The sequence below is a fragment of the Carcharodon carcharias genome, chromosome 18 (assembly GCF_017639515.1).
Source record: "Carcharodon carcharias isolate sCarCar2 chromosome 18, sCarCar2.pri, whole genome shotgun sequence".
NCBI classification, from domain to species: Eukaryota; Metazoa; Chordata; class Chondrichthyes; order Lamniformes; family Lamnidae; genus Carcharodon; species Carcharodon carcharias.
Genome location: NC_054484.1, coordinates 36,341,697 through 36,462,813, shown reverse-complemented (window position 1 = coordinate 36,462,813; position 121,117 = coordinate 36,341,697). Strand labels below are relative to the sequence as shown.

The 121,117-nt window shown below is 42.9% G+C and overlaps 1 protein-coding gene across 1 annotated transcript; it reads left to right on the top strand.

Annotated features, from left to right (window-relative positions):
- The first annotated feature begins 13,289 nt into the window (after window positions 1–13,289).
- impg2a (interphotoreceptor matrix proteoglycan 2a) lies at window positions 13,290–85,799 on the top strand. The gene is made up of 14 exons (XM_041210865.1): window positions 13,290–13,416; window positions 15,537–15,703; window positions 43,184–43,333; window positions 57,051–57,109; window positions 58,318–58,338; window positions 59,375–59,631; window positions 59,740–59,799; window positions 61,081–63,125; window positions 67,539–67,758; window positions 71,670–71,880; window positions 80,385–80,573; window positions 82,104–82,305; window positions 83,535–83,614; window positions 85,733–85,799. The coding sequence occupies exons 1-14, from the start codon at window positions 13,290–13,292 to the stop codon at window positions 85,767–85,769; spliced, it is 3,825 nt and encodes a 1,274-aa protein (XP_041066799.1). The 3' UTR covers window positions 85,770–85,799.
- The last annotated feature ends 35,318 nt before the right edge of the window (window positions 85,800–121,117 follow it).

The following is a 121,117-nucleotide window of genomic DNA, read 5'->3' as shown; positions in this document are numbered from 1 at the left end:
AATTGTAGCTATGAAGATAGATTGGAGATGTTGGGACTCTTCCTTGGAGAGGAGGCTTGATAGAGTTATTAAGATCCTGAGGGGTATGGACAGGGTAAATAGTGAGAAACTGTTTGCACTAAAGAGAACATCAAGAGCTAGAGGGCTAGATTGAAAAATTGGCAAAAGGGGTAAATGTGATGTGAGGGAAAGATTTTTCTCCCAGAGGGTGGTTGGAGTCTGGAACACACTTCCTGAAAGGGTAGTAGAGGCAGGTTCGATTGAGGAATTCAAAAGGGAATCAGATTGCTACCTGAAAAGAAATAATGTGCAAAGCTATGGGGATAAGGCAGGGAAATGGGACTGGGTGGAATGCTCTTTCAGAGAACCAGTACAGACTTGATGGGATGAATGACTGCCTCCTACACTAAAGATTCTGTGAATTTTGGAGGCATATAAATTACATTGTATATGGCAATTATCACCAACTCTGCAAAGGAAACTTACACAGCTTACAAGTGAAAATGGAGCAAGTAAGTGTGATAGCACAATGATAATATTGCAATTGATTATTTAACTTGCATAATTTAACTGTTCACACGTTATGTGGAATGTGTTTAAATTAAGCACTAAAAGAAGAAAAATTATGAAGGATGTTGCATGGCTTAATACGGGCATTTATACTGAACACATCTTACATGCTCAATCCCTGGCTTGCTTCCTGAATTATTAATACATGGGCACCAATGTGTTTTTAAATTGCCTAATTGGGCACCATTAATTTGGTGTTTTCTCAGTGCTAAAGTGGTATATTAACGATGAGATCTGGTTGAACTAAGTTCAAAAATAGTGAACTTGCCACTGCTGTCTATTTCCTTCCCTCCTCACTCATCTCTGGCAGGTTTACAATGTGTCACAAAGTTGCTACACTTGTTTTCTCATTGTTTTTAATATGGCACTGCACATAATTCAGAGTAATCACGACTTTGTTCAAACTAACTTTTTTCTGTGGAATTTTACACCGGTATGTGGAGCACAGCCGCAGCGAATAGAATTGGGGAATAACATTGCTATTAATAATCTATTCCATTCTTTTTCACTGAAGCCAGTCTGAGAGGGTAGCCCTGTCTCATGATAAAGTTCTCCTAGAAACATTAAGAGCAGGAGGGAATATTGCTTTGTTATCCAGGCGTATCTAATGAGACAGGGCAGATGTCAAAGAGGAGGCTAGATCACTGAGCAGCTGACCTTAAAAAAAAATTCAAGTACTGAGCAACTTTATGAACACCAGGATACCTGCTAAACTGAAGCCTGTTAAAAATAAACATTGTAAGCATTGAGCATGTTAAAATAATGTACATCAAAAGTCTTGTGGCTAATGCTCACCCATTATACTTCAACGTATCTAGAAAGGAAATAACCTTTGAGGAGTTTTTGAACTTACTGACCAGGCTAAGTACATGTCCTGAGTACCTAAATCAGGGTTGCACAAGCAAATGCCAATCCAGAGTAATACCCCGCTGCAATTAGCTTTTAATTGATCTGTGTGTGTTTATTTAAATTACTTCCCTTTATGCCTCACTATTTCCGTAGTGAATGGTCTTAACCGAGCAAGGCAGGCTAAATGCTGTTTGCAACAGCACAACTATACTTTAAACTATTTGTGCAAACATGTCACTAATTTGAACAAAAGTTCTGCGTGATCTGTAGTCATCATACTGTATATGTTTGCAATTCAATTATAAAGAACAGGATGTAACTTGGGGGAATATGAGGCAATTCTGAGATTTTTCAAGGCAGAACCATGCAGCCAATGGCAACTAGTATTAACTTCTGCAGTCATATTTATTTGAATAGTGGCCACAGATCAACTCCTTAGAGCTCAGCTTGTGGTTTTGAAATTTGTTGAGCAGCTCAATCGTGTAATTTTGGGAGCATAATCCTATTGGAGTAAACAAAGCCTAAAGTGCATAATCCTACCAGAGTAAATGAAACCTGCAATTTTTAATCCTACTGCAAAGTCGACTAAATCTATTGACAGGATATATAAGCATGATAAAACAAATACAAAATACATTGAAAACCAAGCCAAACCATTCAAGTAATATGCTTTATACATGAACACAAAAACTAAGCCTTGGAAATACAATATCAAAATTTGTGAATATCGCCAAAATGGAATGTTAATATTGCAGAAAACGACTTGTATTTTGTTGTGGTTAACTTTCAGAATAGGCATGTAAATCACAATTAAATTTCAATGTTGCAAAGTGTTGCATTTTGTTAGGGATAAAGGGGGCCATCTATTCCTTGGAAAATGAGGTAGAGAAGCAGAGATCTAGGGTACAGATGCACAAATCATTAAAAGCAACAACCCAGATTAACAAAGCCATAAAAATGCAAACAAACCACTGGGTTTCATTTTTAGAGGGATGTAATTGAAAAGCAGCAAAGTTATGTTAAACTTAATTACAATCTTGATTAGACTAGCCATATAAATACTGTGGCTATAAGAACAGGTCAGAGGGTGGGAATCCTGCGATGGGTAACTAACCTCCTGACTCCCCTAAGCCTGTCTACTTTCTAAAAACTGCAAGTAAGAGTGTGATTGGAATACTCTCCACTTGCCTGGATGAGTGCAGCTCCCACAACACTCAAGAAGCTTGACACCATCAAGGACAAAGTAGCCTGATTGATTGGCACCACATCCACAAACATTCACTCACTCCACCACCAACCACAGTATCAGCAGTGTGTACCATCTACAAGATGCACTGCAGGAATTCACCAAGGCTCCTTAGACAGCACCTTCCAAATCCACGACCACTGCCATCCAGAAGGACAAGGACAGCACATAGATGGGAACACCACCACCTGGAATCCAAGTCACTCACCATCCTGACTTAGAAATATATCACTGTTCCTTCTGTGTCGCTGGGTCAAATTCCTGGAACTCACTCCCTAACTGTGGGTGCACCTAACCACATGGACTGCACTGATTCACCATCACCTTCTCAAGGGCAACTAGGGATGGGCAGCAAATGCTGGCCCAGCCAATGAAGCCCACATCCCGTGAATTAATACAAAAACACACTCAGCAGTTCTGGTCTCCGCATTGCAAAATAAATGTAGAGGCACTGGAGGGACTGCAACAAGGTTTTAGAAGAATGATAGCAGAATGGAGAGGCTGGGCTGTTTTCTCTAGAAAAGAGAGGGCTGAGGGCAGATTTGATAGGAGGTCTTTCAGATGATGCAGGGTTTGATAAAGATAGGCATGGAGATGACTCCACTTGCATGTGAGACCAGAACTAGCGGTATTTAAGTTAGCCACTAACAAATCCAATAGGGAATTCAGCAGAAATTTCTTTGCTCAGTGGTTAGAAGGTGAAGCTTACTACCACAAGGATAGTTGAGGCAAATGGCATAGATGCACTTAAGGGGACGGGAGATAAATACATGACAGAGAAGGAATAGAAGGATGTGCTGACTGGGTAAGATGAAATCAAACAGGGGAGGCTTGTGTGGGGAATAATCACCAGCATGGACCTGCTGTCAAGTTGTCACTTTCTGAGCTGTAAATGCCATGTGATATTATAAATTAGGGAAAAGGCTAGAGATCTAACGAGGAAAAACTGTCAGTAAAATCCCACAGATCAATCTATAGGGCATGTGTAGGATATATGTTATCTCAGAATGTGGAATAGAAACATAAAAAATAGGAGCAGGAGTAGGCCATTCGGCCCTTCGAGCCTGCTCCACCATTCATTATGATCATGGCTGATCATCCAACTCAATACCCTGCTCCCGCTTTCTCCCCATATCCTTTGATCCCTTTTGCCCCAAGAACTATATCTAACTCCTTCTTGAAAATTTAATCTTAACCTTCATTTAAAAATCGGCTACATCTTCCTTCAAAGTGTTTCTAACTTGGAAATCAAACATCAAGTTAGGTTTAACACACTATCTGGGGAGGTATGAAAGCTGGAGTTTCTGAAAATGCAAAGAATGCAAATTTTGATGGCATACCATTTTTTGTGAGTACCACATCTGAGGCTGAATCATCTGCCTTTGTTCAACTTGTTATTCTCCACATATCACAGAAACTTTTTGCAAACTAGGATTTGGACCCAGAGCAGAAATAAATAATACTCTTTTGAACTGTGTACTTTTGTTGTGGTTAAATCAAGAAGGTAGTATCTACAAACATGGAGTTGCCATAAAGCAGGGCATCAATTGGGGAGGCAACATCACTTTCAACAACTCTGGAGAGGGCAGGGAGGTTGGAGGTGCGATGCTAATTTGCAAGGACAGGAGGGATTAAGTATAATTTTCTGTTCAGGATGACAGATTTGAATTGGGAATGGGGGGGGCGGGAATGGGAGAGAGAAGATATTTGAGCAGAGGGAACTGTTTACAATGTCGGATAGCATGGAAGCCAGGAAGGGAAGTTGAGTGGCCAGCAGTTTAATATGAATATGGTTGAGACCAGGATGTGGGGCTTATGGACAAGGTGAGCTCAGAGGGAATGAGTAGGGATGGGAGGGAATCGAGAGAACAATGAGAGTTTAGGGCTAGTGCAAGGGTAAGAGAGAGGTGCAGCAGAAACAGCTGAATGGATGGTCTTAACTTTGGTGACAACAAAGTCCATGAACTACTTGTATATGTTGAAAGTGGAGGGGACATGGGAGAGAGTTTTAAGGAGACAGTGGGAAAAAGAACTCGGGAATTATCTTTGCATTCCAGGATGATCCTCGAGTGAGCAGCAGTTTTTCCAGCGGAGTGAATCTTTTTTAAAATATATATTATCCAGTGCTTTATGTGGTCGAGCAAAATCTAGAAATCAATGCCTAAACCAGTTGAGTGCCATAAATGTTCAAAGCTGCATCCCTTAGCATTAGAGGACAAAGATGGGCTCCGTACCAAAGAGAGTAATCACAGTAATAGTAATTGTTTCACTGGAACAGGGCATCAAAGACAGAGGTTAGGGTTTGATTGAACAGATTGGTAGCTGCAGAAATATTACAAAGTGAATGATGGCCAAATAGTTGGTTGGGTGCTTGAGAAAGTATCATTATAAGTGAGTTAATTTCAAAGGCAGATGGAGAGGAAAAGAGATCGGAGGATGGAGTGGCGATGGTTGCAAGGAAGTTATTGAAGTTATTGTCTGTAATTGAGATAATGGGAATAGAGAGGCACATGAGATGACAAAGTAAAGAGGTGATTGTGAATATTGTGTAGGAAAGTTTATATGGAAGAAGTTAAAGGAAGGCAGTGAACTCAGATGAGAGAGTACAAGGTGAGTTATGATGGAGTTTGAAATCACCACTGGGCAGAGGCTGATGGAGGAAAGCAGTAAGGATATTCAGTGAAAAATTTGGCATAATGCTTGGATGGGCAATAGAGGTGTTGGGGGGGGGTGGGCAGATTAAAGTGAGAATTGGCGATGAGAGTGAGATCACTGACAGTTTGGGTGGGACCGGTAGTAGTGATAAGGTAGGGGGGGCTTCAGTAAGGGCGAAGGTTTCTTCTATGATCACGAGCCAAGTTTCCTTCTAGGCTGAGGTCCAATCATAGACAGCGAATCATTTACAATGGCTTCTGATCCCACCCCTTGGCACAGTCACTTCTGGTATCCTCTGTTATTCCTACTTGGCCTCTTCTCATCTGGATGCTGCCCCTTGGCAACATCATCCAAAAACATGCCTGTTTCCACGTGTAAGATGAAGTCACCCAGCTGTACCTCACCATCATGTCTCTCAACCTCTCCACCTCTCTAAATTGCCAGACTGCTTGTCTGACATCCAGTATTGGATTAATGGAAATTTCCTTCAATTAAATATTGGGAAGACTGAAGCCATTGTCTTTAGGTCCTGCTACAAACTCCATCTCTTAATCTGGCAACTGTCTGAAGCTGAACTAGATTGTTCATAACCTTAGTATCATATATGACCCAAGATGAGCTTCTGACCACACATTCACGCCATTACTAAGAACACCCATTTCCACTGCTGTAACATCGCCTGGCTGTACCACTGCACCTCAACTCATTTTCTGCTGAAACCCTCATTTATGCCTTTGTTACGCCTAGACTTGACTGTTCCAGTGCACTCTGGCCACACTACCTTCTATAGTTCTACCTTCTGTAAACTTGGGGTGATCCAAAACACTGCGGCCTGTGCCCCAAGTCACACCAAGTCCTCATCGCTTATCATCCTTGTGTTCACTTACCCACATTGGCTCCTGGTAAAGTAATTGTTATGTTCTTCTGTTGGATTGCTTTGCTCGGGAACACAGTTGCATGCCTATCGACGGGTGGGTGAGTTGGCAACAATATACTGCAGATGCAGAGGCCAATATAAGATGAAGCGCATGCTGTTTAATTACACAGGTAACAGAGCACAAAGTGTGCTTCCAACCAGACTCTACTCTTAGCTACTCATTAACATTGTAGCCTCCACTACACAGCAACTGGGTAATAGTCACGTGGTCAATCTGCTCACATTCTCTTAAAGGTGTGATGCACCTCAGGTTACCACAGTAATGCCCCAATTTTAAAACTATCATCCTCCAGGGCCTTCACCCCTCCCAATCTCTTCCTCCAATTCTGGCCTCTTAAGCACCCCCAGTTTTAATTCCTCTGCCATTGGTGGTTGTGCCTCCAGCTGCCTGGGCCCAAGCTCTGGAACCCTTTCCTAGACCTCTCCACATATCTACCTCACTTTCTTTCTTTAAGACACTCTGTAAAACTTTCTTCTTTGACCAAGCTTCTGGTCATCAGCCCTAATATCTCCTTACGTGGCTCAGTGTTATATTTTGTTTTATAATGCTTTGGGATGTTTTGTTTGTTAAAGGTGTTACATAAATTCAGAAAATGCTGGAGATACACAGCAGGTCTGGCAACATTGGTGGAGAGGGAAGCAGAGTTAACATTTCAGGTCTGTGACCTGGCATCAGTTTTGGCAGTTCAGCACTACCTGATGTTCTCTGGAATCTGGTCTTTAGAAGGGGGAGTTGGCAATTAATGTCATGCTGGCTCTCTTGGCGATATTATATCTAGGTGTTTCCTGTAGCGCCTTTTTAAAAAATCATTGTTGTTACATTAATTTTTTTTCCAAATCTTGTAAACTATTCTAATTTCTAATGATTCACCAACTATAGTGGCAAGAATGTGATTAACTTTACTACTCCGTTCTATAAGGATTCTGGAATAAAGTCAGTTCAGACCTGGTGACCTCTTTTTCTTTGATTTTCTCATCTGAAATTTCTGTTCTACCTTTGCAGAGAAAAATTTTCCTTATAAATTGAAGGGTACAACTCTAAAGGGGTGCAGGAGCAGAGGGACTTGGGTGTATTTGTGCACAAATCATTGAAGGTAGTAGGGTAGGTTGAGAGAGCAATTATTAAGGCATATAGGATTCGGGACTTTTTTTTATTCATTCAGAGGATGTGGGCTTCGCTGGCAGGGCCAGCATTTATTACCTATCCCTAGTTGCCCTTGAGGTGGTGATGGTGAGCTGCCTTTTTTGAGCTTCTGCAGTCCATGTGGTGTAAGTACAGCCACAGTGCTGTTAGGGAGGGTGTTCCCATCTATCTGCTGTCCTTGTTCTTCTAGGTGGTAGTGGTCGTGGGTTTGGAAGGTGCTGTTTAAGGAGCCTTGATGAATTCCTGCAGTGCATCTTGTAGATGGTACGCACTGCTGCTACTGTGTGTCAGTGGTGGAGGGAGTGAATGTTTGTGGATGTGGTGCCAATCAAGTGGCCTGCTTTGTCCTGGATGGTGTTAAGCCACTTGAGTATTGTGGGAACTGCACTCACCCAGGCAGGCAAGGAGTATTCCATCACACTCTTGACTTGTGCATTGTAGATGGTGGACAAGCTTTGGGAACTCCGGAGGTGAGTTACTCATTGCAAGCTTCCTAGCCTCTGACCTGCTCTTGTAGGCTCAGAATATTGGCCAGATTGGATTTGTCCTGCAGTTTGTGTGCAAGACATACCTTTTCCACGTAGCTGGTTAGATGCCAGTGTTGTATATGGCTAATCCAGTTCAGCTTCTGGTCAATGGTAACCCCCAGGATTTTGATTGTGGGGGATTCAGTGATGGTAATGCCATTGAACATCATGGGGCAACAGTTAGGTTTTCTCTTTTTGGAGATGATCATTGCCTGGCACTTGTGTGGCATGAATGTTTTTTTGCCACTTGTCAGCCCAAGCCTGGATATTGACCAGATTTTGCTGCATTTGGACATGGACTGCTTCAGTATCTGAGGAGTCGTGAATGGTGCTGAACATTGTGCAATCATCAGCGAACATCCCCACTTCTGATGATGGAAGGAAGGTCATTGATGAATTAGCTGAAGACAGTTGGGCCTAGGACACTACCCTGAGGAACTCCTGCAGTGATGTCCTGGAGCTGAAATGACTGACATCCTACAATCACAACCATCTTCCTTTATGCTAGGTATGACTCCAACCAGTGGGGAGTTTCCCCCCACCCCCCGATTCCCATTGACCCCAGTTTTGCTAGGGCTCCTTGATGCCACACACGCACAGCCTTGATGTCAAGGGCAGTCACTCTCACCTCACCTCGGGAGTTCAGCTCTTTGTCCACGTTTGAACCAAGGCTGTAATGAGGTGAGGAGCTGAGTGACCCTGGCAGAACCCAAACTGGGTGTCAGTGAGCAAGTTATTGCTAAGCAAGTGCTGTTTGATAGCATTGTTGAAGACTCCGTCTATTACTTTATCTGATGATGAAGAGTATACTGATGGGGTGGTAATTGGCCAGGTTGGATTTGTCCTGCTGTTTGTGTATAAGACATACCTGGGCAATTTTCCAGGTAGCTGGTTAGATGCCAGTGTTGTAGCTGTACTGGAATGGCTTGGCTAGCGGGGCAGGAAGTTTTTTAGCACAATTCTTCAGTATTATTGCCAGAATATTGTCAGGGCCCATAGCCTTTGCAGTACCCAGTCCCTTCAGCTGTTTCTTGATATCACGTGGAGTGATTTAAATTGGCTGAAGACTGGCATCTGTGATGCTGGGGACCTCCGGAGGAGGCCGAGATGGATCATCCACTTGGCACTTCTGGCTGAAGATTGTACCAAATGCCTCAGCCTTATCTTTTGCACTGCTGTGCTGGGCTTCCCCATCATTGAAGATGGAGGTATTTGTGGAGCCTCCTCCTCCAGTGAATTGTTTAATTGTCCACCACCATTCACTACTGGATGTGGCAGGACTGCAGATCTGAGATCTAATCCATTGGTTGTGGGATAGCTTAACTCTGACCATTACTTGCTGCATGCTGCTTATGCTGTTTGGTACACAAGTAGTCCTGTGTTATAGCTTCACCAGGTTGACACCTCATTTTAGGTATGCCTGGTGCTGCTCTTGGCATGCTCTCCTGCACTCTTCATTGAACCAGGGTTGATCTCCTGGCTTGATGGTTATGGTAGAGTGGGTAATATGCTGGGCCAAGAGATTACAGATTGTGTTTGAGTACAATTCTGCTATTGATGGCCCATAGTACCTCATGGATGCCCAGTTTTGAGTTGCTAGATCTGTTCGAAATCTATCCCATTTAGCACAGTGGTAGTACCACACAATACAATGGAAGGTATTCTCAATGTGAAGGCTTGATAGAGGCCAGGAGTACAAAAACAAGGAAGTTATGGTAGACCTTTATGAAAAACTGGTTTGGCCTCAATTGGAGTATTGTTTCCATTTCTGAGCACCACACTTTAGAAAGGATGAGAAGTCTGCAGAAAAGGCTTACAAGAATGGCTACAAAGACAAGAGACTTTAGTTACAGAAATAGATAGGAGAAGCTGAGGTTCTTTGTGAAGAGAAGGTTGGGAGGAAATTCGCTGGAGGTGTTCAAAATCAGGATGGTACGCAGGGAGAAATTGTTCCCATAGGCAGAATGGTCGAGATCCAGAGGACACCGATTTAAGGTGATTTAAAAAAGAAATGGTTGCAACATGAGTAAAAACTTTTTCTATGGAGGGAATGGTTAGAATCTGGAATGCACTTTCAGAGAACTGGCTGGACACAAAGGTCTCCTTCAGTGTTGTAACCATTATTTGATTCTTTGTCGGAAAACTCGGTAGAATATGGTTCCAGCCAACTACGTGTAGTATTAGCAGTTCACACAGACTATGTATAAAGTCAATGCTGCAATTATATGGAAATAAACTCCAATTGAAAAATGAGAGGACCCAAATAATTGCAATAGTTTATCAGATCTGTAATTGGACTCCTATGTGGAAAATATAACAAATTACTCTCAACCTCCAAGTTTATTTTATCTTTTTATAAAGAACTCTACAGAAGTATAACTTCAGCGGTAAAGGAAACTTACAATATTGCTGTGTAAGGTTATTACAATATGAAATACTAACCTCCATATAAGCTGACTGGATAATATAATGTTGGGTGGTGTTGCAATAGTAATGTTGTAAGTTTGGCCATTATGATTTTGTAAAGAATATATTACAATAATTTGCAGATATATGCGCGCTCATTCATCGTCGAACCTGCTAACTCCTACATGTGACGCGCGTTCTCTATAATGGGAACAGCTTAGGAAAGCCGATTAGAGGGACAGCATTGTCACAGAGTTTGCAACCAGCAGAAGGAACAACACTCTTCAGGACCAAGTCTCCTTGGAGCCTTCTTTCAGTTTCACTAAAATCATAGACAAATCTTAAAAGGTGAGTTACAAGTATCGATTAAATGTTTACGAGGTTATCTCAAATGCTCACCGTTAAGGAACGAAGTATTCACATCAATTAGGCGTTTGCAGGATTTAGACAGGAGACCTTCACCAGTCCCTCCCGCCCCACCCCCCGTGTTGCGTTTTTTGATTCTTTCCTTATTCTTTTAGGTTGTATTGAGGCAGAAGTATGTTTCGTTATTGGTGGAAAACGTCTGCAGTGATCCTGTGTGTCCTTTTAGCCAATTACGTTTTACTGGCGGATGCAGGTAAAGCGGTTTTCACATCGTTTCATATGTGAAAATAATTTATAATGCATCATCATAAAATAGTTCACATTTAAATTTGGTACTGTCAATGTTACAGAAAATTTGTAATGGCTATCCAAGCCTGCATTGAGGTCAATACAAAAGCCCACTCCAGGATTTGAGCACAACAATCAAGGGCTGAGTACTGAGGCAGTGCTGCACTGGCAGAGGTGCCGCCTTTTGGCTGAGACCTTAAACTGAGGCTGGTCTGCCCTCTCAGGTTGACGTAAAAGATTCCATTGAACTATTGCCCAGAAGAGCAGGGAGTTATTCCTGGTGTCCTGGCCAATGTTTATCCTTCAATCAACATCACCAAGACAGATTATCTCCGATCATTATCACATGGCTGTTTGTGGGGACAAATTGGCTGTTACAGTTGGACTTCAAAACTACTTAATTGTCTGGAAATCCTATGATCATGAAAGGCATAATGTCAATACAAGTCAGCCTTTTTTGTTTACCCAAGAATAACCTAGAATGTAAATTGTGCTGATGCATTTTTTTAATACTCTCTTAGTTTTCTGGACCAATTTTCTCTCATCCTTTTCCTCAACTGTACCTCGGACAACTGACTATGATTCATTTCTGAGCCTTGACAGTGAGCATTCACAGCATATCCTTTTTTGGGTAATATCACAACCAAACTCTATGTTGTTTTCACCCAATATCCACATACTGGAGTTTCTGGTGGGTGATGCTAAACACTGATCAGAGTGGAGACCTGGCCAGTTTTCTTCTCTCATACACAGGAAGATTGAGACAGTAATTGGTTAAAACCCTGGAACTCCCTCCCTAACAGCACTGTGGGTGTACCTACACCACATGGACTGCAGCAGTTCAAGAAGGCAGCTTACCAATGCCTTCTCAAGGGCAACTAGGGATGGGCAATAAATGCTGGCTCAGCCAGCGATGCCCACATCCCATGAATGAATAAGAAAAAAATTACTGCTACCACCCTATCTGTGAACAGGCAGCTCAGTACAGACCAGGGAAGGAAATTGGGACTTTTATACACTGTATGTCTCTAATACTGACCACAAAAACTTGCTAAGGATTCTCGTTTCAGTCAGCCGAAACATGGAAATGAAAGCAAAAGAAAGTGCACTTTCTATTGAAGAGGGCTGTAGCAGAAAGGTTAACTAATACTGGATACATCAAATTAGAGCATTTTTAAAAATATTGAAATAAATTGAGATTATTTGGTAATTAAGTGACTCCACATGCTGGGGTTCTGAATAACAATATTCAGGATAATCTAACTAGTTAGTTTCTCATGTTATCTAACATGCTACAAATTCATACATTCTGTTTGCTTTAATTCGATGCAAAGTAATCATCATTATAATGCTGCTGATGGACTTCTATCAGTTTAATGAAGTAAATAAATAGACATTTAAAATCTAAAAGTAAAAAGTGAAGGAATCTTGAAATACTTTATTGCAGGTTACAGGACTTGAGAATTATCATAATTCTATGATTACTGTTTAAAACTTGGCTGTGTATTTTTCAACTTAATATAAAATTAAATATATGCCTCGAGAGGATTTTTAAATAACTTTTAATGCAAGTATCAAGTACATTGTGGAACTTCCTTAAATCTGTTTTTTTTAAGTTAATTTCACAAATCCACATTTATTGCCTGTGCAAGAAATGTGATTCATTAACGTGTGTTGCCCAGCACTTGCTAAATAATTTAAACATTAGTTTCATGGCATTTATATTTCTAAGCTACTGAATAAGTTATGAAATCTAAAATGGGCATTTTGTTGTCAATGATGGCATCATTTGAAATACTTTTACCGCAATGTGACCAGTGTTCAGTGATTGAGGCATTCTGATTAACATTCATTACAATTGGGTCATATTGAGGGATAGTGTGCTACAGTTACAAATTAAACCACATTCTGCTTTTAGTCACATGGAATTCTGTATTTTTTACAGATCTTTTGAGGGGGTTTGCAATTTCTGATTCTATCCACTTATAGCTAGATCCACTTTTATTTCATGCAGTTATAAGAATTCTTAATGGTTTTCAGAGTTCATATTCTCATATTCCATTTTTTTCTCTGTGAATCAGTACTTGGTTGTATTGTGTTCAGGAATTGGAAAATACATATACAGTGTGAAAATGCTGCTGTGTAAAGTACAATGTTGTCAAAATCAGCTCAACAGTAATGAACATTAAAATGTGTCTTGTGTCAGTTGTATTAAGGACAGTTTCAGATGAGAGTAGACTGCACCAAGGCTCCGGAAGTCTTTCTCGTGGCAACATTCAATCTCCAGTGACCGTGAGCGACATGCAAATAAAAGATTTGATTTACAGACAAAAGCGATCCTTTTTATTTCCGAATGGTGTTGAGCTATGTCCAGAGGAAACTATCTCACAGGCCATTGGCAACTACCTTAAATATTACAAGCTGAGAGGTAAGAAAATTCCTGTTTCTTATTTAAATTTTTCCAAGCCCTAGTCAGTGACATATCACTATTCTGTAACATCTCTGCCCATCTGTGTGTGCCTGTCACATTTTGGGAGTTTTAGAAATTTATTTCTTCACAGGAATTATTTAGGAATGATCGATGCTTTAGTCTTATATTTTAAAACAAAATGCATCTTCACAGATTTTTAAAAAAATGTCTGCAGGCACTGACAGTATATATTAAAGCCAGATGAGCTACTTTGTGAAATGCTGCAATTCAGTCTCTTTCACATTGATTCGATTAGGTTCAATTATCTCAGCCCCAAACCTCACTAAGCCTGGATATCACTTATTCTAATAATAGCAAGAGATGCTTTAAAAACAAAATGAATAGCAGCAGGAATAGGCCACACTGCCCTTTGAGCCTGCTCCACCATTCAATAAGATCATGGGTGAACTTTGATATTGACTCCACTTTCCTGCCCTATCCTCATACCCCTTGATTCCCTTGGCATCAAAAACGCTATCAATTTATGTTTTGAATAAACTCATTAACTGAGCACCCATAGCCTTCTGGGTTAATGAATACCAAACTTCACCAAGAGTTTCAAAGAAGAATCATATTGGACTTGAAATGTTAACTTTGTTTCTCTCTTCAGTGATGCTGCCAGACCAGCTGAGTTTTCCAACACTGTTTTTATCCCAAAATTCACAACCATCTTCTTCCAGTCCCAAGTGGATGACCACTTATGAGACTATGCCCCCTCGTTCTGGGCTCTCCAGCCAGGGGAAACAGCCTCGCAGCATCAACCCCATCAAGCCCTCTCAGAATTTCATACATTTCAACGAGATGACCTCTCATCCTTCTAAACTCCAGAGGAGATAGTTCATTATACTCAATCTCTCCTCATAGGACAATCCTCTCACCATTCTTTATACATGCACCCTTAGAAGGGAAGGAGGTAGCTGGATTAATTGACAGGTCTAATGAAACAAATTGAATTTGTTTCCCATATAGTTACTCAGGACATGGGCTCTTCTTAAAAGATAATTTATGGAAAGGTTTGTGTGAGTCACCAGATGTCTTACTCGATGCCTATGTTTCTTAGTGTGCCAGGAGGCAGTATGGGAAGCATTCAAAACCTTCTGGGATAGGCTACCTGCACGACATGAACATCAAGCCTTGATGAATGTGTGTGATCAAGTAATCAATGATGACTCCTTGGGAAGGAGTCAGAAAGTCATCCCTCTTACGGAGTTGGATTCATAGAAAAAAGGGAACAGAGCAATATTCCTGCTAAGCTATGTGTGTGCACAGCTGCACACCAGCTTCTCTATACTTTGTCCAGCCATGGTAACTCCCAAGGTACTACATATCGTAAAAACATGCACACCAAAATTTTTCAGGGAACATTTGGCACACAGGCACATGGGCACACTGCCAACTCGTTAAAATACTGCTTAATTGTGCAGGCTGTGTATCCATGCTGTGGTCAGGAGGATGGTAGTTATGCACTGAAGCATTTTATTACTCATGAAGAATCTACTGACCAACTGCGAAGGATTCAAACTTACATTTGTCAGTTGTCTAATGGACATCTAGTAATAATCTTTTTGGGAAGGGGTGGGGTCTCTCTGTGATCGAGTTTGCCTCAGGATGCTACAGTGCAAATAGAAGATTAGAATGGAGGAAACCCTCCATGGCAGAAGTGGTAAATTGAGCCATATGTTAGATGATCCAAGCAGTGGGGCCTTTACCTATGTTGGTTTAGCTGGTTAAACTCTTGCAATATTAAGTGCACATTGAGGGGTTGGTTAGCCCTAGTTGTTGCCAACTTGCGCTCAAGTATTCTGGGTTTAGGGAGAATATGTGTATTCATTAGTGAGCAAATTGTTCATTAACTTCTTAGTGGTTTAGCTTGCAGACCTTTAAGCATGCTGAGAAGTTTCTATGTGTTAGATACCTAGCCAACCTAAAAGAACTCTGCAATCACTAATGCATTTCACTATTAAAATTGAATTTGTTTCCCATATAGTTACTCAGGATATGGGCACTTTTTAAAAAGCAATTTATGGAAAAGTTTGTGTGAGTCACCAGATGTCTTATGTGATGCCTATGTTTCTTAGTGTGCCAGGAGGCAGTATGGGAAGCATTCAAAACTTTCTGGGATAGGCTACCTGCACGACATGAACATCAAGCCTGGATGAATGTGTGTGATCAAGGAATCATAAATATTTTTGACATTGGTGTAAACTTCAGCCAATCAGAGGAACATCAAACCCTGATTAAGGAGGTAATTCTCATATTATAATTGAAATGTAACATTATTATGCCTCTCTTTTTAAACATTGTTCATCCGATTATTGCCCTGTCATATAACTCTGCTTTCTGTCACTTACAGTTCCTCCTTCAATTTTCCTCCAATTTTTCCCCTTTAATTTTTCCTTTATTTTTAAGACAGTGATTCATTCTAAGATGTAGTTCTACTGGCAGCAGTCAGCCACTACTTCTTTGTCCAATTGGTTATTCCTCAACTATGGACCTGGTCAGTGATTGTGGGGGGCGCTGTTAGTTGACTGTGTTCTCATTTGACATTTGCACACACATGCTTCCAGCAGGGGACACTGGAAGACAATCAGTGGTAGGTAGCTTGGCTCCTGTCTCACTAAAAGACACTAATGTACATTGTAATGCCCTTACCACTACTCCATCACAGATCATGTAACTCAACAAAGACAGGAATCCAACCCAACATTTTCCTGGATGTTAGAGCTCAGAATTGTACTCATCTGTTAATCTATAAAGTGTAATTTAAATGTGACAGAATACATTTATACACAACATCCTGTCTTAATCTGTATAAAACTTAGTTATACGATTCTCAAGAGAGTCTGAATTTTATAGGAATGTTTGACCCATTTGTAGAAGAGGCCAGCTGGCATGATGTCCCCTTTAGTTCATTGTCTTCAGATGTCAGATCGCTGCTTTCTTATAGGTATACAGAGTACAAGCAAAAGAACTACAAGTAAAATGGCACTAGTGGAATGTCATGTGAATGGGTTAGAAAGGATTTATCATTGATCCATAAATACCTGGAAGGGACTTTTAATATGACAAATGTTTGTCTGATTCTGTTTCTTTCTCTCTCTCTGCACCTGCTCGGATTATGACTAACACTGCCAAAACCAAAGTTTTTCTTCAATATAATGGAGGAACTGGTCAGTTCAGGGCAATTTTGCAATTAGGTTCCCTGTCTAGACTGACTATGAAGACTGAAGGAAAGTGATGAAAATTTCAAAAGTACAATATAAGCAGCCTCCACTGTACAATGGTTACTCTCCCGTTAAGCACCATCAAAATGAATTATTTCAATGCCAGTATTCTTAAATAGGCTTTGCACGACAGATGTTTTTATAATTCTGCTAAAAAGATGTTACACCATCCTTGTGGTATGCTTGCTTTATGGAATTTTGGATGTCAAGAGCATTCTATTTCTAAATGGGCAAACAGTGATTTTGGCAACATAGTGAAGTATTTGCCTTGTATGGAGCCACTGAGCTACATATTCATAGTAACCTTATGAGTCATAAAAGTAGAAATTTTTGACCCTCAATAACCCCTGAATTTAATGCCTCTTCCATGCTAATAGTCTTTTTAAAAGCAGTCAGACATTTCCAGAGAGAAATATTCAGCATTTCACATGATTATGGGGACAATTAAATTAAAGGCTCTCAGTCCTTGTAATAAATTTCATTAAAATTACTTTATGGAATAAATATCCCTGTTCCTTTTCCTATCCAGCTTGTGGCATGGTGGTAACGTCCCTACTTCTGGACCAGAAGCTCCAGGTTCAAGTTCCACGCCAGGACTTATTGGCCAAGGAAGGACTGTTCATGATGTGGTTCATTGGGCTGATCATCAGCTTGGGAATCCTTCCATGACTACCTCATTATTCCCCAAAGGGAACAAAATATTTGTGTGAAGATATGACAAAAGAAATTTTATCCAGCAATGTATCTGCATTCATGCTGATCTTTATATCTTAAAAGTCAATGCTACACTGCATTATTGGCAACTGAATATTGTCTTCTATAGTGAATATTGGTGCAAAGTAATCATTTAAAACCTCTGTAATATCCTCTGCAACACCTTGAATCTGCTCAAGGTATTCCTCAATGGCCCTATGCAGTTCTCGATGGTCCTCTTACTTCTAACGTAGCTTAAAAAATATTTTATTATTGCTATTTTAGTTATCCACTATCTTCTCCAGTGTTATTTTGGTGCTCTGATAGCAGCTTGTGTTGCCATAGCTGAGCTCAATAACTATCCTACTTCACTTGAGAACTGTTTTCTTTAAATAGCCCCTTGGTAGTACAGAACTTGAATATTGCTGAAAAGAGAGACAGGTTGCAAAGCTTTTCATCTTGCACTCATCAGGACAAATGCTAGAATGCCAAATTTCAAATGAACATAATGATTTATACTACAGCTAGGAGAAAAGGGTACTGATTAGTTGGCAATTTGACTCCGATTGGACAAAGCGTGGCCATGAAGAAAGCAACGGGGAATTATAGGCCCTCCAGGCCCCCAGGGTAAATCAAAAAGGTGCAAGGCTTGAACATTTTCCTTTTGTTTGCAATGAGCGTCTCTGTGTATGAATGTATGTTGCTCCTGGCAAGAGTAAATGAGCCACATTATGAGCTCCACTGATCATCTTCAATTGGTTGTTAGTGTGGCTATTAGTGCAGTCAGGATTGTTCAGCAAGTGCTGCCCAATCACAGAATCACATCTAACAGTAGACTTTTTGCATTGGGTTTTGCAAACACGGGCTGGTTGAATACGGTCTGTACCCTGCCTATTCCAAACAACTGAAGGAACATGTTGTTTGATTCAATCAGCCAATTGTTGGGATGTATGGCCAATGTACCTGGCATCGCACTGACACTGAAATTCATACACAAGTGTTGCTCAGTTGTCTGGTAGGCAAAACATCTTCGACTGACAGCAGCATCCTGTTGGTGGAAAATACCACTTGCTTAGCCTCTGCATTGTAGCAGTGTGAAATAGCTTGCTGAACTCGTTGTTCAAATGTTTGAGCTACTTTGTCTTTCCAGGGTAATTTGAGGTAGACCAGGCACTTTTCAGGTCCAAAAGTGGTTGACTTTGGCCCATTTGCAAATTTGCACGATACACAGCAAACAATGATTTGATTTGGATTGCCATTGTCCCACAAGATAACATTGACGCACTCTACTTTTGCAAAAAACTTGCAAGGTGAGCAAATGGCTAGGGCCCTATATACAAGATCGCTGATAAGCTTTCCTGCGGGACACTGGCTATCCTAATCAGACCATTGTTCACGATGTATCATGCAAACTCGCACATGGGCCAAAGGCCATCACTTTTGGACCTGAAAAATGCTCAATTTGCCTCAAACTACACTGGAAAGGCAAAGTATCTCAAAATTTGAACAACACGTTAAACAAGCTGTTTCACACTGCAACAATGCAGTGGCTACACGAGTGGTATTTTCCACTAACAGGATGCTGCCACCAGTCCAAAAAGATGTTCTGCCTACCACACAATGAGCAACGTCGTGTATGAATTTCAGTGCCGGTGCGATGCCAGGTAGGTAGGCTGTACGCCTCAATAATTGGCTGATCGAATCAAACAATATGTTCTTTCAGTTGTTTGGAATAGGCAGAGCATAGACCTTACTCAACCAGCCCATGCTTGCAAAACCCAAAATAAAATGTCTACCATTAGATCTAATTCCATGATTTGGTAGCACTTGCTGAACAATCCTGACTACACTAATAACTACAATAACAACCAATTTAGGATAATTAGTCGAGTTTGCAATGTAGCTCATTTACTCTTGCTAGAAGTGACACACTTTCATACACAGGAGCCTGTCCTCTGCAAACAAAAGGAACATGTTCAAGCCTTTCACCTATCTTGAATTACCTGGAGGCTTGGGGAGTCTATAGTTCCTGTTGCTTTCACCATGGCAATGCTTTGGCCAATCAGAGTTAAATTGCTAATCAACGAGCACCTTTTTCTCCTGTAGTATAAATTGTTGTTATCATTTGAAATTTGGCATTATTGAGTTTGTCCTGATGAGTGCAAGATGAAAAGTTTTGGCAGCATGTCTCTCTTTTCTGCGATATTTTCTTTAAGTCTGTAGAAGCATTTTTGCTGGCGTGTCCTTGCACATGACTTGTTTCATACTTTGGCTTTATCTTACCATATGCTCTTATTTTAACTTTGGGCATAACTTAGTTTCCTTTTGCATTAGAATAGTTTTAAAGGTATTCTATTTTTATTCTATTTGGTAATTCTCCTGCCTAGTAGATTTTTTCTATTGAACCATTTTAAATCTTCAGCCATTGTTACTTATCTTCTCATTTTGAAATCTGGAACCAACATTAAATTTTCAGCAAATCTGATCAAGTTGAATCTAGTAGTATCATGATTACTATTGGTCAGATGTTCCCCCACATGAAGGTCTGACACTGCATTAGGGTCACCACTAAAACCTAAATCAAGTGCTTAATTACCTTTTGTTCCCTTACTAGAGGAATTATGGAGGAGGTATGAAGAATGGCAGTAAATTCAAGCCAAACATCTGAATGGAAGATGAGATTGATGAAGCAAAGGGCCTTTCACTGTTTGGATGTCTTATACCAGAGCCAGGAATGTGAATTACCTTTTAGTTAATCTCAGTTAGGACAATAGTAATGTTATAATTGCCCTCAGCACAACTAGAGGAGAAGGGAATAAGTCAAGGTTCCCATTTCCTTTTATTGACTTCTGCTGGAAGGTGTACATATGTGGACATTAGTTGAGCACTGGGTCAGGGTGGTCTGTGATGCCTTCCAGGATAAAATAGCCTCCTGCCAGTCATTGACAAGGTTTGTGTGCAGAATGGCCACATTGGTGAGGTAGTGGAATTGCAAGACAGCATTATTATTATATTAGGAAAGGAGAGGAGGAAAACTCAGGGTAAACCTAAACCTGATTTAGGTTTTAGTGGTGACCCTAATGCAGTGTCAGACCTTCATGTGGGGGAACATCTGGGGGAATTACTTGATGTTATGCAATAGTGTATTACTGAAATTATATAAAGTAAGACCACTAACTTCAAAACCCACAGCCTATCTTCATCATAACTGCTTAGTTCTACCTTTGTAACCTTACCCACCCTCTCTCACCTGCACTGCAACTTTGCTCCACCCAGCTACCTTTCTAAAGAATGTAAAATGACGTTTATGTATTGTAGCTGTGTGATATAGACTGTCATTAATTCATTTAAATTTTTCATTGCAAAATTAGGTTTACATTAAAATTCCATTTGTGAAACACAATAGCTCTTATTGAATGGTTCAGTCATTTATGGTTTGTATTGTTTTTGGACTCAGTCAAAGCAGAACTTTATTTCCTCCCCAGAAATTATCTCTACAGACCGAAACTGTGAGTAGGTAAGTAGATTTCTATAGAACCCATTTTCCATCGTTAGGAGTAATTAAATTGCAGTATTCAAATTTGTGATTAATTATCATAGGAAAATTAATATTATTTTTTTTTTTTGCAAGTTCAAGTAATGAAGACTTGTGCAGGTAAGTTCATATTTCACACTGGAACTTAGAACATGCAGAAATGCTTTGTAGAAATTAAGCATTTTTCTTAATTATGTATTTCAAATTTTAAACCAGTATTTCACTATGATAAAATTGCACTGTGCAGTATTTGGTAATAAATGTACTTGAAATTCTTCACCCCAATATTTCAACACAGGCACTAACTCATGTAAAGTGAAATTGGTTATTGCCTTTGCCAAAATATATTACACACCATGATTTACCCCTATGTGTTTGTTTAAACTGTCAAACAAGATATAATTCTTTCTTTCTAGTCTAGAATCAACCACAATCACGGGGGTAACTTCAACTGAAAATAGCTCCACGCTAAAAGGTCTGTACACTTATTATGAAATTACTGTTTATTTGCTTAAGCACTGAGACCGATTACAATCCAAATAAATGGCAACGGGGCTGAAATTCGTGGGATGAGGCATATACGAATATAAGAAAGAGGAGCAGGAGTAGACCACACGGCCCATCGAGCCTGCTCTGCCATTCAATATGATCATGGCTGATCTTGGGCTTCAATTCAATTTTTGCCTGCTTCAATATCCCTTAATACCCTGAGAGACCAAAAATCTGTCTTTCCCAGCCTTAAATGTATTCAACGATGGAGCATCCACCACCTTCTGGGATAGAGAATTCCAAAGATTCACAGCCCTTTGAATGAAGAAATTTCTCCTTATCTCAGTCCTAAGTAATCAGCCCCTTATCCTGAGGTTGTGACCCCGTGTTTTAGATTCCCTGACCAATGGAAACAATCTTTCAGCATCCATCCCATCAGAATGTTGTAGGTTTCAGTTAGTTTTTTTTAATCTGTTCATGGGATGTGGACGTTGCTGCCTGGGCCATCATTTGTTGCCCATCCCTAATTTCCCTTGAGAACTGAGTGGCTTGCTAGGCCATTTAAGAGTCAACCATATTGCTGTGGGGAAGGACGGCAGACTTCCTTCCCTAAAGGACATTAGTGAACCAGATGGGTTTTTGCGACAATTGACAATGGTTTCATAGTCATCATTAGACTTTTAATTCCAGATTTTTTATTGAATTCAAATTTTACTATCTGCCATGGTGGGATTTGAACCCAGGTCCACAGAGCATTACTCTGGGTATCTAGAATACTACCTATGCCACTGCCTCTCCATTACCTCTGATTCTTCTAAACTCCAGAAAATATAGCCCCAATTTACTCAGTCTCAACCTCCTCATCCCAGGAACCAACTTGGTGAAACTTCGCTGTGATGCCTCCAATGCAGATATATCCTTTCTTACATACAGAGACCAAAACAGCACACAGATGTGGTCACACCAAAACCCTGTACAACTGTAGCAAGACTTCTTTATTCTTGTACTCCAATCTCCTTGCAATAAAGGTCAAATGCCATTTGCCTTCATATTTGCTTGCTGCGCCTGCATGCTAACCTTCTGTGTTCTTTGTATGAGCACACTCAAGTCTCTTTGAACATTAACACTTACAAGTTTCTCACTTTTTAAAAAATATTCTGCATTTTTATTCTTGTGACCAAAGTGAATAACTTCACAGTCCCCTATATTCTACTCCATCTGCCATCTTGTTGCCCATTCACCTAACTTGTCTATATCTCTTTGCAGCCTCTCTGTGTCCTCCCCACAGCTTACCTTTCTACCTAGTTTTGCATTATCAGCAAACTTGGATACATTACCCTTTGCTTCTTCATCTAAGTCATTAATATAGATTGTAAATAGCTGAGGCCCCTGCACTGGTCCTTGCAGCACTCCATTATTCACTGCCGACTTTAAAAAGCCCCATTTATGCCCACTCTCTGTTTCCTATCCACTAACCAGTCCTCTAACCATGTTAATATATTACCCTTGAATTCCATGAATTCCTTTTTTTTGCCTGTTAACCTTTTGTGCAGCACCTTTTTAAATGTCTTTTGGAAATCCAGGTATACTACATCTATCCCCATTATCTACCTACTAATTGCATCCTCAAAAAGAACTCTAATAAATTTGTCAAACAGGATTTCCCTTTAGTAAAGCCATGTTGACTTGTTCTAATCGTATTCTGCTTTTTAAAGTGCATTATTAAGACTTTCTTAATAATAGATTCCAGCATTTTCCCAGCAACTGATTTTATGCTAACTGGTCTGTAGTTCACTGCTTTCTCTCTCCCTCCTTTCTTGAAAAGTGGTGTAACATTTGCAAACTTCCAATCTAGTGGGACCATTCCTGAATCTAAGCATCTTTGGAAAATCATAGCTAGATCATCCACTATCTCTGCAGCTATCTATTTTAGAACCCTAGGGTGTAGGCCATCAGGCCTTGGGGATTTGTCAGATTTTAGTCCCTTAGGTTTCTCTAATACATTATCTCTGCTGATATTACTTATCTTAATTTAATCACTTTTTAGCCCTTAGGTTATCCTCTATTTTTGGTATGGAACTTGTGTCTTCTACTGTGAAGACAAACACAAAACATTTGTTCAATGCCTCTGCCACTTCCTCGTTCCCCATGATAATTTCTCCTGTCTCTGCTTCTAAGGGACCAACGCTTACTTTAGCTACTCTCTTCCTTTTTGTATACTTATAAAAACTCTAATGATCTGTTTTTATATGTCTGGCTAGTTTACTCTCATATTCTATTTTTCCCTTTTTAATCAACATTTTGGTGGCCCTTTGCTGGTTCCTAAAGCATTCCCAATCCTCAGTGTTGCTACTGTTTTTTGCAACATTGTGATACCTCTTCTTTTAATCTAATACCATCCTTAACTTCAAGTGAGCCACAGATGAGTCCTCATGAGCATATCTGCCAAGATTCACTAACCCAAAAAATTTGCCACTGTCCTCATGAAAGTTTGTGGAGACAGGAAGAGATTTCTTGATTTAAGTGAGAATGATAGACCCTTGTGCTTCATCTAGGGAAACTGCAAAATGAGAGAAGTTGAAGTCCCCCCTTGCATTTTCAGAAATGGTGGCTTGGTACGGTCTCCTCAGAAAGAATTTTACAGTGCTTCCTTTGTACAGAAGCTACATTTACCATTGCTATTAATGACTCAGACAAAGGGACCAAAGTAATGTTCCCAAGTTTGTACGATACAAAATTAGTTGGGATGTAAGCTGTGAAAAGGACACAAAGGGGCCACAAAGAGATATAGGCAAGTTAAATGAGTGGGGAAGCATGAGGTGATTCATTTTGATAGTAACAACAGAAAAGCAGAATATCTTTTAAAAGGCATGAAACATAGCGCTTTGGTGAGACCCACATCTGGAGTACTTTGCTAGTTTTGGTCTCCATATTTAAGGAAGGATATACTTGCCTTGGAGGTGGTAGAATAAAGATTCACTAGATTGGTTCCTGGGATGAAAGGAATGTCCTATGATGAGAGGCTGAGTAAATTGGGCCCCTCTCTGGAGTTGAGAAGAATAAGAGATGATCTCATTGAAATAAATACGATTCTGAAGGGTTTGACAAGGTAGACACTGAAAGGTTGTTTCCCCTAGCTGAGGCATCTTGAACACTGAGGCACAGCCTCAGGGTAAGAGGTTGATCATTTAAGACTGAGGTGAGGAGAAAGTTCTTCACTCGGAGGGTGTGAATCTTTGGAATTGTCTATCCCAAAAGGTTGTGGATTCTCCATCATTGAGTATATTTAAGGCTGAGATAGATTGTTTTGTCTCTCAGGGAATCAAGGGGAATAAGAAATGGTGGGAAAGTAGAGTTGAGGCAGAAGATCAGCCACGATCCTACTGAAAGACAGAACAGGTTCAAGGAGCCTTATAGTCTGTGTTATATTCTTAAGAAATTTGATTTTCCCTGGATTCCGGACTCTTAAATGAGCTCCACTTCTATCAGCAGCCAAAATAATAACCTGGTCTATCCAGGATTCTCTAAGTGCTGAAGATGCAGGAACAACCAAAATAAATCGAGCCCCTCCCTGGTTTTGGAATTATAGAAGCTCATTGGAGAGAGTGAAGAAGAGATTTATTAAGAAATGTTACAAGGAATGGGGAACTTCAGTTATTTGGAGAAATTGGAGAAGCTGGGTTGTTCTCCTTAAAACAAAGGAGGTTAAGAGATTTGATATTAGTGTTAAAAATCATTAAGCATTTTGATTGAGTAAATTAAGAAAACTGTATCCAGTGGCAGCAGGGTCAGTAACCAGAGGACACAGATTTAAGACAATTGTCAAAAGAACCAGAAGTGACTTGTGGCCAGTTTGTTTTATCTAGTGTGTTGTGGTGCTCTGGAATGCACCATCTGAAAAATGATGGAAACAGATTGGGTGATAACTTTCAACAGTAAAATGGACAACTGCTTGAAGGAAAATGTTTACAGGGTTATGGGGAAAGAACATGGGGGTGGGACTAGTTGGATAGCGCAGGCATGATTGGCTGATCATTCTATGATTCAATGATCTATTGTAGGGTTAATGTAAGGCCTCCATATTTCAACACTGCTCATCTCAGGAAAAATTGACCTTGGTTTTCTTTACCTCTGTATTTATTCCTCAATCAATTATAGAGCTGTCTGATAGTGGCCATGCGGAATATCTTTTCTCTTAATTAGTTCATGGGATACAAGCATCAAAGACCAGCATCCGCCCTCACGCCTTCTCCTCCCTCCCAGAAACATGATAGGGTCCCCCTTGACCTCACTTATCACCCCACCAGCCTCCGCATTCAAAGGATCATCCTCCGCCATTTCCGCCAACTCCAGCATGATGCCATCTTCCCTTCACCCCCCTTATCGGCATTCCGTAGGGATCGCTCCCTCCGGGACACCCTGGTCCACTCCTCCTTCACCCCCTACTCCTCAACCCCCTCCTATGGCACCACCCCATGCCCACGCAAAAGATGCAACACCTGCCCCTTCACTTCCTCTCTCCTCACCGTCCAAGGACCCAAACACTCCTTTCAAGTGAAGCAGCATTTCACTTGCATTTCCCCCAACTTAGTCTACTGCATTCATTGCTCCCAATGTGGTCTCCTCTACATTGGAGAGACCAAACGTAAACTGGGCGACCGCTTTTCAGAACACCTGCGGTCTGTCCGCAAGAATGACCCAAACCTCCCTGTCGCTTGCCATTTTAACACTCCACCCTGCTCTCTTGCCCACATGTCTCTCCTTGGCTTGCTGCATTGTTCCAGTGAAGCCCAACGCAAACTGGAGGAACAACACCTCATCTTCCGACTAGGCACTTTACAGCCTTCCGGACTGAGTATTGAATTCAACAACTTTAGGTCGTGAGCTCCCTCCCCCATCCCCACCCCCTTTCTGTTTCCCTCTTCCTTTTTTTTCCAATAAATTATAAAGATTTTCCTTTTCCCACCTATTTCCATTATAAAAAAAAACACCCCCACTAGAGCTATACCTTGAGTGCCCTACCATCCATTCTTAATTAGCACATTCGTTTAGATAATATCACCAACTTTAACTTTAACACCTATGTGTTCTATTGTACTATTGTCGTTGACATCTTTTGATGATCTGCTTCTATCACTGCTTGTTTGTCCATACAACCACACCCCGCACCCCCCCCCCACCTCTCTCTCTCTCTATCTCTCCACCCCCCACACACACACCTTAAACCAGCTTATATTTCAACTCTTTCTTGGACTCGAACTCAAGTTCTGTTGAAGGGTCATAAGGACTCGAAACGTCAACTCTTTTCTTCTCCGCCGATGCTGCCAGACCTGCTGAGTTTTTCCAGGTAATTCTGTTTTTGTTTTGGATTTCCAGCATCCGCAGTTGTTTTGTTTTTGTTTTTACCAGCATTTATTGCCTGTTCCTAATTACCCTCAAACAGTTGGTGATCTGGGGCTGAACTAGTAAAGGAAACTGAGACAGGGAGCCAGGGGAAAGTCTAAATAAAGACTGTGAAGTCACCAAGTATTTAATAACATTGTATTTCATTGTCAGATGCTAATGGAGTTTCTGTTGATAGTACGAGCATCACAGCTGAAGAAAATGAAAGCACTGTAAGTCCATTGCTATAGACTTTTGTTTACATTTTATATTATAAATCAATATGTTGCTTTTGATTACACTTAAGGAGACATAATTGATAGATGAGAGTTGGGGTGACTAACTTCCATTTTGGTACTGTATTGTTTTCTCTTCCTACTGCTGAAAGAACTTGTTAGATTTTGGCTTGCAGATTTAAAATACTGGAGAAATTAAGAAAAAAATTTAAAGATTAGTGTCAGTGCAGTTCTTCAGGCTGCAGGTATAGTATTATATCACTGATACTCAACAACTGATCTGGTGAAGGTGTGATTCAGGAAGAATGAATTACTGAGTGTGCATTCTCCCCTTTTCCTTACAGTGAAGCTTTCACCTGGTGCTCTCTTAGGAGGCTTGGCTGAAAATTGTCTAGATTCCCATCAACCAACAGATACAAGTTGGGCCAAATGGCCTGTTTCTACGTTGTACTTTCTATGTAAATATGCTCTGAGATTTTGAATAGTAGGAAGCCATTGACCTATTGCTTCTTTAGAGGTCAAATGTTAAAGCATCTGAACCTTCAGGGCATTCTTTCACCAAAGAACAATTCTTGAAACATTGCGCTAAGCATTATAGTAAACTAGACTGAGTAATGCAAGTACAGTTTCTACTTTTATCATGAGGTCCTTATTAACTCAGAGAGTGCTGAAAAATCTCAGCAGGTCTGGCAGCATCCGTGGAGAAAAAAAGAGTTAACATTTCAAGTCTAATATTGTGCCCAACACTGTTCCAAAGAAAAGTCATATGGGACTTGAAATGTTGGGCAGGATTTTCCGCCCCCACCCGTGGCAGGTATCATGGCAGGTGGGAGCAGAAGATACCACAGGAGTGAAAAAATCACTTTCCCATCAGTGTAAAAGCAGGTTGTGATTGGTTACTCCAGACGTCAATGGTGGCACACGTTTCCTGCTTCGCTATTTAAATACATTTGAATCTCATAAATGCTCATTATCAAAGATGCTCACTGTAATCAACCTCCCCATGCTGGATCAGTAGGCCACGCTAGTGTCTAATTAGACTGATGTGTTTGATATAAGCAATGCGCACCTGGCAACCTGCACTTTGCTCGTGACTTCAAGGTTTGTTCGTCTACCTTGACTCAGTGCCATGCTTCACAGGCAGTACCATATGGCTTAGGGGGTGCTTTCAGAGGCAAGGCTCTACATACCAGACCAGCAGCAAGCCAGGGGGTGGGTTGTAATATGCTGCAGGGCAAGGGCTCGACAGCGGGGAAGGTGGGGGAAGACAAGACAGAGGCAAGGGAAGGTGCTGCAGGGCACGGGGTCGAATGGGCAGTGGGAGACTTGGAAAGGCTGCACCCAGACACATGACAGGGTTGGGGGGGCGCGGTGGGGGGGGTGGGGTGTTGTGTCTCTGGGCCACAATGCACAATGAGGGGAGAGTCTGTTACAGAAGGATATAAGTGAGTTGTGGCCAGAATTTGAGGAGCACGGAGTGAAGAAGCGCTTCAATGTTACATTGCTGAACTTGCAAAGACTTTCCTTGTCCCAGACCAGGAAGGAAGGAGGGTATGTCAGTCCAGTGCCAATCGTACCCAGCATATTGTGTGCAGGGCATGGTCATAACATCATGCACGTCAGTCCGGATGGAGTGGTGGGGAGGGCGGGTCCCTGACATAATACAGGGCTACAGATGGCACACTCACAGGGGAGGCATCTGCAGCCTTCGGATAGGGAAAAGGTAATGTAGGGACACTCATAGGTTTCATGGGGGATTTCTCTATATGTCACTGTGTAATAGATCTCGCAAAGGGGAGGCACGTGGCCCATAGGAACGTGGCCCATAGGAACGTCCACCTTAGATGATTTAGGGGGTCATACAGGGGTATCCACCACTATCACAGTGGGGGAGGACTGAGATTTATTAGAGGGAAGCAAACCTGAACATTATACTCCTCCAGGACGATGGGAGGGGTTTCCACAGACACACAGGGAGGGTCCAAGTTGGTCTGGTAGTAAAACCTTCAGCACCACCATCTAGAAACCTGAAGTGATGGCATAGTAGAAAACAAAACTAATACATAACTCTGGTGGACAAGGCTCTGAGGGTCTTGAGGAGGTGTGCTGCATTGCCTAGGGGGGGCTGATTAAAGGAACACCCAACTGAACTGTCTATTACCAAATGAGGAGAAATGCCCAGTTGAGAAATGTTAGGGAATCAGGAGAATGAAGCAATGAAGCGCATTCATGTGAGATTAACCCAGAATCCTGCCATTAATTGATCTCCATGCATATACCCCTTGTTCTAAGCGTGAAAATTGCCCAGAATGATAATGAAGTCAAAGGCAAGTGGGCAACTGGACAAGCTGCAGTTGTCCACTAAAAGCAGGAAGTCAGAATCTTGGCACTTGCAGGTTCACATATAGAAACACTCAGCACCCTCTGAAATAATCTCACTCCCTCGCTAAACATTTGCCCTCATCTGTATTCCAAAGAGTGTAATCTTATAAGCAGCACATGCAAGCACCTGGCCAAAGCAATCTCATTGTAGGCAGTCATGTGAAGTGGGGGCTGCTGGGGAAGGGGTGGGGCGGGGGGTGGAGGGGGAAGCATAGTGTGATCCTTGAAATATACATTGTGTTGACCAGGATTTCAGTGGCGAATAGGTGCCAACACTGGTACCAAGCCCTTGAGCTCACAGTCACTCACTAGTCATTGACAGAAATAGGACCTTTGGAGGCTGACGCTCACTCATGTCTTCTTTCCATTGACCCAGCAAAGAGGAGACCTTCAGGGAGACGGAGGCTGGATTTAGTGCAGTCTGCATAATCACACACAGGCAGGGGAGAAGGCAGAGAAGATTGCAATGGTGGCACCAGGCTCGCCAAAGGGAGGAGCTTCACCCTGATGAGCAAGGCAGAGCTGGGCCCCCTCTGGACACAGAGGATGAGGCTCACAGAAATGTTGCGCGTAGGCAGCTCCCAACACTAAGGGTCAACAGAGCATGCATGTCTTTTCTGCAGATGAGTGAGAGACAGTGTTGCCGAAGCCTCTGCATGTCCAGGGATCAGGTAGCTCACATCTGCCATATTCTCCAGACGTTGAGGCCACAGGGACTGGGAGGATTTCCAATGCCAGTGGCTCTGAAAGTCATTGCTGCTCTTAACTTCTACAGGAGCGGCTCTTTCCAGGACTCCACAGAGAGCTCTGTGGCATTTCCCAACCTTCCATGCACAAGTGCACACAGGAGCTAAGAGATGCCCTTTTTGTGAAAGCCTGCAATTACGTACACTTCGCTAGAGATCAAGCTAGCCAGGATGCCAGGCCTTTGCTGCTATTTCCAGATTCCCACAGGTGCAGGGTGCCATCAGCTGCATTCATGTGGCTATAAAAGCTCCCTGGCAACAGGCATCCCAATGTATCAACAGGAACGGGTTCCACTCGCTGAATGGTGCAGACCAGCTGCACATAAGAAACAAAATCATCCAGGTTTGCGCCAGATATCCAGGAAACTACCATGACTCCTACATCTTGAGTAGATCGCAGATCCCGGACATCTTCAAGGGACCACACAGGATCCAGGGTTGGCCCATCGGTGACAAAGGGTACCCGCAAAGAACCTGGCTGATGACACCCGTGCAGCGGCCACAACAATTCAGCTACCAGAAGGTGCTCATACTGCTGCCCAAACATTGGTAGAGCAGAGTATTGGCATCTTGAAGCTGTGACTCTGATGCCTTGACAGATCTGGCTGAGTACTCCAGTACACTCCCCAGAGGGTCTCATGGAGCATCGTAGCTTGCTGCATCCTGCACAACCTGCTCTGCAAAGGGGAGAGGACTTACCAGATGCCAACATGGAGGAGCTGCATGTCTCCTCCGATGAGGAGGACATCGAAAGGGATGAGGGCGATGAGGTCGAGGAAGATGAGGCTGCAGAGGAAGAGGCCATAGCATGGGCCAGATGACGCAGGCGTGCATGTGAGGCCCTCATAGCCACCAGATTCCACAAGGAGGATGATGAGTAGTGCTGAGTTTCCCCTTGGTCAAGTTCCTTCCACCATGGGCCAGCATGAACACCAGTGTTGCCATCCCTCTCCTTTCAGCCTTCCACATCAATCTGAGAGTGAACAGTTACACATTAGGCTTACCGATGTCTTGATCTTTTGAAGGATGATGAATATCCTTGCTGAGTTAAGGTGCTAAATGGAGGAGGGCCTCCTGGCATCAGACATCAGAAGGTGCTGCCTCTTCAAGAGTCTCTCCAGGATCCCAGTCTCTACAGTAGCCTACCAGAGGCAGGAGCTGTTCTACAATAATCAGTGGGCTCGTAGCAAATGACTTCAGTCTGGCAAAGCTCCTCTATGAGATCTATATCCAGCAACAGAACAAGATATTTTGTGTACTCTGGATGTTGATACTGATTGGTGACTCTTGTGCCAAGGCAGCTAAAGACATTACGCAGCTGTTACTCCATTTTGAGATCGCTCAGTCCTCTGTGTCGTCTTTATCTCCATCACATTGATTTCCGGCACTCTCAGCGATATGGGCCTGCATTTAGCCAGACCTTTTGATGGACGTGGAGCATCTCAGGGTGACCATGTTCACACATGTCTGCCAAACATCAAAATGCCTCCTCTTGAACACAAACAGCCTCCCCTAATGGCCAGCCTGCAAACTCAAAAATGCAAACACACCATGGAGCCCTCAAGGTGATGCTTCAATGATAATAAAAAGCACACATCAGCTTCATTACATCCTCACTCCTAGCCCATTGCTGCCCTCACCATGGTCTTCCCATCAAGCTAACATATGCACAGCAAGAGCATGCTCAAAGGCTCCATTGATCGCAACACATTATCATTTGGATTTATCATCGCTGACCTCAACAGGCACTTAGGTGAGGGGACGCTATGCAAAATGTATGGCCCAGCGCTGTATCCCTGCATTGTGACGAGAGCCTGGTGGGTGCAATACGAGTTGGGAAACACTCAATGTTGTAGCTTCGAGCGCTAGGACAATAATGTGGCTACGATGGGCAGATCTCCGGCCCATTGAAGTGGGAATGCGCTCAAACTTAATGGTGAGCTTAGCAGATGTACACTAGGAGAGTCGGTAATGTGCAAGGCAGAAAGGAGCACACATGAGCTCTGAGAACGGGCTCATAGAATGAAAACCCTGCCAGATGACAGAGAGTACATGGAGTTCCAAGAACTATTCCCCTTCTTCAGGTGATTCGATATCTATCCATCTACACTACACCTTCACCTTTCCGGAATGCAGAGGAGTCAGGTGAACACCTCAGCCTCAATCTTACATAGCCAAGAATGAAGATGACATGACCCAGCAAAACATGTGAACAAGGTGCCTACCACAAGAACACTTTACAATGAGGATGAGGCATCATTGATGTCAGAAATAAGCTGAGAACAGACACACTGTGGTGAGATGGACACACACAACATCAAACAGAGGCAAATGATAGCAACATCTGCAATAAGTGGAGGGAGGAACCTAAGTGTTACACCTGATTGACTACAACACAGCTCAGCATAAAGTGGAGGCATACACAAGTGAAATGGGTACCTTTCTATTTACAGCGGTGAGAAGTATCTACATGTGGTGAACACCCATGCCACCTTTGTATTCCTAATATTTCTGTCTCTTCCTAACCCTCCTGCCATGTCTTGGAGCATCCCTGACATCCACAGTGGATGTGGAGGCAGCCTGCTGACTGCTACACCCTGTTATCCTCTGGAGGGCTGAGACCTGCAGGGCCTGGCTACTTTGGGTCTCTAGCTGTGGGGCAGATGCACCCTCCTTGGCCTGTTTAGCTGGTGATGGTGCCACAGAAAGTGGGAAGTGGAATCGGCTGGACACTCCCAGAGTCACCTGGGCGGATGGTCCCAGGGGGTCCAGCTGCTGGTCCTCATTCCAATGGGTGCCCAAGGAAAGAATGGGTCAATGAATGAGATTGAGGTGCCCTGGGTGCCCTCTCATGTAGCCACTGATAGATGCCACCAAAGCCCACAGTGATGAAGTGCAACTCCTGAAGCAGCAGAGGTGCTATGGTCTCTCCATGGCAGCCCCCATACTATCAGTGTTGACTTTGGCGCACTGGAATGCCAGAGCTATAACCTCATACTGAATGTGGACGGACTCCTCCATCGTATGTTGCAATCTATGGAATGCAGCTGACAACCCTTCCTGATATTCCCCTGACTGTCGCTGCAGCTCCACCAGCTGAGTTGGGACAGAGTCCAAGGCTCATCATCTGACTAGGATTTGCCTCCAGCAGTCCTCCCGAGTGCCGTTGAACTTGGATGTCCCTGCTGCAAGACTCTTAAACAGGAGATGTCACTACCCTCTAAGGTCCTCAGACTTGGTATCGATGACACGAAACAAACTATGGATACAATCTCCACTTTATGTAGAAAAAATTTATTAACTCACTAAGCAATACTATATACTTACAGAACCAGTTGCTTGGTAAGACCCGCATGCAGGAGCTCGTTCCCAGGTGGTCGGACCACTGAACAAATTCTTCCACATGTCTTCCCGTGACTGACCTAGTCTCACTTCTTGGCTGCAGCTGCAATGTCTTTGGGAGCCGTGGCTTTAAACCTCTTTCTGACCCTGGTCTCTCAGCATGTAAGGTAATGTCTTAAACCGATATTGGATTATCAATCGCACCCTGACTATGCAAGGACAACCTGCATGTGGTCATTTCCTGTTCTTAGCAGAGGCTGTCTCCAGGTACCTGTCAGCAATGGATGTGATTTCTGTATCTTGGTAAGCAGGAAGAAAGGCTTTACCCGAGAGGCCATCGTCTAGGTCAGTCTCTGTAATCGGGGTGTCTGCTGGTTAGCCACTGCCCCAGTGGCATGACCTGACATGTCTGCATCTGTATGTGTGCGTTCAGTCCATATAAGCCTCAGAGTTGATGTCTTCATTCAGAAATCTTCTCCCTTCATCCGATGTCCTCTGCACTCCATGTTCCTACTACCTGGTTTTGAACTCAGGGCTTGGGTCTACCTCACAACTGGTTACATTTTAACACAAGTATAAAGAATACAGAGTAATAAGAAACAAAAAAAATGCCTTACAGCAATGACAGAAATACACAAAATATCAAAATGCCTTACACTGCCTCCGCCTGCTGTGGACCAGATTCTGTGCTGTGCTCACCAATTTGTGACCCCGAGCCTGCTCGAGAACTAAGTCCCACCGAGGTGTGTTTATCTGCGCTGGTGGATGGTGTGGGTGAGCGTTGTGACAGGTCTTCTCCACGAGTCTGTTCAGCATCCTCATCCAAGGTGTCCTCAGGGTTTGAGATGAGGGGCTAGCTCGTTGTCTCTCTGTCCAGCTCAATAGCCTGCTTCTCAAAGGGAGTGAGGGATTTGTCTCGGCCATGCCACCACTGGTCTGGGATCTCTCCCTCCTATTGTGGACGAGCTTGTCCTGCATATAGACAGATGGAGGGAGCGTAAGCAGGACACATGCCAAGGCAGAGGATAAGGATGTCTGCCTTGTGTGGGTGGTGAATGGAACCATTCATGGGATGAGGATGAGCTATGCAGGATATGAACCCAGATGGAGATGTGAAGGTGTGTGTGAGAGAGTGAGTGGTGATGTCCCTTGAGCTGGCAGTGAGTGAGAGATCCATGTGGAGTGTCACCCTGCGAATAACTGATGGGCTTGTGATTGTGTTAGTTGAGAGTGATGACCTGGTTGACATATTATGGTGGAACGGATGAGTTCATTCATGCGCTTTCTGCACTAGATGGCTGACCTCTTCTGTGCAGCGCTGGTGGTCACCACCGAGGCCACCACATCCCAATCCGCAGTTGAGAGGTTTGTGGACTTCGTTCAGCCATCACGGGTGTAGAGCACCTCCTGGCAGTCCTCTACAGCATTGAGAAGGCAGCTCAGTGAGGCATCACTGAACTTGGGGGAGGAATGTTCCTTGCCTTTGGGGGCCATCTCTCTTCTGGAGCAGTCCTAGGATGAACACATTGAGAAGGGTGTGCACGGGTGCGGTTTAAACATGGCGCCTGAAGGTGATCTGCTGAGGTCATGGCAGGGTGACACAGTTGGTGAAGTAAAGAACTTGAGCCAATCTTTGCACACTTTTATATTTATTTACAGAGTTACTTATTGCAAACATATACCTTGTAACCCAGGCCAAGTTGGCTATTAACAAGTCCAGGCAGCGGGCGATCGACGGGAGAGTCCCGCCCGATTGTTTGTCCCTCTTGCGTGGCTACGTTCGCTGCCGGATATCCTTGGAGAGGGAGCACGCGGTGTCTGCTGGCACTCTCAAGGCCTTCCGTGCCCGGTGGGCACTGCGGGGACTGGGGTGTTTTGTTGACCCCTTTAATCACATTTTGATTTAAAGTTTGTAAGTTTCCTTTAAACTTTGTTCTTGGTTTTACAGCTGACCTGAATTGGGGCTGTGCCTGATTTATCCCAATTTTGTTAATTTGGTTTAATTTGTTTTAACTCGAAAGAGTTGCACTCTCTGCCTCTGTCCATTTATAGGGATTCAAGTGAATCACCAGTTAATGTGCACCACTTGCATTCAATTAAACATAAATAATATACAATTAACAAGGATATATTATTTGAAGATGCACTCACTGACCTTGATCACTCATGTGAGGTCACCTTGCATCTAGGTGTTCAGGGCTACACTGCTGGCTTTGACTACAATGGCTATTCGCTCTCATTGCCTTCACCGTCACTGTCTGGGTGGCCTGCTGATCCCCTGTGGGAAATGGATCTCCCTCTTCTTGTCCAACTCATGAACATGGCCTTCTTTACAGTGTCAGAGAACTTTCCAGCTTGCTGTCTGCCACATTGTGCCATTAATGTGCATTTGCCAGGTCAAACTCGCTCTTAAAATGATTTCCAGCTCTGGTCAAAATGCACTTACTCTTTAAGTAGTGCAGGCTGGTTTGAACTTGTGCTAGCCCATTTGCTCCCCCTGCTCATGCATGTAGCCACTCAACTGTGTGTTTAGCATTGGCTGCACACCACAATCATGTAAATCATTGATTGGAATGAAAAGGTACAGGTTAATTGCATAGCATGATTCCCAGGCCTGTTTTCAGGTGTGATTCAATTTTGCCTCAGTGTTCATCCAAAACTTTAGTGGTGCAGTTGGTAGTGCTTGTGCCTTTAAGCTAGAAGGCCTTAGGTTCAAGTCCCACTCCAAGACTTGTTGACCACAGAAGAACCCAGCCATTGGTGGAGGTGAGCCTGCAAATATCAGTGTTTGTTCCCAACTTGGATAAACCAGGAGCATTAGCAGCAGGCAGGGTATTGATAATAAGAAAATGCATACCAAATCCAAAAATGGTTGTTGATGTAAAGGTTGATCAACCAGCATTGTAGCAACCCCTTGTAACATGGAGAAAGGAGCTGATTAAAAGCCTTAAAACTGTCCTGGTTTATAGTGTTAGCTAATAGAATAATAATAAAAATCTGTAAATAGCAGGAATCAAAAAAATAATAGTTTTAATTTAAACTTCTGTGGTATTTGGCTGTTTTCTTACATTATCCTTTTCCAACAAAATGTAATTATTGAACAACAATCTTTAAGATTATCAACTCAAGATTCAATATGTTTTTGCTCTTTTTTAAAATTTCCAAATATTAATAATTAAATGTTAATTTTTCCTGTGCTAGTAACTTGCTTATAATTCTGTAGTCAGGATTCCTGGTCAATCTTCTTTTCCAAAGAGTTTTGATCAAAATGAGGTCACATTCCTTATTTTCTGTTTTGTTGTTTTTAAGATTCTGTGGCAAGCATTAATGTTGTAGGGTGGCCGAGTTGTGCTATTAATGATAGAGTTGATCTGCAGACACTTCTTGGGTGGAAACATATTAAGTTTATTTACAACACAATCAGTAGCAACTACACAGGTGCTTTTGAGCTTGGCCTAAATAGCCAAGTGGTTATGGTACTGGGTTTGTAACCCTAAGCTCAAGAGTTCAAATCTCACAATGGCAAACTATGAAACAATGTAACTTCATCTGAAACAGATGGAAACAGGTTTACTCAAAAGAGTATCAAGAGTTCAAATCTCACAATAGCAAACTATGAATCAAGAGTTCAAATCTCACAATGGCAAACTATGAAACAATGTAACTTCATCTGAAACAGATGGAAACGGGTTTGTACTCGAAAGAGTTACACGTGTGCTTTCAACTGCAACTCTGTCTCTAAATTGACTGCTGTGGTAGCCCGCACTATTCTCCTATTGGTTACAACAGATCATGTGACCTTCCTTACATATTCTTAAAGGTACATTGCACACTAAATAAAACCATAATTACTATAATTAAGAATTATGTGAGTCATTGGATGAAGTTTTAATTGGATTTGGAGGTAGTTACATTTTGGGCAAAGGATTTATGATGGGCTGCTTTAGCACTGATGTTTACATTTCCTTTTTAACTAACCATTCAGATGGGAAAAATGCAATCTCTTCCCCATTAACATTTTAAAAATTCACATCCTTATTAACCTCTCCTCTTCGATTAAGGAGATGTCATGGTCTGACTGTAATCGTAGAGATGGAGCCTCCCCTAGTCTGAGATGCATCATCTCAGAGCCTGGCCAGGGAACAAGCTTTCCTGTAATGGGCTTTCCGAAGTAGAAAGCTCAGCTGCAGCTGGACCTAGTTTCTCAGTACTTAATAACAGTGCTGTGCAGCGAAAGATCCCGAGCCACTATTTAAAGTTTTTATCTTCGTAGTAATGACCAGCATAATGTTTGAATATGTTTCAAACATGTAGTTACAAAGACATCATAAGCAACCTTTCCTCTAGCTCAGTCCATTCTTTTTTCAAACTTTTGAGTATCTTTATTTAATTCCAAGTAGTCATGACAAAGATTGATGGAATATGGGAGACATGGTGGGGTGAGGGAGTTGAATTAACATCAGTAATTAGCCATTAACATATTGTGGGAGGATGGCAGGGTCAAAGTTAACTGTCAGTGTTAGTGAAGCTTTCTGACATTGTCAGACACTGAAAATGCTATATCAGTAAGATTCCTTATTTAAATAAGAGTTTCAAAAATCAGATGAAATGAGACAACACACGTAGAGCAAAGGATTTTATAAGGGCCCCAGAATTCGTCTTGTTTTTCAGTGCAGCTTATCTGCAGTTGAGTGGAAAGATACACATGTGCAAGCTTTAATATGGAGATTTTGCGATGCAGTGGGTAGCATGCCTTTCTCTAAGCCAGAAGCTTCTGGGTTCGAGACCAACCTCCGAACTTGATGGTCAAGAAAGGTGCATCTGGGAAGTGGCCAAACAGGCTGAGTATCAAGCTGCAAATCCTTCCAACACATGCCAATGGCAGATGTTAAGAGTGGGAGAGATTCCTGGTTAGCCATGTGATGGAGAAGAAGTTGGAGCCTCTACCATCACTATTCATAGCTCCAGCCTAGAACACACATGTCAAAGTACATATTGCCACAGCAAGTCGGACTCCCTGAGTGAACTGTAACACACCACCACCACAAGTATTATTGCTTATTTATACCTATGAAATTTGAATGGCTGGGAGAGTAAACTGGTAATTTCAGGGAACTAATGCTAGTCAAGAGCATTGAGTAACTACTATTAAAGCAAAATACTGTGGATGCTGGGAATCTGAAATAAAAACAGAAAATGCTGAAAAAACTCAGGTCTGGCAGCAGCTGTGGAGAGAGAAACAGAGTCGAGTTGACTATGACTTCTTCGGAACTGGAGGGAGGTAGAAATGTGATGGGTTTTATACTGTTGAAAAAAGTGGGGAGGGGCAGGTGTGGCAAAATAGAAGGCTAACCTATCCCTGACCTTCGATTTTGTAAATTCCAACTTTTACCATCAGCTGAGTTTCAATGGGATGGATGTTGTAGGCTTCTTTTATAGTGTTTAAAATAATGTTAATTTGGAAGCTTATAGGAGTATTTTTTTTCAAAAAGCTCCTGGTGTGGAATAAGTCTGAGATTAAGTTGCAAATCAAATGCCTTCAACAGCTGAACAGTACATTACTAAGAGAGGATCTTAGATCGAAGGGTCATGATGTAGAATCAGTTTGGATGGAGCTAAGGAACAGTAAGGGGCAGCAAACATTGTTAGGAGTTGTTTACAGGCCACCAAACAGTAGTGGTAATGTTGGGCATGGTATAAATCACGGTATAATCAGAGCTGTATGTAACATGGGTAATACAGTAATAATGGGCGACTTCAATTTACATGTAGACTGGGTAAACCTAATTAACACTAATACTGTGGAAGATGAATTCCTGGAGTTTGTACGAGATGGGTTCTTGGAGCAGTACGTTGACCGGGATCAGGCTATTTTAGATTTAGTATTTTGCAGTGAGAACGTGCTAATTAATAACCTTGCTGTAAAGGAGCCAATGGAAATAGTGATCACAATATGTTAGAGTTTTACAGTAAGTTTGAAAATGACATAGTTCATCTTGAAAGTAAGGTCCTAAACCTGAACAAAGGAAATTATGAAGGTATGAGGGGCAATTGGATGTGGTGGATTGGGAAAATACATTAAAAGATTTGATGATAGGCAATAGCTAGTATTTAAAGAAGTATTACATGGCCTACAACAAATAATAAGACACAAAAACCCAGCAGGAAAGGCGAATCAACCGTGGCTAACATAGGAAGTTAAATATTGCAATAGATCAAAGGAAGTGGCTTATAAATTGTCAGAAAAAGTGGTAAACCCAAGGATTAGGAGCAATTTAGAACTCGGCAAAGGATGACTAAGAAACTGATAGAGAAAGGGAAAAGAGAATATAAATGCAAGCTAGCGCGTAATGACAGACTGTAAAAGCTTCTTTAGGTATGTGAAAAGGAAAAGATTAGCAAGGACAAATATGGTTACATTACAGGCAGCAGCAGGAGAACTCATGTTGGAGAATAGAGAAATGGCAGAAAAACTAAACAATTACTTTGACCGTGATTTTCCATGCCCGCATCTTACATGTTTGGTGGCGTGTGTGGGGACAATATGGCGAAAAGGCCAAAAATTGGTTTCACAATGTTGTGAAACCAGTTTTTGATTGTCTGTTGCACCCACTGGTGGCAGGCCACATTCCCCACCATTGGACATTGGTAATCTCATTGTAATATTATCAGCATATCATGATAAGGTCAGCCCACCGGACCCATCCTCCCCCGCTGGATCGTCCGCCCACGTCGGCAGGAAAACACGCCAATGTGTTTCTGAACAGCACATATAAAGCGTGCACTTGGCGGGCTGCACTTCACTCGGGACTTCAAGGTTTGTTTGCCTATCTTGCTTCGGGCAGCACTCTTAGTAATCAGCGTCAGGCTTCACAGGCAGCACCACGTCACTTTTAGTGGGGTTCATGGGTAGGTTTCTACCTACCAGTTCAGCCATATGTGGGTGGCTTTTCAACGGCTGCAGGGCAAGGTCTTGCTGGGGGAAGGGAGAGAAGTGGCCTTAGGCAAGGGAAGAAGCTGCAGGGTAGGGGCTGTACTGGGGAAGGAGGGTATCCCAGGGTGTGTGTGAGAGCACATGTTGATCTGTGCGAGAGCACATGTTGATCTGTACAACTGGCCTCAAGATGTTGGTGACTGAGGAGGCAGTCTCCAGAGGAGATGAGGCCAGATGGACATGTGAGGGTATGTGTGTGAGAATGGGTGGTGTCTCTTGAGCTGACAGTGCGTGAGATCCCAGTGAATGTGTGATCGGCTTGAGTGTGTGAGTTTAGAGTGATGAGATGGTTGCCATACCTTCGCTGTACGAATGAGATCATTCATCCTCTATCTGCATTGGATGGCCAATCTCTTCTCTGCAACATTGGCACTGATCACCACTGCCATTGCCTACCGTGCCGGAATGGTAACGTAGCTGCCCCTCCTGTGGCCAGAGCAGGGGTAGAGGATATCACAGCCGGTCTCCATGGCGCTCAAGGGCTGCAGTGTTCTTGTCTTTTGGGACTATGTCTTCTTTGCTGCAGTCCTGGGCCAGAAGCACTGAGCACGGCTGTACTTTAAATGTGGTGCCTGGCATGATGAAGCGGTGAGGTGACAACGTGGCAAGTGAATTGAGCCTGCCCACCATTGAATCAGCATGTATCCCAGGAATGCATAATTAATTTGGCAAGTTTGGGACAAAGGCGTGAAAAGCCACCATTGTGGCTGGCAGGTAAAAAGTTATTTTACCCGTCTGCTACTGCACTAAGTGCAAATCAGGGATGCTTCTGCCCTTTGTGTCTGTCTTCATGAAGGAAGATACAGAAAATCTGTCAAATAGGAGGGAACCAAGGGAGTTGTGAAAATGAGGCACTGAAGGAGATTAGTATTAATAAAGAGGTTGTACTCAAAAGTTAAATTAATTGAAGGTTAGTAAATCCCCTGGACCAGATGATTAACATGCCAGAAATTGAAGGAGGCGGCTACAGAGATAGTGGTTATCTTTCAAAATTCTATAGATTCTGGAAACATTTCTGCAGATCCCACACAGGAGGCTAGTAAACAAAATTAGAGTACATGAGACTGGGGGTAAAATGCTGCTATGGATTGAGAATTGGCTAACAAACCAGAAAAGTAGAGTAGGAATAAATGCATCAATCTCAGGTTGGCAGGCCATGACTAGTGGGCTACCCCAAGGATCAGTACTTAGGCCACAGCTGTTTACAATCAATATAAATTATTTGAATGTGGGAACCAAATGTAATATTTCCAAATTTACTGTTAACACAAAACTAGGTGGGAATGTCAGTTGTGAGGAGGATGATCAAGAGGACTTGGACAGGCTAAGTGAATGGGTAAGAGCATGACAGATGGAATATAATGTAAATAAGTGTGAAGTTATCCACTGTGGTAGAAAAAACAGAAAGGCGCAGTATTTCTTAAATGGTGAGGTGTTGGGAAGTGTTAATATCCAAAGGCACCTGGGTGTCTCTGTTTATGAGTCACTAAAAGCTAGCATGCAGGTGCAGCAAGCAATTAGGAAGGCAAATGACGTGAAGGCCTTCATTGCAGAGGGATTTGAGTACAGGAGTAAAGATGTCTTGCTGTAATTGTATGGAGCCTCGGTAAGCCTGCACGTAGAGTATTGTGTACAGCTTTTGTCTCCTTATCTAAGGAAGGATGCACTTGCCATAGAGGGAGTGCAACAGAGATTCACCAGACTAATCGCTAGGATGGCGAGATTGTCTTATGATGAGAGATTGAGGAAACTGGGCCTGTATTTTCGGGAGTTTCAAAGAACGAGAGGTGATCTCATTGAAACTTACAAAATTCTTACAGGGTGTGACAGTGGAGATGTGGCTAGGATGTTTCCCCTGGTGATGATTATAAAACCAGGGGTCATATTCTCAGAATAAGGGGCAGGCCATTTAAGACTGAGATGAGGAGGAATTTCTTCATTCAGAGGTTGGTGAATCTTTGGAATTCTTTACCCCAGAGGGTTGTGGAAGCTCAATCAGTAAGTAAGTTCAAGATAGAAATCGATAGTTTTCTGGAGACTAATGACATAAAGGGATATGGGGATAGTGGGGAAAAATGGTGTAGAGGTAGATGATCAGCCATGATTTGTTTGTATGGCAGAGCAGGCCCAATGGGGCGAATGGCCTACTCCTGCTCCTATTTCCTATGTTCCTAACACAGCGTGCAAAACAGTTCAAAACAATAATTAAATATTCCATTTGAATCGTCATTAGCTATATTGTTATATATTGGCAAGATCAAGAATATTTACTTTCCATTGACCTTGACACTGTCTCTTAGTACTAATGTCAACTTAAAAGTCACATTTTGCTGTGGGGCCTAAACTCACTGGGAATTGAATAAGTTTGCTCCAAAGCTATTTCACATTGGTACCCAAAAAGCCACCAGAAAGAGAGGACTTTCATTCCTTAATCTTGTCTTGGACTAACTCCAGGTTCCAGAGAACAAAATACAGTACATTAACTGTCTCCATTGTCCAGTTCCCCCAGGGTCTTGAATGTCATCAGACTTCCCCCACCGTAGAAATGTTTAGATCCCATTTTCCTCCATTTACAATGCCCCCTTTGATACATTATCAATATCAGAAATTAAATAACGAATAGAATGAGTTGAGCCCAATTGGGCCAGGTCAAAATGAATTGTTTCTGAGCATTTTAGTAATTTATTCCTGATTCTTCACAGACCCCCAGTGACATTGAACAAGTTACAAAGAAGCTATCAAATCAAATGTTGGAATTCATCATCCAGATTGCTGGAAAGAACTACACTGAGAACCTCTCTGACCCAGCTACAATGGATTATCAGAAATTAGCTGATAATGTCAATGCCAAGGTAAGATCAAGGCTTCATAGAAGATGTTAAAAAAGAGTCATTTTGTGACCAGGTTAGGAGAACTTTGAAAAATATGAGTCATGTGCAAGTAAATACAGGTATGAAAATTTATGAGCTGCAGTTAGATATGATCTAAGAGAAGATATGCTAATTAATTACATATCTATCTGAGATGAGAATAAATACGTGTTGTACAGAAACAACTGTTAAAATTTTCAGATCTTAAGAACATAAGGAATAGGGACAGGAGTAGACCATTCAGCCCCTCTAGCCTGCTCTGCCATTCAATAAGATCATGGCAGATCTTCTTGTGTTTAGATTTCCACATTGCCATCTAACATCGATAATCTTTGATTCCCTTGCCGAACAAGAATCTTTCTATCTCTCCCTTAAAAATATTCAGTGACCCTGCTTCCACCACCTTCTGAGGCAGAGAGTTCCAAAGTTGCACAACCCTCTGAGAGAAAAATATTCTCCTCATCTCTGTCCTAAAAGGATGACCCCTAATTTTAAAACAGTGCCCCCTAGTTCTGGATTCACCCCCAAGAGGAATCATCCTTACAACATCCACCTTGTCAAGGTCTTTCAGGATCTTGTATACCTCACTCAAATCACCCCTCACTCTTCTAAACTCCAGTGGAAACAAGCCCAGTCTGTCCAACCTTTCCTCATAAGACAACCCAGTCATTCCAGGTATCAATCTAGAAAGCCTCCTTTGAACTGCCTCCAATGCATTTACATCCTTCCTTAAATAAGGAGACCAAAAGTATTCGAGGTGCAGTCTCACCAGTGCCCTGTATAACTGAAGCATAACATCCTTACTTTTACGTTCAATCCTTCGCATAATAAAGGATAGCATTCCATTAGCCTTCTTAATTACTTGCTGTTCCTGCATACTAACCTTTTGTGACTCATGTACTAGAACACCTAGATCCCTCTGCACCTCAGAATTATGCAGCTGTTATCCATTTAAGTAATACTCTGCTTTTTTGTTCTTCCCCAAAGTGAACAACTTCACATTTTCCCACATTAAATTCCACTTGCCAGATCTTTGCCCACTCACTCAACCTGCCTATATCCATCTGCAACCTCCTCATGTCCTCTTCACAACATACTTTCCTACCTATCTTTGTGTCATCTGCAAATTTAGCTACCATGTCTTCACTCCTCTCATCTGTCATTGATGTAAATCATAAAAAGCTGAGGCCCCAGCACAGACCCATTTAGAACTCCACTCATCATATCCTGCTAATCCGAAAAGACCCATTTATGCATACTCTCTGTTTTCTGCCAGCCAGCCAATCTTCTATCCATGCTGATATGTTACCCATGCATTTTTATATTACGTAATAATCTTTGATGTGGCACCTTATCAAGTGCCTTCTGGAAATCCAACTGCAGTATGTCTACAGGTTCCCCTTTATCCATTGCACATGTTACTCCTTCAAAAACTCCAATAAATTGGTTAAACATGATTTTCCTTTCACAAAACCGTGCTGACTCTTTCTGATTGCCTTGAGCTCTTCTAAGTGCTCAGCTATAACCTCCTTAGTGATCAGTTCTAACATCTTGCCCATGACAAACGTTAAGCTAACTGGCCTATAGTTTCCTGCTTTCTGCCTCCCTCCCTTCTTGAATAGAGGGGGTTATATTTGCTACTTTCCAGTCTGATGGAACATTTTCAGAACCTAGTGAATTTTGGAAAGTTAACACCAGCGCACTGACTACCTGATTAGCTACCTCTTTTAAGACCCTAGCATGCAATCCATCAGAACCCGGAGACTTGCCAGCCCGCAACTCTATCAATTTACTCAGTACCTTTTCCCTAGTGATTTCAATTTCACCAAGTTCCTCTCTCCCTTTCACCTCCTGATTTGCAGCTATTACTGGAATGTTTTTTGTGTCCTCTATAGTGAACACAGAAGCAAAATACTTGTTAATTTCTTCTGCCATTTCCTTATTATCTACTATTAACTCCCCACTGTCACCCTCTAGAGGACCAACAATCACTTTACTTACTCTTTTCCTTTTTAAATACCTGTAGAAACTCTTGCTATCTGTTTTTACATTTCTAGCTATCTTCCTCTCATACCCTAATTTCCTTCTCCTGATTAACCTTTTAGTCATTCTCTGCCGTTCTTTATATTCTGTCCAATCAACTGTCCTGCTTCTCATCTATGTGGGGTTGTGTGCTTTTTCATTAAGTTTGATGCTTTCCTTAACTTCTTTAGTTAACCACGGATGATGGGTCCTCCCCTTACAATTTTTCTTTATAATAGGAATGTATTTATTCTGAATACTCTGAAATATCCCCTTAAATGTTTGCCACTGCTTCTCTATTGATCTATCCTCTAGCCTAGTTTCCCAGTTCACTTCAGCTAGGTCAGCTTTCATCCCCACATTGTTGTCCTTATTTAAGTTTAAGATACTAGTCTTTGACCCACTCTTCTCCCTTTCAAACTGGATGTACAATTCAATCATATTGTGGTCGCTGTTACCTAGGCGTGCCTTTACTCTCAGGTCATCCATTAATCCTGTCACGTTACACCATACCAAGTCTAATATAACCTGCTCTCTGGTAGGTTCCAGGACACGCTGGTCTAAGAAACTATCTCAAAAGCATTCTAAGAACTCCTCATCCAGGCTACTACTGCCAATCTAATTTTTCCAGTTTATGTGTAGATTAAAATCACCCATGATTATTTCCATCCCTTTATCACAAGTACACAATATTTTCTCTCGAATACTTTATCCTACACTGTGGCTACTGTTAGGGGACCTATAGATCACTCCCACTAATGACTTTTTCCCGCTACTATTACACATCTCCACCCTAACTGATTCTACATCCTGATCTCCTGAACCAAGGTCATCTCTAACTATTGCACCAATGCCCTCTTTTGATTAACAGTGCTACCCCTCCACCTTTACCTAGCTTCCTATTCTTCCATTCTTCTTGAATGTCATGTACCCTTAAATATTAAGGACCCAATCATTGTCGTCCTGCAGCCACGTCTCCGTAATTGCTATCAGATCATATTTATTTACTTCAATGTGGGCCATCAATTCATTTACTTTGTTATCAATGCTACGTGCATTCAGATAGAGAGCCTTCAGTTTTGTGTTTTTGTTATCTTTGTAACACCTAGTCTTGACTGTTGATGTATTCTTAGGTTTTTCTCTGTCCCTTCCTGCCATTCTCTGACCCTTATTTCTCATATTACTATTTTGCTCTTCTATGACACTGCTCATGGTATGCAGGGGAAAAGTGTTTTCAAAGAATAGGAACATTATATTTAGTACACAAGTGCCGTGTTTAACTTCACGTGGGCCAATTGTGCTCCTCTGGTTCAATTAAACTAATGGTTCCTGAGCAGATCCTTAGGACAGCTAGAGGTCAGACTTGCTCTCTTTATTTTGTATTTAACTTTTATAAGTGTGACTCCTGAAAAAATTTCAAAGGTATCTTCCATTGGTGAGAAAATTTCCAGTTGAATTAGAAGTTATTGCGTTCTTTCTTATGTTTAATATAGGCTTTACATGAAATGAGAAGTGGGATTCCTTGTCACTGGGAATAAGTGAACTGTTTAGATTTGAGCTGTGCTTTCAAGCTGAAAATCTTTATAGATCCACACTAAATTAAGCTGTTTTATCCAATTTTTGCCACATGTATTTTGTTCCATTCGTTGATGGCAGTTGAGCCCCTTTGGCTCAGAATTAACATAAAGAAGAATTTAGGGACAAGTTTACATCAAGGAGGCAAAAGTTGCAGTCGGTATTTCTTGGACATAGTTAGGTGCATTTTCCAGTCTGGCTGTAGAAGTTTTGTATCACTACAGTAGAAGCACAAGCTCAGATAATCTTACCCAGGGAGTTAGTAAAGTGGAGGAGTGGCACCAAGAAATGCACAGGAAATGACCCAGGAATCTACTGTCTGAAAAGTCAGTTTACATCCATCCTTGCGTGCAGCACCCAGGGATGTAAACCTCTCAAGCTCTGCTTTTAAAAGAAATGGTTTCTGAGCCAGAATGTTTTGTGGATTCTGGAAGAGTAGAAAGCCAGTGCTGAGCACTTCACACCTCACTGTGTGCAGTTAGGTTGGTAGATTCACAGCATTGCAAAGAGTATTAGCCAAGTGTATGGGCATCTGCAGTGCACCCTTCACTGGCAGAGCTCCGTGAAGCCAGCCATGATGCTTAGATTGCTGCTATTCGGCTCCAATATGGAACATTTGTATACTCAGGGATCACATTAGTTCAGCCCATACAGATCTCATTAGTGCCATTGGGCTGCTATCATGCAGATTAAAAGACGCAATGAGGTACCACCCATCAACAAAAATATGGCTGGAGGTAACATTGACCAAGGTGCTTTTGTCTTGGTGAGAACAATTTGGACTCTCCCATCTAATAGTGATCTTGACAGCCGCTGGTAGTCCTGTGTCTGGAGCAGAGTTTGGCTGGAGGTCAGTCGCAACACACAGCACAATTTTTTCACTGCCTGTCTTGTGAAGTGCAGGCTATGGAGACAAACTTCTCTCCCAATTCCAAGTAAGTGTGCTTCTGTCAATAGATGTGAGTTGGGAGGTAACGGTGGGTTCAGTTCGATTGATATTACACAACTTCATTTGCTGGCATCCCTCCTTTGTTCTTCCTCTTTTTTCCTTAAAGTAACATGCAGATATAAGGACTACTGTTGGGAAAACTCTGCTGTCTGTTTAAATGGCACTGAAAAATGCCACCACCAAAACCATTGGCACAAAAAAAAATAAACTAACAAGGGTGTTCAAAAAAGCAACTCCCACAACCAAAGAATAGATTTGAGTGGCATGCACAAAAGCTATGTTAGCAAAAATATCATACTGTTTTAAATCTTCATTGATTGCAGGAACGAACCTGGAACTGAATGCTATATTACTGTGATGAAAGTATATCATAGTTGAAGTGGTAAACACTCAAAATTGTTTGTGCTTAATTTTAGTTCATTTAATATTAATTATAATTATGCTGAATGTAAGCGTTCAGGTGCAGCAGGTGGTAAAGAAGGCAAATGGTATGTTGGCCTTCATAGCGAGAGGGTTTGAGTACAGGAGCAGGGATGTCTTGCTGCAATTATACAGGGCCTTGGTGAGACCACACCTGGAATATTGTGTGCAATTTTGGTCTCCTTATCTGAGGAAGGATGTTCTTGCTATAGAGGGAGTGCAGTGAAGGTTTACCAGACTGATTCCTGGGATGGCAGGACTGACATATGAGGAGAAATTGAGTCGGTTAGGATTATATTCGCTGGAGTTCAGAAGAATGAGGTGTGATCTCATAAAAACCTTTAAAATTCTAACAGGACTAGACAGCGTAGGTGCAGGAAGGATGTTCTCGAAGGTGGGGGAGTCCAGAACCAGGGGTCACAGTCTGAGGACACGGGGTAGACCATTTAGGACTGAGATGAGGAGAAATTTCTTCACCCAGGGAGTGGTGAGCCTGTGGAATTCGCTACCATAGAAAGTAGTTGAGGCCAAAACATTGTATGTTTTCATGAAGGAGTTAGGTATAGCTCTTGGGATGAAAGGGATCAAAGGATATGGGGAGAAAGCGGGAGCAGGCTATTGAGTTGGATAATCAGCCATGATCATGATGAATGGCGGAGCAGACTTGAAGGGCTGAATGGCCTACTCCTGCTCCTATTTTCTGTTTCTATAACATTTCCATAACTATGAAGCCCTTGTCTATTTTTTGGTCCACATTACAGGCAGAGATTCAGCCATACTATGATGACCTTGGACATATTATTAGAGAGTAATAACTCATGGCAAACATTAAAGTGGTGAAAAGTAGAGAATATTTAATCATAGGAGAAACATCACAAGGAAGTTTGATTTAGTTCCCCTTATGTTTCCTGAAACCCTAGCCCTGAACTTATATCTTTCTCTAGTTTCTATCCTTGCCTTGCTCTATCCAAGTTCACCTTGCCTATTGGACTCGCCTCCTGCTCCCTTGATCTTTCTCAACTTACCCTTCCTGGGCCCCATGTTAGCTGACATTATTAACAGTTCCCTCACCTCAGATACTGTTTCCCAGCTCCCTCCCACTTCAAATTTGCTGTCACCAATCCTTTCCTCAAAGAATCCACCCTTGACCCTTCTCTCCTTGCAAACTACTTCTCCATCTCCTACTTTCCTTTTCTATCCTAAGAACTTGAGCATCTTGTCTCCCAAATTCATGCCCATCTTTCCCATAATTCCATTTTTGAATCCCTGCAATCAAGCTCCTGGCCTCGCCACAGAATTGAAATGGCTCTCATCAAAGTTAAAAATGACATTTTTTGTGACTACCTTTGCGGTAAAATATTCCTCCTTGATGCAAATGCAGCCTTTGACACAATTGACCACAGCCCCCTTTTCCAACGCCTCTTCACTGTTGTCCAGCTGAATGGAACTGTCCTTGTATGGCTCCATTCTATTCTACCAAATCATGGCCACAGAATCAGTGCAGGGGCTTCCCTTTCCACTCCTGCATCATTACCCGTATCCTTTGTCCCCTTCTACTTCTCAAAAACACACTACCTCTTGGCATTACCATCCAAGATCAAGTTCCACATTTATACTAATGGCACTCAACTCTATTTCACCATTATCTCTCTGGACCCTCCATTGTCTCTCTGTTCGTTTGACATTCAATATTAGATGGACAGAAGCTTCCTCTAATTAAATATTGGGAAAACTGAAGTCATTGTCTTTGGTTTCCACCACAAAAGCCGTTCACTGGCCACCATTTCCATCCCTGGCAACTCTCTAGAGCTGAACAAGACCATTTGCAACCTTGGTGTTGTATTTGACCTAAGATTAATTTCTGCCCACATATTCACTCAATCACTAAGACTTCACTACTTCTATTTCGATAATATTGCTAGACACTGATCCTGCCTGAGCTCATCTGCTCCTGAAACCCTTATCCAGTTCTTTGCTAATGTGTTAGCTGTAGCTCAGTTGGTAGCATTCTTGCCTCTGAGTCAGAAGTTTGTGGGTTCAAGTCCCACTCTAGAACTTGAGCACAAAAATTAAGGCTGACACCCCAGTGCAGTTCAGAGGGTGTGCTGTGCTGTTGGAGGTGCTATCTTTTGGATGTGATATTAAACCAAGTCCCATCTGCCCTCTGAGGTGGGTGTAAAAGATCCCAAGGCACTATTTTGAAGAAGAACAGGAGAGTTATCTCCAATGTCCTGGCCAATATTTATCCCTCAATGAACCTCACAAGAAATGTATTATCTGGTCATCATAATGTTGTTGTTTGTGGGAGCTTGATGTGCACAATTGGTGGCCACATATCCTAAAGTACAACAATGACTACCCTTCAAAAGCATTTAATTGGTTGTAAATCACTTTGGCTTGTCTGGTGGTTGTGAAAGGCACTACATAAATGCATGTTTTTCTTTCTTTCTTTACCTCTGGACTTGACTATCCCAATACTCCCCTAGCAGGCTGTCCATCTTCATTCTCTGTAATGTTGTGCTCATGCAAAACTCTGCCCCTCATATTTTAGCTCGCTCCAAATCTCATTCACCCATCACCCCTTTGATTGCTGATCTACATTGGCTTCTGATTCAATGATGTCTTTTAAAATCCTGATCCTTGCTCCACGGCCTCAACTCTTCCAATCTCAGTACTTCCTCCAGCCTTACAAGCCTTGCAGTCAAAATCCTGGAACTCCCTGTCAGCACTGTGGGTACACCTACACCACATGTACTGCAGCGGTTCAAGAAGACAGCTCACCACCACCTTCTCAAGGGCAACTAGGGATGGGCAATAAATGTTGGCCCAGCCAACAAAGTCCACATCCTGTGAATGAATTAAAGAAGAGTCTCCGCAGTCCTCCAATTCTGGCTTCTTGAGAATCCCATGATTTAGTTGCTCCATGATTGCTGGCTGTGCTTTCAGCTGCCTTGCCCTAAACTCAGAAATTCCCCCCCTAAACCCTTGCCCCTCTCTAACTCTCTCTTCTCCTTTAAGACATGCTAGAAAACCTAATTCTTTGATCAAGCTTTTGGGCATCTGTCCTGGGGCAGGATTTTGTGTTTTGGGTCAGGGGTCAAATGCAGGTCCCGACCCTGCACTGTGTTGGGAACAGTTGCCAAACATGGAGAGCTGGCCACTTGCTGTCTAAGGACGGCGGGCAGGCTCTTGAAGCTGGAGGGCCTCAGTCCTGAAGGTCCTGCACCTGCCTTTGCAGGTAAAGGAGAGAGATACCCTCACAGCAGCTTTATAAAATTTTGAATTAAAAATGACCACAGCTGCTGGACACCATTGTGGTAGGGCGTCGGGCCTTAGCTGTGGCCATGCAGTTGGGGAGGGAACTTAAAGGCACCTTGGAGTGCTTCCATTCCATTCTGCTGGGAGGCTGCCTCCAGTGGGCCCAGATGCTGACTGTAAAATTAACCTACTCGCCTCTGTCCCTGCTCCCACATCAAAATTAAAATCCTGCCCCTGATAGTTCCTTCTGGAAGCTTAGTGTCAAAAGGTTTTTATTGGTTTCATTCTTGATAAATGCCTTGGAATGTTTAGCTCTACATTTAGCTACATAAATGCAAACTGTTGTTATTGTAGGATGCTCCCTAAACAGAGGTCTCAAGGATTGCATATTACCTCAAACACATTTATCAATGTAAATTATATCAAAACAATGGTGAACCTGTTTCGTCGTTTTTTTCGCTGAATGGGAATCAGCACATTTTTGATCTTCAGATCTTACTTCATACAAATTGGTCCCAGCGCCCTTCAATTTTGAATTTTATTTAGAGAGGCAAACCAACCATTTGTAACCACTTTGACAATAAATAGATATGGCCAGCCTTCCTTCCTCTGATCACCTCGGTTCACTGCTAATTCTTTCAGTTACATTGATTTCTAATTTTAGATGGATTAGTTAAGGACAAAGTGGAAGGATTGATCTTTTATCTGACTATTCGAAGACTAAGGAGATTTATTAGCAATGAAGAATATGGTTTACCCTGAGTAGGCTTCACAGAATATGGAACAGTATTGTGAACTTGCTGAGTGTTGACTCATATGACTGCTTTCAACTCCATTTTTTCCATTTCAGCAGTCAGCCAACATAAATATATTTGTGACTAGAGTGCCTGCTCAGGAAAGAGAAATTTAATCTGCTGTGTTTTCTTTATCCAGATTGCAAACTAATTAGCTTGACCTTTGGCACAGATAAACATTTGAAACAATGCAGGGTGTAAAATAATTGGATAATTATATTGCCAATATAGCATATATTAAAAATGGCTTGAAGACGACAGAATCAAATTTAGGAACACAAGCTAGAATTTTCGGAGGCGGCAGGGGTCCTGCTGCTGGGTCCAAAATTGGCAGGAGAGAGTTGGCCCCACTTTGGAGAGCGGCAGGACCCAAGCCGCATTTTGGCAGCAGTAGCCAATTAAGTGGCTGCCGCTGGAGCTGCCTTCCCTCATAAGGATGGCAGCCTGCCCTTAAGAGTTGCCAGCCCAAAGAGAGGGTGGCTAGTGGTAGCCATTGCTGGGGCTAGACCTACAGGATGAAGGGGCATTGATGGCTGTGTGCCCCCAAAGTCAGGTAAGTGGCGTCCGGGAATGCTGGGGTCAAGCTAGGCAGGCCTTGGTTAGCTGGGTAGGGTCACTGAGGGCAAGCACCACCATTGCCGTGGGGGCAGCTGTTGCCACCCCGGGGACCCTCTGTGGGCGATGGAGCACCCAGAAAGGAGGGCTCACCCTGGAGCCTGCTGGGAGGCCGCCAGGGTTTACCATGCGGCAGAAGGCCCCACATGGCCAAATGCCCATGGAGGCAGGAAGTGAACCTTCATTGGTCACTTAAGTAGCTCAGTTGGGCTCCCAGTGGCCGCCCGTCTGCCAACTTTCCTGCCGCTGGCAAAATGGCATTATGTTGGGAGGACATTGGGCACTCCTGACACCTTCCTGCACTATTTTGCGGCCTTCCTGCCTCTCAGCCTGTCTCCAAAGGCCTGGTAAGATTCAGCCCACAGTGGTTAGCTTTATATTAGTTACTGTGATACTGGGACTGGTGTAAGGTGAACATTGAAAAGCTTACAGCAAGTTGTTTGAACCATTCTAAACTTTGCTCTGCATGGGGATGTGGGTGTGTCAGTGTATATGTGTTGTGTCTGTGTGCATATGTGTACATGTGTGTGAGATGGAGTCACTGGGTCTATTCTGAGATGGGATTGAACAGTTACCAGTGGCAGTTAAAACTAAAGGTCCCATCATATAAATGCATATACTTTAAAAATGTAATTTTAAGAAACCTTTTACAAATTTGATCTTAACTGGAATGTGGCTTCATCAGATTTCATCCTCGGTTGGCGCTCTTACCCTTTATCTGTTACTATATTGTACTGTTAGCACCAGCGCTGTGCTGGTATAAATATAACAGCAGCTCCCTGTTACCACAATAAGATTTGTGATTGCTGACAGTAAATAGTGGCATGTGTAATGTAACAGTGGTGTGAATGCTTTAAATCTGATGTGGAGCCAGGCTGGCGTACATAGGATTCTGGAATAATGGCACAAATGACAAATCTGTGCTTTTACACAGTTGGCCTCATTCTCGTACAGTAATTAAATCTGTGCTAATGGTATTATAAATAACTTCTTTGAAAAACATATTCAGTTTCAATTATCCAGCTACAGATTAAAATTTACTTTATAGTGTTTGTTACCAGAGGCCTGAATTCTGCAGCAGGTTTTTGTTTCAAAAAATATACTTTATTCATAACTCTTGTAAAGATACATTACGATACAATTCAAATGCCGCAGCTTCTAGTGAAATACAAGTCCATTTGGTTAAGTACAGTACATGGCACTCTCGGGTGCCTTAGTGCAGATTGCATCTACATTTACATTACATTAAACACTTCCAATATATACAACCCGAAGGGTTCCAGGCTCTCAGTACACAACAGCAAAAGAGTCCTAAATGGTGGCTGTTCTCCAATAAGCCTTTGCGGCAGCTGCCCTGAGCTTCAGTACATACCTCAGCATCGTCCTGAACCTTGGAATGTAACAGTCTGCAACACTCAATCACCAATAGGTCTTTGCACAAGATGAATAATACAATGAGGCAGACCAAAGAGGATCTTTCACCAGTTTGATGGCCTTCTGGTGGCACGTGATGTTTGCTTCAGTGTCTGCCCTGGGAAAAGTCTGTAACTCTGTGTTACTGAGCTGCCTGGGGTGAACTGAGGCAAAGATCAGACGTTCCTTGAGAAAGGACATGGGTGACTGGGGGAGGGGAAAGGATGGGAGAGCTTACAAAAAACTTGACTATGACCATGTATTTCAAATGGAAAGTGAGCGGTGCCTTGTATTGGACGGGCACAGGTGCTGTATGGGAGTGTGATCAGTGAGTGGGCGGAGATGCAGGTCAGCTCAGATGGACAACTGAAAGAGAACCCAGCAGGCAGCACTGAAAGTGCTCGGGACAGTGAGGTGAGTGTGATGGATGAGGACTCCGTGTGTGGGAGCGTGCTTGCACGAGGCTCCGAAAGGCCCTGCCACACACACACTTCTCCCTCCTGAATCACTCCTGGTCCAGCTGCGTGCAGCTGAGCTGCTAGTGGCAGGGGGAAGGGGGGATACAGTGGGAGGACACACAAAACCTGTAAATGAAGCTGAGAAACAACATTACACATTGTTCAATGAAAGTTAATATATTTTCAGATTATAAAGTGACAAAACTCCCTCCCTTACACTTTCCTCCTGCCTTACACCTACCTCCCCAATTGCAGCATTCTTCCCCATTACAGCCTCCTCCCCCATACTCTCTATTCCCTTGTATCACCCGCTCCCCCAGATCATCCTCCCTCCCCCTCCCAATCTCACACCCTGACACCTTTGCCCCTCCCCCAACTCACCGCCCCCCCCGACACCTTCTTTGCAACCTCATCCCCCACCGCCACCTACACCACCCCCCCCCCGGTACACATTCCTCTCCCACTCACCTTCTAGACCTTCCTGATCCCATCCTTCGCCAATCATCCATACTAGCCCATGGCAAAGTCTCTAAAGTTCCAAAGCAGGTCTGAAGCAAGAATGGAGACCGTGGAAGATGGTGTGAGCCCAGGGCAAAGTCTGTGAAGTTCTGAAGCCTCAGCGAAGTCGAAGCCTCCTCTTGGAGACTTTCCACCTTCCGTGAGCTACTTTGCTGCAGAGAAATGTGCATGAGAATCCACTCAGCATGCGAAGGACGTGTGCCTCCAGGGTCAAGTAGCTGTGGGGCTCCAGCATCTTCTTCTCCTCAGATGTCCGCAATCTGATCAAGGCCCTAACAGTATGTCGCAATTTTTGCATGTCACGCTTGTCCAGACATGTTCTGGGCTGGCATGTTTTCACGCAGATGGTAAACCGGGCATGAGGGGATGATTCCATAAGTGGGATGCAAACCGTTTCCATGCTGGCCTCCATGATTAGCGATCCGCCATGGCAGACATCATTGGATGACCCCATTGTGATTTCATGGCTGGCGTGAAACCGATTTCTGTGCCTCCCGCCAAGTTCTCCTGCCCTGCCTGCCAGACGCCCACCGGCAACATGAGTGGAAAATTCCAGCCGTAGTGTTTGCATAGAAATAGGGCTGGCTTTTACAGGCACAAGTTGGGCATGCCGCCCTGGTGCGTGAATGTAAAATGGACAATGATAACGTTGGGTCGACAATACGATGAGCTCACACCAACCTCTGAAATTACGGAAGGCAAGAGGGTGTGGAAATCGACAGCCCGCCCGCCATTTTGAAATTACTCATTAACAAGCTTGTTAAAGACCTAATTGCCTACAATTTTTGGTTGCCCGCTGCATTTTCTAGTCGTCGGCTGTGAAAACGTTTTACAGCAGCTGGGCAGCACAAGGGCGGAACAAAAGGCCTGTCACAGGGACCACGGCTGAATGTAGCAGCAGGTTCTGCTGGTGAAGGTGACAGCATCTATATGCTTTTTTCATAAACTCTTCTTTTTAGCCTTTTTGAGCTTTCAGCAAAAAATGAAGTCAGATTCAGAGAGCAGCAGGCCTTTATATTTGTAGCCGTGACCGACTTCCTGTTTACGGTGTAACCTCTCTGATGCATGATGCCACGGCCCTGAATAGACTCCTGATTGGGCGCAGAGCCCTGCCCTTGCACCTCTAACTGACTGCCTTCCTGCGGCCCAGACTCCTGATTGGGTGCAGAGCCCCGCCCTTGCACCTCTAATTGGCCGCCTTACCGCGGGACAACGATGACGACTATGGCCATCCGACACTGGATTGAATGTGCTGCGGGGGCGGGAGCGAGTGGGTCACTAAACTTCCATTTTGCCTCCCCCACCCCAACAAAAAACGTGGAATCCAGCCCATGGTTTATGTGCAGCTGCATACAAAGACAGGTTTCTGCAGAAGCCTAATGCTAACCTAATGCTAATTTTCCTTAACTATATGCCTTACTGAGACAGTCAAAGAAACTCAGTGCATTTTTAAGAATAAAAGAAGGTACTTCGAATACAAAGTGCTATATTTACCTTTGTCTTTAAAATAATAACAATTTATAATACATTTATCACTGATTAAGGCCATTGGACTATTTCAGCTGTAATACAGTTATGAAGTAATTATTCGCTTTAACTTTTAAATTGTTGTTTTCATAACCTAATGAATAATATTCTAAAGTTATGATTGTATCCATTTTTTAACCTAATTTCAGATGGAGAAGGTCTTTGGAAAACTTCCAGGATATCAGACAATTAATATCTTGGAGTTCAGGTTTGGGAGTTTAACACTTATAATTTAATTTGTTGTATATTAGATGCCCTGTAATGCTAATTTTCTAACACCTACAAATAAGCATGTTTTAGAAGGGGTGTTTAATTGGGATTCTTTTTGTAAGTGATGGAGCGAGATGGATAAACGTTCTGGCCGGATTTTGTGGAGGTGGGGTGGTGGGAAAGTTTTGGTTGGGGGTTGGGGAGGTGTTTAACAGTGAACTGTCAGCATTCGCAGTCATTACTGGAAATGACTGCTATTTCAGGATTTGCATGTTAATCTGTCCATGTGCTAAATCCTGTAGTTGCAGAATGTCACCCAGTGCTCTGACACTGGCTGCACTGTGAATACCACAACCCTTCCCCCCAGAGCTAAGAATCATTGAAATGATTGATGTGGTGAGAATTCCCCTTTTCTGTTATAAACCCCATAAAAGGTTACACCTTGTTCAATCAGGTGTAACTGGGTTTTCAACCATGATCTGAGTAATAATTATTGCTGAAAAACAGATTTGCGCTGAAAAAATAATTTTATAATTGCGGGGTGTTGTTAAATGTCTCCATAATAATTCATTACTTGATTCTTTTAAACTAAGGCTTTTGAATAATTAATTTTTTTTTTCCCCCAGAACATTTCAGCTTCTACCTTCAGCCCCTTGTGTATGTTCCAATCATTACTTATCTCTGTAAATTTTTTTGAAAAGTGATTTGATTTTAGTACTTTTCATTTCCTGGTTGGCTGCCTGTGAGAATTCTTTAATGTCGTTGGTTGCCTGGACAGCTTGATGACGTCAATGCAGCTCAATGATGGGAATCTCCATTAAGGAATGTTGCAATTCGTTATATGTCAAGAGAGTTGATGTTCTCACCACAGAGATCTCTAGATCTCTCAGCAAGGCTTTCTTTGAGGCCAGCTGAGAACACCAGTGCTTTGCTCTGATAGCAAACTACGGGCCATTACAGCAGAGAACATAGCATTTCAGAGTCTTATAATGGGCCAATTTCATGTTTGTTTAATTTTACAATATATACATACTTATTATCTGGGAAGCAAACAAGTGAAAGTATGCTACCTCTCCTCCCATCCACACCAAAATGAAAATATGCTTTCAACTTTAAAACAATATGGGTAAATAATATCAGATTTTCTGTTTTTATACATTTCAATATATTGAAATCGAATATTAATCCTCTTGCTTTCTATTTCAGGGAACATCCAAATCCAGACAGGTAATATGATATAAACAGAACCATTTTAAGACTTCACTTTATCAAGGCTTATAATAAATATACACATGGTTTATCCTATAGGAAAAATGTATTATGAGTGGAATTAAAAGATTCTGGTACTTTTTTATATGTTCAAAAAATAATTATTGATTTCCTATGTTTCTAAACATGTGGGTTACCAAACATTAGGCTATACATTGGCTTTTATTTCTGTTATCTCTTGCAACTGCAATTATTATTAGTTAAATTCTCACACTGGGATTTGCTCCCTAGTGTAGTTGACAGTGTCATGCCTCTGGCGACTTGGGCTTGGTATCTTCTAATATTCCAACCAAAATTGTAGATAGAATTCTTTCTAAGAAGGGGAGCTTTACTGTATAGGGTTACATTTACATTAATGCTTTTATAATAAGTAACTAGAGTCATCTGAATGTTTCAAAAATTTGAGTGGTCTTCAAAAAGCTTCTGGAATCAGAAACGTGACTGTTCAGAAAAATTGCGTACTTAGACGATAGCCCAAAATAGCTAGGGGTAAATAGTTCTTTAATCTGTAATTTTATTTCTTTGAGGTTATTTTTAATGGTGGCCCAATCTTTCTTTATTTTTGTTCGGTCTTGTGGGGTTTTTGTTGTGTGGACCTTCATCCCAATCTGTCGTTCTTTAGCACAAACAAGGCAAATGAGTGAAGAACATTTTTCTTCATGGCATTAATGCCAGCACCTTGCTGTGCCCATGGGGCAGATGTATTGTACCAATTTCACACACTCCTCTCAGCTCTGTTAAACCTCAGAATATTGTGTATGGGTTTGAATGTCAGCAACCATGAGGTTGTGTAAAGTTCAGAAAAATCAGCTGCTTTGTTTCCGGACTTACTGAATTAACACAAATTTCCAAACTACATTTAAAACTTCAGCTTTGAGATCTGCATTAACTCAGGGCAACTTAGAAAATATTTTTCTCCATCAGTATCCAAATCTTGTTAACCACTGCTTGCAATGGTTTTATGTTCTGTTAACACTTGTTATTTCCTGTGCAGCAGTAGTAATGTGGCAGTTCACTACACTGTGACATTTGATGGGAATTCTCGAGCATTACCAAACGAAACAATTAATTTAATCGATGTGAACTCCAATAAAGTAGAAGATGACCTTTCCTTTGAAATGGAAAATCAGCTTACAGCTGCGTACACTATAATCGATTTCAGGAATCTCATAGTTGAAGCCCTGCATAAGGAAAATCTTATTGGAAATTCATCGCTGACTTTTAATCCAGAGACTCTTCATCTTATGAATGGTAAAATATGTCAATTGTAATGAATAAGCTTCAGAACCAAGAAATGTATTGGAGCTCAAATTATGAATGGACAAAAAAAAGAATTAATTTAATTGTGTTTTCCTTAAGAACATTCAACAAGTCTTACACTTGGAGGCATCGACTTTGACCCGGAAAATCGAGCAACAGGTATCTCCTTTTTCAATTTTTTTGTGTTCCTTTTTCCCCCTTAAAAATGTAGAATGACAGAATAGAAATAATTCCACACTGACAACATTAAGTATTCCTGGCATAGGTTAGAACAGAGTAGTTGGAATCCTGAATTCTCTTGACACTAACTTGGCATGGTGCCCAATCTCAAAAGAAGGTTCATTAATCCTGCAGAGTGACTTACATTTCTCCTATTGTCTGCCATAATGGTCTGTGTGAAAGAAGGGACTGATTTTTTTTTTAATAAGCTTCATGTCTAGCTTAACAAGACAGAAACAAGAAGACATAACATTTCATGAACACCAGTATGATCCGCAACACATGGACTAATTAAATATCAACCAAGCCCTCTTGCCACAACCACTTATGATATCAATTTGAAACAGTTTCTAATATGGATACAAAACTTTGGCCAGAATTTTTAGTTCAGTGGGTGGGTGCGCGCCCAACACGACCAAGTGTGAAATGACGTACGATGATGCCGGCCGAGTGTGACAGTTTGGTCGGTGGGTGTGTGCCGGAGCCAGCAGCACGCCCGCCAACAATTAAAAGGCCCATTAAGGCCATTAAATTATCAATTGTCATTAATTTTTCACTGCCCGTTCAACGTAACGGTTGGTGGGCAGGCGAAAATGCCAAGCGGCCTTTGCATTTTTTTGGAAACCTCATCCAATGGCAGGATGAGGTTTCCAACATCAAATACAAACGAAATAAAAACCTCAATTTTTAATTAAAAACATGTCCTTGCTCATGTGACAGAGTCACACGAGGGGACATGTTTTATTAAATTTTTCTGACGTTTAATAATTTTTCTCAATATATTCTTCATCTCCCTGAAGTAGCTCCGTGCCTCAGGGAGCTTATTCAGTGTTCTCTCGCGTGCATGCACAAAGTTTACGCTAGGCCTGTTCGCCCTCCTCCGCCTGCCTGCACAGGCAGTGCCTAGCGCTGCTGCTTGTATATCATGCTGGGCGGGCCTTAATTGGCCCGCCCGCATGAAATCATGGTGTGCTGTCGATCGTGGGCGATGGTCAGCTTCCCGACCGCCCCCGCTGATCTCGCATGCCAAGGGAAAAATTCTGTCCTTCAAAAACTTCATCTGTACAAAGTATGTGCTTTACTTATGTATGGAGTACGATCCATATCCTATCTCTGAGGTACAGAATAGCGAGGCCATAATAGCACTGCCATGATTACTGATATGTACTTTTTGTCCACAATAAATTTACAAGCAAAATAATATATGCTTTTGACTTTCAGTACTTGCAAACAAAGACGATGAGTCAGAAGATTCCCTATTGGGTGCTGAAGTTCTATTACAGTCACATTCAACAGTTATTGATCTGCTATCTGATCAAACAACTGAGGAAAGAATGTCAGAAGCAGCAAACACTCCTATTGCATTAACTGACTATATTACATCTTTGGAACAACAAAATGTTTCTGAAGTGAAGGTACTAGTGCCAGCTAGCACAACTTTTGCAATATTTGCATCATCTGCCACAGATCTGACCTCAGTGATTGGTAGTGAAAACTTAAAAGAGACCTCTGATTTGTCCACAGTACAGGGCACTATATCAAACACATCTGATGGTGCAAAAAAGCAGCCTAGTTTTGATACACCTGCTATTTTTGATTATGAGTCTGGATCAGGGACTGAGCAAGATGTTTTGTGGTCCTGGACTACAGCTGTCCTCCAGCCTGTTGCTTTTGACAAGCCAGAAAGTGGGTCACAGGACAGCAATTCAGTTCAATTCACACATATGCAAATTTATGATGAAGTTACTATGGATTATCTGACAAATCTACCCAGTGTAAATACAGGTGATTTGATTGATCAGCCTTCTGAAACAGATGCAGTTACTGTTATCTCAAATGAAATAGATGTACCTTTGTTAATTGAAACAGCTTCAGACAACGATGTTGGTATTGAAATCAAATCTCATATTGCAGAGGTGATAACTAAAAAAGCCCCTGCTGAATGGATTCAAGATAATCTATTAGAATTAACAATACAAACATCTGAACCAATAGAAGTCTTCAATTACTATTCCAATGACTCAACCTTAAGGGCTCAACCCTCTACAGAACACTCCACAACACTGGAGCCAACTGAAAAGTCCTTTGTTGCAGCGCTGCCAGTCACTGAATTAGCTAGCAAAGGTCAAGTAATAACAGAACCCTTTGTCACAGAGCATCTAGGAACAGAGTCATCTATCAGGGGAAATCCAGTTACTACTTCTTTCATTAATGTACAGTTCACAACAGGATCACTCGCCAAAGAACATATATTAACTGAATTGGACAGTGCACAGCAAGGAATGTTAGAATCAGCCACCATGGAACATGCTGTAATAAAATCTCTTTCCACAGAAGATGTGGTAATAGAGCCATCCACAATGGGTCAGCTGATCCCAGACTCACCTTCCATAAAGCAATTTATCACAGCATCTTCCAACATGGAGCAACTGATAACAGAATCATCCACCATGCCTGATTTCTCTCCGTCACTGCAGGCAACCACAGAATCGTCCGTAGTGTTGCACCCCTCCATAGATACAGTCTCCATAGGCCAATCAAAATCCGATTCTTCAGATGCAGTCCAACCAAACACAGAGTTATCTAACTACTTGCAACCTTCTACCACAATCGAAACCGAATTCTCCAATGTTATTGTTTCTGAATTGAACAACTCTGTCCAACATAACACTGGTACTTCCACTTTGATGGGACCTGCTACACAATCAAATACAGCAGTGCAGGGCTTTATTGGTGTGACTATTTCAGAGCACAATGTTAGCAAATCATCCACTATTCTTCAAGCATTCAGTGAATATGATAATGGTGTTTATTCTGATGATGAATCGATCAGGGGAATCCATCCCATGACAACATCTCCAGCAGTGCAACCTGCCAGTAAAGCATCTGCTGCAGTGGATATAATGGCAGAGTATTTTCCTATAGGCCACCATGATTTAACTATTATAGAGCACAATGAAATACTACCTCCTGAGGATACATCCCAGGATGAAGCAGTATGGTCTGAGGTTCAAGATATCTCAAGTGAGTTGGATCATTCAGATATAATCCAGCCTCATGAAGAATCAGATAATGAAGAAATGCCTAATGAAGAATTAGCAGTTGCTGTTCCAACAATGAGAGCAAACACAAGTCTTAATCACATATCTCGGCAGGCACTGGTAGTCTTTTTCAGCCTGCGTGTGACAAATATGATCTTTTCAGATGACCTGTTCAACAAAAGCTCCCATGAGTACAAAGCGCTAGAACAGCGATTCTTGGAATTAGTAAGTTCATCATTTCAAAAATAACTTCAAATCCACTAATTATAGTTTGTTCATAGTAATTAATAGCAATGATTGCACTTAGAAGTATTCTGTTGTATGTAAAGTGCTCTGAGGTGTCCTGAGGACAAATAGTGCTATTTAGTTCTCATTCTTCCTAAATGGATAAGCCTTATAAAGCACTTGAACACTCATAAGGCATGTTTGACTCAGTAATAATTAGGAACCTAAGAACAGGAGTAGGCCATTCAGCCCATCGAGCCTGCATTCAGTTAGATCATGGCTGATCATCTACCTTCATGCCACTTTCCTGCACTATCTCCATATCTCTTGATGTCATTAGTCTCCAGAAATCTGTCGATTTCTGTCTTGAACGTGCTCAATGATTGAGCTTCCACAGCCCTCTGGGGTGGAGAATTCCACAGATTCACCACCCTCTGAGTGATGAAATTCCTCCTCATCCCTTATCCTGTGATTATGCCCCTGGTTTTAGACTCACCAGCTAGGGGAGCATCTAGATCCAGCCTGTCATGTGCTGGAAAAATTTTGTCAGTTTCAATGAGGTCACCCCTCATTCTTCAAAACTCCAGGGAATACAGGCCCAGTCTCCTCAATCTCACCTCATAAAGCAATCCCACCATCCCAGGGATTAATCTGGTAAACCTCTGTTGCACTCCCTCCATGGCAAGTATATCCCTCCTTTAATAAGGGGACGAAAACTGTACAAAATACCCCAGGTGAGGTCTCACCAAGGCTCTGTACAACTGCAGCAAGACATCGTTACTCCTGTACTCACATGCCCTCGTGATGAAGGCCAACATACCATTTGCCTTCCATTTTGCTTGCACCTGCATGCTAGCTTTTAGTGACTCATTGAACAAAGATATCCAGGTCCTGTTGGACACCCACACTTCCCAACCCCTCACCATTTAAGAAATATTCTGCCTTTCTGTTTTCTCTACCAGAGTGAATAACTACATACTTATTCACATTATATTCCATCTGCCATATTCTGTCCCATTCACTTAGCCTGTCCAGTCCTCTTGGAGCCTCCTTGCATCCTCCTCACAACTTATGTTCCCACCCAGTTTGGTGTCATCGGCAAATTTGAAAATTGTAAAGATCCTGCCACTGATAGTTCGTTTTTGGAATGGAATTAAGCTGTTTCTCCCAAGATAAAATGTGGTTACTGTTATGATGCTGATTTTGTTATCTAATGCCCCCTAGGCAGTTTTGCTTCATTTAACTTTTGATGACCGTCCACTGTCAGATAAACCAATTCTAGCACTTTATTTACATTTTTCTGATCTTGCACTCATCCTAACCACTATTTCCTTCTGATAATTGATTTAAATTAACACGTAAACAATCTGGTTGGTGGCATTTATTTAAGTTGAGTGCCATGAGGTTCACAGCTGTGGTGCAGAGGACCTTTTGGATAGAGTAATGTGGGGCACACTGGCTGAAAGGGTGGTGGAGCTTCCAACCCCCCCACTAAGATGCAATAAGTCTTTGGCTGTGCAGCAGCGATGCCATGGCATGTTAGGCCATGGGGATAGTGGTCACAAATGGGATAAGGTGACTTTGGAAGGTGATGGAGATGCGCATCCTCAAGGGAACGAGGGACGTTTGTGTATGACCCACACGTCAGAGTGTCTCAGTCTCTGAATGAGCAGTGTTGCAGCATTAACGATTGCAGCAACCATCAGTTCTTTGGATGGTGGGGAGACAGAGTGGATGGGACTGTGGCCCTCAAATACCTGCCCGCTGGACCCCTGCCTCACTGACGCCTGCCGCCCTGGCCGCCTGCCTCCTCCCCAGCTCCATGGCCTGCTCCTCAAAGGTAGTGAGACGCTGGAGCAGGGCGTGCCCACCTCCAGTCCTCTGGTGCTCCCACTGATTGTGCTCAGTTTTTGCCTGCAGAACAGAGAAGAGGATTTATTGGGGCTGATCGCTCATGTACTCTGCACATGCACGCCACACCCCACCCACAGTGGCCCATCTGAGGCCTCCAGCGGCTCCTGTCTACACTACTGGTGATCAGTCCCCAGAAGATAGTGCGGCTGCTCCCAGCCCCCTCCCCCAATGGCCACCTTGGACACACGGGTCTTAGCGCCCATGGCAAGGAGGCGCAACTAGGTGTAGCGCCGAGGCCAGCAGATAACTCTTGGCCACAACACCTTGAGGCTCCCCTTCCACCATCTCATCACCATCAATATGACATGTGTTGGAGTTCTGAGTATGTGTCTAGCAGCCTCCCCTGCAGGTTGCCCCCAGACTACTCAAATGCGACAAACACCAACATATGCTGCCGGGAGAACCCATCTTCTCCTCAACCACTAAGACTGACGTAAGCATGGTCAGTGCCTGTTTGCCCACCCAGTGTGTGTCAAATGCCCAATGCAATAATGACAGCAAGACGAGGGCGAGGGGGGCCTCAAAGGCTAAGGCTACCTGCTGGGTCAAATGGCCAAGGCCAACATGGTACTCACCCTTCCAGAGCGCAGCACATCATTGAATCTCTTGCGGCACAGGGTGCCTGTGCGCTGCACATCATCATGGGCGCTTACAGCATCACCAACCTCCTCCCACTCCTGCCTGGTGACATGGGGGGGGCCCTCCTCCTCCCATCCTCCGGATACAAAATATCCCGACGGCTGGCCACATCTTGGAGGAGGACAGCAAGGCAGGCATCAGAGAAGCGAGGGGCACACTGGCCCCCGTTGGCCTCTCCTGCAGCCTGCCCCCCTCCTCCTGCTCCTGCTCCTGTCCTGTGACAGCTGCCTCTCTCTCTCCCCGAGTGGTGCACTGCCTCAAGCAGGCTGCATGGCCACTCTATAAAGACTGTCGGTTCCCCATTGGAACTGGCGGTCTGAGCACGCCCGCCCCCACGACTATTTTCCCGTTCTCCACGGGAGTCGCTAACCCACTGGCGGGCCTTAATTGGCCGCCCGTTTTGGCGGCGGCAATCAGCTGCCCGCCCACCACCGAGTCGGTCAGGTCCGCCCGCCCGTCAAGGGCAAAATTCTGGCCCGAGTTTCTAATTGCATACTGGAGAATATGTGCAGTTCTCATGTATCCTTTGTCTCTTAAGAAGATGGAAAATAACACAGTAATGAGTATAAGCCACAAGATTTTTTTGTAGGTTAAATAATGCATCGAAATGCAAAAGTCACAACATTACTTAAAAAAACCTACAAAATTAGAATCAGTCAAGATACAATTTTTAGAATGGAGATCCTTAAGAATTGAACTAGCAACAGATCTTTTGAATGAAATAGTCAGATTTGTCACTAGATACGCCTTCGGAATTAGATATTGTAGTAGACAAGAAAAATTCCAGTTCACCTGATTAGTCTAAGCTCTTCCAGAACTGAAACTTTGCAGCGAATGCTGTGATTTATTTCAAGATGCTTCTTTCATTTACTAGTTATTCAAGAAAGCACAGTAACTGATAGTTTAAAACATTTTGTAATGTGAGGCAGAAAAATATTGGAATTACTATATTTTTTGGAGATCTTTCCTAGACAGTTTTTCTCACAGGGCCTCGTAGATTAACGTGTCTTGAGACAGTGAAGAAAATTTAAGACAGTTGTTTTTCATTGAATACAATGATTGGATCTGATTGTGTGCAGGCAGTTAAGCATATTGTTAACTATATACCAGCTTTACCACAGAGCAGTGTGTTCATCACACAGCCATCTCAGAGATGCAACTGACTGAATCCATCAAAAAAAATTCAGTTTACGCCAATCATCTTGAATCATAGAAATCCCAATGATATCAGAAACATAATACCAACAGAAAATAGCTGTTAAAATTCTTTTTCTCTCCATTGCATTAAACCTACTTCCATTCAGAATATAATTAATTCTGTCCTTCTCCAGCATGTCACAATTATTGATGTCAGACAGCATCTGCCACTTTTTTGCCCATACCCCCATTTTATTAATATCCATAAGGCTTTGGTCTTTTAAGAAATAAACTATCCTGCCAATTTTGGTATCATTTGAACATTTTGACAATATTCAGTCTAAACCTGTACCCAAGTCATTTAGCTTCAATTACCTTCCTCCAATCAATTTGAAATTCTATCCATAATTCCTAATCTCTGTTTTTTCTCTTTTAACCGATTTTTAATTCTGTTTGCCCACCACCCCCTTCTGTACCCCTTAATATTTTCTAATAAATTCCTTGCCAAAGGCTTTCTTAAGGTCCGTGGACACTGAATCCACATCCATCGTGTCTACTGCCTTCACAAATGTTTCTATAAGGTTTATCAAACATATTCTCCCTTTCTGGAAAACTGTGAGACTTTGGGGAAAGAAAATGTGGCAGTAAGCAAGAAGCATAGTAAGTGTAAATCTAATGTGTAATGCATCTTTATAAAGTGAGTTTTGCTTGCTTCTTTTCTAGCTTGTTCCCTATCTGCAGTCTAACTTGACTGATTTTAAGCACCTTGAAATCCTAAACTTCAGAAACGGTAGCATCATTGTGAACAGCCGAATGAAGTTTGCAAAGCCTGCTCCACAGGATGTTACCAATGCAGTTTACCTGATCCTGGATGATTTCTGCAACACAGCGTACCAAACTATGAACCTTGCCATTGATAGATTTTCTCTGGATGTCGAGTCAGGTAAACTGTTTTTACTGTTTTACGTTTGTTCCCTTTAGGTTTACTTTTGTGTCTGCATTTGGATACATGGGAATGGTCTCGGTCATGATTTTGTTGTAACCATGACCAATTCTAAAGCATGACCAGTAAGCAGAAGCTGTGGACATGGGTGATAATATTAATTTTTTCATCCATCTTGCTTCTGTGCAGTGCTTTGTTAAGTTGCTTGGCTAAGTTTTATACAACTCACCCAGTCAAGTGATCAGCTCTGCGCCCGCTCCCGCTGAGCCTGACTGTCATAGGAAAAATTCTCCCCATAGAAATGAATATACAATGGGCTGGATTTTATGACTGCAAATTAGGTGGGCTGTTCTCCCTTGTTTTACTGCAACTATAGGAAGCACAAGAATGGAAGAAAAGGCCTACCATGGGGACCATGGCTGCATGTAGCAGCAGATTCTGCAGGTGAAGGTGGCAGCATCTGTATTTGAGTTCATTTTTGACTTTTTTGATGCAGGGGGACTTTAACTTGTAGCTGTGACCGATTTTCTGTTGGCAGCATAACCCCTCTGCCACATGATGTGACAGCCTTGACTTCTGATTGGGCATGGAACCCCTCCCTGTTGCCTTCCTGCCCAACGTCGCCGTCCATTTGATTTGACAAGCTGAGATGGTGGGGGGGCGGTGGCTGTTGGGGGTACGTGGACCACACACTTTTCATTCTGCCTCCCTCGCCCCACTGAAAAACATAAAATCCAGTCCAATGTATAGATTAGAAAGAAGTAACAAAATTGATGTGGGAATAAAATTTCATCCAAACTTAACACTTCAGATATATCTTAATTGATATCACATTGAATGATTTTGGATTCATATTTTCTCTTTCTCCTTCTATGCTTTCAACGAGAACACATGCACAAGAGTCATATTGGTCATTCTGTGACTACCTGGAGGTCACCAGCAAACTGTTGGATAATTTAGTGAGGATTTTGAGATGTAAAATGTTTCCATTGCTGAGAAACACACTCTCTTCCTGTACTGACTGACTGTGCCACAAGGTACCTAGAATTTGAAGAGAAGGACCATATTTATGCTAAATGCTATAGGAGCTGGATCACAAGGTCCGTCAACCTTACAGAACACAGCAGCTTTAGCGTAAACTGTTTAGGAGGCATATAGTTTGGATGTGCGTGTCTGGCTACCCTACTATATCATTAATAGGATTTAAGTAATCTAAATTCTTCTAATGTTTATCCTTGGCATCAGTACTTGTAATAGTTACGTTACATTAGAGTGATTAACCAAGGTACTATAGAGTTCACAGGATCATGTAGAAATAAAATTGAAGTCAGGTTTCAGAATTGGCTAAATTGGCTTTCTTACTTATTCTTTGTGAATTTACTAAACATAAAATACAGCACTTAGAGACACTGCATGAGGATGTTGATACTGGAGGAATTCAATAATAGTAATGCCATTGTATATCAAGGGGAGATGGTTAGATTGTCTCTTGTTGGAAATGGTCTTTACCTGGCGCTTGTGTGGCATGAATGTTACTTGCCACTTTGTTAGCCCAAGCCTGAATGTTGTTCAGGTTTTACTGTATATGGACATAGACTGCTTCAGCATCTGAGGAGTTATGAATGTTACTGAACTGTGCAATCATCAGCAAATATCCCCCTTCTGACCTTATGATGGAAGAAGGTCAGTGATGAAGCAACTGAAGATAGTTGGGCCTAGGTTGCCTTGAGGAACCCCTGCAGGGATGTCCTGGGCTGAGATGATTGACCTCCAACAGCCACAGTCATCTTCCTTTGTGCTAGGTATGACTCTAACCAGTGGAGAGTTTTTCTCCTTCCCATTGACTTCAATTTTGCCAGGGCTCCTTGAAACCACACTTGGTCAATTGCTGTGTTGATGTCAAAGGCAGTCACTCTCACCTCCTCTCTTGAGTTCATTTCTTTTGCCCATGTTTGAACCAAGGTTTTAATGAGGTCAGGAGCCAAGTGGTCCTGCTGTAACCCAAATTGAGTATTTTATTGCTGAGTAAGTGCTGCTTGATAGCACTATTGATGACACTATCACTTTGCTGATGATCGAGTGTAGACTGATGGGGCGGTAATTGGCTGAATTGGATTTGTCCTGGATAATTTTCCACATTGTTAGGTAGATGCAAGTGTTGTAGCTGTCCAGAACAGCTTGGCTAGGAGTGCAGGTAGTTCTGGAGCACAAGTCTTCAGTACTATTACCGGAATATTGTCAGGCCCATAGCCTTTGCAGTATGCAGTGCCTTCAGTCGTTTCTTGATATCACATGGAATGAATCGAATTGGCATCTGTGATGCTGGGGACCTCCAGAGGTGGCCAAGATGGATCATCCTCTTGGCACTTCTGGTTGAAGGCGATTGGTTGACATTCTTCAAAGTACAAACATCACTCAGGTCGCAGAGGTTACTGAAGGAAGTAAGGGTAGAAATTTTTGAGATTAAGACCACAATCTTCCAATTCTTCTTGGATTATGGGGTGGTGCCAGAGGATTGGAGGATTGCAAATGTTGCATCCCTTTTTAAAAAAATGGAGAAGGTTACACTCAGCAACGACTAGCACTTCAGCTTAATTTTGATGGTGTGAAAATACTAAAAGATGATTATCCAACAAAATTAAGAACAACAGCTTATATTTATATAGCACCTTAAACGTAATGAAGCATTCAAAGGCATTTCACAGGAGCGTTATAAAACAAAGTATGACACTAAGGGGGTGTGAGATCAGATGAACAAAAGCTTGGTCAAAGAGGCAGCTTTTAAGCAGTGTCTTAAAGGAAAAAAGCAATGTGCAGAAGCAGAGATGTGTAGGGAGGGAATTCCAGAAGTAAGAGCCTGAACAGCTGGAAGCACAGCCACCAATGGTGGAGCGATTAAAATTGGGGACGCTGAAGAGACCAGAAGTAGAGGAATGTAGACATCTCTGAGGGTTGTGGACTGGAGGAGATTACAGAGATAGGGAGGGGTGAGGCCATGGAGCTATTTGAAAACAAGGATGAGAATTTTAAAATTAAGATGCTCTTTGACAAGAAGCTAATATACGTCAGTGAGCACAGGGTGAATTGTGAACAGGACTTGATGCAACTTAAGGCATGGGCAGCAGAGTTTTGGATGTCCTCACCTTATGGAGGGTAAATGTGGGAAACCAGCCATGATTGTGTTGGGATAGTCAAATCTTGAGGGAACAAAAGTATGAATGAGGGTTTAAGCAGCAGCTGAGCTGAGATGGGGTGAAGCTGGGTGATGTTGCAGAGGTGGAAATAGGAGAGAAACAGAGTTAACATTTCAGCTCGTTATGGCCGTTCATCAGAACTAATGAAATCTAATTAATGTTAATCCTGTTTCTCTCCACAGATACGCTGCCTGTCCTGCTGTGTATTTCCAGCATTTTTGTTTTAAGTTCAGATTTCAGCATCTGCAGTATTTTGCTTTTGTATTAGTGGAAGTGGTGGTGAGGCAGCTCACCACCACCTTCTCAAGGGCAAATAAGGATGGGCCAGCCAGCAAAGCCCACTTCCCGTGAATGAATTTTTAAAAAAGGCGGTCTTAGTGATGGAATGAATATGTAGCCGAGAGCTCATCTTGGAGTCAAATATGACACCAAGGTTGCAATCAAACTGCTTTAGCCTCAGAATTTGTCAAGGAGAAGGATGGAGTTGGTAGCTTGAAAATGGAATTTGGAGTGTGGACTGGAAGCAATGGCTTCAGTGTTCCCGATATTTAATTGGAGAAAATTTCCACCTATTACTATTTCTCATCTATGGATGAAATGCATGTTGTATATTGTACTGTCCTCCATTGTATATTCAATTGACCACATTGTTTATTGTGAACTGCCTATCTTTAACAGGGGCAGTAACTAAAGCAAAGCTGTGCCTTGTGCTTTCAGGTGATGGTGCTGACCCTTGCAAGTTTCAAGCCTGCAATGAATACTCTGAGTGTTTGGTGAACCATTGGACAGGAGAGTCCGAATGTGTCTGTAATACTGGGTATATGAGTGTGGATGACCTGCCCTGTCAAAGCATTTGTGATATAGACACAGAGTTCTGCCTTAATGATGGCAAATGTGATATCATCCCTGGCCAAGGAGCAATCTGCAGGTATGATTTACTCAGTACAGTAAACTATTAATATTTTGTCATATTTAGGTAAGCTGAACCAGCATTGTACTTAACCTTCTATATAATAGTGTCTCATGTCTTGTGATATAAGGTCTCATGGGCATACTGTCTGACAGCTATTCTCTCTTTCCATTTTCTAAAAAAGTTACTTTAGACTATTCCCTATTCAGCTATTCAAATTTTCAGTCGTCTGAATAAATTGGCCAGGATTTTCTGGTCCCACCTGTGGCGGGTATCGTCACGGGCGGGACCAAAAAATTTGGAGAGCGGCCAAATGTCCATTGACATTGGGTGGAAATTTCCAGTCCCAACGCCCATCGTTATTGACTTACTAACCATATCTATGAAGAAAATTGTTTTTTTTAACCCAATCAAAAGTATATCTAATTCCTGCATCTTGTACGTTTTTCTAATCTCTACTTAAAAGATGAACTCAGAAAAATAATTGATATTATTCCTGATAACCCAGTAAATGTATTGCTAAAGATTTAAGACCCAAAGCTCAACTTCTTATTCAAAATAGGAGTAAAGCGTGTTCATCTCCTAAATCAGTAAACTGCTACTGAAATTGTGTTCCAAAAATGCAATTTGTGAGAATATGATTCTGTTGACTGCAATGAGAAAATAATAGTCAATCATGATGGGCTTGCATTAATCATGGTCTTTTAACACTGCTGAAGTAGTTAACAGGCAACTTATCCTGTATAAATATTCAAAGTGTCAATAATCAAGTACAATGGTGCAATGCTTGTAGAAAACTTCAACATGGAAAAAAAAGTTAACAAAATCCTGCAAGTGCTGGTGAGCTGAACAATATTCAAACGTTTTTTTGATAGGAGATGGCATCAACAATCAGTATAGATACATTAATGGGTGATGCATAATGATGTTCCTAAGGAATCACCAGATGAGGCACTGAGCAAATTAGTGCTGGTGAGGAAGAAGTAGAAGTCACTTGCTTGAATTGTATGGGAATACAGAACTTATAGTGCAGCAACATCAAGCACTGTCTTATTACACATTATATTGTACAGTGGTTAGGTAGTTTGAAAGAGTTTAACAGTTGTATGCACATCCAGCTGCCATATGAGTTGTGTCATGGACAACCAAATAAGTCTTCACCCATACAAGCCCCAGGCAGAATATGAGGTATTTTGCCTGAATGCATCCACTGTTGTTTTGGTTGGCTTCAAGAAATTACTACAGACAATCATAATGGAAGGATTCTGTGGTTCCATAAAAGCCCACTGTTCTGCATTCAGACTGAGCAGCAGTCTCCATGTAACAGCTTTTGGTTGGCACTGTGCCACCATATAGCCCTGCATAAGAGGCAGTGGGGGTTATTCTGAAAGCTCCAAGTTCCCAGTCACTATAGCAAGAGGCTCCATCACAGTTAGTTCCAGATATAAGCCTTCGTTTCCATGCCATTTGACAGTTGGCTTTGCAGCCATCCACCTTAACTAAGGAAGCAATTAGAAGTGTGGTATGGCATTCCCACCATCAACACAGGAAAGTTCATGACACAAAAGGTGCAATGATGGCAACATAATGTATGCAACAGTAATGCTACACAATTTAAGAAATGTGTTTTACTTCTACCATTGTCATGTTTTTTTTTAATCCTTCCATTGCACAGAAAATAATCTATTGGCTGTGCAAAACCCAAACACACATTGCGCCCTGAGATTTCCCTGCATGTACTGGAGGATCCCTGTGCCATAAAAGTTGGGGGTATCGAAAACCATCACTCCCACAAGTGGTAGAGTGCGCATGGTTGGTTCTCTCTTTGTTGACCTCAGTCGCAACCCACCACAGAGAGCCTGAGCCTCCTCACTGCTTCAGTTATACTTTGAGGTCATCTTTGCTGTGCTCACTAATTCCAGATCTAACCTTCAGTGAAATACTCTGTTTTCAATTTGCCTCTGCAGGACTGTTGCATAAATTCAGCATTAATAACTTTTAAAATGTCATCGAGCCTATTTTTCACTGTTTTGCTCTATTTTTGTGCTTAAGGATAAAAAAAAACACATTTTTGTGCTTAATTGAAAGATTACAAATCCAAACATTTTCTTGAGGAACAGCACCCGATCTTTGCCTTTCATATTAACAATTTCAGACCGTAACCCCATTTTGTTTCCTTTCCTTTTGTTTCAGTTTTTCTCTTTATTTCCTCTTATTTTTGCTTTCAAACATCAGCACACCTGATCTAGGCACAGCTTTTGTTTTGTTGGTTTCTTTCTTGTCTGATCACAAGACTAAGGCCAGAATTTTACATGACCCCCCCCCACCCCCAGCAGGTTCTGAGTCGGGGGGGGGGAGTGTGAAATTGTAGGGATGGGATTCGCTCCGGATTCCTGCCCGTCCCGACCCTGGTAGTAATTTTATGCTGAAGTGGACAGGGCCTCTTACAGGAAGCACCCACCTAGGCCTAATTAAGGCCCTTAAGTGGCCACTTAAGGGCCTTTTCCGCCCAGCCTCAATTTTTAGACTGGCAGGCAGACTCAGGAGGGAAACATGAAAATAAATAAGTTTGATATCAGGCGGGAAGGGGAGGGGTGGAGGTTGGGGGTGTGGTGGTGCCTCCATCAGAAGCCCCCTTCTGACTGGGGGCCTCCTCCTCTTAAGGCCAGGTGACCTCCAACCTCCCTCCCACCCCGGCCTATCTCCCAAGACCCTAATTGCCAACCCCCCGCCCCCATGACCTCCCAGGCTTTCCCTATCCACCCCGCCTAGAACCCCTGCCACTTACCTGTCCTACGGTTCCCAGAACTTAGTGCCAGGCACTTCCCTGCGGTGCCTCTTCCAGCCACTGCAGCGCTGTGCCTGGAGAGCTGCCGACCAATCCTGAATGAAGGGTGGAAGTCCTGCCTTATCCCAATCAACGCTCATTAGAACGTTATATGGAGAGCCCCTACTATTCTGAAAATTCAGCCCTAACTCTTCTGTCTTTCAATCTCTCCCATCTTCCACCCCATCACAGACCTTCCTTTTGTCCTTATCTCACCCACCCTTTGCTCAAAACCTTTTACATCTCTAACTTTTTTCAGCTCTAATGACCTGAAATGTTGGGATGGATTTTTGCTACCCAGGCAGACCCACCTCAGTAGAAAGTGCCACATTCTACATGCTTGGCTGAGAGCCCAAACTCCCATAAAAGCTTTTACATTGTTGACTCAACTGGGGAAAAGGCAAAACTTTGCCTGATTGATAGCTTTATGATGTTATAATAAGCTGTTTTTTTTCTATGATCTCTTTTGTCAATGTTTATTTACATGATATAATTGTGTGTCAATTACTTATAGCTTCTGTTATCTTCTGTTATTGATACTTCATAGGTCTGGTTGATTGACACTTTTATAAAATTATAGCAACAGCAGTTTTTAAAAATAACTTTATAAGTAAGTGTTTTTTTAAAGCAGCGCGCACACATATCATTGTTATTAAACGGTTCAATGATTCAGTACCGAATGTATACTAGATGAATAAGCATGGAAGTGCCATGAGTTAGCATGGAGGGTATAAGGGGCCATTGGGGGTGGGTGGGGGGCATAAGTTGGCTTGGATGGTATGAGGGGCCATGGCACTGAGGGGGGGCATGAGATGGCACAGCAAATGCAAGGGGCCATGAAAGGTGGGAGGGATGTATGAGTTGGTTGGGGCATGGTTGGGCATGTGTTGACATGGGGGGGCATGAATAAGGCCTTTTGACCTTACCTTCCAAAGATTCCTGAATCTAGCCTATGGTTTATGACTCTGCTAAGGGGCTGTGAACTACAAGCTTTCCAGAAGTTGGTCCACGAAAATTGCAGGGGTCGAGGAGATGCTGAACCTCACAATGGAGCCAGTCAGGTCAGGAGTGTCTGGTGTGGGCTCAGTACCTGCACCCTTATTCCCTGTCACAGGAATTCTGGAATCGGGTCCTGCCCACCATTTTTAAATGCCTGGGAAGTCCTCATGTCTCTGCAAGAACCTGGCCCGTTAACTCTGACATGCCGAATGTTTCCAGCATCTTCCATTTTTATTTCAGATTTCCAACATCTGCGGTATTCTGATTTTTCATTAATGTTCTTTTTTAAATTTGTTCTTAGGATGTGAGCGTCGCTGGCCAGGCCCATCATTTTTTGCCCATCCCTAGTTGCCCTTGAGAATGTGGTGGTGAGCTGCCTTCTTGAACCGCTGCAAGTCCATGTGATGTAGGTACACCCACAGTGCTGTTAGGAAGGAAGTTCCAGGATTTTGACCCAGTGACAATGAAGGAACGGTGATATAGTTCCAAGTCACGATGGTGTTTGGCTTGTCCCTGGTCCTTCTAGGTGGAGGTTGTAGGTTTGGAAGGTGCTGTTGAAGGAACCTTGTTAAGCTTTGGCAGTGCAATTTTAGTTTGCAACCTTGGTGTCATATTTGATCTCCGAAATGAATTTTTACTACATATATACCCCCATCACTAAGGCTGCTTATTTCTGCCTCCATAATATTGCCCAGCTTTGCCTCCACTTCAGCTCATGTGCTGCTGAAACAGTCATCCATGCCTTTGTTAGTTCTAGACTTGACTATTCCAAGGGATTCCTGGATGGCCTCCTATGTTCTAACCTCCATAAATTTGAGGTCATCCAAAACAGCTGCCCACATCCTAACTCAGCACAGCGGGATCATCCAATGGTGTCCGCCATGGTGGAGTGCTATTCCCGCTGGAGGCAGGCGGGAACACGATTTGCATCTTGGTAATGGGATGCAAAGTAAGGCTCAACTGGAATCCCCCCCCATGCCCGATTTACCTTTGCACTGGCAGAAAAACACACCAGCCTAGAAGATGTCTGGACAACTGTGACATGTAGAAGCCGGGACTTACCATTTGGATCTTGCTCAGATCACGGATATCCGAAGATAAGAAGATGCCGGAGCTCTACAGCTCCTGGACCCGAGAGGAACACATGCATCACATGTTGGATGGATTCTCATGGACGTGGCTCCACCGCGAAGCAGCTCATGGAAAGTGGGAGGTCTCTGTTGATGCTTTGGGTCTGCTTTGGAGCATCACAGTCTTGGCCATGGGCTGCTATGGATGATTGGCGAGAGGGGTCAGCGGAAAGTCTACTTGGAGACTTGGAGAGGAAGGTGTACTGGGCGGAGTGGGAAAGGAAGGTCTAAGTCTGACTGGGATAGGAAGTTGTACTGGGGGGTGATGTTGGGAGGGGACGGGCTGTGGGGTGGATGGTGGGTGAGGTTGGGAGAGGGGGAGCAAAGGTATCCGGGGGGAAAATGTTTCGGGGCGAACGAAAGTGTCGGGGGGTAAGGATGGGGGGGGTTGGACGGAGGTTTTGGGTGGATGAGGTTGTGGGGGTGAAGGTGTTGGGGGAGTGAGGTTGGGAGGTGGAGGAGGGAGTACAGGGGTGGAGGATATAATGGGGGAGAATGCAGGGTGGGGAGGTAGGTGTATGGGGGAAGAAGGTGTAATGGAGGGAGTTGGGAGGAGGAAAGAAGTTCAGAAGGGGGAGGGAGTTTGGAACAGGGAAGGACCCTGCGCTCTCATGCCACAAGTGGGGAAGATGCAGGGGGAGGACTCATGAAGCCTGTAAATGAAGCTGAAGACAACATTACACATTACTCATTGAAAGTGAATATATTTTCAGATTATAAAGTGACAAAATGTGTTCATTCGTGCAACCACTTGTGATCAGAATTTCTTAACTTCTCGGTGCTACCCTGACATCCACAGCAGAGGTGGAGACAGCCTGTGCAATGGTTGGCCCTATAGCCACTGATGATTTTGGCGTGCGTTCTCTGTAGAGCCAAGGCCCTGAGGACCTTGGCTTGCCTTGCTATCCTCCTACGGGCCAGCTGCACCCACTGCAGTGACAGAGGATGAGTTTGAGGGTGTCACAAGCAAGGGGGACTCGGAGGGAGTGGACAGCCTCTGAGATTCCTGAGTGGATGATCCAGGGGTGTCCAGCTGCTGCTCCTTGGCCCTTTGGGTGCCTGAGGAGCCTGGCCTGACTCCTTGAGGGGAAGGAGCGCCTGGAGGGATGTCAAAGTGCCCCGTTTCCCCCTTTCATTGCCACTGCAGGAACTCACCAATGGCTACCACGATGGAGTGCAGGTCTGCATTCAGCTGGGCCAGGGTCTCCATGGCATCCACCATCCTTCCCATGGAGACTCCTGTGCACGCCCATGTGGGTACCACTTGATCAGAGAGCAGGTGGATGCTGACTTGTGTGCCACTCTGTTGAGGGCTTCCACCAGCTCTACATGATGTTCCCTTGCCTTCTGATGAGCCTCCACAATGAGTTGGAAAGCTGAATCCAGAGGCTCGTCATCTGACTTAGACCCCGCAGATGCCTCTTCCCCAGTAGTGCTCCGAGTGCCGGGGAGCTCGGCTGAAGCTACCTTCTCATGCTGCAGACATGTGTCCATGCAGTGACCACCAGATTATGAACCCAAGCCTCCTCTAGATCTAGGTCTCACAAGGTGTCTGTCTCTGTGCTGGCGGAGGGACTGGCTGGCTGAGGGCATTGGTCACTTGGCAGAGCTCTCTCTGAACCAAAGTAGGGATAATTACTGCTTGGCAACAGAGTCAAAAGCAGGAGAGAGAGCACTCACAGTTGCATTGAGGGAGGGATGATGTGGCGCAGGATCTTCACATGGGTGTTCGCCACCGACCTTAGTAGCGTCATAGGCATGGTCCACGTCCTCACCAGTCAGCGCGATGGCACGCTCTTCAAAGTGAGTGAGGGGCCTAATGTGGGCCCCTCCACCTCCGATCTGGGACCTCTCTCTACTGATGTGAGCCAGCTTCTCCCGCATGAAAACAGATGCAGAGAATGTGAGCAGGACACATGGCACTGCATGGAATGTCTGTGTGGTGAGCGGAGCCATGGACGGGATGAGGACACAAGCTCCAGGGGATGTGAGCCTAATGGAGATGTGAGGGTGTGTGATCCCTGTGGATGTGTGATGGGTTTGGGAATTTGTGAGCTGGGAGTGATGAAATGGTTGACTTACCCTGCAGAATGGATAAAAGCATTTATCCTCTTCCTGCGGTAGATGGCTGACCTCCTCTCTGCTCCGGTGGCGCTGACTGCTGCTGCCACTGCTTCCCAGGCCAGATTGGTGACTCTGGTAGACCTCCTGCGGGCAGAGCGGGGGTAGAGGATATCATGGCAGCCTTCCACTACATCCAGCAGGTGCCCCCGAGAGACGGCACTAAATTTGAGTGCGTCTTTGCTTTTGAGGTCATCTGTCGTCTGGAGCAGCCCTGATCTGAAGACATGAAGTAGGCTGCACTCTGGTACGCTTTAAATCTGGCGCCCGGAGCGAGAAAGCACTGAGGTCATAGCTTGGTGGCAAATCCGAGCCCGTTCAACAGTGATCTGGTGTGTTCCCGTGAATGCATTACTAATGAAGTGGGACACGCCGGGAAATGGGACAATATGGCACGAAAACTCGCCATTGAGGCTGGCGGTATAATGACTATCTTCACACCCGCTGCTGCACATGGTGCAAATCTGGGATGATTCCGCCCTTTCCAAGTTCATTTCTAATTTCCAGCTTGAAAGTTTTTAACAATTTTATTCCAAAAAGTGGTGGTCTGAAACCCAGCTAAACACCAATCACTATCAAATCCATGTAACACCTGGTATACCTGCAATATTAACCATACATAGACAATGTAGCAAAACGCAGTTTTAAAACCCACAAGAGCCAATTTTAACTCTGTCCTCCAGGTTGGTGGGTCATTAAGTTGTTCTGTGGGATTCACTAGCTGACATCCTGCAGGCTTTGACTTTAATCTATTCTTCTGAGCAGGCAAAAAGGGCAGCTGGTCAAGGCCAAATTTAAGAATGCGGATCAGGCTCCATCAATGTTGCTAAGGTCATACTGCTATTTTAACCAAAGGACCCCGTGAGGAAACCATTGTGGTTTTTCTGTCAACACAGCCTAGTGAGAAGAGGAGTCAGAGCCGGAAGATGTCCAACGAACTATTTTCCATTTGACTTTCTTGTTGGGGTCAGGAGAAGCAGGATTCTTTCCCTGAGCCTCAAGGAAAGTTTAGGCTTTACCTGTGTCTGGTTCACACAGCCCCACCCTCTCCCTAACCCCAACCCCCTCGCTGCCCCACTCCCAACTTCCCATTCGTGAGGCCCTGTGGAAACTCCCTCTCCTCAATATGTTTGAATATTGGAGATTGCTCCTACCACCCACCTGACAATGCGTTTCTGCCCAGCGACCTGCTGGTTTTGCAGGAACCTGACTGAGGCTGTGGAAATGTGGCCAGCAATTACATTTTTTTACTTTCCATGCTGTTAAAGTAAGGACGGATTGCCGCCTACCTCAACTACTGCCTCCTTGATTGTTGCACCCTCTTAAGATAGGGCTATAACTTTTAGCCTAGCTCACAAGAGTGTCTTATGTGCTATAGATGTGCCTGAACAATAAATTGCTGATATTTAAATCTGGTAGTAAAAATGTATTTGTCTTGCTGACAGGTGTCGTGTGGGTGAGAACTGGTGGTATAGAGGAGAGCACTGTGAGGAGTATGTCTCTGAAACTCTTGTCATGGCCATTGCCATAGCTTCATTGGCCGGTTTCCTTTTGGTAGCTTCTGCTGTGATTTTTTTCATAGCCAGAACTCTTCGTGCTCAATATGCCAAAAATGCTCCTCAAGAATCTACAGAGTGAGTAACAGAAGTGTATTAAAAATAAACAGAAGGAATCCTCCTCCCCACTCCTCAAAGTTACTGCGGCTGGCTAATAACCCCTGCATGACCCTTTTGGGATTATCTTTTCTCCCTATCATGGCCATGACCAGACTGCCAGCACATGGTCCCATCCATTTCTCATGACCAATGAGCTGCCAGTGGAGAACTTTTTGACGACCCAATTTAGGTGCAAGTTGTTACTTCCTGAGCAGTTTTCATTCCTTACACCCAAGGACCCAATTAAGACAGGTTAATTTATTCTGTTGGGAAAGAGTAACAGTAAACATTAATTGAAATAGAATGTACAACACATAAACAGGTTACTTGGTTTAACTGATCCATGCTCTACATAAGCCTTCTCCTTATTTCATCTAACTTTATCAGCAAACCCTTCTATTCCCTTCTTCCTCTAGCTTCCTGTTAAATGTATCTGAGCTGCTCATGTTAACCACTCCTTAGAACCATAGAATTATTACAGCACAGAATAAGGCCATTCAGCCCATCATGTCCATGCTGGCTCTCCTAAAGAGCAATTCACATACTATCACTCCCCCTTCCCCACATTCCTCCTTTTCAGACATTTAGAAAACTTAGAAAATGTAGAAAAATTTACAGCACAGAAGGAAGCCACTCTGCCCATTGTGTCTACACTGGCTGAAAAATGAGCCATGACACTAACCCCATTTTCTAGCACTCAATCCATAGTCCTGTAGATGATGGGACTTCAGGTGCACATGTAGACACAATTTAAATGAGCTAAGGCTTTCTACCTCTACTACCTTTTTAGACAGAGAGTTCCAGACCCCTACCACCCTCTGACTGAAAACATTTTTCCTCATCTCCCTTCTAATTCTTCTATCAATTACTTTATCCATGTGTTATCAAGCTCCACATTCTAATCACTGTTTGGTTAAAGAACTTTCTCCTGAATTCCCTATTTATTAGTGCCTATTTTATGACTCCTATTGTTGGTTCCCCCTATACCCCACCAAGTGGAAACACCTTCTCTATCTCCACCCTGTCACACCCTTTCATAATCTTAAAGACCTGTATCAGTCTTCTCTTCTAGAGAAAGGAGCCCCAGCTTGTTCAATCTCTTGAACAGGATTTTACAGCTCTGGCTTCTTTGTACTGTAGGTTTGACATGCTACTATTTAATCTATGCAATTATCATTCAGATTCTGAGTAACGTTTTGTTATTTTCTCCAATAATGACCTAAGTTTTGTTTCCTGAGAAAAATATTCAATTGTACAGATCAACTTTAAATAATGTGCTCAAATTTTGTTCTTGATTGACGATAACTCTCTAATGTCCTTATTCAATTGTTCCTCAAAGACTTTCAAAAAATGTATTTTTTTTCATTCATTCATGAGATGTGGGCATTGCTGGCTAGGCCATTTGTAGGGTATGTGGGTATTTGTACCCTTAAGTATGATTTACATTGTTCATCATTACTGTGAAATATGTTAGAATATTGACAAAAGCATGTCCCATTCCTTTCCTAGTCAAGGTAATGGCCTGGAATCAGTGGAGAATGGAACAAAATATAATCCTATGTATGAAAGCGATGCCACCACTGGATATAGTCACTACAACAGGCGTTACCCTCAACAGGCCTCGTACAGCTCAGGCAGTGCAGAGGCCTCTGCCAACTTCAGCAGTGATGAGATCCGACACATCTATGAGCACACTGAACTTAGCAAGGAGGTGGGACTCACAGTAGAATGGAGAAAAATGAGAAAAGTCTGTTGTGTATTAGTTGCATGTTCCACATTTCAGTTATTGCAGACTTTAGTCCCAGGGCTTTGGGCTGCTACATTGGCTCCCAATTGATTTTAAATGCTCATTCTCCTTTTCAAATCCATCCATGCTTTCACTCCTCACAATCTCTGCGATCTCCTCCAGCCCTAAAATTCTCCAAGATTGTTGCACTCCTCCAGTTCTGGCCTCTTGAGCATCCCCGATTTCAGTTCACCATTGCTAGCCATGGCTTCAACTGTGGACAATTTGCTAAAAGAAATTCCATGGCAAGCGCGATGGGTGATAAGTAAACAAGGGGAAACGTCACTTTCAACAGTTAAAGTATAAGCTGCCTATGAAAAGAAATAGTGTTTAGTCCTTGGTGTGTTTTTTTAAGTCATTTGTTACAGTAAAGGTTTTGAAATGTAAATTCTTGTTGGGTCACTCACTGAATAACTGGAAGTTTGATTCTCTTTACAAAAGTTATCGGTCTCAACGGAGATCATAACAACCTGGATTTGAATCTGGTTTCAACAGATTGGGTGGAAATATCCTTATTGAAGGATGTTGGCAGTCCTCAGTAAAATGATTTTGTTTAATTCCAATCCAATCTGCTGTGATCCACAGCTGCACACAACTCAAAGGAATTTATAATGGTAAAGCAAGATGTGAGGTTAATGAATGTTTGTTTTTGCAAATTTAGATGATTTAAGTGTAATTCTTAATCTATTCTGCAAATTGGTATACAGCCACTTTAGGACCTGTAATTCTACAATTGTATGCCTTGTGCAAGTTATAAAATTTAGGAATAGGTCTCTAATATTAACTTCTTCATTCAAAACAGTAGAAGTGCTAGATAATTCTAGTAAAGCTTTATTTTTCTACAATGGAGTTACATTTTTCGGACATTACTCCAAATATTTTTCTTGGTCAAGTTGTCACAGGATAACCTGTTGGGCTATCCAGTAAGCATTGTCTAAATTTGAATGCTTGAACCCTTGCATTCAATTAGTCCGACAGAATTAGATTTAATCATTAAAGGTAAAATACAGCAGAAGCATATATATGTATATATATATATATATCTATATATATATATAGATAGATATATATAAAATTCCTTAAATATTTGTGCTCATTCATATCAGTGTATCAACTTATTGAGTCACTCTGTGTCTTGGTTGCTGGCATTTTAGGAAATTCAAGACAGACTACGGATCATAGATCTGTACACTAAGGATCGGCAGTTTGCAGAGTTTGTGCGACAACATCAGATGTAAGTCATGTAGACTGTGTTCATCTTCAAATGTTTTACAATCAGATGCTCTAGATCATGTGGTGTGCCTCAGGGTTAAGTGATCCCTGGTTTGAGCTTGTTCGACTATTCTGGCTTAACTTAATCAAACTCCACGTAGGTGGAGGTATCAAGAATAAGTAGCGATAATAAAATCAGAGCTAGGCTATTTAAGAGGGAAATCACAAAGCAATTCCTCACAACAAAATGTATTAGAAATCTAACGTTCTCTCTACTGAAAAGGTATGGATGCTAACACAGTTGGAGCTTTCATGCCTAAGGTCAATAGATTTTTGTTAGGTTACGGTATCAATGATGCAAAGGTGGGTAAATGGATTTGAGGTACAGATCAACAAAGATCTAATTGAATATTGAAGCAGACATAAGGAGCTGAATGGCCTACTCCTGTTCCTACATTGCATGGAATTTTTATTAACAATACATTAAGTTAGATCCAGTTTATAATGAAGTAAAAATTGCTCAGAGTGTCATTACTGGCATTTTACTTGTTAGGATACTGTAAACCTCAAAAAGACCATGCAGTACAGACCACAACCTATTTACTGATGTAGCCTCTATATAGGTGGTGTTATAGGCAGTGCTGTTCCTCCCCATTTGTCACCAACAAATCGACATTAGCAAAATGGTTGGTCACTGTTGGTTGTGGATCGATCTGTCAGAATAAAAACCAACCTTAAATTCAATAAAATTTAAGGGAATTGATCATCAGTGCTCATATATATTATCCTTAAATGGATACAGCTGATCTTAATACAGTATTCCCACCAACAATGGAGACCTTGAAGAACTTCTCCAGGCCAATGGAGACAACTCAACTTCTGATTATAGATATTACATTTCCATTTGCCCCATACATTTTCAGATTAAATTTCTCCTTGCATCTTTTATACCCAGATAGCATATAAAATGCTTTATTAGTGATTACTCCTACAATCACTTTCTATACTGGTCCTCCCTTATTTTACAGTTTCATAGCTTAACCATTTTCTTTAAACCAAACATCTTCCCTCATCCTGACAACTTCTGTGTCCAGGAACATCCTGATAATAGATTTCCCCAGTTGCTTTTTGAACTAACCATAACTTTCTGCTGAATTGTTTTATCTTATGTGATGTGCAAACTCTTGGGGCTGAAATTTATTGTGGAGTTGGAAGGGTTGTGTATTTTGAAAGAAATGTTGGTTCCGACCAACTGACATTAAACAAGGCCGCCTCACAGTGATATGCAGGTGGGCTTAAGGAGGCATGGATGGGACTTCCGCACCTCAGCAGGAGGAACTTCTGATTGGCTGGCAGCTCTAACAGTGCCAGCAATGCCAGAACTCAGTAATGTGCACTGCTGGATCTGCAAGTAGGCCCCGGGATGAAGAGGCCATAGCTTCTGGGGTTCTGGATGGGGAGAGATCAGGGAGCCAGGGAAGGGGTTTGAGAGGCGTGGGTTCTGGTGGGAAGTGATAAAGAAGGGATAAGGTCTTGAGTGGGTGGGGAGGTGCCCCTTGATGCACGCAGAGCCCCTCCCCCGCCAGAAGGACACCTTCCTTCCTGCCTTTTAACCAGTTGGGTTAAAAAAGGGCTTTTCCACTCCCACCCGCCTGCACACACCATCTGTATGATGGCGTGGGCAGTGTAATATTCGGGTCAATTGGCTCATTAACAAGCTCAATTGCCCATTAATTATTTTTTTTTAAATGGCATACAGGCTGCTAATTTCAGTGCCCACTTTCTTACCGTTTTAAGGGGACTAGGTCAAGGGTGTGCAGGAACTTGGTGGGCCAGCCACCCATCATATTTTACATACCCCTCTCCACTGAAAACATGCTTGGCAGGGGCCCATAAATTCCAAACCCTGAGATTGTCAGTAAAAAAAAAGTTAGATCTTATGAAATGTAATTTTAAAGAGAAGAGATTTGAGTTGTTCAAAGCAAAAGCCTCAGAGTATTCATTTTCGAATAGGGGCAAATACAGCTAATGCTGTGGAACAAACTTGGGTTAATTGTGGAGCTTTTGCATGAATGATCAACATGGGCACATTGCTGCTACTTATTTTATTGACATTTTTGCTTAATTCTTTCTCCACTAGAGCCGTGGATAATACTGAAACAAATCCTACAAATTAGTCTCTCAGAAGAAGTGGAAGGAAACTATAAAGGGGTAACAATTCCAGCTTTTATATTATGTGAATATTTTATTATTGTTTTATTGACATATTCATGCTTAAATTCCTCTTGGAAAATGTGTGTTTAGAAATGTAGAGGAACAGAGGGACATTGTTGCCAAGGGGTGCAGATTAGGAAGAGGAGGGGACTTGGATGGATAGGGATGAAAGACAAGGCCATTGATGGAGATGGTATGGTTGTGATTGGATAGGTAAGAGTCGAAGCTTAACGTTAGTAGGCTATATTTTTCTACAACATTGACTACACTTCAAAAGTATTCAACTAGCAGTAAAACGCTTCTGAGTTTGGGAAAGATGCTACATGAATGTAAATATTTCTTTTAGACTTACTTCGTCTCATTTAGCTTCCCACAACCAACTCTAAGACTGTAGCCCTGTCTGAAATACTTTTCTGTTGCCACTAATAGAATAGAATTAAAGGAAATTTCTTAATCTGTTCCACAAATGATATAGGGCGGAATTTTCCATGCCCGCTGGTGTTGGGCATGTTCGGCAGTGTGAGCAGACAACATGGCGAAAAGGCCAAAAGTCGGTTCCACGACGTCATGAAACCAGTTTGCAATTGTCCGCTCAGCCCGTTGATGGTGAGCCGTATTTCCCGCCATCGGACGTTGGGAACCTCATTGTAATACCTCTGTATATCATTATAAGGCTAGCCCGCCGGTATCACCCCCCCCATACTGGATCGTCCGCCCACAATCACGCTGACATGTTTCACAACTGCACATAAACAATGTGCACCTGGCGAGTTGCACTTCGCTCGGGACTTCGAAGTTTGTTTGCCTATCTTGCTTTGGGCAGCTCTTGCAGTCATCAGTGCCAGGCTTTGCGCACAGCACCAGAGCAATTTTAGGGGAGCTAATGGGCAGGTCTCTACTTACCAGAACAGGCAAAAGGCAGGGGTGGCTTTGTATGACTGCAGGGCTAAGGCTTATTGGGGAAGGAGGAGAGGTGGCCTCAGGAAGAGGCTGCAGGGTGAGGGCTGTACTGGGGAAGTGGTTATCCCATGGTTCTTGTGGGGGCACATATTGATCTATGCAAGTGGCCTCAGGAAGGTGGGGGCTGAGGAGGCTGTCTCCAGAGCAGATGAGGCCAGGTGGAGATGTGAGAGCATGTGTGAAAGAGTGAATGGTGATGTCCCTTGAGCTGGCAGAGTGAGATGCCAATAAATGTGTGATTGGCTTGAGTGTGATGGTTAAGAGTGATGAGATGGTTGCCTTACCCTGGCGGCACGGATGAGATCATTCATCCTCTATCTGCATTGGATGGCCAACCTCTTCTGCACAACATTGGCACTGATCAGCCTACCAAGCTGGAGTGGTATTGTTGCTGCCTGTCCTACAGCCAGAGCAGGGTTAGAAGACATCACAGCAGGCCTCCATGGCATCCAAAAGGCGCTCGAGGGATGCGTCACTAGGGGCTGCAGGTTTTTCAGGGCCATGTCTTATTTGCAGCAGTCCTGGGCTGGAAGCACTGAGAGGTGTGCATGTAGCTGCACTTTAAATGTGGCGCCCAGTGAGATGAAGTGGTGAGGTGATGGCGTGGCAGGCGAATCAGAGTCTGCCCGCCATCGTAATGGCATGTTTCCTGGCAATGCATAATTAATGCACTGGATTGAGACAATACACGTGAGAAGCCGCTATTGCGGCCAGCAGGTAAAATGTCATTTTCCCGCCAGCTACCATACTTAGTGCAAATCTGGGATGATTCCGCCGATAGTTTTGTACCAATTCAGTATTTTAGTATCTAATTCTGATGTATTACATTTTAATTTTTAAAAGTACCAATTGCTTCATTTTCATCTAATCTAGTAAAAAAGAAGTGGTCCAATAATTTGGCCATAGCATGGGTTATACACACAAAGTGGAATGGCTGTTTACACAAGATAGTAAAGGATTAAGTTGCACTGCATTGCTGAAAAATGACCACTTTGTCTTTTACAGATTGCGCAAATCTTTTCTCAATTATATCTTCAAACAGTGACAGAAGAGGCCGGAAAGAAACATGGGAATTCATTGCTCACATAACTGTCATTACTGTGGTAACAGGAACAAATTTGTAATTTTAAATAAAATTGTTAAGTAGTCCTGTCTTTTTATTAACTTTCTCAATTAACCGAACATTGATCAAGTGGTGCAATGACAATTGCAACATGAATGTATCATATTTTCATCAACTACATGTGAAATGGAGGCTGAGTCTAAGGAAATAATCTTTGTGTTGATATTTAGAGGTAATAAGATTCAGTGTTGGTTTAGATATTCAAGTTGTGGGGCTAGGGGTGAATTTGAAGAAACGTAAGTTAGGTAGGCTTAAAAAGGGAATCTGAATGGTTAAGCTGTACTGTAAAACGATAGCTGTAGTTTTACTCAGATATCAATCAGAAATGGAAACCCTGGCTGATTTTCTACTTCAGAACCTAGAGGTACTGAGGCTAATTTTAGAAACGTTATGTTGCCGCAGCTAAGACCAGCCAACTCGATTTAAATTGAGACCAAACCTAGGATCTTTTGGGCTTGACAGCTGTTAAATGTCTAAGGGTTTTTAGGGGCAATTAAATATGAAATCCTTCCATGAACTGTGATTATGTCATTCTGGATACATTTTTAGCATTGTGTTCAACAGCAAGAAGACTGCTTTTATACACGACAACATAAGGGATCATTTCAGAAAAATGCAGTATGTAACACAATTTTCTTCCACTGCTGTAATTTGTATATCACTCTGATTTTATTAAACTACATCTCTGTAGTGTGCTTTATACATTTTAATAATATAACTTAATATTTATGGTTATAAAGTGTAGTTATGAAGTGCATGCATTGTGTCACATTTATAATCCATGTCATACACACATCTAGAATATGCAATATTCTTATTGCATTTCTTATAAACACTTCATCATGGACAAACTATAGGAAATAGTTATACCTAACCAATACAATTTACTGCCTTGCTTTTTTAAGTAAAGATGAGAAGCTGTTGGACAATATTATAAGATCGTGAATGCCTTGAGTTAGACTGCAACCATTTAAGTTGATAAATTACTCCTCCCCTTTATGCGAACTGACAAAGCCTAAAACTGTACTGCAAACTGCTACAAATTACTTCTGTACTTGAATTATACATGCAACTGCTTAGGGTACTAATATATAAGAATATTAATAATACATATACAAATGAGAAATAGCAGAAGACTGAATTGATGCAAAAGTAATAATGGTTTAAAGTAGTTAAGCATTACTATAATAAAATTCTTTTGTATCCACAATAAATTTGCACTAGCTTTATGTTAGAGCCCACATATGTGTTTCAGTGGATAATTTAGAGATTATAAATAAAGTAAAATAAAAAACTAAATAAATGTAGTTAATTGGACTAAAAATAAGCAAGATTTAAATGTAACATATCTTTCCAAGAGAAACGTATTGATTTTTAAATTTTCAGTTCTGCACCTAATACATTGATCATAATCATTCACCACCAAGATAACAGTCACTGCACACTAAAGTAATTAATTGTGCGAAATGCTTTGAGATGTTTTAATGACTTGATAAGGTGTTTTATAAAGCCAAGTAATTTTCCTTTCGAGTAGCAACTTTTTTGTTTCACAGGATACAGTAAATGCTTTGTAAAATACAGTTTTGCTAACTTCACATAAGTGTATAGGTCAACCCCCCGCCACCCGTTAAACAGTAGCAACAAAAATTTGTATTTATATAGCACCTTTAACATAATAAACAAGCCCAAGGCGCTTCACAGAACTGTATGCAAACAAGATTTGACACCAAGACACGTAAGGAAACAATAAAGCTGAGGACCAAAAGCTTGCTTAAAGAGATAGGTTATTAGGCGTGTTTTAATGGAGGGCAGAGAGTTGGAAAGGTTTAGAGAAGGAATTATAGAGCTTAGAGCTTCGGCAGCTGATGGCACAACCACTGATGGTGGAGAGATTAAAATCAGAGATTTGTATTTTACTTACAAAAGCCAAGAAGTCCCTTATAGGAATTTTAAAAGAACCCTGCTGTAAGAATTGTAACTTCGACATTAGAATTCGCTACCTCACGAATGCAATCAAAACAAAGCTTTTTGGGGGCTTTACATTTTTGTTTGTAGAGACAGTAAAATGATTTTATTATTTTGGGAGATATGTTTCACTAGGGGGTGTAAAATAACATTGCAGTAGAATTTGCAGAATTCATGGATGTGGGCATTACTGGCAAGACCAGTATTTATTGCCCATCCTCAATTGCCCTTGATGTGGTGGTGAGCCATTTTCTTGACAACTGAGTCACTTGCTAGCCCCTTTACAAAGGGTAGTTAAGAGTCGAGCACACTGGAGTCACATATAGGCCAGACCGGGCAAGGTCTTCCATAAAAGGCATTGGTGAACTAAATGAAGTTTTATGACAACCCAGAAATTACTTGGTCACCATTACTGCTGCTAGCTTTCTATTCCAGATTTATTTAATTAACTGAATTTAAATTCCCCGGTTGCCATGGTGGGATTTGAACTCATGTATCTGGATCATGAGTCCAGGCCTCTGGATTACTAGCCCAATAACATAATCCCTGTACTGCCATTCTCATTTCCAAATGTGTTCCATATATATTTAAATGAACTGATGTAATGTATTAGAACTGAAATAGACCAAAAATGTGATGAACTTGACCGGAATAATGCTGAATGAATCGTTTCAGAAGCCATATAAAATCCAGCTCTACTGAAATATGTCACTGTCCTTAACTGTATGTTTCACAGTGCTTTTTGTACATTTGGTGCGCAGCATCTATTTTTGTTAAAATAAAATGTTAATATCTGCTTCTTGTCTCATTAACATAAACCTTTAGTATTTACAGTGATGGATAACTAAACCTGCGGTATTCCGGTTTTCCTATAAATATCATCTGTACCAGGACATTCAAACCACGGTTCAGGAGCCCTGTACAGGCCCACAAATGACAACCACATCATCAAAGTTTGACTTGAAAATCTCATGGTTTAAAGAAACCATGGTCTGGATTTTCTGCTGCCATATCATTTGTGGGACAGAACTTCCACTTGCCACAAGGATCTGCCTCAACACTGGCCCCTTTTCTGCAAGATCATTTGTATACTTATGTGGGCTCGGCAGAGGTTGGCTGCAATATGGACAATTGAAGATGGGAAAAAGTGAAATTGTTAAACCAACTCATAAAATATGTACAATTTTAAAAGGCCTCTTGAAGTAATGACGCACACGCTTGTTTCTTTACTCAACATTGTTATGATGCACAATTCAAATGGATGATATATTTCCCTTAATTATGGCCAAAGGCACTTTCATTAAGAAAGAGTTATTAAGTATCTCGATATTATTTGTAGGTTATGAGCCAAATTTTGCAGATAAAAATAGAAAATGTTGCAAATACTTGGCAGGTTAGTCAGCATCAGTAAAGACAAAAAGGTTGCTTAATGTTATGGGAGAGTTCTAAATAAGTGGATTTATAACACCAACAGTTTCTTCTACAATTTATCTGCAAGGCAACTTGTTTACGGGCTATTCCTGTTCTTCTATGTGGTTGAAAATATCTATATTGTCAAGGTTATATAATTGTCTATCTTCCTGGAGGGAGTAACTGTAGGTTTTATCTTTATTGTTGATAAAGAAGTTAATAACATGGTGAGATGAATATGGTACTTTAATTTCTGATGCTTGGGTAAATTCTAGTCTAATCCACCCAATGAGAAACCCATGGGATCAGATCGACTGCCCATTTCACTTTATGTTGACTTCAGCAGAAAATAAAATCAGGGAGGGCGCAAAACGGCTGACTGATCTGCTCCCATCAATTTCCCACAGGCGGCGTAGTTTCAAGTGACCCATTTGGGTTTGATTCCTGACTTGAATGATAAGATCAAAGTTTCCTTTTCCTGCTGCTATCAGCATGGATTGAACTGGGCTGGTTTAATATAGTACCTAGCGGATGTGAGTATTGACTTTAATGGAACATTGGACGGCTGTTGGGGGAAATTAGAAAACTACGTACTAACTACTTTAAGGCTGGTTTGAAGCACCACTGGAGTAGGGTAAGTTACAAGTGGAAACTAATTGAACTGATGCCAGCTGCTGTGTGATAATCCTGTGTGATAAAGTTCAGGTCTTTGCATGACCACCACCACAATCAATTCAGTTCATTTGCTGCAGATAGAGACGGGATTTTCCAATTAGTATTATTTTAATACTGGTGGTAATCCTGGGGCTACAAAAGCACTGATTGAAAAGTCTAGACTGAAATGTCTGGTGGAAGGCAATAACTTAAATGGGGTCAGTCAATTTTCCTTTCAATGTGGAACAGATTGTTGTAACATGTGCAATTGTTCTATGTGGTTGTGACTTCATTATTGTTTCACTGGTAATTATGTCTACACCAAGATTTGGAGATCGGAATCTAGACATTTCCAGCATTATAAAGTGCTGGGCCAATGACGAGCCAAGATACTGGTCGGGAACTCTGGAGGTTTCAATGCTCATTCACTTTCCATTCACTGATCATCCGGCATAAAATTATTGCTGTGCTTTTAAGCAGGCATTACCTATCATGCATATTGGGAAATTATAGGGTGCCCACAAAATTAATGTCTTTGTGCATCACGTGTATAGTGTCCTAATTTGGCAGAGATTAAATATAGGCTCAAATTCAGCCTGGTTTTTGGAAGCTAATAGTGAGAAACTAAGTGCCAAAATGCTAGTTTTTATAGATAGGCAAGGCAGCTTTGAAGATTGCTTTCACTGCTCTGTTGTCACATGATTTAGTAAAAGCAGGGAAGGATTACCTGAGGTGACATGTACTGTCTACATTTGTTGATTCCTACCCAATGTTTCTACAAGCTGATTAGTTCCTCAGGGTAGTGTCCTCGGCCCAATCATCTTCAGCTGTTTCACCAACCTTCCTTCCATCATAAGGTCAGAAGTGGATGTGTTCGTTGATGATTGCACAATGTTCAGCACCATTCGTGACTCCTCAGATCATGAAACAGTCCACGTCCATATACATCAAGATCTGGACAATATCCAGGCTGACAAATGGCAAGTAACATTCATGCCACACAAATGCCAAACAATGACCAGCTCCAATGAGAGAGAATCTAACCTTCAACCCTTGACGTTCAATGGCATTACCATTGCTGAATCCACCCACATCCTGGGGGTTACCATTGATCAGAAACTGAACTGGACTAGCTATATAAATACTGTGCCTGCAAGAGCAGGTCAGAGGCTTAGAATCCCATGGCAAGTAACTTACCTCCTGACTCCCCGAAGCCTGACGACCATCTACAAGGCACAAATCAGGAGTGTGATGGAATACTCTTCACTTGCCTGGAGCTCCCACAACACTCTAGAAGCTTGATACCATCCAGGAAAAATCAACCTATTTGATTGGGCTTGATGCCATCCACAAACATTCACTCCCTCCACCACCGACGCACAGTGTGTACCATCTACAAGATGCACTGCAGGAACTTACCAAGCCTCCTTAGACAGCACCTTCCAAACCTACGACCACTGCCATCTAGAAGGACAAGGGCAGCAGGCACACGGGAGCACCTGGAAGTTTCCCTCCAAGCCACTCACCATCCTGACTTGAAAGTATATCACTGTTGCTGGGTCAAAATCCTGCAACTCCTTCCTTAACAGCACTGTGGGTGTACCTATACCACGTAGACTGCAGCAGTTCAAGAAGGCAGCTCAAGGGAAATTAGGGATGGGCAATAAATGCTGGCCTAGCCAGCAATGGCCACACCCCATGAATGAATTTGAAAAAATGAGGGAACACTAGAGCTAAACACCAGACCTCTGATTTCGAGTTTTAAAAAGCCCAAATACCGTTGAATTGTTTGAGTTTCAAGGGTTGAAGTTACAGGATTCATGGGCTACCTGGTCTCCAAGATCATTGTCTGTTGCATACATTAAAAAACCCTAATGTTGAGGGGCTGGCCAATTTAGAATTGAGCCTAGAGCAGAATACCAACTAGGAGCATATAGCTTTAGAAACAACAGTATGTTTAGGATTCAGATACTCATTCCAAAATCCATTCAGCTCAGTGTTTATGGTTCTGTTTTAAAGAGCTCAATTGTGCAAGGATTCAAGAAAGTGACTGAAAACAACTTTTGCAATTCTAATCCCTGTGCTACCATCAATGGCCATTGTTTGTTGTATTGCTATCTTATTGTACATACTCAGAAACAAAAGGATGTATTTTTGTAAAGGTGCCAATTATAGGGCCTATTAAGGGCATGATGCTGTCTGGAATTTTCATCTGACGAGACCTCCATTGAGGATGACTTCCTGGTCAATGGATGGAGGCAGCTTCTTGGTGGTTGGTGGTGGAGGTAGGGTGGGGAGGGGGCACAGTGATGCCAGCTTTTTTGATTACACTGAACCCCACTATCAACAACAATTGCCAGACGGCCAGAGCTGTGACCACAAGCCGTCTTAGAGCCACATTTTATTTTTCAATATGGAGAAGTCTTCAGAGGGCACTTCCATGCTGAGGTGCTGTCTCGTTCTCTTAATTTCACTGTCAGTGCCCACCTCTGACAGTGGGGCTGTCAATCTTCCAGTGCTACACGGCCTCAAATTGGCCCTCCAGACTCATTGGAGCCTGTCCACTGTCCTTAATTAAACAGAGCACCCATTTAATTTTATCGCCTCCTCCAACGGAGCTCTCTGGGTCCTTCCTCTGGCATCTGTGGGTTCCCGGCCCGCATTTCAGCCTGAGGGTGGAATTGGGTTCAGGGAATGAAAAGCATGCCCAAACTCTCTGGACTAATTTCAAGTACAGTGCACCCAAATTATTACCCTACTTTGTGTCACCTGTGAGCCTTACCTTTGAGTTTTACCAAAGTGCTTCTTCATTGTACTCACTGTTCAATCCCTGAGTGGTGATTTTTTTTAAACATGATTCCCCTGAGTATATGCTGGCTGCGTGCAAGGTTTGAGTGGGAGCTAGTCAGGATTTAGCTCATCCTCTATCTGGTTCAAGATGTGTCCTTGCCACTTGTTATGATCCCAGCAGATGTTAATACTGGACAAGTCAGATGCCAGAGTGAAACCTGGCTTCATTGATCCTAACATTTATTTTAAGAAACTGTGGAGGGAAGTTACTGAACAAGTTCACAGCAGTCTATTGATGAACTTCTAACACAAAGAATAAAATATTTACTAAAACAAGAAAAATGAACTACAAAAGAAATGAACACCAGACAAAAAGGTTAGAAAGAGCTCAGTACAAACACAGGAAGATGATTATATTTCCCAATTTTCCTTTACCCAGCAATATCCCCTTGGACACAAAACCCAGTAAAGATTTACCACTACCTTGACACCAAGGCTTCTTGCTTGGGCAGGCACAGTTGCAAACAGTTTTCTGGTGAGTTTCTGAGCATTCACTTGATGCTTTTCACCCCTCTCTCCCCGAGACACCCAAACCACACTCTAAACTCTGTTGAAGGGTCATGAGGACTCGAAACATCAACTCTTTTCTTCTCCGCTGATGCTGCCAGACCTGCTGAGTTTTTCCAGGTAATTCTGTTTTTGCTCTAAACTCACTATTGCTTCAACTGCAGAGCAAACTCATGAGTTCCCTAAACTCAGTCTCCCAGTATGTATAATAAAAACAGAAAATGCTGGAAAAATTCAGCAGGTCTGGCAACATCTGTGGAGAGAGAAACAGAGTTAACGTTTCAACTCTGTATGACTCTTCTTTAGAGCTGTGGTCACTTTGAACATTGCTAGTGGAATCCCGAATGGGCATTAAAATCCACAAAACCTCCTGTGCCACAACCGCTGGTGACTCCCCAAGAATATCCACTGAACTGCATAAAAGTAGAAATGAGCCCTGTGAATTCCTACCTCAATCTGATCGCCAGCATGTTGGAAGTGGTTGGCTTTCTTTTTTAATTGGAACTCAAGGCCTCTATAGCAATAGCATGAGCATTCATAGGCAATAAAGTCCAACTGGGTCAGGATATGTGCCGCCAGACACTGTAAAACTCTACACTGTGCTCCAGATTCTTCTGAATTCTAAACATGATCAATAGTAGAGCAATTATTTATCTGGTAATGTATAAATGTCATGAGGAGAGATCTCCTAATCAGACTGAATATATTTTATAAGGGCACGAGTGATTCCTGTAGATTAATTCTGTTCAGACAGCAATCTCTTTTTATAAGCAAATTCTATCAGGTCAGAATTGCAGTTAAGGAAAAAACCTTCAGGCATCATCTGTCTGCTCATCTGCTATCACTACTTGCTGTTCCTGGCCTGTGCATTGTGACTCACCCAATGTCTCTTCCTAAGCACATTATTTCTATCCTTCGGGGTGTATGCAGCTGCGCGGTGTTTGTCAGTGTTTGTGGGAGAGATGCAGCATGATGAGAGCTTCTGGATAGCTTAGGGGCACTGGCAGTGCTCTGTTCTTCTGGACCTACAAAACATTTTGATTCCCATACGCATCTTTAAAGATTACATGTCACTTTTTTATTGAGTGTGAGTGAGCATGGGGATGAAACAAAACAAGATTAGGATGGTATTGGTTTTGATATTAAGAGAGAACTCTATCTCATCCCCCTCTACTTTGTTGGTGTTTAATGATGTCAAATGCCGTCAAAGGCTTCTAATTCCTGGGACAACATCCATTTCTAGCCTGTTCCCTTTTATGTGCACCATCTTGTCCTACAAGCAGACAGGTAGTATTGAGATTTTGCATGTTTAGGGAATGTTTACAGTTACTTACATCTGCCCATCCTACAACCCTTCTTGTGTGATAGCAAATTGAATATGCAAATTGTTGTTTGTCAGTAATTTTCAAACTGTCTTAAAACACTTTGCACTTTGACTTAGTTTTATGATTATTTTTTGTGCTATGCTGGGTAATGGCAATGTATAGTAAGCATTCAGTGGGCTGACTGTATCCTGCCAGGATAATATAAGTTTGAATGCTTAGGGTGGAGAAGCAAAAATGAGTTACAAGTTACGAGGATGCGCTTTGTGGCATGTGTACTCAGGACAGGTACTTGGCATCATGAGCTGTTCTTTAGTCCTTATAACAGTTGCTTTCAGGTCAGCCATGTTCCCTCTACCTTGTATCCAGGTCTGCTGGGTCTTAAAGACAGCATTGTCCTTGTCGACTACCTGCTACCAGTTTCTATGCTGTTATGATCCTGAACCAGACCCCTAATTTAGAATGAAGGACTCGAAACATTAACTCTGTTTCTCTCTCCACAGATGCTGCTAGACCTCCTCAGTTTTTCCAGTGTTTTCTGTTTTTATCCCAAATGTATGTTACAATCTGGCTGGGGACCGGTAATTTTTTGTATAAAGTAGACGAAGTTGGCGACCCCAGGTACTTACCAAGGGAATAAAGCCACAGGATTCCACGGAATTTGAACAAACAAAATAACTTTACTATATATAGCCAGAAAACAAAATCAATTTACAATATCCATCTTATACTCTAACATTCGGAATTAACATGAGGTACATGTGAATTAATAGGCAAACGATAGTTAAACATATTGCACTGCACAATAAATGGCAGATGCTACCAAGACCGATCTCACAGATTTCTCAGCAACCCACCCAGATGTCAGTACCCTCTGTGAGTTACACAATCTCATTAAATCTCTGTCTCCCTTATGAGGGATTGCATGTCTTCACTCTTCCCTTTTGAAGATCTGACCTCAGAATTCTCTCCCAAAGTCGCTCAAACAGACTGCCTCAATGACTGCTCAGCTCCCAGGGATTTGATCTTGTCCCCCCAGAATACGTCCTCCTGGATTCTGGAGTCTGCACTCCAGCATCAACTCACAGGCACAACTCCAGCTCTTCAGCAGCGCTGAGCAGAACACCACTGCTCCAAAATGTTACCTTTGTCCCAATGACCCACAGAACAGAATCACTAACCTTCTGCCGCCTTCAAAGGCATCAAAGGGTATGGGGAGAGAGCGGGAATACGACGTTGAGATAGAGAATCAGCCATGATCATATGGAATGGTGGTGCAGGCTCGAAGGGCTGAATGATCCAATCCTGCTTCTATTTTTCTATGTTTCTCAGATCTCCAGGGTTCCCCTGAGCCCTCACTACTTGAAGATTGCCAATTGCAAGACTTTTACTACTTGGAGCCTCCTTCTTTGCTCTTCTCCCCGGTGATCCCTGCTCGTGGTCACCCCTTCCTGGTGGCTTCTTTCCCGGATCTTTCTCTCTCTGGAACCACTCACTGTCCCCTCTCTTGGTTCCCTCTCTGGGACCTCGCCCTGTCCCAATGCCCTGTCCTCTGTTCTGGACTCCTTTCCCTGGCTAACTAAAACTGACTGATCCTTGACCTGCTTTTCGCTGCCCCTTGAACTAATGTGGGTGACCTATCAAAACACTCCAAAGAGGGCCCTGCCCTTGTTACTAGGCAAGATCACATGTAACAAGTGCTGGACCATCCTGCACTCTGAGTATTACAATCTCTGCAGGTGCTAACTTACAAAACACACAGGGACAAAAAAAAAAATTCCTGACAATACCAACTGCTTTTGAGGCTAATGCCCCCTTTCTGACGCTTCTGTGTCAGCTGCTTTAGTGCTACATTGTCATGGCAAATGCTTTATGCTTCAATTGCCTTCATTTTCCAAGAATTTTGTTTAACCCTGCTGTGCCGCCTCGTGTAAATGCAGTGATTTAATTGGCTGGCCAAACCATTTAAAAGTTGCTCTGCAGCAGATGCAGAAGTTGCACTGTCCATCCCACAATCTACTCACAATGGAAAAACAATGGTAACAGCAGTTAACAGGCAAGCGATCATTCTCCAAAAACACCATGAGTAAATGCAAATATAGCAATTTCCAGTGTCAGATTCCCCTCCTAATCTTTTATGAGAAGAATTTCAGAATTATATTGAACAGGAGATCACTGCTTGGACCTGGCATTTGGTGAGACAGCCAAATCTTAAACTATTAAGCCTTGTTTACATTATCAGAATACATTTAGTTCAGTATTCTGATCAGAAGGGTTGGTACTAAATATACTTTTGCTGTGTGCTTATATAAGGCTTCACTTCAATTTAATTATCATGTTTGATAAACTATTGGCCTTTGACACATTTACTTGTCTTTTCTTTGCAGTGGGAAATGGCAGGAGATTTGCATTAAGCTATTTATACCAGCCTGATGTAAGTCTCTTTGATTCTGAGCTAACTTAAATCCTGTAGTTAGAGGCGGTAGCAGTGCTGTGGGGAATAGGAGAGTATGCTGTGAGCTTAATCTGTTATTGCATTGTGAACCCAGTGCTATAACCCCAATTGTACTGTCTACAGAGGGAAACTCTTACTCCAAAATAATCAAAAGGTGGTTTGCAATGAGGATATTTGAGATTTGAGCACAGTGAGGAGACATCAAGGCAATGATTCAGTACAGAGACTTATTGGCTAACAGTGGAATCTAAAACCAGTTCCTGAGGACTGGGGCTGATTCTAAGTAGAAATTTGTGTAGGTCTTAAACAATAAACCCAAATTAATGAGTAGTTATAGTGCAGGTTATATTCAAATATGGATTGTTTCCATAAAAAATGGTATATTTTATTACATCAGACTATAAATTAATAGATTTTCCCCAAGAAATTTCAACAATGATACAATATTGGATTGAATGCATGAGAACTACAGGAAGGTGATTAGGTAAAGAAGATTATCAGTGGGATTTTGCATTGCCCTTCAAGGGAGAGTTACATAAACTGGTAGTAAATTTATGTTCACTTCAATGACCATATAACACACGAGTGATCAGTAATCCTGTATCTAGTAATTGGCTGTTTTGAGTTTCCTGTGTAAAGATTAATATTGTACTAATCAAGTCACTCAGGTATCAGGAGCATATTTATTACTATTGATCATTTATGATTTTAAAAATTAAACATTTTAAATAAGAATGTAATATTTCAAACACTGCCAGGGGAATAGGAGCTCACACCCTATGGGCAGAATCATCCCAGATTTGCACTAAGTGCAGTAGCGGGCAGGTAAAGTGGCGGCATTTCACGTCATATCACACCAAACCTGCCGCATTAGTTAAGCATTCCCGGGAAACATGCTGTTTTCATGGCGGGCAGGCTCTCATTTGTCTGCCACGTTATCAGCTTGCTGCTTCATCACGCTGGCTGCTATATTTAAAGTCCAGCCGTGCACACACCTCTCAGTGCTTCCAGCCTGCAACTGCTGCATGGAAGACAGGATGGCCCCAAAAGGCATAAAGACTGCAGCCCCCAGGTTTACTGATGCTTGGGGGCCTGCTGTGATGTCCTCTACCCCCACTCTGGCCGCAGGACAGGCAGCAGCCAATCCAGCATGGGAGGTGGTGGCAACAGTGGTCAGCGCCAATGCCCTGCAAAAAAGGACAACCACCCAGTGCTGCAGGAGGATGAATAGTCTCATTTGTTCTATCAAGGTAATTCGCTCTTCTCATCACTCTCAACTCACACTCACAAACCCATCACACATCCACAGGGATCTCACATCTCAAGGGATAACACCACTAACTCTCACACACACTCTCACATCTCCATCGAGCTGATATCCTCTCGAGCATGCATCCTCATCCTGTCCGTGGCTCCGCTCACCACACTGACATTCCATGCAGTGCCATGTGTCCTGTTCACACTCCCTCCACCTGTTTTCATGCAGAAGAAGCTGGCTCACAGCAGCAGGGAGAGATCCCAGACCTGGGGGGGATGGGGTGGCCCACATTAGGCCCCTCACCCACTTTGAGGAGTGTGCCATCGCACTGGCTGGTGAGGACACGGACCACGCCTGCGGTGATGGTGAGGTTGGCAGCAAACATTCTTTTAAGGACCTGCACCACATCATCCATCTTTCAAAGCAAATGTGAGTGCTCTCTTGCCTGCTTTTGGCTCTGCTGCCATGCACGAATTATTTCTACTTTGGTTCACAGGGAGCTCTGCCAAGGGACTGACATCCTCAGCCAGCCAATCCCTCAGCTGCATTCAGGTCCTCTTGCCAAGAAGACACCTCCTGCTTTGAAGAGCTGGGAATAAGCAGCCTGGAAGACCCGTCACAGCGCTTCCCCACACCCTGCACTAATGCAGAGACACACACCTCAGTGGGACTTCAATCTAGAGCAGGCTCGGGTTCACAATCTGGTGGTCACCGGCCGGATGGGCAGCAGCGGGAAGCAGGTTCAGCTGAGTTTCCTGGCACTCAGAGGACAGCTGGGATCAGGCATCAGTCAGAGTCAGATGCCAAGCCTCTAGATTTGGCCTTCCAACTCATCCTGGAGTGTCAGTAGAAGTTGTGGGAGCATCATACAGAGCTGTTGGAAGCCCTCAACAGAATGACACATGAGCAGGAGGAGTGCGAATGCCTGTTCTCTCATGAAGTGCTGCCCACATGTGTGTATGGAGGTTTCCATGGGGAGGATGGCGGTTGCCATAGAGACACTGGTCCAGCAGAACGCAGAGATGTGTGCAAATTTGTGCTCCATCGCAGGAGCCTTGGGTGAGTTTCTGCAGTGGCAACATGAGAGGGAAACGAGGCACCTCGACATCCCTCCAGGTGCTCCTTCCCCTCAAGGCATCAAACGAGGGCACCAGGCACTTGAAGTGAGGAGGAACAGCAGCCAGACGCTCTTGGGTCATCCACTCAGGAATCTCAGAGATTGTCCTCTCCCTCCGAGTCCCCTTTGCCTGTGACCCCCTCAACCTCATCCTCTGTCACTGCAGATGGAGAAACTGGCCAATGAGTGATTCTGGAGGAAGAAGTGTGTGTATGGCAGGGCCTTTCAGAGCCTTGTGCAAGCTCTCTCCCATGTACGTGGATCCTTCACGTGTCATACTCACTTCAATGTCCTGAGCATTTTGAATGTCGCCTGCTGGGGTTTACATTCAGTTGTCCATCTGAGCTGACCTGCATCCCCACCAACCACCAGTGTCTTTTCACTTTCAATTTGGACAGCATGGCCTGGATTCACTTTTTCATCAGCTCCCCCAACTTTTCCTCTCCTCCAGTCACCCATTTCCTCTCCCCCATCATAGTTGACCCTCCTGGCATCACCTTCCACCTACCCTCTGTGACCTACCAGCCACAACCCTTTTCATTTGGGGGTGTCCTGGTGAATGTCACATTCCCTACCTTCCCAAAAATCCCACATCCATCCACATTCACCTCCCCGACCTCCTCCTTCCCACCCCCAACCACCCTCGCTGTCCTTTCCCCCACTACCATCGAACCCTCACCCTCCCACCCTACCGACTCACTGCCCTCCGTCATTCTCACCATTCCCTCATACCAAGTCACCCTCAGTTCACTCCCCAGGAGGCAGTCCCTCCCTTGCATGTTCACCAGGCCATCTTTTGCTGTATGAGTGTGCAGGGGGCTGCATGACAACTACGTTTTGAATGTGTGCAAATAAACTAAACGTTTTAGTTCATTCTATCTTGAGTTTGCTGTTGGGTTAATAATAGGAATTGGATCACACCAAAACTGAAGGGTTGCCACCGCTTATAAAGGGGGAAGCAAAATAAAACACCTTTCAGATTATGGATGGGTGGCGAGAGGGGAAATCAGGGCTGTTAAATTACACGCCCCACCCCCCAACCACTCCCCTCTCACCACCCTATCTGCAACAGAAATTGAGAGCTCAAATCCAGGATAACCCATTTGAATTTGATCAAAGTCCAAGTTAAGAGATGAGCCAAATCTGGTAAAAAAAAGAGCCAATTGGAAGCTAACAGGAAAACCCAGTGGCTGGAACAAATTTTAAAACACAAGTAACTTACCGCAGCAAATTCCTATCCCCTAACACTAAGGAAATGTCAATGTTTGATGCCCAGATGTTTGTCCAGCAAAGGAATTTGAATAGCGGCCCTTAACACAGAGCAACTAAAAGCGAGGGAAGTATAGTTAAAATTGCCCAGTAAATCGAAGAGAAGTGAACTGATCCAGATGTTGGTAGAACATTTGGATCTCACGTTTCCAATACAGCAGTTAGATGTAGGGCTCAACCATGACTCTGAATCCCCTCCCCTATCCAAATTCAAGCTGAAAAAGCTCAGAATACAGCTAGAATTTGAGGAGAGGGAAAGGGAGAGAGAAGAATTCCTGCTCCGAACATTGGAAATGGTGCTAGAAGATCAAAGGGAGTGAGAGAGAGACACCAAACAGCTGGAAGCTGTGAGGGAAAACCTCTCTCTACCTGGTAGCAGCCCCTATCTCCCTAACCCAGAACCACTCTCTGAGGCCCTCAAGTGTGCTAGATTCATCCCCAAATTCAAAGAGAGAAAGTAGCAGGATAGCTAAAATCCCGCCATTCAATAGCTGGACATTTTTAATTCAAGGGCAGCTGTCAGGGAGAGCCCAAGAGGTCTACTACATGCTGACTCCTGATGTGTCCATGAATTACGAGCAGACCAAGGCTGCCATCCTAAGAGCCTATGAGTTAGTCCCAGAGGCATATTGCCAGCAATTCCGGAACACCTGTAAAAAGCCCACACAAACCTACATTGAGTGTGAACGGCTGAAGCAAGTCATGTTCGCCTGATAAGAATCCCACGCACATATCAGGGGCTGAATGAATTGGTATTATTGGAGGAATTCAAGAATTGCTTACATTCCAACCTGTGAATACACTTGGAGGAGCAGAGAATCCTCACAGCCAGGGGTGCATCTCAACAGATAGCTAGGATCTCACCCATAGGTCTAGAAACTCAAGCACACCCTTTCAGCAGGGCAATTTAGACAGGAAAGGCCACCAACCCTGAAAAGAAAGTCCAAAGGAGACTGCGAGAAATGCTCTTGCACAGCCTGAAAAGAGGACCCCTGGAGACCAGTGTGTCCTCATTGCAATAAAATCGGCCATTCCAGACCAGAGTGCTGGAGATTGCGAGGTCTACAGGGCTCCATATGAGTTGTCCCCCAAAGGACGCCCCAATGGGTAGTGCAGCAGAGCAGGCAGAGACTCTTGCCACAGAAACTTACTCCTTAGAGGGCTTGGCACCATGCGTGTCAGAGCCAGACAAACTCCCAGAGAGCTTCTGGAGTTTTTTCTTTTCAGGAACAATATCCTACTGCCCGTCCCAAAATTTGAGCAAGTCCGTTGTACTGCTCCAGGGCACAGGGGTCACTCAGTCCTTGATGTTGAAGGGAAACCTAAACCTACTCACTGAGTCCTCTCTGATGACCAAAGCACTGACCACCTAGAATGCAACCTTGTTTCAGGCCCTATCACAACAGGAATTGTCCCTCAACTGCCAGTAGCAGGAATCGATTTCCTCCATGGAGACGATTTGGCTGCAGCAAGGTGTTAACCAGAAATCTGCAGGAGAGCAGAAAGCTGGGGAAGGTCCAGAGGCTCAAATAGGTGAAATAGCACACATAAACATTGAGCGAGGGCTGCTCGAAGGTAGCAAGGTCAAAGCCAGGCCAATAAAGTTAAATGTGGCCCAGGAAGGACTAATAGAATTTAAAATAGACGCATAGGATATCCCCAAATTAAACAGGAGCCAGAGAAGTCCTAAAGCAAGGAAACAAATAGCGGGAGAGCTGCCCCATGTAGTCAAAGAGCCCGAAGGAAGGCAAGCTTTCACACCAGGAAAGACAAAATTAGGAATTGCCAGAAGTATGACTGTCAGAAACCTTCTTTCCAACATTAAATAGGCTCAAAGGGAGTTCCCTAACCGATGTGCCGATAGAGAATGAGATGCCTCCCCCAATCGAAAGCCACAAATGAGTGCAGCTGGAACTGCACCTCCACTTCAGGGTGGTGGTGTTCCAGGGGATATGGAACAAGCTAGGAGAGCACCCACACATGAGCCAAAAGCCTGAGCTGGGAGGCCAATGATTGAAGTCAATAGCTTTATGGCAAATGTAAATGGGGACCAGGAATGTTCCCAAATTGGCCCTGAAAGAGTGAGGATGATGCCTCACTTAGTTAAAGAACCACCAGGAGGTACAGCAAGAGTTGACCATCTACCAGAGGGCAGCAATGTCCCAAAAGACACAGAGCCTACTACCCAACTGACCAGCAGAGGGTTCCCATCCAGATTGGATCCCATACTGACCCACCTTGATGGAGAATCACAAGGCAACCTGACAGGGTTGTCCACTGTATTTACAATTATCTGAAACAACCCACCAGGCTACAGCGCCTTAACTGGTATGGATGTGGGAGAGGTGCCTTCCAGAAGGCCATCTTCCTATCTTCCAGATCTAGAAAGGCTGGCCCAAGTTCAGAAGCAGACTGCCCACCTGTTGACGTGACAACCTAAAGTGCCTAGCAACAGAAGCCGGAACACTCCAGTTGTGCTTGTGCCCTAGCTGGACACTGAACTGGACTCCCTAAAGAGGCCAAATTCCCACTAAAACACCCCAATCTCCTGATAATTAGCCTAACCACAGTCCCTGGATTTGAACAGCTGAATCCACAGGTTACCACAGTGGACAGGTAGGGGCTACGTCGGACAAGATCAGCTCAGCCCTATGATCAAAAGACCCGGCACTGAGAGTGAGATGCCTAGCACTCCCTTGCAGATAGCCCTGAGCAGCTTGACCACCACTCATCTCCTAAATGCTAAGCACCCTGTAAAACCCTCAGAATCTTTAGAGGACATTTAATCAGGAGTTGAACAGGCAGAGCTCTGAAACCAATGGCTTTGCTTATGCCTGATCCTCAACAGAGGAAATTCAGAACCCTAGCCCCGAATAGACTTCCCCACAAGGGCAGATTTGAAGCTCCCAAGTCACCTAAACATTCCACATCCCGAAACAGTGTCTTTGCTGATGCACTAACTCAGATTTAAACCTCAAAGGAAAATGCAGCAGGGACTGGCATTGTCGTTGCTGGCTGTGTATCTGACATGCCAGTGTGAATGAGAGAATTCATACACACTTCTTTACTTCTTCATAAGACCATATAAAAAAATTTAAATAGAATTTTTCTCCAAGGCTGTGAGGGCTGTCAGGGGGCTAAGGCCTCATATACTATGGCCGGAATGTTCCAGCACCTCTGTGGCGAGTTCCCATGTAGCAAGGCCGGCAAGGCGTTGAAATCTCCGTGCACATCAGCGGGACTGAAGATCCCACCAGTGTGAGGCGCTGGAAATTTCCGGCCTAGATATTTTATAAAATATGTACAGATATCCTCATGGGTAATTTCTAAAATTTTAAAAACTGGACAAAGACCTTTTAAAATGGCTGAAGCTATGTATGTCTGTGACCCTCGATCAAAAGGAGTTACCATGTTAGTATCAAAGAAACTTGCACTTTGTTACCTCTGAAGACGTGCCAATGACCCGCTGTGGCCTGCACAGATCAAGTTCAAAGGCCATCTGTATTTCCTAACCCAGGTTGGCCAACCGGAGCCTATCCATCTACGAGCACAAAGGGCTCTGCAACCTTCCATTCAAGTCTTAATGGTTGGAACATTGAGCCATCCTGGGAACCCAGATAGGGGATACACACCATTTGTCAAAGACACTATGAAGAGGTGGAAGTCATATGATATGAACCTCTAGTTGGTGGAACCAATTATATTGCCTTACTGTACTGCAAACTCAGTCTGCCATTTTAACATCTATAAGCAGCAGCGCCGAAAAGGGACTCAGCCCAGGTTGAATACCTGGCCCCATCTATAATGTTTCTACCGGAACTTCTGTACCATCGCTCACACGACTGATTCATCTCTGCGTGCCTATCTCCTTGTGTCAAGTCCACTCTACTGGAAAAGTGAATTATGCAGCATTGTAGACCTCTGTAAAGCAATACCTCATTGGGCTTTGATTCTGGACTCTGGACTCACATGAAATAATAATTCTTTTTTCCTGGTCTTTGCCCTGTAAATCTTTCTTTTCTCTATCCCTCTTTTACTGTATGAGTGCACAGGCTATGTGGCGAACCCCCTGCTGCGTCTTGAGTATGTGCAAATAAACTAATTCTTTGAGTTCATTGTATCACGAGTTTTCTGTGGGGTTATTAATAGAATTTGGGTCACTAAAACTGAGGGTTTGGGAAATGCACTATCGCTTATAAAGGGGGAAGCAAATCAAAATCAAAACACTTTTCTGTTTATGGACGGGTGGCAAGCGGAGAAATCAGGGCTGTTTAAATTAACCATCCTTCTGTCCTCACAAATACTTTGACCTTGAAATCACACTATTGAATACTAGCACTTGTCTCCTCACTGCTGTTTTAGCAGAGGTCTTAAGCAATTCAAAATAAACACTTCTGCTAAAATAGCAGAGAGTGAAAGCCTGCTTCTTAATGGGACAATCCAAATCATAATGAATCATATATCTACACACATGGCAAACTCTCTTATACCACTTGCCATAATTTGTATCTCATGTTAGCAGTTAATTTGAAAAATGATATTTATCTGTTCTGCCTGAGTTACTGCTTGTTTCAATCATTATTCTATCATAATAAGGGACTTAAGGATCTTAGTGTAGATGAACACTATATCAGATAGCTTGGAATAAGCTTGAATAGTGCTAATTTGTACGCTTTTATAACAATCCAAATATTGTCTCAGTTGGAGGAACCATGTATATAACCTCATTAGGAAAATAACTCCCACTAGCCTAGAAAGAGACATGTTATCATGCAATAGCTAAAATGATGATTCAAGTGAATGACGGAAAGAACAGCGAGTTTCAAATGGAGGTCGATTTAGAACAACTAGAAAATAAAATGTGGCTGAATTTACCACCCTTTCGGAACGGTCTGAGAGGAAGGAAGACTGTAGGTGGCATGGCTGTCGTCTCCTTGCCACCATGCCAATTGCCATTTCTCAGTGGTGGGGAAGATGGCAGATGTCCAACCCAGGAGCCAGATTGAGCAACTTAAGTGGTCAGTTAAGGGCCTCCTCCCGCCTTCACTGGCATTTTACCAGCACTTGTGGGACCTTCTACCGTGTGGGGAGCCCTCCAGCTAAACCCTGATGGCTTCCCAGTGTTCTCCTCTGCGGAGGGAGAGGACCTCCTTTTTCAGCACTCGTTGGCCCACAGGTCACCCTTGGCCCACCCCTCTGGTGGCAATAGCAGCCCCAACAGCAACACCGCCACCTGCCCTCAGTGACCCCAACCCTCATGCACCGGCACCTCCCTGACACTGGCCCTGGTGCCCCTAGACCCCACTTACATGACTTAAAACGTGCATGGTGTATTGATGCACCCTCATCCTGCAAGTACACATCAAGAAATGGCCACCTCTAGCAGTGGTGTTGCTGAGGCTGCTGAATTATAGTGGCTGTTTAATTGAGTTGGGGGATGGCTATCATCCTTGATAGGGATTGCAGTCATGGAAGCAGCTATTTAAAAGACTGCCAATGATAAAATGCGGGCCCTCATCCCCCAGCTTTTGGCCCTGGTGGCAGGGCCCCTGCTGTGTACTTAAAATTCAGCCCCTGATTATTGTTGTGTTCAGCTTAGACAGAGTTGCTCTCTTTCTCTCCAAGCCGAAACCAGTTTAAAACATTGGCAGATTTACAGGTGATCCAGGTGACATCACAAAAGCAGGACAGGAAGGACTGTCTGAAAATAGCTCAGTGTGAGATAGCACCCAGCTCCCATAAAAGTGAAAATCCTTGATCATATTCCAGCCAATTAAAAGATGTGTTAGAACATTGTACTTTTAATAGGCAGATAAAAGCAATTGTTTTCTCCCCCATGAGCTTTTTGTTCTCCCTTTCTTCTCTACATGTTGCTCACCCCGGGCAAGCTCCTCTAACATGGTAAGTATGGGGCAGGCCAGTGACCTCCCCACAAATGCAATTAATGGTGTTCATTAATGAACTGTTAAAAGGTTCAGTTCAAGTAGGATAAGAATATTTTCACTCCAGTCATTTAAAATGCACCAGAAAAATTCAATATTAGCTAATGAAAATATCTGTTCTAATTTGTGTACCTTTTGCCCATTAGCTTTTACTGATTTTTGTGAAGCTATCATTTCCCTAGCTATTGGCTCCATCCCTCTCCTGATAACAGTCAGATTAAACCAATCTATTTGCAATCTTGGTATCACATTTGACTTTGATACAAGCCTCTGGCTACATTTTCGTGCCATCATTAAGACCGCTTATTTCCAGCTATGTAACATCACCCGAGTTTGCCCCATCTCAGTTCATCTGCTATAGAAACCCTCATTCATGCCTTCGTTACCTCAGACTTGATTATTCCAATAGACTCCTGGCTGGTCTTCCACATTCCACCCTCTGTAAACTCGACGTTATTCAAAACTCTGCTGCCCAACAAGACTCATTCACTAACCACCCCTGTGCTCACTGACTTATATTGGCTCCTGGTTAAGCAACTTCTTGATTTTAAAATTCTCATCCTTGTTTTCAAATCCCTCCATGGCCTTACCCCTCCCTATCTCTGTAATTTTCTCCAATCTCACAATCCTCCAAGATATCTACACTCCTCTAATTCTGGCCTTTTGAACATCCACAGTTTTAATCTCTTCAGCATTGATGGCTGCATCTTCAGTTGCTTAGGCCTTAAGCTTTGGAATACCCTTCCTACACCTCTCCGTCTCTCTGCCTCACTTTGCTCCTTCAAAACAATTTTAAAACTTACTTCCTTGACTAAGCTTTTGGGCATCTGACCTAATGTTCCCATATGAGACTTGGTGTCATAAATTGTTTGATAATGCTCCTTTGAAGACCTTAGATGTTTTATTATCTTAAAGGTGTTATACAATTAAAAGTTGTTTTGTTGTTTTGATTTATTCTGATGAGCTATTTAGTAATTACAATACAATATTGTAATAGTGTATTACAATACCCATGGAGACCATAACCTGAAAAGAAAGGAATCCCCAAACAATACTAACAAAAGGAATTGATGGCAAAAGCAAGATGCTGGAAACCTGAAAAAAAACCCAGAAATGCTAGAAAGATTCAGCAGGTCTGACAGCATCAATGAAGAGAGAAATAGCGTTAATTTTTCGACTCCATATGATCCTTCTTCAGAGCTAAAGAGAAGTAGAAATGTGATGAAATTTATGCTATTTAAGGGTGGGGGAGGGGGGTGGTGGGGCAGGTGAAGCTGGATGAAGGCCAGAGATAGGTGGCCTAAGGAGAGATTGACAAAGATATCATGGACAAAAAGACATTGGGAGTGGTAATGGTAGTGGTAAGGGCTAAAGAAGGTGCTGATAGTGGCATAAAAGGTAAGAAAACAGAATGTGTGAATAGCAGAACAAGTGTCAGCACTCTGTGAAAGAATAACATGGAACAAGCAACAAATGGCCCTATTGGGGGTGGGTTGGACAGAGGGGGTGGTGGTTGGGGAAAAAAGGGATAGAAAAAGGGATAAAAATAAATGAATAAAAATAAAACTAAGTAAATTAAAAATTAAAATTATTTTAAAAAAGGGGTGAGGATAGAAGATAGAGCTCATGGTCTGAAGTTGTTGAACTCAATGTTATGTCTGGAAGGCTGTGAAGTGCCTAATCGGAAGATGAGGTGCTGTTCCTTCAGTTTGCGTTGAGCTTCACTGGAACATTGCAGCTGGCCAAGGACAGACATGTGGGCATGACAGCAGGATGGTGTGTTGAAATGGCAAGCGACAGGAAGGTCTGGGTCATGCTTGTGGACAGATTGAAGGTGTTCCACAAAGTGGTCACCCAGTCAGAGTTTGGTCTCCAATGTAGAGGAGACTGCATTAGGAGCAGTGAATGCAGTAGACCAAATTGAAGGAGGTGCAGGTGAAGCACTGCTTCACCTGAGAGGAACATTTGGGCTCTTGGACACTGAGAAGGGAGGAGGTAAAGAGGCAGGTGTTGCACCTTCTGTGATTGCATGGAAAGGTTCTGTGGGAAGGGGAGGAGCAGTTGGAGGTAATGGAAGATTGGACCAGGGTGTCCTGGAGGGTACAGTCCTTACAGAATGCTAACAGCAGGTGGTGAGGGAAAGATGTGTTTGGTGGTGGCATCATGCTGGAGTTAGCGGAAAAGATGGAGGATGATCCTTTGAATAAGGAGGCTGGTGGGGTGAAAAGTGAGGACAAGGGGGACCCTATCATGGTTCTGGGAGGGAAGGGAAGGGGTGTGAGGGCAGAGGCACGGGAGACGGGTCAGACACGGCTAAGGACCCTGTCAACCACTGTGGGTGGGAAACCTCGGATAAGGAAGAAGGAGGACATGTCAGAAGTGCTGTTTTAGAAAGTGGCATCATCAGAACAGATGTGACGGAGGTGAAGGAACTGAGGGAATGGAATGGAGTTCTTACAGGAAGCGGGGTGTGAGGAGCTGTAGTCAAGGCAGCTGTGGGAGTTGGTCGGCTTGTAATGAATATTGGTGGACAGTCTATCACCAGAAATGGAGACAGAGAGGTCAAGGAAGGGAAGAGAAGAGTCAGAGATGGATTAGGTGAAGGTGATAGAGGGGTGGAAATTGGAAACAAAATTGTTAAGCTTTTCCAAGTCCAGACAAGAGCGTAAGTGGTACTGAAACAGTCATCAATGTACCGAGAAGAGAGTTGTGGGAGGGGACCTGAGTAGAACTGGAAAAAGGAATGTTCCACGTACCCCATAAAGAGACAGGCATAACTGAGGCTGATGTGGGTACCCATAGCCACACCTTTTATTTGGAGAAAGTGAGACAGGTTTAAGGAGAAATTGTTCAGTGAGAGAACAAGTTCAGCCAGATGGAGGAGAGTAGTGGTGGATGGGGATTCTTCGGGCCTCTGTTTGAGGAAGAAGCGGAGAGCCCTCAGACCATCCTGGTGGGGGATGGAGGTGTAGAGGGATTGGGTATCCATAGTGAAGAGGAGGTAGTTAGGACCAGGGAACAGGAAATTGTTGATATGATGTAGGGCATCAGAGGAATCACAGATGTAGGTGGGAAGAGACTGGACAAGGGGAGAGAGGATGGAGTCAAGGTAGGAAGAAATAAGTCCCATGGGGCAGGAACAGGGGGACATGATCAGTCTACTGGGACAGTCCTGTCTGTGAATTTTGGGTAGGAGGTAGAAGCGGGCTGTGTGGGGTTGGGAGACTCTGCGGTTGGAAGCTGTAGAGGGAAGATCTCCAAAGGAGATGAGATCAGTGACAGTTCGGAAAAATGGCTTGATGTTTGGTGATGGGGCCATAGTCCAGTGGGAGGTAGGAGGAAGTCTGAGAGTTGGCACTCAGCCTCTGCAAGATATAGTTCAGTACGCCACACAACAAATGCACCATCCTTGTCAGCATGTTTGATAACAAAGTCAGGGTTGGACCTAAGAGAACAGAGTGCAGCAAGTTCATAGGGAGGCAGGTTAGAGTGGGTAAGAGGAGCAGAGAAATTGAGACAGCCGATGTCACGCCGACAGTTCTCATGAAAAGATCAAGAGCAGGTAAGAGACCAGAGGGAGGGGTCCAGGTGGAGGCAGAATATTGGAGGCAGGTGAAAAGATCCATTGAACAGGGTGAAGGACTATTGCCCAAAGATGTGAGCACGGAGACAAAAGCGGTGGAAGAAGAGTTCAGTGTCATGCTGAGCCCGAAATTCATTGAGGTGAGGGCGTAAAGGTATGAAACAGAGTCCTTTTCTGAGCACTGAGCATCCAGTGTCAGAGAGGCGAAAGTCAGAGGGTATGGTGAATACACGGCAAGGGCTGGGATTGGAAGACGAGATGGGGTCAGAGGGACAGGTAGGGTGAAAGGTCCTGGATGGGCACTGGTATCAATAGGTTGTTGGATCTTGTGCTCCTTAATGCCTGAAAGGAAAGAAAAAATTTCTTGTTAAGGCATCGGAGGAGATGAAGAATAAAATGGAACTAGGGACAAGGACAGCTTTGAGATAGGGTGAGTTGGTGCTGCTGGAAGGAGTATGTTCATATGCTGGTGCATGGCACTGAATGTGGATCTCAAGATGTGACGAGCACAGCAGTCTGAGGAATGTTTTATGTCCCGGCGATACCTGTAATGCTGGGTGGATTCGAAACATGAGGGATGGAACTCCAGTTGGAATCCACGTGGGGTAAGTCGGAGACGGAGACAGTCACTGAGGAAGGAAATATGGCTGTGAAAGCGAGTTTTGGTATAAGCCTTGTCAAACACCAGGAGGGAAATGAAAAGCAATGAAGGTGAACAGGGCGAAACAGACAAATGGAAATCCTGTCAGAGAAGAGCAGTGCTTCTTCAAGATAGGCATTCCTGGAAAAGCAGTGGCAATGAATTAAACACTAAGATAAAAGCAAAATACTGCGGGTGCTGGAAATCTGAAATAAAAACAGAAAATGCTGGAAAAACTCAACAGGTCTGACAGCATCTGTGGAGAGAGAGACAGAGTTAACGGATTAATGGACAAGATTTCACCATTTAAAATGTTTATTTTAACAGTCAAACCCAAAATCAACATAAAATTAAGCAGGCATTAACAGACAAATGGTATTTCACTCAAAAAAATAAATTTCATTTAAATAGCCAATACCACAAAAATGCTGTCACAGAATTAAAGGTACTCGCATCACTCCCCACACAAATGTGGCACCACATGCAATCTCACAGTCCTTCCAATTCGGCCTATGGTTCATGGGATCTCTCACTTTTCCCACTTAATGTATTTGGCCCTCAAGTCACTTTCACTGGCAGCCATATTCTATCCGAAGATCCTAAATACAGTTTACACAGACATTTATGAACCCTTTCTCACTCAGGTCACATCCTGATGATGTAGCTTTCCAGAGTTCAGCTCTTTAACATGCCTAAGTTATTTACACCACTTTTGGGATCCAGTCCTTTTTAGCATGCTTACCTGTTGCTTCAACAAAAGCTTCTGGAGCAGTGGTTTCTACTTACTGCCAAATAGAAAACTGACCTTTTCATAGAGAGCTTTGAGTGTTTCTCCTCGCATAAATTCTCTGTTCTGTTAGCATGCTGCAGCACAACAGACTGAAACATGATACCACCAAATTAGCTTTAATTAACCTTTTTGTAGCTTTCCTCCCCATAGCAACCTCAGCCAGAGGAACTTCTCAAAAGTGATGTCATACCCAGTACATTAAATTGCCCTCCTTTTCAGAGCTCTCTTAGATTCACTTTGGATTTAAAAGGAAATCTCACCAGATTTTTGCCAAGTACAGAGTTCATCACATGAACCTTTAGCATCATAAAATATCCCAAGGTGCTTCACCAGAGTATGATCAAACAAAATTTGACACTGAGCCTCATAAGGGAACATTAAGAAAGTGACTAAAAGCTCAACTTAAGGATCATCTTAAAGGAGGAAAGGGAGGTGGAGAGGCAGAAACGTTTATGGAAGAAACTCCAGAACTTAGGAACTTGCTAGATGAAGGCACAGCCACCAATGAAGGAGTGATTAAAATCAGGAATACTCAAGAGGACAGAATTAGAGAAGCACAGGTTCCTTAGGCAGGAGGAGGTTACAGAAATAGGGAAGGGCCAGGCAATGAAGGAATTTGAAAATGAGGATGGGAATTTTATATTCAAAGGTGGTGCTTAAGCAGGAGCCAATGTATGTCTGCAAGCACGGGTGATGGGTGAAAGGAGATTGTTGCGGGTTCAGGTGCAGGCAGCAGAGTTGTGGATGACCTCAAATTTACAGAGGGTAGAACATGAGAGTCAATCAGGAATGCATTGGAATAGTCAAGTCTAGAAGTAACGAAGGCCTGAGTGAGAGTTTCAGTAAGAGGTGAGCTGATGTAGGCATGTAATTGGGTGATGTTATGGAGGTGGTCACAGGCAACAATATCCTCTCTAAGCTACATGCAGCAACCACACAGTCATTATAAAGGTATCATTCAGGCCGCTCACAATCTGTCTCATTTAATGTATTGCATATGCACAGCTGTGCAAAAGAAATTAAAGGTAATGTACATTGAAATAAATAGACAGCACATAATAAAGAAAATTTAGAAGGATTATTAATAGGCATTCTTAGTGATTGTGCAGATATGTAGACCCAAACTCACTTAGGAATAAATATGTCACCAAGGTTGCAAAATGTCTTGTTTGGTCTCAGGCAGTTGCCAGGAAAATAGATTGATTTGATGGCAAGGGAACATGGTTTGTGGTGTGAACTGAAGACAATGGCTTAGTGTTCAATATTTAGTTGGAGGATATTTCTGCTCATCTAGTACTGGGCGTAGTGTAAAGGGTTAATGTTAAATGTGTAAATAGACAGTCTACATCATCAGTGACATAAGATCACATGACAAGAGCATGCTGAGAGATAATTCTATGTGAAGCTTCATGCTAAGCCAGTAAAAGATAAAGTTTACTAAGAGCTTTGATTCCAGCAGTATCTATCAATCTTGACTAAGGACAAACACATCCAAGACCCAGAATGATGATAACAGATGGTGACAGCAAAAAAACACAATGGAAAAAGTATCATGTAAAGAATCAAGCGACTGGAAAAAGCAGCAAGAGAAACAACTATGGGACAAGGATAGTGGAGGAAAAAAACACCAACAGAACCCAAAGGAAGGCTAGTGTGAAGAAAAGTCATGGAGAAGATCTCACCCTTACCAGTGTGATTTGATCACTTAAAAGGACCAAATCAAGCAAAGATGTGGCAGAACTGGCGTCATAGGTTTACCAGGTACAGAACCGCTTCAGGACTAGCAGAGAAGCCTAGCAAAGAACAGGTTAGTACACTTCTCTACGTCATAGGCAGTAGTGCAGATGACATAGTGGCCAAACAGAGCATAAATGGAGAGCTGGCGAGGTATGAAGAGATTGTAAACGCCTTTGATACATTTTTTAGCTTTAGAATGTATACCATCATAGGGCGAAGTTCAATAAATATACCCAAAGACTGGGAGAGAGAGCAGATTCCGTCATTAACGACTTATATCGATTGGCTGAGAATTAAAAATATGGAGCTCTGAAAGATGAATTAATTTGGGATTGTATTGTTGTAGGAGTCTTAGAGGAGATGTTATCAGATTTTCTACAGTTAAGGGAGGATTTAACCTTGTCAAAGGCTGTGTAGTTAACAAGGCAGGCAGAAGAGAGAAATCAAAATTGGATGTTTATTCAAGACGACAAGTTTTCTGGAGAGATACGACTGACACAGTGCAGTTTATAGGACACAGAAGTAGCAGTGCACCAACTCAAAAACAGGGAAAGATTGAAGAGGGCACGGTACTCGCCATTACTCAATGTTCTCGTTGTGGCAGGAAAACGCTGCACTGGTGCAAAGAGTGTCCCACCAAAATGTGGAGGGCCATTTCTGCAAGAGAGAGGACATTTTAAAGCTGTATGCCAAAGCAAATAGCTCCTAACAGAAATTTAAGGAGAAACCAATTAAAACAAGTAGCATTCAAGAAATGGAAGTTGATAAAGACAATGAAGCACCATTTTTGAGAGAAACTGCAGGATCTAATGGGAACTATAGGAGCGCAGGCATTGTAGTCCATGGACATAAAAAAAACTTCAAATTAGACACTGGAGCAAGAATTTTAGTTCTTTCAGGCACAGAAGAGTGGCTAAAGCAAGGCTTCTTCTAGCCATCAACCATATGACTCCAAGGTTCAGGTGGTATTCAACTGAAAGCCAAGGGACTGTTGAGGCAGAATTTTACCCTTGGCTAGGGTGCTTGGTGGGGGCGGGCAGAGGCGGTTGGGAAGCTGACTGCCGCCTGCAATCTGCACCGCACCATGATTTTGTGCAGGTGGGCCAATTAAATGTGAGCGGCAGGCGGGGGGAGGAGGATGGGCGGGGGGAGGAGGGTGAGCGGGCCTAGTGTGAACTTTGTGCATGTGCACAAAAAAGCGCTTCAATCTCCCTGAGACATGCAGCTGCCTCAGGAAGATGAAGCACTGTTTAAAAAAAACAATGAAGAGAATAAAAATGTAATAAAACATGTCCCCTCATGTGAAATTTTTATTTTATTTTTATTTGCTTTGGGAAACCTCTTCCCACCCGTGGATGAGGTTTCCTCAAAAGTGTAAAGGCCACCTGGTGTTTTCGCCTGCCTGCCAACCATAAGGTTGGATGGGCAGCGTAAATTTGAAATTAATTACCTGTTTAATGGCCTTAATAGGCCTTTTAGTTGTTTAGTTGTAGACCTTTAGCTGCTGGCTCCAGCGCGCCCCTGCCAAATGAAATATCGTGGAACTACATGTTGACGTTGGGACGCTTGCCCGACATCATCGCGCGTCATTTTACGCTCAGCTAGGTCGGGTATGCACCTGCCCGCCAAGCTCAATATTCTGCCCTTGACTGCTAAACTTCAGTACAAAGGAAGAGAAATGACAAATGCATTATATGTGATTCAAAACCAAGAGTGTTCATTGTTCTGAGATGGTCCTTCTATTTGTGGACTCTAGGCATGGTACTTCGTTAATGGCAGACTGTAGTCATACTCTGGTATCTGCTTGATACTTGTTTATTACTACTACATCTAAACAGGTTACAGAGCGGGCATGTTGCTCCTAGATACGGTGTTCCAATCTCTCTCTCAAGAGGCTAATACATGGCTGATTGATGTCAGTGATACATCATCATCTATGTCATATATAAGCATATCCCATCTGTTAACCCTTTATACTGCACCCCTCCCCCCCCAAGTATACTATCCAATTTTCAACAACATGAAATCATGTTTTTAACTATTTACATTACGTTTCTGTAACTCCCTTTTTTTACAAGTACAGATTCTGCCCAACTCCAACTTCTACTCTTCCCCTCCCCGAGTCACAGTCCTGAGGAATTAACTCTCCAGCAGTATTCTCGGTCCTTAGGGAAGACGTCTTGAAGACGTGAGGGTTTTCCTCTGCATCTGGTAGGACATCATCATCTGCAGAATAGGGCAGCAATTTAGCAGTATTGCTATCAGCATAGCTGGGAAGCAGAGTGTAGGTTTCAGGTTAACTGAACTGCAAGGACAACAAGGACTTTTCATTGAAAGACTGATCTAAGAGAGAAGATTGAAGAGCATTGAGCTTCGGATTCTCTGGGACTAGAAGAGAAGAACTCAGGACATTCTGAGGAACTTGAAGCTCCCTCGAAAAACCTTCAGAAGACAACTGATCTTCAACTCCAGGGAAGACTGTCACAGCCTTTTCATTCATTGCTGCATCAAAGACTGAAAAGGTATTGAAGATCCGAGACTTCAATGAACTTAGACGATGAAAGAAAAAAAGTGCCAAAATTCCTGTAAGCCTTTCAGGAAAAGAAGAAGAGATTTCCCAATGATATATTGGTAGGACTGTCTACTTTTGGTAGGCAGTGGTAGGAGAGCCACACTTCTCCCTGTGTGAGGCTGCTCCACTATGGGCAATGGGAAAAATTACTGAAGGTATAGGGACAAGACAGAATCATCTTATGTAATGAGACAAATTTCCTGGAGATGAATATCTCAGATTCAAGATTGCTGTACAGGATTCTGTGGCTTCAGAAGTGCTAAAGATTCTGCCACAGCTTCTGTGCTGACCTCCGGCTCTGGAGGGAAGAAGACTTTCAACTGGGTGTCAGTTGACTTTCACCCCTGGAACATACCAGCTCTGTGGCAGTATGATCTTCTCTGGATGACTCTTCATGGGCAATGAGAGACAAACAAAGCAATGCATTGGTAGGTCCAGTGGAACAAAGATCTGAATGCTGCTCAGCCACTAGAAACACAGTTGACTCCTCAAAAGAGACAACAGGGATTCATATGGTGCGTCTGTCAACTGGCAAGATGAATCATCTTCTAGGACCTCATTGTTGCAAGGGCTTCTTCCTCATCGCTTTCTTCTAGGAAAACCCAATTCAGGCCCAGCAGGTCTTCATGCGTATGATCACTTTCTGTTGCAGTGTTTTCGATATCTGCCACCTCGGGCCTTACTTCATGAAAAACTGAGAGATTCATGACTTCAATCTCCACCTGGTTTCTAGTGGATGGTGTGTCTATGAAAGAAAGGAACTCGCTGCTGATTGTATAATCTTCCTCAATTGCTGAAGGCTGAATTTCCACTGCTTCTGAATAAAAGGTTGAAGATTGTTCCATGAAAGACAGTGAGTCATTCAAATGCTGGGCATAATCTGTTTTTTCTAGGATTCCTAGAAGTATGCCAACATTGCCACTCAATAAGGATGTGCATCAATTGTGAAGAACATCGAGAGAATCAGGAATCTGTCACCTCTTGTAGCGATGACGAGCAATAATACTGCCTTTAACTGGAGGATCTGTGCCGCCTGGACCTTGTCCTTTGGTGTCTGATGGGTGAAGGGTCATTGTCTGAAGCCAGTCGAGATCATCAGCCAGCATGTTAACAGTAGCTCAGATATCAATTTTAAAGGTGGTATTGAAACCTTTAATTTGCATGTATCATTAGCCTGGACTAAGACTATTAACTTCTCCTAGAGACTATGTAATTTCATCTTTATCTTGGATTCCCAGTTCTTGGTTGGAGTGTGTTTCATAAGTACTTTCTTATCTCCCACCTTAATTAAAGTTATTGGATTTTCAAAATGCTTGAAATATCTAAAACAAAAACAGAATTACCTGGAAAAACTCAGCAGGTCTGGCAGCATCGGCAGAGAAGAAAAGAGTTGACGTTTCGAGTCCTCATGACCCTTCAACAGAACTAGGTGAATCCAAGGAAGGGGTGAAATATAAGCTGGTTTAAGGTGTGTGTGGGGGTGGGGGTGGGGTTTGGGTGGGGGGAGAGAAGTGGAGGGGGGTGGTGTGGTTGTAGGGACAAGCAAGCAGTGATAGAAGCAGATCATCAAAAGATGTCACAGACAACAGAACAAAAGAACACATAGGTGTTAAAGTTGTTGATATTATCTAAATGAATGTGCTAATTAAGAATGGATGGTAGGGCACTCAAGGTATAGCTCTAGTGGGGGTGGGGGGAGCATAAAAGATTTAAAAATATTTAAAAATAATGGAAATAGGTGGGAAAAGAAAAATCTATATAATTTATTGGAAAAAACAAAAGGAAGGGGGAAGAAACAGAAAGGGGGTGGGGATGGAGGAGGGAGCTCAAGACCTAAAGTTGTTGAATTCAATATTCAGTCTGGAAGGCTGTAAAGTGCCTAGTTGGAAGATGAAGTGTTGTTCCTCCAGTTTGCGTTGGGCTTCACTGGAACAATGCAGCAAGCCAAGGACAGACATGTGGGCAAGAGAGCAGGGTGGAGTGTTAAAATGGCAAACGACAGGGAGGTTTGGGTCATTCTTGCTTGAAGTATCTAGTTTTGCTGCACTGGAAGCATACTGCGCCCCCTGCTGGGTAATCCTGGTATCTATGTTGGTTTTTCATACCACAACGCAAGCATCTCAAAATGGCTGCCAGTGGGGAGTTTCCTGCCCTTTTGTCTGACTTGGTGGGCTTTCATATGGGTGGGACCACTGCCCATGGGTCTACCCAGTCAAAGGAGTCATGTGAAGCCTCGGAATCGTGCTGAATTATAGCCCAGTTAAATTCTCTAAGTTTGGCCTGCCTCGCAAACTGGGCTACTTGATCTAAAGTAAGATCTTCTCTGCTCTGCAGAAAGTCAGAAAGTTTTTTATCTCGGATGCCTATGACTATCCAATCGCAGATTAGTTCATCCTTCAGAGCCCAGTATCTGCAAGGAATAGCTAGGTGTTATAGGTCAGTTAGAAATAATTCAATCCATTCCCCAGGTCATTGCAACCTCTGGTTAAAACATACTCATTCAATAACTAAGTCTGACTTCAGGCTAAAATAGGTGTCAGAGGTTTTGAGAACAGTCTCAAAGTCCAAGATGGACTCCTCCACTCCATGACTCAGGAGAATGTCACCAGCTTCCGCATAAAAAAAGGAACTGGTTAGATGCTTCAGCTCTTTAGAGTGAAGATGCGGTGCTGCTTGCTACTGGAGAAAATAGTGTTTCCACAACTCTCCTGCTCTGGTCTCTCTGTGGGCCCTTGAGGTAGGAGTAGGCACCGCTCACTAGGTACCATCATTGTTATCTCCCTGCAGTGTGTCTTCTCCTTCCGTTGAGTTCTAAGTATGAGCTATATCAAATTTTTCTTCACTCTATAGTTCCTTGATAACATCAATGTATTTTTTACATCAATAGCTACACTGCTGCCACCATGTTCTGAGATGTTCTTGTCTATGGACTCTAGACATGGTACTTGGTTAGTAGACAGACTGTAATCATACTCTGGCATCTGCTTAATATTTGTTTATTAGTAATAAATCTAAACAGGTTACAGAGTAGGCATGTTACTCCTAGGCATGGTGTTCCAATACCTCTCTCTCTCTCGAGTCTAACACGTCTGACTGTTGTCAGTGATACATTATCATTTACGTGATACATTAGCATATCCCATCTGTTAACTCTTTA

Excerpts from the sequence above, each read along its gene's own strand:
- impg2a (XM_041210865.1), top strand. The coding sequence starts at position 13,290 with ATGCAAATAAAAGATTTGATTTACAGACAAAAGCGATCCTTTTTATTT. Across the intron at positions 43,334-57,050 it reads CTGATAATGTCAATGCCAAG|ATGGAGAAGGTCTTTGGAAA; the intron begins GTAAGATCAAGG and ends ACCTAATTTCAG. Across the intron at positions 83,615-85,732 it reads TTTGTGCGACAACATCAGAT|AGCCGTGGATAATACTGAAA; the intron begins GTAAGTCATGTA and ends TTTCTCCACTAG.